Genomic DNA, 141338 nt, shown 5'->3' on the forward strand with positions numbered 1-141338 from the left:
TTAAAACATCAAAAAAGTGATCCTTTTTAGGTAAAACTATACTAAATATAATCATGTCACCAAATAATTCATTAAAACTGTTTTGCAATGAAGGTCGACAGTAGCGTTAACAGCACTCTGTAGGGTAGCACCATGGTGTAGCTGGAGGACAGCTAGCTTCCATCCTCCTCTGGGTACATTGACTTCAATACAAAACCTAGGAGGCTCAGATTCTCACCTGCTTCCAAAGACTTACACAGTAATTATGACAACTTCCAGAGGATGTCCTCCAACCTTTGCTGAGCTTGCAGCATGAACTGACATTTTGTCCACCCAATCAAAGGATCAGAGAATGAATCTAGTACTGAAAGCACAAGCTCTTGACTCTTCCAAGTCAAGTTAAACTTTTGGTTTTATAAATTTATTGGCATCGCTGTAACTGCTAAACTGCTTGCTGACTGACTGTACTGCATGATTGTAGCGGGTTTACTAATGCATTCGTTCTAGTAGCTATGTTGACTAGCTATGATGTTAAGTAATATGGTGACAATGATGTAGGCTGTGTAGCGGTTATGATATGAAGGGAAAAGTTGAGAGGAGGAGAGCGCGTACATACAAGAAGGAATTACAACGAGCAAACTGATGATGCTGTTTGTATGTGGCTGCTATGAAAGTGAACTGTGTTTGCGTGTGATCAGGGGTGGATTCATTCTGCCGATTCCGTTGAAAAATGTTTCTTAAATGGAAGCAAACAGAATGAAACGGGGATAAACATATGTGAATTTGTCCAATAGAAACTCTCGTTTGCAGCTGTTGCACTAATGATTACACACTAGATCATCTAGATGCAGGCAAGAGTGTGCAAGGTGGTACTGAATGTGTCAGTCTGTCGACATGATTACTCTAATGTTTCTGTTGACCTGTGCACCTACATTGTAAACTTTCATTCATAAGCTAAGTTGTACAGTAGCAATTTCATAATGGGTACAGGGAAAATGTGAGTATACTGTAGTAGCCTACAACTATCGTGTTACATTGATCTGGGTGAATGGAATAGGAATGCTCATAAAAAAGTAGCCTCCCTCGTTTTAAACGTCAGTGACTGCCACTGGTACAGATGTAGGATCTTAATTTGATCACCCTGTTGTTGCAGGAAATGTCCAGTGTATACAAGGCTTAAAAAGGCTTCTAAAGTTTGTAATTACCACATTAAAATTTCAGACAAAAAATGTATCAACCCATACAAAAAACATTCATTATAATCCACACAATAATAAACATTTCCTGTTGCTGCAGGATTATTTTCCTGCTGTGAGAAATTTGTCAAATTAAGATCCTACATCTATTGGTGGCCTAGAACCCTCATACACACACACACACACACGTGTTAGTAGAATGAACTATGGTAATCTCTCTATGACTAATGATTTCGAGAGACAGACAAACAAAGGGAATTTAAGAAATGTCCCTAAGATCACCAAAGGCTTCCTCTGATCACACACCCGTCTCTCTTCTCTGTATTATTCAACTCCCTTGTTACAATTGGTATACTATCTGCCTGCAGTCACATTGACAGTCTATTCTCCCTGCATCGGTGGGCTGTGTGTGTGTGTGTGTGTGTGTGTGTGTGTGTGTGTGTGTGTGTGTGTGTGTGTGTGTGTGTGTGTGTGTTTAGACTCTGATGGGATTTCTCTCCTTACAGGCGTGCTCTGTGATGTACATCTCAGGTGGTTTAAACACGTTGTTTGGCAGTGAGCAAGACGATTGTCAGGTGTGTGTGTGTGTGTGTGTGTGTGTGTGTGTGTGTGTGTGTGCGCGCGCGTGTGTGTTATTTATTGACATTGGTTGGCAGTAGCTCAAGACAATGGAGATTACACACATTCACTGTTCTACTGAGATGTGACAAATACAGCAGGAGACCTCTCTGGTACCTATGCATAGCAAAGTGTCTGTCTGTCTGTCTGTCTGTCTGTCTGTCTGTCTGTCTGTCTGTCTGTCTGTCTGTCTGTCTGTCTGTCTGTCTGTCTGTCTGTGGGTGTGGGTGTTCCAGTTTTCAGTGATTTACCCTGGGGGTCAGGGTGTGTGAGTTATGATGGTGTTATTGATCCAGCCAGCCTTGGTGTGTAACAGGCCAGACCTGATTGAGCCTCTCACAATTTATTACATAGCAAATAATATCACACACACACACACAGACCCACATCAAATAATATCTGGGCAAATATGGACCTAGCTGTCTCAGTGTGTGTGACCAGTGAAAAGGGTCATTTGCCACAGTAGAATGGTCAGGGCGTGGCAGGGGGGTTGTTTTGTGTGTTTTGGTGTTTGTTGTTTCTAGGGGAATGTGTTCTAGTTTTCATTTTCTATGTTTCGTTTTCCAGGTTTGGCCGAGTATGGTTTCCAATCAGAGGCAGGTGTCTTTCGTTGTCTCTGATTGGAAGCCATACTTAGGCAGCCTGTTTTCCTTTGGGTTTGGTGGGTGATTGTTCTTCGTGAGGTTATTGTTCCTCCAGCGTCACGGTTTGTTGTTTTGTATATACTTGTATTGTTTAATGGTTGCATTCGGTTTCACTGATTTAATAAAACATGTGGAACTACGAAAACGCTGCATCTTGGTCTGCTCCATCAAACAGCCGTGACACAGTGTTAGAAGCTGGGATTCAGGTTATACTAGAAGAAGAAGTTACATGTAGGAACTAACGGTAACCTTGTCAGGCTTTAAAAGGCTGAATTTGTCCAATAGAAACTTTTGTTTGCAACTGTTGCACTAATGATTACACACTAGATCATCTAGATGCAGGTAAGAGTGTGCAAGGTGGTGCTGAATGTGTCAGTCTGTCGACATGATTACTCTAATGTTTCTGTTGACCTGTGCACCTACGTTGTAAACTTTCATTCATAAGGTAATTTGTAGCAGCTTCATAATGGGTACAGGGAAAATTTGAGTATACTGTAGTAGTCTACACCTATCAATCTTACATTGAGCTGGGTGAATGGAATAGGAATGACAGTCATCTAATATGCTGTAATATCAAAAAAATGTGTCCTCCCTCATTTTAAACGTCACTGACCGCCACTGGTACAGATTTAGGATCTTAATTTGTTTTGCAGGAAATGTCCAGCGTAAGGAGAGGTGGAGGATGAAGGGAGAGAGGTGGAGGATAAAGGGAGGGAGGGTGGAGGAGGGGGGGCAGAGGTGGAGGAGGGAGGGAGGGAGGGAGGTGGAGAGAAGGAGAGGTGGTGGAGGAGGAGGGGGGAAGCAGAGGAGGGAGGGAGATGGTGGAGGAGGGTGGAGGTGGGGGGGAGGTGGATAGAAGGAGGAAGGAGAGGTGGAAAGGAGGTGAGATGTGGAAATGAGGAGAGGTGGAGGAGGGAGGGAGGGAGCTGGAGAGAAGGAGAGGTGGGAAGGAGGTGGGATGTGGAAATGGGGAGGGAAGGAGGGAGGGAGGTGGAGAGAAGGAGAGGTGGGAAGGAGGTGAGATGTAGAAATGGGGAGAAGAGAGGTGGAGGAGGGAGGGAGAGAGCTAGAGAGAAGGAGAGGTGGGAAGGAGGTGAGATGTGGAAATGGGGAGAGGAGAGGTGGAGGAGGGAGGGAGAGAGCTAGAGAGAAGGAGAGGTGGGAAGGAGGTGAGATGTGGAAATGGGGAGAGGAGAGGTGGAGGAGGGAGGGAGGAAGCTAGAGAGGAGAGGTGGGAAGGAGGTGAGATGTGGAAATGGGGAGAGGAGAGGTGGAGGAGAGGAAGGGAGGGGTGTTAGTGATCTTGAGGAGTCATGGTCAGTATAGTCGTAAGCCTCCCTCAGAGACAGCCATTGGCTTAATTTGATTTACCCCTCTCTCTCTCTCACACACACACAAACACACTCTCTCTCTCAGGGACCACTGAACCAGACTGAGAGGAGCACTGTGACATATTGCATTGAGAGGAGCACTGTGACATTTTGCATTGAGAGGAGCACTGTGACATATTGCATTGTGGGAGTTCTAGTAGCCTACACTGTGCCCCAACACTGAGAAGATAGATGACTAACCTACAGCACAAGCAAAGCTCGAAATATAAAATAAATATGTTATCGTGAACAAAGATATCCGGCATTAAAAGCGTTGTAGGCAACTCATCCACAGACGACATACAAAGATGTAAAACAAATATATTACAGTGAACAGAGAGATCTCTTGCTGAAAGAGTCTTTTAGAGGCACCGTTCTGCTGTCAAAGCACCCACTCTGTCTCCTGTCTTCTCTCTGATTGGCCGACACGCTTGAGAGAACAGCTAACAAACCATTCAATCACCCCTGATGAAGGATGCTTCGATATTCTAAAATCTTTTTATTTGACAATTTAATTACCCTCCTCTAATCTATAATTGGTTTTCCAGTTGCTGCCAACATGTTTAGTATTTACCTGTTGTGTTGGTTGATTATGCAGAAATTCAAATTGCATATAGACTGATCATCTGTTCATTTATCAAGCAAACTTTTTTCCATACAATGCATCAATGTGTTTATTCAGTAATCTATCCATTCATTTCCATTAATTTGTTGATTCAATCCATCAATCCATTCAACTATGCAATTATGTGTGTTTCTGTTAATGAAGTGTAACGATCCGAGCAAGAGAGGAACTTACACTGTAACAGAATCTGTCTTTTATACTCTGAAATGTATTACTGCAGCATACAGTAAATAATGGAGCACTGTGGGAAAATGTTTGGCGGGGAAATCATTTCTGTATTTGGAATGGTACTGTATTTCCACCCCACAGAACACAGTCCAGGGAGGTGTCTTTGGAGCGCCAAAAACCTTTTTACCACTAGTGGGCTCATGGTATTATTGTTTCTGGCTCATTAACATATTTTGATGCAGTCGTGAGGTAGAATGCTGTACCAGTTGAACTCCTATGTGGTTGTAGTGCCCCATCACAATGTATAAGGGACAGGTTGAAGGGGCAGTAAGTGGTAAATCTTAAATGGTTGAGCATGTTGTCTTTTGGTCTGTTTAGCCCTGTAGTTGCTGTCAGCCATTGTTAAGGCCTCTAGAAGTGCAAGTGATATAAAAACAGCAAATAATCATTAATATGCTGTAATGTGGAAACACTTTACCTAGCAGCCAACCTGCTTGCACCAATCCGTTGTTATTACATTAAAATACAAACCCTTCCCCTCAATGAATTTAATCATTCATTCATTTCATTCATTTCATTCATTTCATTCATTTCATTCATTCCTATTACAGTAGCATCTACTTTTTACGGTATAATACAGTCAATTTTACAGAATTGCACTGTTTGTCATTGATACGGTATTAATATTAGAGGTGTGCTGAATTTTACTTGCCACTGAGCTGCCTGTAAGTTACTGTCAAATTCACCCTTTACAGTGTAGGTACATTTACTAATGCCTTCAGCAATTGCCCAGAACGTGTTTATCCAACCCCTCTGCTTATCCAGACATCCATCGATGCAATTATATATGTGTTTCTGTCTCATAAACCGGTGTTCCATATGTTGCATTTGTTTATGTAGTGATCCATCCATTCATTTCCATACATTTCTGTATTCAACCCATCCATCCATTCACATTAATACCTCACAATAACACCTCACAGCACAATGACACCTCACAATAACACCTCACAATAACACCTCACAGCACAATAACACCTCACAATAACACCTCACAATAACACCTCAGAATAACACCTCACAATAACACCTCAGAATAACACCTCACAGCACAATAACACCTCACAATAACACCTCAGAATAACACCTCACAGCACAATAACACCTCACAATAACACCTCACAGCACAATGACACCTCACAATAACACCTCACAATAACACCTCACAGCACAATAACACCTCACAATAACACCTCACAGCACAATAACACCTCACAATAACACCTCACAATAACACCTCACAATAACAGCTCACAGCACAATAACCCCTCACAATAACACCTCACAATAACACCTCACAATAACACCTCACACTAACACCTCACAATAACACCTCACAGCACAATAAAACCTCAACGCAACATTTAACACCTCACAATAACACCTCACAATAACACCTCACAATAACACCTCACACCTCACAATAACACCTCACAGCACAATAAAACCTCAACGCAACATTTAACACCTCACAATAACACCTCACAATAACACCTCACAATAACACCTCACAATAAAACCTCACAGCACAATAACACCTCACAGCACAATAACACCTCACAATAACACCTCACAATAACACCTCACAATAACAGATCACAGCACAATAACCCCTCACAATAACACCTCACACTAACACCTCACAATAACACCTCACAGCACAATAACACCTCACAATAACACATCACAATAACACCTCACAATAACACCTCACAATAACAACTCACAATAACACCTCACAGCACAATAAAACTTCAACGCAACATTTAACACCTCACAATAACATCCCACAGCACAATAACCCCTCACAATAACACCTCACAATAACACCTCACACTAACACCTCACAATAACACCTCACAGCACAATAAAACCTCACAATAACACCTCACAATAACACCTCACAGCACAATAACACCTCACAGCACAATAACACCTCACAATAACACCTCACAGCACAATAACATCTCACAATTATACCTCACAATAACACCTCACAATAACACCTCACAGCACAATAACATCTCACAATAATACCTCACAATAACACCTCACAATAACACCTCACAGCACAATAACACTTCACAATAACACCTCACAATAACTCCTCACAGCACAATAAAACCTCAACGCAACATTTAACACCTCACAATAACACCTCACAGCACAATAACACCTCACAATAACACCTCACAGCACAACAACACCTCACAATAACACCTCAAAGCACAATAACACCTCACAATAACACCTCACAATAACACCTAACAATAACACCTCACAGCACAATAACACCTCACAATAACACCTAACAATAACACCTCACAGCACAATAACACCTCAACGCAACATTTAACATCTCACAATAATACCTCACAATAACACCTCACAATAACACCTCACAGCACAATAACACCTCACAATAACACCTCACAATAACACCTCACAATAACACCTCACAGCACAATAACACCTCACAATAACACCTCACAATAACACCTCACAATAACACCTCACAGCACAATAAAACCTCAACGCAACATTTAACACCTCACAATAACACCTCACAATAACACCTCACAATAACACCTCACAATAACATCTCACAATAACACCTCACAATAACACCTCACAATAACACCTCACAGCACAATAACACCTCACAGCACAATAACATCTCACAATAACACCTCACAATAACACCTCACAATAACACCTCACAATAACACCTCACAATAACACCTCACAATAACACCTCACAGCACAATAACACCTCACAATAACACCTCACAATAACACCTCACAATAACACCTCACAGCACAATAACACCTCACAATAACACCTCACAATAACACCTCACAGCACAATAACACCTCACAGCACAATAACATCTCACAATAACACCTCACAATAACACCTCACAATAACACCTCACAATAACACCTCACAATAACATCTCACAATAACACCTCACAATAACACCTCACAATAACACCTCACAGCACAATGACACCTCACAATAACACCTCACAATAACACCTCACAGCACAATAACACCTCACAATAACATCTCACAATAACACCTCACAATAACACCTCATAATAACACCTCACAGCACAATAAAACCTCAACACAACATTTAACACCTCACAATAACACCTCACAGCACAATAACACCTCACAATAACACCTCACAGCACAACAACACCTCACAATAACACCTCAAAGCACAATAACACCTCACAATAACACCTCACAATAACACCTAACAATAACACCTCACAGCACAATAACACCTCACAATAACACCTAACAATAACACCTCACAGCACAATAACACCTCAACGCAACATTTAACATCTCACAATAATACCTCACAATAACACCTCACAATAACACCTCACAGCACAATAACACCTCACAATAACACCTCACAATAACACCTCACAATAACACCTCACAGCACAATAACACCTCACAATAACACCTCACAATAACACCTCACAATAACACCTCACAGCACAATAAAACCTCAACGCAACATTTAACACCTCACAATAACACCTCACAATAACACCTCACAATAACACCTCACAATAACATCTCACAATAACACCTCACAATAACATCTCACAATAACACCTCACAGCACAATAACACCTCACAGCACAATAACATCTCACAATAACACCTCACAATAACACCTCACAATAACACCTCACAATAACACCTCACAATAACACCTCACAATAACACCTCACAGCACAATAACACCTCACAATAACACCTCACAATAACACCTCACAATAACACCTCACAGCACAATAACACCTCACAATAACACCTCACAATAACACCTCACAGCACAATAACACCTCACAGCACAATAACATCTCACAATAACACCTCACAATAACACCTCACAATAACACCTCACAATAACACCTCACAATAACATCTCACAATAACACCTCACAATAACACCTCACAATAACACCTCACAGCACAATAACACCTCACAATAACACCTCACAATAACACCTCACAGCACAATAACACCTCACAATAACATCTCACAATAACACCTCACAATAACACCTCATAATAACACCTCACAGCACAATAAAACCTCAACACAACATTTAACACCTCACAATAACACCTCACAATAACACCTCACAATAACACCTCACAGCACAATAAAACCTCACAATAACACCTCACAGCACAATGACACCTCACAATAACACCTCACAGCACAATAACACCTCACAGCACAATAACACCTCACAATAACACCTCACAATAACACCTCACAGCACAATAACACCTCACAATAACACCTCACAGCACAATAACACCTCACAATAACACCTCACAGCACAATAACACCTCACAATAACACCTCACAGCACAATAACACCTCACAATAACACCTCACAGCACAATAAAACCTCAACACAACATTTAACACCTCACAATAACACCTCACAATAACACCTCACAATAACACCTCACAGCACAATAACACCTCACAATAACACCTCACAATAACACCTCACAGCACAATAACACCTCACAATATCAACTCTTGGCACAATGCCTCTCCCCTATTTGACCTAGATAGGTTGTGTGTATGTATTGATATGTAGGCTACGTGTGCGTTTTCTTATTTATGTAGTTCTGTCCTTGAGCTGTTCTTGTCTATTAATGTTCTGTATTATGTCATGTTTCATGTTTTGTGTGGACCCCAGGAAGAGTAGCTGCTGCAAATTGCAATACCAAATACCATCCATTTATTCATGCAATCATGTGCATTTCTGTCTGTGTGACTGATGTAGGAAAGTGCAGTGACACACACACACACACACACACACACACACACACACACACACACACACACACACACACACACACACACACACACACACACACACACACACACACACACACACACGACACAATGATCGAAGCCACCTCCCCCTCTTCCCAGCCAGCCAATGACACATATCGTTAGTTTGATGCAGCAGAACCCAGGACAGGAGACACATTTTCTTCTCTGTACCATTTCAGATGTAGAGAAAGAAAACAGCAGCAAGCATGTCCTAAACAGCAGCAAGCACATAATCACTAAGACATATCACTGAGGAAAAGAAATAGAATTAGTGTAAACAGCGCCCCCTGTTGCTAAATTAGAGGTAAAGTGGCACCACGGAGAGTGGATACGGAGGTACCGAGGACAGTATAAACAGCTCCACCTGATGGTCAATTAGAGGTAAAGGGGTACAACGAACAGTGTAAACAGCACACCGTTGGTCAATTACAGGTAAAGCGGTACCACCGACAGGATAAAAATAAGACTAGAGAGAGAATGAACTAAAGAAGCCTTTTCTCTCCCTCGGCGTTTGTGTGCGCGTGTGCGTGCGTGTGTGAGTGTGTCCTAGGATAGGCCTACATGTGTGAGTGTGTCCTAGGATAGGCCTACATGTGTGAGTGTGTCCTAGGATAGGCCTACATGTGTGAGTGGTGATAAAGGTGACCCCAGTGTCAGTGGACTAGTCACACATTTATCTGATTGTATTTGAAATATTCACAGGTCTACTGTCTGTGAACCACTATCTAAAGCAAATGTTTCATCAATGGTCGATGCGCTGGAGGCAGCCACATAATCAATCAACTGGTAAATTAATTCATTTTAACGCTTTTACAGACCTCACACCATCACCTCATCTTTCTCCTGATACATTAGTGTGGTTGAATGACTGAAATGATATATGATTCATCTAAGGCAGGGCTCTCTCTAGGAACATGGTTGGAGTGAAAACCTACAGGGGAATATCTCTCCAGGAACATGGTTGGAGTGAAAACCTACAGGGGAATATCTCTCCCAGAACATGGAGTGAAAACCTACAGGGGAATATCTCTCCAGGAACAGGGTTGGAGTGAAAACCTACAGGGGAATATCTCTCCAGGAACATGGTTGGAGTGAAAACCTACAGGGGAATATCTCTCCAGGAAAAGGGTTGGAGTGAAATCCTACAGGGGAATATCTCTCTAGGAACATGGTTGGAGTGAAAACCTACAGGGGAATATCTCTCCAGGAACAGGGTTGGAGTGAAAACCTACAGGGGAAAATCTCTCCAGGAACATGGTTGGAGTGAAATCCTACAGGGGAATATCTCTCCCAGAACATGGAGTGAAAACCTACAGGGGAATATCTCTCCAGGAACAGGGTTGGAGTGAAAACCTACAGGGGAATATCTCTCCAGGAAAAGGGTTGGAGGGAAATCCTACAGGGGAATATCTCTCCAGGAAAAGGGTTGGAGTGAAAACCTACAGGGGAATATCTCTCCAGGAACATGGTTGGAGTGAAAACCTACAGGGGAAAATCTCTCCAGGAAAAGGGTTGGAGTGAAATCCTACAGGGGAATATCTCTCCAGGAACATGGTTGGAGTGAAAACCTACAGGGGAATATCTCTCCAGGAACATGGTTGGAGTGAAATCCTACAGGGGAATATCTCTCCAGGAACATGGTTGGAGTGAAAACCTACAGGGGAATATCTCTCCAGGAACATGGTTGGAGTGAAAACCTACAGGGGAATATCTCTCCCAGAACATGGTTGGAGTGAAAACCTACAGGGGAATATCTCTCCCAGAACATGGAGTGAAAACCTACAGGGGAATATCTCTCCAGGAACATGGTTGGAGTGAAAACCTACAGGAGAATATCTCTCCAGGAACAGGGTTGGAGTGAAATCCTACAGGAGAATATCTCTCCAGGAACATGGTTGGAGTGAAAACCTACAGGGGAATATCTCTCCCAGAACATGGAGTGAAAACCTACAGGGGAATATCTCTCCAGGAACATGGTTGGAGTGAAAACCTACAGGAGAATATCTCTCCAGGAACATGGTTGGAGTGAAATCCTACAGGGGAATATCTCTCCAGGAACATGGTTGGAGTGAAAACCTACAGGGGAAAATCTCTCCAGGAACAGGGTTGGAGTGAAATCCTACAGGGGAATATCTCTCCAGGAACATGGAGTGAAAACCTACAGGGGAATATCTCTCCAGGAAAAGGGTTGGAGTGAAAACCTACAGGGGAATATCTCTCCAGGAACAGGGTTGGAGTGAAAACCTACAGGGGAATATCTCTCCAGGAACATGGTTGGAGTGAAAACCTACAGGGGAATATCTCTCCAGGAACATGGTTGGAGTGAAAACCTACAGGGGAATATCTCTCCAGGAACAGGGTTGGAGAGCCCTGATCTAAGGTCTCCCTTTCAGCCAAGAGAACAGCAGAGTTTATTGAGATGATCGTGACTTGTTGTAGCTTGATATCGGACTGAATTGAAAATGTAGGTTACGGTCAAGAACACAATCAGAGCGCGCCGCCTTGTCACCTCTGTACAGGCTACCCGTAGACCGGTAACAGACCTAATTTAATCACTAGCCGTTGTTCACGCACGTACACTCTCACGCACATGCGCACACACTGGGGCGTCATGCACCCTTTATTTTAGTAGTGGCACGAAGTACCTGTGGATGGTTGGAGGGAGGTCCGGGGTGGGATCAGCTCCCCTCCGGAAGTCGGCGAATTTAGCATTTTTCAAACAACCTGAAACAACTTTTTTTCCCTGGATTCTAAAGCCATAGTCATTATGCCTAATTCTATGCATAGCTTTGCTTCGTGGTGCACCTTGAAAGGAGACACTTACTAGGGAGAATGTGCCTTGTCTGCAATGCCCCCTCTGCAAAATACTGCTGACAGATTATGGTAAAACGTGAATTTAAAAAGGAAGTTTAGTCATTCATTTTACATAGGGACATTTTTAAACTCGACTAATCTGAGGGGGCACAAGGGCGTGACGCCACACGCAGACATGTCATATCATCGTGTGGCCCTTTCTACCAGATCTTCAGACGTGTCTGGCCAAATAAATAGCATATCCACTTTACGTGTGTGTACGTGCGTGTGTGCGTGTAGGTTATGTGCGTGCATAAAACAACAGAATTCAAAAATTAGGAAAATAAGTATTTGTGTTTTACCTTTTCTGACATCAATGAGTACTGCGTCGCCAGTCGTTGAGGAGAAGAGGGAAATTCTCACACAACACCGAGAATATTCTTCTGTTTTCTTCTATGTCTTCTATCTTAACTTGCTCAAATCCCCAAAACAGTTGCCAATATCCAGTCAGGAATAAGTCAGGGAATCCGAAGTATACACATTCCAGCTGAGACGGTGAAGACATTCACATAACATAGTTGCAAATGATGCGACCTTAAAATGATGGACCACCTGTGCACTTAAAAACACAGGGCGGCGGTCGGTTTCAAAGCGAGAAGATCAGAATCGGCTCGGATATTCTTTGTAGCTTTAACTCCTCAGTTCACCATGTCTGCGCGCAATAACTGTCTCTTGGGAACAATAATCCACATGCTTTATTTCGCTTTATGAATAATATTCTCCAACCTGGTCCGTTTTTGCTGGGTTTTAAAGTATGATAAACGTTGTATCCAAGTTGATTTACAGAGATAATCTATCCATGAAGGCTCGCGTTGGCGTCCCCTGCGCACCACGCGAACCGACTATTGAAGGCTATCCACTAGAACTCGTTGTGCCGTATCGTCATTCTTCAATGTGGGTAAATCGACTGGTGATCGATGGAGAGAGCATTGGAAGTCCCTCGCAGATGGTGATATGCCCCTTTTCTCCTCCTCTCACCACCGGAGTCAAGCCATTTCCTCCAAGATAACAAAAACGGGTCAAAATTATTCAATAACTGCACGATTAACGTTCAACCTTCATTTTTTTGGAACAAGGCAAAGACAAAAAACAATGAATGGGTTTCCTTACAGTTTAGTGTGGTTAGGTTATTATTAATGCGTAAAATAACAAAACGCACGTAGTCCCTTTTCTCGCCGCCTCTGAATCCATAGAAGATAATGTTTTCACATGAGTCTATTGAAATCCCAAGTCCTCACTGGCTGTCTGGCGTTCCTTGTCTCGCGGCTCAAGTCTGAACGTTCTTCTCCAACTACGGAGAATTCACATCACTTCAGGCGAGTGGAGAGCGCGAGAACCCCAACACCGAGCAGTTAACGTCAAACCCAACGGTTAGAGGCTTTCCCGGATGCCTGTTGACTGACAACTCCCTCCTGGTTCCCGGTACGTTCCAGAATGTCTCTCTGGCAAACGGAAGAGTTAGTCTGATACAATCCCAGTCCCCCGCGTGGGAAAAACAGTGAATGTTTGTCGAAATGGCAATTTAACCTCGAAAACCGGAAAACTATATAGCTTACTTCCCGCTGTTTATTTCCGTTGAAATTCCGCAGAAAACAATCAGCTGCGCAATTATCACTTGGTGGATAACTAGGCGCGCGCTTGTGTGTGATTCAAAAGGAGCAGCGGCGGCGGCGGCGGAGCGACAGGGACAGGCGCGTGGCTGAGCGAGGCGCAGAGGAGAAGGGGAAGCGCACAGATACAGTACTGTATTTATCTAGCTCTCTTTCAATCTGTCATAGAAAACACAGTGAGAGACAGACACACACTCACTCCTAGCACACAGGGGAAATGCCAACGGAAATAGGCCTACACACATCAATAGAAGAACTGACTGGCTGGCAGCACAGGGGCACGAGACAAGTCTAGGTCAACGTTAAATGTTCTAGAAGAATCTCCATGGAGATGTGGGCTGTGATTTGTTTAAGTCACTGCCGAATTAATACGGCTTAAAGAGAAATCTGAGGGGGATATAACCAAGCCCTGTTGCCATGCCAACAATTATTCTTGCGGATAAAGAAAATAAATGGACTGAAGCATAAAGATTGTCTTTTGAAGTCTGATGGTTACCTTGGAAATCTAGGCCCAGTGTTGCTGATTCATAATATAGGGTACCATCTTTCTCATGCCTTCAAATTCTGTTCACTGTTAAGATGGGAGATTTAGCAAGAGGGACAGACTTCCAGTAGCAAACCTGGTGAGAAAGACGAGAGCAATGACTGAACTCAACCAAAGCTCTCCGTTTCCTATGAGAGAGGACATTGAGCGAGCGTAACAGATCAGCACCATGGACAGCGAGTACAGAGACTGAAGCTGTTCTGAGCAACATACTGCAAATATAATTCAGGCGTGGTGTGTGGTCGTTGGACACTCATAGCACATCATCCTACAAGTGATTTCCACCGAGTACTACTGTTTCATTTGTCATCTATGCTGACACCCAATAAGATCCATGTTATTTAGTGATATGGGGCTTGACGCATAAGCCGTGGTCCCCGCGGTTATATCTGCAGGGCTGACGGGTTTAGGGTCAATACATGTTAACGTCAATCCACGGAGGCAAAAAGGACAATGTCGGAGTTTGATTCAATACAAGCTGTGAAATGAGACCTGAAAATGAAGAGAACGGTAGTGTTTGGGAAAGATTTGGTGAAGTGGTGAAAGAGGATGAAAGCAGTGCTGGCTGTGTTATGTGTGATGATTGTGAGGCGCAACAAATTCGACAGTCACAAGGTGGGATTTCAAATAGGCCTATCGCATGTCAAGGGAACTGTAGCCTACTGTTCAGGTGGGTTAAACGGAAACTGAATTCTGGACACACATAACCTTAATATTAACTCCTGGAGAACAGGGGTGGAGAAACATGATTTATTTCTTTCAGCATCTCGAGAGAATGCGAATGCTCAGTTAGATACCATACTGTGTGTAGAAGGGCTGTCTTTATCAGCGTCATAAAAGCTGATAGCATTCAACTACGTAACATATGCATCCAAGCCGAACTGAAATCTTTTGTCGTTTTCACAGGTTTCTATTTCCACGCTGAAGATGTCTATATTATTGGTCCGTTAAAAAGGGACTTGTAAAGGCCCAGTGCACTATTTTTGTGAAAAATGTTAACTAAATGTATTTGAGTGTTTACCAGCATTTGTAACTTGAGTTTGATAACTATCGCTACAAAACAGTTAATTTGATAATACTTGTGGAGTATAAAAATACTATATATGTTTTCCAGTTTCTTGAAATCCTTTACAAATACATCTTATTTCTACATGAAAACTGTTATGGTCTATTCATTCATTTTCTGTAGACGCTCTTTTCAAGAGCAACTTACAGTTGTCCATACATTTCATACTGGTCCTTTGCGGGAATGGAACCCACAACCCTAACAAGCAGCATGCTCTACCAACTGGGCCACATCATATCATCACACACCACTTGATGTCTCAGTGTACTGTATTGTGCTTTGTTTTTCTTCATGGTTTTTCTTGATGGTTTTTCTTGATGGTTTTTCTTGATGGTTTTTCTTCATGGTTTTTCTTGATGGTTTTTCTTCATGGTTTTTCTTTGTTTTTCTTCATGGCTTTTCTTCATTGTTTTTCTTCATGGTGATGGAAAGTCTACAAGTCCAACCTAGATGACCAGCCCCTGTACAATAAAGTAATGTACATTTACATTAAGTGGTTTGTAATGGTAAATTAATACATAAAAAGTGGTTGTTTTCCAAGTTATTTGTTCAATAAAAATATTTAATTTGTTGTGAATGTTTTGTGTCTTTGCCCATAACTTTGGACCTTTTGATGTAAATGTTTGAGGACAGGGTTTTGTTCTTTCTGGATTCCATTAGAATGACAATCACAGAGAAAGGGACCAGACAACAACTCTTACAATTCCAACTATTGAATCCTGCAATATACTCTCCTTAATTATACAATTACCTTTTTGGCAAAGCTCAGATGCTTCAAAGCTGAGATGCTTTTCCATTTTCAGACGTCTATATCGATCTGCTAATACTAGTAAAGGCCCAGAGCACTACTTAGTCAACAAATATTTGTAAAAAATAAATAATCTAATAATATATATATATATATACATATATATATATATATATATATATATATACATACTGTCACGTCTTGACCAGTATAAGGGGTTATTGGTTATTGTAGTTTGGTCAGGACGTGGCAGGGGGTATTTGTTTCATATGGTTCGGGGTGTGTGTGTATGTGGAGGGGTGTTGGATTTATGTGTTCCGGGGTTTTTGGTTTATGTTCTTGTTTTGTATTCTAGGGTTTCTATGTTGTGTATTTCTTCGTTGGCCTGGTGTGGCTCTCAATCAGGAACAGCTGTACATCGTTGTTTCTGATTGAGAGTCATACTTAGGGAGCTTATTTTCCATCTGTCCATTTGTGGGTAGTTGTTTTTTGCATTGCTTTTGTGTAGCCTGCGAAACTGTCTTACTATCATTCTTTGTTTATTGTTTTTTCGTGTTCACATATAAATAAAATAATAATGAGCACGCAACCCACTGCGCCTTGGTCTAATCCCTTCGACTACCGTGACACATACAGCGCATCGGGAAAGTATTCATTCTAAAATGAATTCAACTCTTTGGCCTGAATGAAAAGTGTCACATCTGGAGGAAACCTGGCACCATCCCTACGGTGAAGCATGGTGGTGGCAGAATCATGCTGTGCAGATGATTGTTCTGTTATTCAGCGGCAGGGACTGGGGGACTAGCCAGGATCGAGGGAAAGATTAATAGAGCAAAGTACAGAGCGATCCTTGAGGAAAACCTGCTCCAGAGTTCTCGGGACCTCAGACTGGGGTGAAGGTTCACCTTCCAACAGGACAACAACACTAAGCACACAGTCAAGGCAGGAGTGGCTTCGGGACATGTCTCTGAATGTCCTTGAGTGGCCCAGCCAGAGCCCGGATTTGAACCCATTGGAACATCTCTGGAAAGACCTGAAAATAGCTGTGCAGTGACGCTTCCCATCCAAACTGACAGAGCTTGAGAGGATCTGCAGAGAAGAATGGGAGAAACTCCCCAAATACAGGTGTGCCAAGCTTGGAAAGTCATACCCAAGAAGACTCACGGTTTTAATCGCTGCCAAAGGTGCTTCAACAAAGCACTGAGTAAAGGGTCTGAATACTTATGTAATTGTGATATTCAGGTTATTTTAAATTTTTTGCAAAAATGTCTACAAACCTGTTTTAGTTTTGTCATTATGGTGTATTGTGTGTAGGTTGATGAGGGGGAAAAAAACTATTTATTACATTTTAGAATAATGCTGTAACATAACAAAATGTGTAAAAAGTGAAGGGGTCTGAATACTTTCTGAATGTACAGTATATATATATTTTTGTGATTTTTCAGTGGGTGCTGCAGCACCCTCAGCACCACTACTTCCCACGGCTATGGATTGAAGCATTCTTTCTACCGGTTCATTATACTGATGAGCAAGGGTTTATTTAGTCATCTAGGGCATCATATAATGACAGAAGAGAAACTACATGTATCTAATTTTAGACAAGTTGACTAACAAATAGCTTACCAAAAATGATAAGCAGAACCACATCTACATCAGGCAACAACAAAACATCCTGCACCCCCTGTCAAGAAATCGTTACACCGTCTTTGACTGTAGCCTACGGCGCATTTTCTATATTTGCGAGTGAGGGTCAGGTGTGGGCAACATGTTTTCCCTGTATCACACAGTCAGGTGGTTGTGGATGGGTTATTAGTTATTGTGCGGGTGAACAAACAGATCCTCTGTTCTATCCTGAAATCCAGACCTGGTCTGTGTTAACATATATTCCACTACTTGTATTCTGTGTCATGTGGCAAACATTTTTCTCTCTCCAAGCATATGTTTGGCATTATGACAGATAGTACATGGAGTGGAATGTAAGCACAAACAGTCTGGTACCCAAGCTATTACGTTTAGCTCAGCTGTTGTTCAGCTGTCAGTGTTCATTGAGTACCATATCCATCCACCCCAGAGACATAAAGCCACAGTCCATGATAACAAAATCAATGGCAATCTGTCATTAATCTACCCCTGGGGTAGACTGGGATAGACAGAGGGCAGACTGGAGGAAGACTGGAGGAAGACTGAAGATAGACAGGAGGTAGACTGGAGGTAGACTGGAGGTAGTCTGGGGGTAGACCGACGTTAGAATGGAGGTAGCATGAAGGTAGACCGAGGACAGACCGGAAGTAGACCGAAGGTAGACAAGGGGTAGACTGGGAAAATACTGGAGGAAGACCGAGGGCAGACTGGGGGTTAGACTGGAGGTAGACTGAGGGTAGACTGAGGGTAGACTGAGGGTAGACCGGGGGTAGTCTGATGGTAGACTGGAGGTAGACTGGGGGTAGACAGGAAGTAGACTGAAGGTAAACCGAGGGTAGACTGGGGGTAGACTGGAGGTAGACCGGCAGTAGACTGGCGTAGACCGGAGAGAAGACTGGGGAAAGACGGGAGGAAGACCGAGGGCAGACTGGAGGTAGACTGAGGGTAGACTGAGGGTAGACTGGGGGTAGACTGATGGTAGACTGGAGGTATACTGGGGGTAGACAGGAAGTAGACTGAAGGTAAACCAAGGGTAGACTGAGGGTAGACTGAGGGTAGACTGGGGGTAGACTGGAGGTAGACTGGGGGTAGACTGGGGGTAGACAGGAGGTAAATCGGGGGTACAATGGAGGTAGACTGGAGGTAGACTGGAGGTAGACTGGAGGTAGACCAGAGATAGACTGGGGGTAGACCAGAGATAGACTGGGGGTAGACTGGAGGTAGACTGGAGGTAGACAGGAGGTAGATCAGGGGTACAATGGAGGTAGACTGGAGGTAGACTGGAGGTAGACCGGAGGTAGACTGGGGGTAGACTGGAGGTAGACTGGAGGTAGACTGATGGTAGACAGGAGGTAGATCGGGGGTACAATGGAGGTAGACTGGAGGTAGACTGGAGGTAGACCAGAGATAGACCAGAGATAGACTGGGGGTAGACTGGAGGTAGACTGGAGGTAGACAGGAGGTAGATCAGGGGTACAACGGAGGTAGACCGGAGGTAGACTGGAGGTAGACTGATGGTAGACAGGAGGTAGATCGGGGGTACAATGGAGGTAGACTGGAGGTAGACTGGAGGTAGACTGGAGGTAGACTGGAGGTACACTGGAGGTAGACTGGAGGTAGACGGGGTAGACTGGAGGTAGACAGGAGGTAGCTCGGGGTACAATGGAGGTAGACTGGAGGTAGACTGGGGGTAGACTGGGGGTAGACTGGGGGTAGACTGGGGGTAGACTGGAGGTAGACTGGAGGTAGCATGGAGGCAGACCGGAAGTAGACCGACGGTAGACAGGGGGTAGACTGGGGGTAGACTGGAAGTAGACTGAAGGTAAAATGAGGGTAGACTGGAGGTATACTGGGAGTAGACTGAGGGTAGACTGAGGGTAGACTGAGGGTAGACTGGGAGTAGACTGAGGGTAGACCGTGGGAACACCGTTGGTTGACTGGAGGTAGACTGGAGGTAGACTGGGGGTAGACTGGGAGAAGACTGGAGGAAGACCGGAGGTAGACTGAGGGTAGACTGAGGGTAGACTGGGGGTAGACTGGGGTTAGACTGGGGGTAGACCGGGGGTAGACCGGAGGTAGACTACAGGTAGACTGAAGGTATATACAGTGCATTTGGAAAGTATTCAGGGTCCTTTCATTTTCCACGTTTTGTTACGTTTCCTGCCTTATTGTAAAATGTATTAAATAGTTTTTTTCCCCTCATCAATCTACACACAATACCCCATAATGACAAAGCAAAAACAGGTTTTTATACATTTTTGCTAATTTACCAAAAATGTAAAACTGAAATATCTCATTTACATAAGTATTCAGACATTTTACTCAGTACTTTGTTGAAGCACCTTTGGCAGCGATTACAGCCTTGAGTCTTCTTGGGTATGACGCTATAAGTTTGGCAGACCTGTATTTGAGGAGTTTCTCTCATTCTTCTCTGCAGATCCTCTCAAGCTCTGTCAGGTTGGATGGTAAGCGTTGCTGCACAGCTATTTTCAGGTCTCTCCAGAGATGTTTGATCGGGTTCAAGACCGGGCTCTGGCTGGACATTCAGAGACTTGTCCTGAAGACACTCCTGCTGTGTCTTGGCTGTGTGCTTAGGGTCGTTGTCCTATTGGAAGGTGACTTTGCTCCGTTCATCTTTGCCTCGATCCTGACTAGTCTCCCAGTCCCTGGCGCTGAAAAACATCCCCACAGCATGATGCTACCACCACCATGCTTCACCATAGGGATGGTGCCAGGTTTCCTCCAGACGTGACACTTGGCATTCAGGCCAAAGCGTTCAATCTTAGATTCATCAGACCAGAGAATCTTGTTTCTCATGGTCTGAGAGTCTTTAGATGCCTTTTGGCAAACTCCAAGCAGGCTGTCATGTGCCTTTTACTGAGGAGTGGCTTCTGTCTGGCCACTCTACCATAAAGGCCTGATTGGTGGAGTGCTGCAAAGATGGTTGTCCTTCTGGAAGGTTCTCCCATCTCTACAGAGGAACTCTAGAGCTCTGTCAGAGTGACCATCGAGTTCTTGGTCACCTCCCTGACCAAGGCCCTTCTCCCCTGATTGCTCAGTTTGGCCGGGCAGCCAGCTCTAGGAAGAGTCTTGGTGGTTCCAAACTTCTTCCATTTAAGAATGATGGAGGCCACTGTGTTCTTGGGGACCTTCAATGCTGCAGAAATGTTTTGGTACCTTTCCCCAGATCTGTGCCTCGACACAATCCTGTCTCAGAGCTCTACAGATAATTCCTTCGACCTCATGGCTTGGTTTTTGCTCTGACATGCACTGTCAACTGTGGGACCTTATATAGACAGGGGTGCGCCTTTCCAAATCATGTCCAATCAATAGAATTTACCACAGGTGGACTCCAATCAAGATGTATAAACATATCAAAGATGATCAATGGAAACAGGATGCACCTGAGCTCAATTTCAAGTCTCATAGCAAAGGATCTGAATACTTATGTAAATTAGGTATTTCTGTTTTTTGTTTTTAATAAATTGTAAACATTTCTAAAACCCTTTTTTTTCACTTTGTCATTACTGGGTATTGTGTGTAGATTGCTGAGGAAATGTTTTAATTTAATCAATTTTAGAATAAGGCTGTAACGTGACAACATGTGGAAGAAGTCAAGGGTCTGAATACTTTATATACAACTGTATATATCCCCTTCAACAGTTAACCTGGAGCTGTAATATTAATTAAACTATATATCCCTTCAACAGTTAACCTGGAGCTGTAATATTAATTAAACTATATATCCCCTTCAACAGTTAACCTGGAGCTGTAATATTAATTAAACTATATATCCCCTTCAACAGTTAACCTGGAGCTGTAATATTAATTAAACTATATATCCCCTTCAACAGTTAACCTGGAGCTGTAATATTAATTAAACTATATATCCCCTTCAACAGTTAACCTGGAGCTGTAATATGAATTAAACTATATATCCCCTTCAACAGTTAACCTGGAGCTGTAATATTAATTAAACTATATATCCCCTTCAACAGTTAACCTGGAGCTGTAATATTAATTAAACTATATATCCCCTTCAACAGTTAACCTGGAGCTGTAATATTAATTAAACTATATATCCCTTCAACAGTTAACCTGGAGCTGTAATATTAATTAAACTATATATCCCCTTCAACAGTTAACCTGGAGCTGTAATATTAATTAAACTATATATCCCCTTCAACAGTTAACCTGGAGCTGTAATATTAATTAAACTATATATCCCCTTCAACAGTTAACCTGGAGCTGTAATATTAATTAAACTATATATCCCCTTCAACAGTTAACCTGGAGCTGTAATATTAATTAAACTATATATCCCCTTCAACAGTTAACCTGGAGCTGTAATATTAATTAAACTATATATCCCTTCAACAGTTAACCTGGAGCTGTTATATTAATTAAACTATATATCCCTTCAACAGTTAACCTGGAGCTGTAATATTAATTAAACTATATATCCCCTTCAACAGTTAACCTGGAGCTGTAATATTAATTAAACTATATATCCCTTCAACAGTTAACCTGGAGCTGTTATATTAATTAAACTATATCCCCTTCAACAGTTAACCTGGAGCTGTAATATTAATTAAACTATATATCCCCTTCAACAGTTAACCTGGAGCTGTAATATTAATTAAACTATATATCCCCTTCAACAGTTAACCTGGAGCTGTAATATTAATTAAACTATATATCCCCTTCAACAGTTAACCTGGAGCTGTAATATTAATTAAACTATATATCCCCTTCAACAGTTAACCTGGAGCTGTAATATTAATTAAACTATATATCCCTTCAACAGTTAACCTGGAGCTGTAATATTAATTAAACTATATATCCCCTTCAACAGTTAACCTGGAGCTGTAATATTAATTAAACTATATATCCCCTTCAACAGTTAACATGGAGCTGTAATATTAATTAAACTATATATCCCTTCAACAGTTAACCTGGAGCTGTAATATTAATGAAACTATATATCCCTTCAACAGTTAACCTGGAGCTGTAATATGAAATAAAGGTTTTAAGCCAAACATGATAGCATGGAACTCCAAAACCTGCGAGCGGTCGTTATCCATTTCCCAAAACAATTTCCCCTAGGAGATGAATAAAGTCATTTGTTTCGAGGGGCTAATGAGCGGCTCAATTAAAAATCACAGCCAGAGAAATTCCTCTTCATCCGGCCAACAATGTCTGACCCACTCAATAAATGTTGGCCACATTAAATTGTCGCTGCTTGAGCGTGACAGACACAACACCAAGCCAACAGACAGATGCCAGACGGACTTGCTGGGCGACATGCGGCCCTAACGCCTCATTGAATGACCGCATAAGGATCCAAAGCGACAGATGTGTCCCGGTCCTGCTCCGTTAGCCTGCGCCCCGGCTGTCCGTTTAGCTGGTAGCACCGCCGGGGCGACCTTGGAGGAGCAGAGGAGACAGGGTGAGGTGGGGGTTGGTCGTTAGACATGCTGCCATGGTTACAATCACCAATATAGACGAGTTAACGACCTAACGGACGTAATGTGTCACAAAGTGGCATGGTCAAACACAGGCCTGTAGGTATTGAATCGGTGATGAGGGGTCAGCAAATCCTACACATCTACACACATCCTACATGACAATGTTCTACATGCAGTTCCACATATCATGTCCCAGTGTTAAAAGTACTTAGGTACTTTTAAGTTTTAAGGTCACAGACAGATACTGATGCTCCTAAACGCGCCCTGCTACTCAACCAATTGGTCGCTCGTTGGCTACATCTCATGATCATTTCCATTGCAGGAGACAGGTAAACACTATCACTAAGACCTGCTCTGTACTCCGAGCCTCCGTCTCAACTGGCATCCTGTTCGTGGGTTGTAAGTTTCATCACAGTATTGTTTTGAACGGTCGTTTAAGGACCGATGCCCGGCTGAGCGTTCTACTCAATACAGTCTTAATAGGTGCTGATGAAGAGTTGCTCTAAAGTGCATTACTGTGGCTTGGAAACACGGTGACATTGATGAAGAGTTGATGAAGAGTTGCTCTAAAGTGCATTACTGTGGCTTGGAAACACGGGAACAAGGCAAATAATTAGTTGGACAAGCTTTTGTCATCATTTTGAAGGCAGATTGACTTTAGATACGGTGTAACTTTAGCTAGCTAGCTAAGATTGAGGGAGGAGAAGTGACGTTTTAGCTAGCTAGCTAAGATTGAGGGAGGAGAAGTGACGTTTTAGCTAGCTAGCTAAGATTGAGGGGGGAGCAGTGACGTTTTAGCTAGCTAGCTAAGATTGAGGGGGGAGTAGTGACGTTTTAGCTAGCTAGCTAAGATTGAGGGAGGAGAAGTGACGTTTTAGCTAGCTAGCTAAGATTGAGGGAGGAGCAGTGACGTTTTAGCTAGCTAGCTAAGATTGAGGGAGGAGCAGTGACGTTTTAGCTAGCTAGCTAAGATTGAGGGAGGAGCAGTGACGTTTTAGCTAGCTAGCTAAGATTGAGGGAGGAGCAGTGACGTTTTAGCTAGCTAGCTAAGATTGAGGGAGGAGAAGTGACGTTTTAGCTAGCTAGCTAAGATTGAGGGAGGAGCAGTGACGTTTTAGCTAGCTAAAGTTGGCATTGCTAGCTACTTCTGACAACATTGCCATCTCTCTAAAGTTAACCTGACGATAATAATGATGGCAAAGTTGCTTTCTACTAAATATTTGTCTACTTTAGCAATGTCATCGTATTTCCAGGCCACTACAGTGTAATTTAGACGACACAGCCATTAGCCTCCTTTCAGAAAGACTGAACATTAAGCATCCGTGGGACATCAATAGGCTGCAGCATCTGTAACACACTGATAACAATGGCAACGACGCGACCGAGCGACGGAGGTGCAACCCATGATTTCCCTATGAGCCCTGGTCTAAAGTAGTGCACTATATAGGGAATAGGGTGCCATTTGGGACGCAAACCTTTAGATTACTACCAGCTGAGAGCGCAGGCTAAACTACGTACAGAGAGAAGGTTACACGGCCATTCCTTTCTGAGACCAACTTCAGTGGTGACACACGTGTTCAATTAGTAACAGCAAAACACAGTGCTCTGCAGTCTGTAACGTTATAGTACAATCTTACTTGATTTTTCTCTGTCATTGTGTCTCTCTCTCTCTCACCACCCCTCTCACCATCCACCCTCTCTCTCTCTCACCATCCACCCTCTCTCTCTCACCATCCACCCTCTCTCTCTCACACCATCCACCCTCTCTCTCTCTCTCTCTCACCACCCCTCTCTCTCTCACCATCCACCCTCTCTCTCTCACCATCCACCCTCTCTCTCTCTCTCTCACCACCCACCCTCTCTCACACACCATCTACCCTCTCTCTCTCACCATCCACCCTCTCTCTCACCATCCACCCTCTCTCTCGCTCTCTCACCACCCACCCTCTCTCTCGCTCTCTCACCACCCACCCTCTCTCTCTCTCTCTCTCACCATCCACCCTCTCTCTCGCTCTCTCACCACCCACCCTCTCTCTCTCACACCATCCACCCTCTCTCTCTCTCTCTCTTATATTGATGGCAATGCTGCAGCATCTCCAAACACAGTAAGAACCGGGAGAAAGAGAAGAGAGTGTAGCAGCAGTCCAGTGAAGCTCACATCAATGTTTTCCAGAGCTTTTCTGGCAGAAGTGAGAAAAGGTAGAGAAAGAGAATTTTGGAGTCCTGCGGTCAACTATATTTACTTGTTAACTTTATATAAGCTTATAGTGAATCATTCAGCTTTGGAGTGCTCACTAGAGAGGAGAAGTGTGTTTTTGGTTACAAAATCAGACTGGAGTTTTCAGGGCTAAAACCCTTTGAGAGAGAGAGAGAGAGAGAGAGAGAGAGAGCATCTGAGTGGGTGAAAGAGTTGCAGAGTCAGAGTGTGAGTGAGGGAACGAGGGAAAGAGAGAGGAAATAAGAGGAGGAGAGTGAATAAGAGGGGGATCTAAAAGGAGAAAGGGTGTTTAACTAAAACTGAGAGGCACAGAAAGAGACAGAGAAAAGGAGAGAGAGAGAGGGAGAGAGAGAGAGGGAGAGAGAGAGAGACGAAGAGAGAGAAAGAGGAGAGTGAGAGAGAAAAAGAAAAAGAGAGACAAAGAAGAAGAGAGAGAGAGAGGGTAGTTACCTAAAACTGAGATTCAAGGGGACCCAGTAATTTGGCCGGTTGTCATGGCACCCTAAATCTCTCCACCACACCTTTCAACCGGGGGACGACCCTTGACCTTCTGCTGTCTGAGAGTTGATTACCATTCTAACACCAGAGAATACCTGTCACACATACACACACACTCACAGTGGAATTCACACACACACACCACTATAACACTTGAGAATACCTATCACACACACACACACACACACACACAGACAGACAGACAGACAGACAGACAGACAGACAGACAGACAGACAGACAGACAGACAGACAGACAGACAGACAGACAGACAGACAGACAGACAGGAATTCCCACTTGCACAGACACAGTACATACACACACAGAGAGACAGACACAATCCAACACACAAACACACACACCTTCCTCACATCCTTCATTAGTTAATTAGGACATACGTCGGATTGCCCCGCTTACTTTAAGACTGACTGACAGGCTGAAGTGGGCCTGCTGTGTGTGTCACGGCTTTCCTCCACAGCCAGGGGAGACTAACCCATTACTCAACATTGCTGCAGGTGGTTCCCATTTAATTAACAACCAAATGGCCCTGCTTTGCTCTTATTATGGAGGGGGAGACATATCCACAGGGTAGAGAGGAGATGGGGGAGGAAGAGAGGAGAGGAGGGGGAGGAAGAGAGGGGCGGAGGGGGAGACATCCACAGGGTAGAGAGGAGATGGGGGAGGAAGAGAGGAGAGGAGGGGGAGGAAGAGAGGGGTGGAGGGGGAGACATCCACAGGGTAGAGAGGAGATGGGGGAGGAAAAGAGGAGAGGAGGAGGAGGAAGAGAGGGGCGGAGAGGGAGACATATCCACAGGGTAGAGAGGAGATGGGGGAGGAAAAGAGGAGAGGAGGAGGAGGAAGAGAGGGGCGGAGGGGGAGACATCCACAGGGTAGAGAGGAGATGGGGGAGGAAAATAGGAGAGGAGGGGGAGGAAGAGAGGGGCGGAGGGGGAGACATCCACAGGGTAGAGAGGAGATGGGGGAGGAAAAGAGGAGAGGAGGGGGAGGAAGAGAGGGGCGGAGGGGGAGACATCCACAGGGTAGAGAGCAGATGGGGGAGGGAAAAGAGGAGAGGAGGGGGAGGAAGAGAGGGGCGGAGGGGGGAGACATCCACAGGGTAGAGAGGAGATGGGGGAGGAAGAGAGGAGAGGAGGGGGAGGAAGAGAGGGGCGGAGGGGGAGACATCCACAGGGTAGAGAGGAGATGGGGGAGGAAAAGAGGAGAGGAGGGGGAGGAAGAGAGGGGCGGAGGGGGAGACATCCACAGGCTAGAGAGGAGATGGGGGAGGAAAAGAGGAGAGGAGGGGGAGGAAGAGAGGGGCGGAGGGGGAGACGTATCCACAGGGTAGAGAGGAGATGGGGAGGAAAAGAGGAGAGGAGGGGGAGGAAGAGAGGGGCGGAGGGGGAGACATCCACAGGGTAGAGAGGAGATGGGGAGGAAAAGAGGAGAGGAGGGGGAGGAAGAGAGGGGCGGAGGGGGAGACATCCACAGGGTAGAGAGGAGATGGGGAGGAAAAGAGGAGAGGAGGGGGAGGAAGAGAGGGGCGGAGGGGGAGACGAGGAGACATGCTGGTTCCTCTTTATTGGAATCACAGTCTGAATGTAATGAACAGCTGACTAACAGACAGGAAATCATGGTGGTGTGCACTTGTGAAAAAGAGTGTGAAAGAGAGAGAGAGAGAAAAAGAGAGAGGGAGACAGAGAAAAAGAGAGAGACAGAGAAAGACAGAGAGAGAAAGAGAGAGACAGAGAAAAAAGAGAGAGAGAAAGAGAGAGAGAAAGAGAGAGACAGAGAAAAAAAGAGAGAGAAAGAAAGAGAGAGACAGAGAAAAAAGAGAAAGAGAGAAAAAAGAGAGAGAGAGAGACAGAGAGAAAAGAGAGAGAGAGAAAGACAGATTACCTCCTTTATTATTACAGCTCCCAGTGGCAGATACAGATCTGACCTCAGCCTATTGGTCCTCCCAGACCTACACAGCTATCCCAGGGTGCACCTCACGTCTACCTACGCTGTGCTGTGTTAAAGCCCTTGTGCCTGCGTGTGTGTATGTATGTGAGAGCCCTTGAGTGTAATAAAGCAGCACTCATCTCCCTGGTCCCCGTGACTCTCAGCCTAACTACACAGCACAGTGAGTCAGTCAGCTGGCTGCAGCTCAGCTACTGTCCTCCTCCTGACAGTACTGAATGTGTTTATCTGACTTCAGGAGAATAGGATGGAACATCACACGCTAATGTTACACACACTTGTGTGTGCGCACAAAAACAGTTATGCGCATACTGCAGAAACATTATGAATGATTAACTAACACCTACAGAATGCTCTCTCTCTTTCTCTCTCTCTCTCCTTTCCAAGTGCACACACACAGCGTCACTCCTCTCTCTCTCTCTCTCTCGCTCTCTCTCTCTCTCTCTCCAGTTGTAGTTGGGCTGACAGTGGGTTGGTAATGCAGGGGGACTGAGGGTTTACAGCCAATCTGGACGCAGCTCAAATGTCAAGTACTCACACCACGCTGTGTGGAAGACACACACACACACACACACACACACACACACACACACACACACACACACACACACACACACTCACACAGGCCTCAGTATGCAGTGTCACTCTTGATTCTTGGCATTAACAGGACAGAGACTGCTGTCTGCATTCTAACACAGTCTCCTGTCCTCCATCATGGATCCTGGCAGATGAAGCTCGGCTTTAGACTGGATTGTTATGGTGGATGTCTTGATGACACCTGTTGACTTCATTCATTTACAATGGAGTTGAACTGAACACAAATCTGTACATGATCTGACAGTTTTTAACAATCTCTTTGGCACTAATTTCAGAACATTTTTCAAAACTCTAGACACAAAACTCATAACGGTCATCACTTGTAACACAGGCTGTCCAATGTTCAAAACATTGCATTGTGCATTCATTTCTTTAAAGAAACCTTGCACTTGCAGAATCATAGGTTCAAATAACTCATTTATCATGAAATACCATAGGAACATTCATTTGGATCACCCACACACAAGATACTGATAGTTTCACTGTGTAGTTGTTCGTACAATCATTAAATATTGTAGTACAAAATATGTGATACATGTTTCATTATGCTACTACACGTAAATACATCACTGTAAAAGACTAGTAGAGAGAATACTACAGACACAGTGGAATCATTGAACAAAATCTGAAATTTATTGATGAAATACAATAAAATCACAACATAGGTTTCTTTGAATCAAAGCAAAAATAATTAGCTCCAAAAAAAGAAAAAACAGTTAAAGGTCAACTGCAGTGTCCCTCACCTGGCTTACTGTAAAAAAAAAACACCAAAAGATTGATTACTGTACTTTTATATTTCCCTTCAACCCTGTCTTGTGGATTTGGCCACAGGTTCTCATCCACATCACAATGGAGGTTTTCATTAGCCAAACATCTTGGGAAGAATCTTCGGGCGAATCCAGGCCTGACACTGGTCTGCCGTGATGTCATCGCATGCGTCATCCATGGCTTGTTCGTGAGGGCGCCTATCCTTCCACCTCCATGTGGAGAAAAATGCCTCAATCGGGTTAAGGAAAGGAGAGTATGGGGGTAAGTACAGGGTGGTAAATTGTGGATGGGCCTGAAACCATGCTTGCACCATTTGAACATGGTGGAACCTGACATTATCCCACACAATGACATAGGTCACGCCATCAGCTCTACAGACCTGATTTAACTCATCAAGAAAGGTTACATTCGAACAGCCAATCATGTGGCTGCCTGCAACTCAATATATAGAGTATATAGAGTAGAGAGCTTTAGATGTTGTTCCACCAAACATTACAACGGGCAAGATGAGTAATCTAAGCAACTTTGACTGTGGTATGATTGTTGATGGCACACATGGTGTTTCCAGCATCTCAGAAACAGCTGCCTTCCTGGGATTTTTACGCACTACAGTCTCTAGAGTTCACAGAGAATGGTGCGATAAACAAAACACATTCAGCGAGCGGCAGTTCTGTGGGCAAAAACACCTTGTTACTGTAATGAGCGAGGTCAGAGGAGAATGTCCAGACTCATTCAAGCTAACAGAAAGGCCACAAATGCTCAAATAGCAGCTGTTTAAAACAGTGGTGTGCAGAAGGGCATCTCTTAACGTACAACACCGTGAATAATTCAGGCTGTTGTGGAGGCAAAAGGGGGTCCTACCCAGTACTAGATAGGTGTACCTAATAAAGTAGAGTGTACAGGAATGTCAAATCTAAAAACATGGTCTGGAAAAGTGGTACATGGGACAATAGAAACAGTGTCTGATAAAGAATGATGATGAAATATTACATCCATAGATAATGTAGTCCAGTTGGTTCATGTTCCACGGTAATTGGTGTCAATGGATCTCGTTATCCTGAACATGGAATATTGTTTGTCAGTTTCCATAAAACTATGCATTAAGAGTAATGCAACAGTTACTTATCATTTTGATCAGTTGTATATATTGATAGTTAGATGATTGTAATGAAATTAATAGACAGTCATCTCAGATGTAATGTGTGAATTGCATTTTGAAATGGTAATACTTTGATGTTAAGTTGTGTCATTTTGAACAGGTGATTTTAGTTCAATGAACAAATGATCTTAGCTTTATGTGTATTGTATCTAAGCAATTGGAAAAAGTGTTAAGAGTTTAGAAAAATTTGCATTTTGTTCATTGGTTGTGAGTTTTGTGTCTAGAGTTTTGAAAAATGACATCAAGGTTCAGAAATTAGTGCCAAAGTGATTGTAAAAAAATGTAGTCTGTGTGGCTATTAGAAGCTCTGGGGGAGTTCTGGGCTGAGTTCTGGGCTGAGTTTTGGGCTGAGTTTTGGGCTGAGTTTTGGGATGAGTTTTGGGCTGAGTTCTGGGCTGAATTTTGGGATGAGTTTTGGGATGAGTTTTGGGCTGAGTTCTGGGCTGAATTTTGGGATGAGTTTTGGGATGAGTTTGGGATGAGTTTTGGGCTGAGTTTTGGGCTGAGTTCTGGGATGAGTTTTGGGATGAGTTTGGGGCTGAGTTCTGGGCTGAGTTCTGGGCTGAGTTTTGGGATGAGTTTTGGGCTGAGTTTTGTGCTGAGTTCCGGGCTGAGTTTTGGGCTGAGTTTTGGGATGAGTTTTGGGCTGAGTTCTGGGCTGAATTTTGGGATGAATTTTGGGATGAGTTTGGGATGAGTTTTGGGATGAGTTTTGGGCTGAGTTCTGGGCTGAATTTTGGGATGAGTTTTGGGATGAGTTTGGGATGAGTTTTGGGCTGAGTTTTGGGCTGAGTTCTGGGATGAGTTTTGGGATGAGTTTGGGGCTGAGTTCTGGGCTGAGTTTTGGGATGAGTTTTGGGCTGAGTTCTGGGCTGAGTTTTGGGATGAGTTCTGGGATGAGTTCTGGGCTGAGTTTTGGGATGAGTTTTGGGATGAGTTCTGGGATGAGTTTTGGGCTGAGTTCTGGGCTGAGTTTTGGGATGAGTTTTGGGATGAGTTTTGGGCTGAGTTCTGGGCTGAGTTTTGGGATGAGTTCTGGGATGAGTTCTGGGATGAGTTTTGGGATGAGTTCTGGGCTGAGTTTTGGGATGAGTTTTGGGATGAGTTTTGGGATGAGTTCTGGGATGAGTTCTGGGATGAGTTTTGGGATGAGTTCTGGGATGAGTTTTGGGATGCTCTGAGAACAGCCAGTGTCATTTTATTGTTTATTTAACTAAGCATGTCAGTTAAGAAAAAAATATTTTTTACAAACCCGGACAACGCCGGGGGGAGGGGGAGGGGGGTTAGGGGGAGGGGGGACATGGTCATTGGGCAGGGGGGTTAGGGGAGCTGAGGGAGATAGTTCAGTGGTGATACCGTCTGACACAGAAGGGCAAAGAGATGCAGGGTGTGGTGACCTTCTATATGTGGATTCCTATGGTCTCTCAGAAGTGAATAGTCCACTACCTCCCTCTACTGCCCACTGTGAGTAGTGTCACTGAATGGATATTCTGTATGTTTTTCAACTAGAGCTTCTGACAGGTTGGAATGGAGAAGGTTGTTGGAGTCTTAGATTACTCCGAATCAGAAGCATTCAATTATATCAGACACACACACACACACACACACACACACACACCACCCCCCACCCTGCCCACACACATACACCCTCCAGATATCCATATTTCTAGGTTCCTCCAACGCTGTGTTAACTACATGCAGCTAGCTCCCTGCTGGTCTACCATAGCATGAATAAACCAGACCACTAGAACAGACAGACGCATCACAGGTGGGAAGATACAACCAGGGCTGTGTCCCAAAGGGCACCCTAATCCCTATATAGTGCACTACTTTCCTTATGGGCCCTGGTCAACAGTAGTGCACTATATAGGGAATAGGGTGCCATTTGGGATGAATCCAAATCTAGAAGCCTGTATGAAATGTTAATATATGCGAGCCCCTCTCACCATTGCCTTATAGCCTACACAATACAATATGACAGAAAGATACACACACATTTACAAGTCATTGGACCTCCTTGATATATCCACCTAGGAATGTTGTTTGTTTGGAAGAAAGACGACATACTTCCCCTGTCAGTAGTGCAGCAGTGTGTGTGTGTATGTGTGTGTGTGTGTGTGTGTGTGTGTGTGTGTGTGTGTGTGTACATGTATCCATGTGTTTGTGTGCGTCTATGTCTGTGTACTTTATTCAAGTCACTGTTATGACAGGACATTTTACTCCCAGTCCCAAGCTGCTGCCAGAGCAGGATGATCATAATGCCTTCTTCTCCATGGCAACACGTCCTATGGGTTCTGTCCTGACCACGAGAGACTAACAGAGAGGGGAGACACAGAGAATGTAGAGAACGACCCACATTTACATAGCATGCTTATTCATACGGGTATCAGTCTAACACATGCATGGTGGAGATGCAGAGAGGGGAGGGCTAAGAGAGGGATGGAGGTAGAGAGATGGAGGTAGAGAGGGATAAGAGAGGGATGGAGGTAGAGAGATGGGGAGGAGGGATGGAGGTAGAGAGAGGGAGGTAGAGAGATGGGGAGGAGGGATGGAGGTAGAGAGATGGAGGGATGAGAGAGTTAAGAGAGGGATGGAGGTAGAGAGATGGAGGGAAGAGAGGGATACGAGAGGGATGGAGGTAGAGAGGGATAAGAGAGGGATGGAGGTAGAGAGATGGAGGTAGAGGGATGGAGGTAGAGAGATGGAGAGAAGAGAGAGAGGGAAGAGAGGGATAAGAGAGGGATGGAGGTAGAGAGATGGAGAGAAGAGAGATGGAGGGAAGAGAGGGATAAGAGAGGGATGGAGGTGGAGAGATGGAGGGAAGAGAGGGATGGAGGTAGAGAGATGGAGGGAAGAGAGGGATGGAGGTAGAGAGGGATAAAAAAAACTAGTCTTCATTTTATCTGTAAGCTATCTGATTCGTCAGGTTAAATGTATTTGAATTCACATTACACGATCTGACATAACTGTGCACTTTAAAAATAAAAAACTTTGGGGTTCCTAGTAGAACCCTTATGGGTTCCTGGAAGAACCATTTTGGGTTCCAAGTAAAACCCTTATGGGTTCCAAGTAAAACCTTTTCTACATTGAACTGACAAAGTGTTCAATGTAGAGGGGTTCTACCTGGAAGGGTTCTACCTGGAACCAAAAAGGATTCTTCAAAGGGTTCTGCTCTGTGGACAACCGAAGAACCCTTTTAGCTTCGATATAGCACCTTTTCTTCTAAGAGTGTAGGCTACATTTTTAAAGTGGGGCTGAACTTCCTGATTTAGCCTCGGTTTATGTTTTCCTCTTTAGGAAACGTGACTAACAATGAGAGTTGGGTCTTGGAGGCGTTTTTTGATATGGGTGCCTCTTCTGTGTGTGTTCGAACGTGGGAAGCGTTTGTATTTTCACTCTACCAAAACAGTACACAGTTACAGTCACTCACCCTTCCAGATAACTTGAGACAGTCTAACCAGATCTTGTGTCTGGAAGCAGCCTAGACTAGCTAGCAAGCTAGCCAATTAGCTTCAACCGGTTGGTGTGCAACAGTGGCAAAATTAGTTTTTGATTAGTTTTCCGGGGTTAGTTAGGGACCGTCAATAAAATATAAATGGGACAAAATGTTCATGTTACACATTCATTTAAATGCTTTCAATATTTGTATATGAATTTCTACACTTAAAGTTGGTTTGAGGTTTTTAAGTCATTAACATTTGAAGCTATTGACATGTTAAAATATTGTTCCATATACACTGTGACTCTCCACTCTCTTCTCTGTTTTAGATGAGACTGACACACTGTGACTCTCTCTCTCTTCTCTGTTTTAGATGAGACTGACACACTGTGACTCTCCTCTCTCTTCTCTGTTTTAGATGAGACTGACACACTGTGACTCTCCTCTCTCTTCTCTGTTCTATATGAGACTGACACACTGTGACTCTCCTTTCTCTTCTCTGTTTTAGATGAGACTGACACACTGTGACTCTCCTTTCTCTTCTCTGTTTTAGATGAGACTGACACACTGTGACTCTCCTCTCTCTTCTCTGTTCTAGATGAGACTGACACACTGTGACTCTCCTCTCTCTTCTCTGTTTTAGATGAGACTGACACACTGTGACTCTCCTTTCTCTTCTCTGTTTTAGATGAGACTGACACACTGTGACTCTCCTCTCTCTTCTCTGTTCTATATGAGACTGACACACTGTGACTCTCCTTTCTCTTCTCTGTTTTAGATGAGACTGACACACTGTGACTCTCCTTTCTCTTCTCTGTTTTAGATGAGACTGACACACTGTGACTCTCCTCTCTCTTCTCTGTTCTAGATGAGACTGACACACTGTGACTCTCCTTTCTCTTCTCTGTTTTAGATGAGACTGACACACTGTGACTCTCCTCTCTCTTCTCTGTTCTAGATGAGACTGACACACTGTGACTCTCCTCTCTCTTCTCTGTTTTAGATGAGACTGATACACTGTGACTCTTCTCTGTTTTAGATGAGACTGACACACTGTGACTCTCCTCTCTCTTCTTTGTTTTAGATGAGACTGACACACTGTGACTCTCCTCTCTCTTCTCTGTTTTAGATGAGACTGACACACTGTGACTCTCCTTTCTCTTCTCTGTTTTAGATGAGACTGACACACTGTGACTCTCCACTCTCTTCTCTGTTTTAGATGAGACTGACACACTGTGACTCTCCTCTCTCTTCTCTGTTCTAGATGAGACTGACACACTGTGACTCTCCTTTCTCTTCTCTGTTTTAGATGAGACTGACACACTGTGACTCTCCTCTCTCTTCTCTGTTCTAGATGAGACTGACACACTGTGACTCTCCTCTCTCTTCTCTGTTATAGATGAGACTGACACACTGTGACTCTCCTCTCTCTTCTCTGTTTTAGATGAGACTGACACACTGTGACTCTCCTCTCTCTTCTCTGTTTTAGATGAGACTGACACACTGTGACTCTCCACTCTCTTCTCTGTTTTAGATGAGACTGACACACTGTGACTCTCCACTCTCTTCTCTGTTCTAGATGAGACTGACACACTGTGACTCTCCACTCTCTTCTCTGTTCTAGATGAGACTGACACACTGTGACTCTCCTTTCTCTTCTCTGTTTTAGATGAGACTGACACACTGTGACTCTCCTCTCTCTTCTCTGTTCTAGATGAGACTGACACACTGTGACTCTCCTCTCTCTTCTCTGTTTTAGATGAGACTGATACACTGTGACTCTTCTCTGTTTTAGATGAGACTGACACACTGTGACTCTCCTCTCTCTTCTTTGTTTTAGATGAGACTGACACACTGTGACTCTCCTCTCTCTTCTCTGTTTTAGATGAGACTGACACACTGTGACTCTCCTTTCTCTTCTCTGTTCTAGATGAGACTGACACACTGTGACTCTCCTCTCTCTTCTCTGTTTTAGATGAGACTCACACACTGTGACTCTCCACTCTCTTCTCTGTTCTAGATGAGACTGACACACTGTGACTCTCCTCTCTCTTCTCTGTTCTAGATGAGACTGACACACTGTGACTCTCCTTTCTCTTCTCTGTTTTAGATGAGACTGACACACTGTGACTCTCCTCTCTCTTCTCTGTTTTAGATGAGACTGACACACTGTGACTCTCCTTTCTCTTCTCTGTTCTAGATGAGACTGACACACTGTGACTCTCCTCTCTCTTCTCTGTTTTAGATGAGACTGACACACTGTGACTCTCCTCTCTCTTCTCTGTTTTAGATGAGACTGACACACTGTGACTCTCCTCTCTCTTCTCTGTTTTAGATGAGACTGACACACTGTGACTCTCCACTCTCTTCTCTGTTTTAGATGAGACTGACACACTGTGACTCTCCTTTCTCTTCTCTGTTTTAGATGAGACTGACACACTGTGACTCTCCTCTCTCTTTTTGTCACACCTGTGCTTTCCCTGACGAAGCACAATCCTAACGATCAAGTACCGGTTCAGAACTGCGTTGCCTTGGCAACTGTCATCAAGCGGCCAATAATTCCAGCAGATTCCGTCTGATCCAATTTGCCCAATCAAGAGATCTCTGACAGACGCCGACTGGGATTGGCTAACAGAGGAACTTTCTCCAGCTGAGTTGGTACTGTTGTTGCTACTGTACATAACGCTAACGGATGGTAGTAGTGCACTATAAAGGGAAGAGGTTGACATTTGGAACACAGACAGTAATTGATGAGGGCCTTTGTGACTGACTGAGAAAGACACTTTCACTTGGCTGCTTGAGAAGGATTACAACGTTCAACAGAAAGACATCTTGGTGATTTGCTGTTCGTTCTAACATCCCAACTGAAACCAATATCAGGTTGACACATCAGGTTGGCACATCAGGTTGGCACATCAGGTTGGCACATCAGGTTGACACATCAGGTTGACACATCAGGTTTGCACATCAGGTTGACACATCAAGTTGGCACATCAGGTTGACACATCAGGTTGGCACATCAGGTTGACACATCAGGTTGACACATCAGGTTGGCACATCAGGTTGGCACATCAGGTTGACACATCAGGTTGACACATCAGGCTGGCACATCAGGTTGACATATCAGGTTGACACATCAGGTTGGCACATCAGGTTGGCACATCAGGTTGACACATCAGGTTGGCACATCAGGTTGACACATCAGGTTGGCACATCAGGTTGGCACATCAGGTTGGCACATCAGGTTGACAGTATATTTGATGCATTTGAAAGTCAGACAGAGGGAGAAAATCATTGTGTCTGACAGGGAGAGAGAGACTAGGTGACAACTCCTTGTCCTCTCCCACACAACTTAATTTGCTTAGCATCTCTCTCTCCCTCCCTCCCTCCATCCATCCATCTGGGCAGCAGGTAGCTAATTGTTGGGTCAGTAACTGAACGGTCGCTTTCCAAGTTCCCGAGCCAACTAGGTCAAAAAAATCTGTTGATGTGTCTTTGAGCAAGACAGTTAACCCTAATTGTTCCTGTAAGTCGCTCTGGATAAGAGCCTCTGCTAGATAAGGTCAAATGTAACTCCATCAATCCCTCCTGTACAGTTGTGCTGACTGCCCCCCCCCCCCCCCCCCCCGTATAGTGTCGAGCACTATATAGGGAATAGGGTGAAATGTTGAGCACTATATAGGGAATAGGGTGAAATGTCGAGCACTATATAGGGAATAGGGTGAAATGTCGAGCACTATATAGGGAATAGGGTGAAATGTCGAGCACGATATAGGGAATAGGGTGAAATGTCGAGCACTATATAGGGAATAGGGTGAAATGTCGAGCACCAAATAGGGAATAGGGTGAAATGTCAAGCACTATATAGGGAATAGGGTGAAATGTCGAGCACTATATAGGGATTAGGGTGAAATGTCGAGCACTATATAGGGAATAGGGTGAAATGTCGAGCACTATATAGGGAATAGGGTGAAATGTTGAGCACTATATAGGGAATAGGGTGAAATGTCGAGCACTATATAGGGAATAGGGTGAAATGTCGAGCACTATATAGGGAATAGGGTGAAATGTCGAGCACTATATAGGGAATAGGGTGAAATGTTGAGCACTATATAGGGAATAGGGTGAAATGTTGAGCACTATATAGGGAATAGGGTGAAATGTCGAGAACTATATAGGGAATAGGGTGAAATGTCGAGCACGATATAGGGAATAGGGTGAAATGTCGAGCACTATATAGGGAATAGGGTGAAATGTCGAGCACCAAATAGGGAATAGGGTGAAATGTCAAGCACTATATAGGGAATAGGGTGAAATGTCGAGCACTATATAGGGATTAGGGTGAAATGTCGAGCACTATATAGGGAATAAGGTGAAATGTCGAGCTCTATATAGGGAATAAGGTGAAATGTCGAGCACTATATAGGGAATAGGGTGAAATGTCAAGCACTATATAGGGAATAGGGTGAAATGTCGAGCACCAAATAGGGAATAGGGTGAAATGTCAAGCACTATACAGGGAATAGGGTGAAATGTCAAGCACTATATAGGGAATAGGGTGGAATGTCAAGCACTATATAGGGAATAGGGTGAAATGTCGAGCACTATATAGGGAATAAGGTGAAATGTCGAGCACTATATAGGGAATAGGGTGAAATGTCAAGCACTATATAGGGAATAGGGTGAAATGTCGAGCACTATATAGGGAATAGGGTGAAATGTCAAGCACTATATAGGGAATAGGGTGAAATGTCGAGCACTATACAGGGAATAAGGTGAAATGTCAAGCACTATATAGGGAATAGGGTGAAATGTCGAGCACTATATAGGGAATAGGGTGAAATGTCGAGCACTATATAGGGAATAAGGTGAAATGTCGAGCACTATAAAGGGAATACGGTGAAATGTCGAGCACTAAATAGGGAATAGGGTGAAATGTCAAGCACTATATAGGGAATAGGGTGAAATGTCAAGCACTATATAGGGAATAGGGTGAAATGTCGAGCACTATATAGGGAATAAGGTGAAATGTCGAGCACTATATAGGAAATAGGGTGAAATGTCAAGCACTATATAGGGAATAGGGTGAAATGTCGAGCACTATATAGGGAATAGGGTGAAATGTCAAGCACTATATAGGGAATAGGGTGAAATGTCGAGCACTATATAGGGAATAAGGTGAAATGTCGAGCACTATATAGGGAATAGGGTGAAATGTCGAGCACTATATAGGGAATAGGGTGAAATGTCGAGCACTATATAGGGAATAGGGTGAAATGTCGAGCACTATATAGGAAATAAGGTGAAATGTCGAGCAGTATATAGGGAAGAAGGTGAAATGTCGAGCACTATATAGGGAATAAGGTGAAATGTCGAGCACTATATAGGGAATAAGGTGAAATGTCGAGCACTATATAGGGAATAGGGTGAAATGTCGAGCACTATATAGAGAATAGGGTGAAATGAGGTGCACTATATAGGGAATAGGGTGAAATGTCGAGCACTATATAGGGAATAGGGTGAAATGTCGAGCACTATATAGGGAATAGGGTGAAATGTCGAGCACTATATAGGGAAGAAGGTGAAATGTCGAGCACTATATAGGGAATAGGGTGAAATGTCAAGCACTATATAGGGAATAGGGTGAAATGTCGAGCACTATATAGGGAATAAGGTGAAATGTCGAGCACTATATAGGGAATAGGGTGAAATGTCGAGCACTATATAGGGAATAGGGTGAAATGTCGAGCACTATATAGGGAATAAGGTGAAATGTCGAGCACTATAAAGGGAATACGGTGAAATGTCGAGCACTAAATAGGGAATAGGGTGAAATGTCAAGCACTATATAGGGAATAGGGTGAAATGTCAAGCACTATATAGGGAATAGGGTGAAATGTCGAGCACTATATAGGGAATAAGGTGAAATGTCGAGCACTATATAGGGAATAGGGTGAAATGTCAAGCACTATATAGGGAATAGGGTGAAATGTCGAGCACTATATAGGGAATAGGGTGAAATGTCGAGCACTATATAGGGAATAGGGTGAAATGTCGAGCACTATATAGGGAATAAGGTGAAATGTCGAGCACTATATAGGGAATAGGGTGAAATGTCGAGCACTATATAGGGAATAGGGTGAAATGTCGAGCACTATATAGGGAATAAGGTGAAATGTCGAGCACTATAAAGGGAATACGGTGAAATGTCGAGCACTATATAGGGAATAAGGTGAAATGTTGAGCACTATATAGGGAATAGGGTTAAATGTCGAGCACTACAAAGGGAATAGGGTGAAATGTCGAGCACTATATAGGGAATAGGGTGAAATGTCGAGCACTATATAGGGAATAGGGTGAAATGTCGAGCACTATATAGGAAATAAGGTGAAATGTCGAGCACTATATAGGGAAGAAGGTGAAATGTCGAGCACTATATAGGGAATAAAGTGAAATGTCGAGCACAATAAAGGGAATAAGGTGAAATGTCGAGCACTATATAGGGAATAGGGTGAAATGTCGAGCAATATATAGGGAAGACGGTGAAATTTCGAGCACTATAAAGGGAATAAGGTGAAATGTCGAGCACTATATAGGGAATAAGGTAAAATGTCGAGCACTATATAGGGAATAAGGTGAAATGTCGAGCACTATATAGGGAATAGGGTGAAATGTCGAGCACTATATAGGGAATAAGGTGAAATGTCGAGCACTATATAGGGAATAAGGTGAAATGTCGAGCACTATATAGGGAATAAGGTGAAATGTCGAGCACTATATAGGGAATAGGGTGAAATGTCGAGCACTATATAGAGAATAGGGTGAAATGAGGTGCACTATATAGGGAATAGGGTGAAATGTCGAGCACTATATAGGGAATAGGGTGAAATGTCGAGCACTATATAGGGAATAGGGTGAAATGTCGAGCACTATATAGGGAAGAAGGTGAAATGTCGAGCACTATATAGGGAATAAGGTGAAATGTCGAGCACTATAAAGGGAATAAGGTGAAATGTCGAGCACTATATAGGGAATAGGGTGAAATGTCGAGCACTATATAGGGAATAAGGTGAAATGTAGAGCACTATATAGGGAATGAGGTGAAATGTTGAGCAATATATAGGGAATAGGGTGAAATGTAGTGCACCATATAGGGAATAAGGTGAAATGTAGTGCACCATATAGGGAATAGGGTGAAAGGTTGAGCACTATATAGGGAATAGGGTGAAATGTAGTGCACTATATAGGGAATAGGGTGAAATGTAGTGAACTATATAGGGAATAGGGTGAAATGAGGTGCACTATATAGGGAATAGGGTGAAATGTCGAGCACTATATAGGGAATAGGGTGAAATGTCGAGCACTATAAAGGGAATAAGGTGAAATGTCGAGCACTATGTAGGGAATAGGGTTAAATGTCGAGCACTATATAGGGAATAGGGTGAAATATAGTGCACCATGTAGGGAATAGGGTGAAAGGTCAAGCACTATATAGGGAATAGGGCGAAATGTAGTGCACTATATAGGGAATAGGGTGAAATGTAGTGAACTATATAGGGAATAGGGTGAAATGTTGACCACTATATAGGGAATAGGGTTAAATGTCGAGCACTACAAAGGGAATAGGGTGTAATGTCGAGCACTATATAGGGAATAGGGTGAAATATAGTGCACCATGTAGGGAATAGGGTGAAAGGTCAAGCACTATATAGGGAATAGGGCGAAATGTAGTGCACTATATAGGGAATAGGGTGAAATGTAGTGAACTATATGGGGAATAGGGTGAAATGTTGAGCACTATATAGGGAATAGGGTTAAATGTCGAGCACTACAAAGGGAATAGGGTGTAATGTCGAGCACTATATAGGGAATAGGGTGAAATGTCGAGCACTATATAGGGAATAAGGTGAAATGTCGAGCACTATATAGGGAATAAGAGGAAATGTCGAGCACTATATAGGGAATAGGGTGAAATGTCGAGCACTATATAGAGAATAGGGTGAAATGAGGGGCACTATATAGGGAATAGGGTGAAATGTCGAGCACTATATAGGGAATAGGGTGAAATGTCGAGGACTATATAGGAAATAAGGTGAAATGTCGAGCAATATATAGGGAAGAAGGTGAAATGTCGAGCACTATATAGGGAATAAGGTGAAATGTCGAGCACTATAAAGGGAATAAGGTGAAATGTCGAGCACTATATAGGGAATAGGGTGAAATGTCGAGCACTATATAGGGAATAAGGTGAAATGTCGAGCACTATATAGGGAATAAGGTGAAATGCCGAGCACTATATAGGGAATGAGGTGAAATGTCGAGCAATATATAGGGAATAGGGTGAAATGTAGTGCACCATATAGGGAATAAGGTGAAATGTAGTGCACCATATAGGGAATAGGGTTAAAGGTTGAGCACTATATAGGGAATAGGGTGAAATGTAGTGCACTATATAGGGAATAGGGTGAAATGTAGTGAACTATATAGGGAATAGGGTGAAATGAGGTGCACTATATAGGGAATAGGGTGAAATGTCGAGCACTATATAGGGAATAGGGTGAAATGTCGAGCACAATAAAGGGAATAAGGTGAAATGTCGAGCACTATGTAGGGAATAGGGTTAAATGTCGAACACTATATAGGGAATAGGGTGAAATGTCGAGCACTATATAGGGAATAAGGTGAAATGTCGAGCACTATAAAGGGAATACGGTGAAATGTCGAGCACTAAATAGGGAACAAGGTGAAATGTTGAGCACTATATAGGGAATAGGGTTAAATGTCGAGCACTACAAAGGGAATAGGGTGAAATGTCGAGCACTATATAGGGAATAGGGTGAAATGTCGAGCACTATATAGGGAATAGGGTGAAATGTCGAGCACTATATAGGAAATAAGGTGAAATGTCGAGCACTATATAGGGAAGAAGGTGAAATGTCGAGCACTATATAGGGAATAAAGTGAAATGTCGAGCACAATAAAGGGAATAAGGTGAAATTTCGAGCACTATAAAGGGAATAAGGTGAAATGTCGAGCACTATATAGGGAATAAGGTAAAATGTCTAGCACTATATAGGGAATAAGGTGAAATGTCGAGCACTATATAGGGAATAGGGTGAAATGTCGAGCACTATATAGGGAATAAGGTGAAATGTCGAGCACTATATAGGGAATAAGGTGAAATGTCGAGCACTATATAGGGAATAAGGTGAAATCTCGAGCACTATATAGGGAATAGGGTGAAATGTCGAGCACTATATAGAGAATAGGGTGAAATGAGGTGCACTATATAGGGAATAGGGTGAAATGTCGAGCACTATATAGGGAATAGGGTGAAATGTCGAGCACTATATAGGGAATAGGGTGAAATGTCGAGCACTATATAGGGAAGAAGGTGAAATGTCGAGCACTATATAGGGAATAAGGTGAAATGTCGAGCACTATAAAGGGAGTAAGGTGAAATGTCGAGCACTATATAGGGAATAAGGTGAAATGTCGAGCACTATATAGGGAATAAGGTGAAATGTAGAGCACTATATAGGGAATGAGGTGAAATGTCGAGCAATATATAGGGAATAGGGTGAAATGTAGTGCACCATATAGGGAATAAGGTGAAATGTAGTGCACCATATAGGGAATAGGGTGAAAGGTTGAGCACTATATAGGGAATAGGGTGAAATGTAGTGCACTATATAGGGAATAGGGTGAAATGTAGTGAACTATATAGGGAATAGGGTGAAATGAGGTGCACTATATAGGGAATGGGGTGAAATGTCGAGCAATATATAGGGAATAGGGTGAAATGTCGAGCACTATAAAGGGAATAAGGTGAAATGTCGAGCACTATGTAGGGAATAGGGTTAAATGTCGAGCACTATATAGGGAATAGGGTGAAATATAGTGCACCATGTAGGGAATAGGGTGAAAGGTCAAGCACTATATATGGAATAGGGCGAAATGTAGTGCACTATATAGGGAATAGGGTGAAATGTAGTGAACTATATAGGGAATAGGGTGAAATGTTGACCACTATATAGGGAATAGGGTTAAATGTCGAGCACTACAAAGGGAATAGGGTGTAATGTCGAGCACTATATAGGGAATAGGGTGAAATATAGTGCACCATGTAGGGAATAGGGTGAAAGGTCAAGCACTATATAGGGAATAGGGCGAAATGTAGTGCACTATATAGGGAATAGGGTGAAATGTAGTGAACTATATGGGGAATAGGGTGAAATGTTGAGCACTATATAGGGAATAGGGTTAAATGTCGAGCACTACAAAGGGAATAGGGTGTAATGTCGAGCACTATATAGGGAATAGAGTGAAATGTCGAGCACTATATAGGGAATAAGGTGAAATGTCGAGCACTATATAGGGAATAAGAGGAAATGTCGAGCACTATATAGGGAATAGGGTGAAATGTCGAGCACTATATAGAGAATAGGGTGAAATGAGGGGCACTATATAGGGAATAGGGTGAAATGTCGAGCACTATATAGGGAATAGGGTGAAATGTCGAGGACTATATAGGAAATAAGGTGAAATGTCGAGCACTATATAGGGAATAAGGTGAAATGTCGAGCACTATAAAGGGAATAAGGTGAAATGTCGAGCACTATATAGGGAATAGGGTGAAATGTCGAGCACTATATAGGGAATAAGGTGAAATGTCGAGCACTATATAGGGAATAAGGTGAAATGCCGAGCACTATATAGGGAATGAGGTGAAATGTCGAGCAATATATAGGGAATAGGGTGAAATGTAGTGCACCATATAGGGAATAAGGTGAAATGTAGTGCACCATATAGGGAATAGGGTGAAAGGTTGAGCACTATATAGGGAATAGGGTGAAATGTAGTGCACTATATAGGGAATAGGGTGAAATGTAGTGAACTATATAGGGAATAGGGTGAAATGAGGTGCACTATATAGGGAATAGGGTGAAATGTCGAGCACTATATAGGGAATAGGGTGAAATGTCGAGCACTATAAAGGGAATAAGGTGAAATGTCGAGCACTATGTAGGGAATAGGGTTAAATGTCGAGCACTATATAGGGAATAGGGTGAAATATAGTGCACCATGTAGGGAATAGGGTGAAAGGTCAAGCACTATATATGGAATAGGGCGAAATGTAGTGCACTATATAGGGAATAGGGTGAAATGTAGTGAACTATATAGGGAATAGGGTGAAATGTTGACCACTATATAGGGAATAGGGTTAAATGTCGAGCACTACAAAGGGAATAGGGTGTAATGTCGAGCACTACATAGGGAATAGGGTGAAATATAGTGCACCATGTAGGGAATAGGGTGAAAGGTCAAGCACTATATAGGGAATAGGGCGAAATGTAGTGCACTATATAGGGAATAGGGTGAAATGTAGTGAACTATATGGGGAATAGGGTGAAATGTTGAGCACTATATAGGGAATAGGGTTAAATGTCGAGCACTACAAAGGGAATAGGGTGTAATGTCGAGCACTATATAGGGAGTAGAGTGAAATGTCGAGCACTATATAGGGAATAAGGTGAAATGTCGAGCACTATATAGGGAATAAGAGGAAATGTCGAGCACTATATAGGGAATAGGGTGAAATGTCGAGCACTATATAGAGAATAGGGTGAAATGAGGGGCACTATATAGGGAATAGGGTGAAATGTCGAGCACTATATAGGGAATAGGGTGAAATGTCGAGGACTATATAGGAAATAAGGTGAAATGTCGAGCACTATATAGGGAAGAAGGTGAAATGTCGAGCACTATATAGGGAATAAGGTGAAATGTCGAGCACTATAAAGGGAATAAGGTGAAATGTCGAGCACTATATAGGGAATAGGGTGAAATGTCGAGCACTATATAGGGAATAAGGTGAAATGTCGAGCACTATATAGGGAATAAGGTGAAATGCCGAGCACTATATAGGGAATGAGGTGAAATGTCGAGCAATATATAGGGAATAGGGTGAAATGTAGTGCACCATATAGGGAATAAGGTGAAATGTAGTGCACCATATAGGGAATAGGGTGAAAGGTTGAGCACTATATAGGGAATAGGGTGAAATGTAGTGCACTATATAGGGAATAGGGTGAAATGTAGTGAACTATATAGGGAATAGGGTGAAATGAGGTGCACTATATAGGGAATAGGGTGAAATGTCGAGCACTATATAGGGAATAGGGTGAAATGTCGAGCACTATAAAGGGAATAAGGTGAAATGTCGAGCACTATGTAGGGAATAGGGTTAAATGTCGAGCACTATATAGGGAATAGGGTGAAATATAGTGCACCATGTAGGGAATAGGGTGAAAGGTCAAGCACTATATAGGGAATAGGGCGAAATGTAGTGCACTATATAGGGAATAGGGTGAAATGTAGTGAACTATATGGGGAATAGGGTGAAATGTTGAGCACTATATAGGGAATAGGGTTAAATGTCGAGCACTACAAAGGGAATAGGGTGTAATGTCGAGCACTATATAGGGAATAGAGTGAAATGTCGAGCACTATATAGGGAATAAGGTGAAATGTCGAGCACTATTTAGGGAATAAGAGGAAATGTCGAGCACTATATAGGGAATAGGGTGAAATGTCGAGCACTATATAGAGAATAGGGTGAAATGAGGGGCACTATATAGGGAATAGGGTGAAATGTCGAGCACTATATAGGGAATAGGGTGAAATGTCGAGGACTATATAGGAAATAAGGTGAAATGTCGAGCACTATATAGGGAAGAAGGTGAAATGTCGAGCACTATATAGGGAATAAGGTGAAATGTCGAGCACTATAAAGGGAATAAGGTGAAATGTCGAGCACTATATAGGGAATAGGGTGAAATGTCGAGCACTATATAGGGAATAAGGTGAAATGTCGAGCACTATATAGGGAATAAGGTGAAATGCCGAGCACTATATAGGGAATGAGGTGAAATGTCGAGCAATATATAGGGAATAGGGTGAAATGTAGTGCACCATATAGGGAATAAGGTGAAATGTAGTGCACCATATAGGGAATAGGGTGAAAGTTTGAGCACTATATAGGGAATAGGGTGAAATGTAGTGCACTATATAGGGAATAGGGTGAAATGTAGTGAACTATATAGGGAATAGGGTGAAATGAGGTGCACTATATAGGGAATAGGGTGAAATGTCGAGCACTATATAGGGAATAGGGTGAAATGTCGAGCACTATAAAGGGAATAAGGTGAAATGTCGAGCACTATGTAGGGAATAGGGTTAAATGTCGAACACTATATAGGGAATAGGGTGAAATATAGTGCACCATGTAGGGAATAGGATGAAAGGTCGAGCACTATATAGGGAATAGGGCGAAATGTAGTGCACTATATAGGGAATAGGGTGAAATGTAGTGAACTATATAGGGAATAGGGTGAAATGTCGAGCACTATATAGGGAATAGGGTGAAATGTCGAGTACTATATAGGGAATAGGGTTCCATTTGGGAAGTAACCATTGTCTCAATACTGATCAGACACCATTTACCAAGGATATATGTTAGTACAGATCTAGGATAAAGTAGCCCCTCTGCCCATGTAGTTTCACTCATTATGATCTAACATGCAAAACTGATCCTAGATCAGCTGTTGTACTCTGAGATGTTTTATGAATACGGCCCAGTTCAGAACTGGGGATATTATTTAGTAAAGTATGAGTGCTGATCTATGATCAGGTCCCCCTGCCTATATAATCATATTCATTGTGACTGAAAAGGCTAAATTGATCTTAGATCAGCTGTTGTACTCTGAGACGCTTTGTGAATATGGCCCTGTTCAGTACAGATGGTTTTATCATTTTGCTACAGACTCTGCTGGCCCCTAGTGTCCAAAATAAAAAGTGAGTGAGAATGAGGGAAGAAATGAGAGGGAACATTCACACATTTTTACATTACATTTTAGTCATTTAGCAGACGCTCTTATCCAGAGTGACTTACAGTAGTGAATGCATACATACATTTCATTTCATACATGTTTTTTTTCTCCGTACTGGCCCCCCGTGGGAAATGAACCCACAACCCTGGCGTTGCAAACACCATCCTCTACCAACTGAGCAACAGGGAAGGCCCACACACGCACACACACGCACACACGCACACACACACAAACACAGCTTTCAGAGCAAAAGCTAGCAGGTATCTTAGTGGTCAGAGCGTTGGGCCAGTAACCGAAAGGTTGCTAGATCGAATCCCCGAGCTGACAAGGTAAAAATCTGTTGTTCTACCCCTGAACAAGGCAGTTAACCCACTGTTCCTAGGCCGTCATTGTAAATAAGAATTTGTTCTTACCTGACCTGCCTAGTTAAATAAAGGTTGAAACAAATCAATACAGTATGTGTTATCTTCAGATTCTATGGACTCCTCCAGTAACAGTATAAACCCTATGGATTGGGGCTCCTCCAGTAACAGTATAACTCCTGTGGGTTGGGACTCCTCCAATAACCCTGTGGGTTGGGACTCCTCCAATAACTCCTGTGGGTTGGGACTCCTCCAATAACCCTGTGGGACTCCTCGAGTGGGACTCCTCCAGTAACAAAATAAACACTGTGGTTTGGGACTCCTCCAGTAACTATATAAACCCTGTGGGTTGGGACTCCTCCAGTAACTGTATAAACCCTGTGGGTTGGGACTCCTCCAGTAACCGTATAAACCCTGTGGGTTGGGACTCCTCCAGTAACAGTATAACTCCTGTGGGTTGGGACTCCTCCAATAACCCTGTGGGTTGGGACTCCTCCAGTAACAGTATAACTCCTGTGGGTTGGGACTCCTCCAATAACCCTGTGGGTTGGGACTCCTCCAATAACCCTGTGGGACTCCTCGAGTGGGACTCCTCCAGTAACAATATAAACCCTGTGGGTTGGGACTCCTCCAGTAACTGTATAAAGCCTGTGGGTTGGGGCTCCTCCAGTAACCGTATAAAGCCTGTGGGTTGGGACTCCTCCAGTAACAGTATAACTCCTGTGGGTTGGGACTCCTCCAATAACCCTGTGGGTTGGGACTCCTCCAATAACTCCTGTGGGTTGGGACTCCTCCAATAACCCTGTGGGACTCCTCGAGTGGGACTCCTCCAGTAACAATATAAACACTGTGGTTTGGGACTCCTCCAGTAACTATATAAACCCTGTGGTTTGGGACTCCTCCAGTAACTGTATAAACCCTGTGGGTTGGGACTCCTCCAGTAACCGTATAAACCCTGTGGGTTGGGACTCCTCCAGTAACAGTATAACTCCTGTGGGTTGGGACTCCTCCAATAACCCTGTGGGTTGGGACTCCTCCAGTAACAGTATAACTCCTGTGGGTTGGGACTCCTCCAATAACCCTGTGGGTTGGGACTCCTCCAATAACCCTGTGGGACTCCTCGAGTGGGACTCCTCCAGTAACAATATAAACCCTGTGGTTTGGGACTCCTCCAGTAACTGTATAAAGCCTGTGGGTTGGGGCTCCTCCAGTAACCTTATAAAGCCTGTGGGTTGGGACTCCTCCAGTAACCGTATAAAGCCTGTGGGTTGGGGCTCCTCCAGGAACCGTATAAACCCTGTGGGTTGGGACTCCTCCAGTAACCGTATAAACCCTGTGGGTTGGGACTCCTCCAGTAACCGTATAAACCCTGTGAGTTGGGACTCTTCCAGTAACTGTATAAACCCTGTGGTTTGGGACTCCTCCAGTAACCCTGTGGGTTGGGACTCCTCCAGTAACCGTATAAAGCCTGTGGGTTGGGACTCCTCCAGTAACCGTATAAACCCTGTGGGTTGGGATTCCTCCAGTAACAGTATAACTCCTGTGGGTTGGGACTCCTCCAATAACCCTGTGGGTTGGGACTCCTCCAGTAACCCTGTGGGTTGGGACTCCTCCAGTAACCGTATAAACCCTGTGGGTTGGGAGTCCTCCAGTAACCGTATAAACCCTGTGTGTTGGGACACCTCCAGTAACAGTATAAACCCTGTGGGTTGGACTCCTCCAGTAACCGTTTAAACCCTGTGGGTTGGAGTCCTCCAGTAACCGTATAAACCCTGTGGGTTGGGACTCCTCCAATAACTCCTGTGGGTTGGGACTCCTCCAGTAACCCTGTGGGTTGGGACTCCTCCAATAACCCTGTGGGTTGGGACTCCTCCAATAACAATGTGGGTTGGGACTCCTCCAATAACCCTGTGGGACTCCTCGAGTGGGACTCCTCCAGTAACAATATAAACACTGTGGTTTGGGACTCCTCCAGTAACTATATAAACCCTGTGGGTTGGGACTCCTCCAGTAACTGTATAAACCCTGTGGGTTGGGACTCCTCCAGTAACCGTATAAACCCTGTGGGTTGGGACTCCTCCAGTAACTGTATAAACCCTGTGGGTTGGGACTCCTCCAGCAACAATATAAACCCTGTGGGTTGGGGCTCCTCCAGTAACCGTATAAACCCTGTGGGTTGGGACTCCTCCAGTAACAGTATAACTCCTGTGGGTTGGGACTCCTCCAATAACCCTGTGGGTTGGGACTCCTCCAGTAACAGTATAACTCCTGTGGGTTGGGACTCCTCCAATAAACCTGTGCGTTGGGACTCCTCCAGTAACCGTATAAACCCTGTGGGTTGGGACTCCTCCAGTAACCGTATAAAGCCTGTGGGTTGGGGCTCCTCCAGGAACCGTATAAACCCTGTGGGTTGGGACTCCTCCAGTAACCGTATAAACCCTGTGGGTTGGGACTCCTCCAGTAACCGTATAAACCCTGTGAGTTGGGACTCCTCCAGTAACTGTATAAACCCTGTGAGTTGGGACTCCTCCAGTAACCTTGTGGGGTGGGACTCCTCCAGTAACCGTATAAAGCCTGTGGGTTGGGACTCCTCCAGTAACCGTATAAACCCTGTGGGTTGGGATTCCTCCAGTAACAGTATAACTCCTGTGGGTTGGTACTCCTCCAATAACCCTGTGGGTTGGGACTCCTCCAGTAACCCTGTGGGTTGGGACTCCTCCAGTAACCGTATAAACCCTGTGGGTTGGGACTCCTCCAGTAACCGTATAAACCCTGTGTGTTGGGACTCCTCCAGTAACAGTATAAACCCTGTGGGTTGGACTCCTCCAGTAACCGTATAAACCCTGTGGGTTGGACTCCTCCAGTAACCGTATAAACCCTGTGGGTTGGGACTCCTCCAGTAACTATATAAACCCTGTGGGTTGGGACTCCTCCAGTAACCGTATAAACCCTGTGGGTTGGGACTCCTCCAGTAACCGTATAAACCCTGTGGGTTGGGACTCCTTCAGTAACCGTATAAACCCTGTGGGTTGGGACTCCTCCAGTAACTGTATAAACCCTGTGGGTTGGGACTCCTCCAGTAACCGTATAAACCCTGTGGGTTGGGAGTCCTCCAGTAACAGTATAAACCCTGTGGGTTGGGACTCCTCCAATAACCCTGTGGGTTGGGACTCCTCCAATAACCGTATAAACCCTGTGGGTTGGGACTCCTCCAATAACCCTGTGGGTTGGGACTCCTCCAGTAACAGTATAAACCCTGTGGGTTGGGACTCCTCCAATAACCCTGTGGGTTGGGACTCCTCCAATAACCCTGTGGGTTGGGACTCCTCCAATAACAGTATAAACCCTGTGGGTTGGGACTCCTCCAATAACCCTGTGGGTTGGGACTCCTCCAATAACCCTGTGGGTTGGGACTCCTCCAGTAACAGTATAAACCCTGTGGGTTGGGACTCTTCCAGTAACCGTATAAACCCTGTGGGTTGGGACTCCTCCAGTAACCGTATAAACCCTGTGGGTTGGGACACCTCCAGTAACAGTATAAACCCTGTGTGTTGGGACTCCTCAAATAACCCTGTGGGTTGGGACTCCTCCAGTAACAGTATAAACCCTGTGGGTTGGGACTCCTCCAGTAACTGTATAAACCCTGTGGGCTGGGACTCCTCCAGCAACAATATAAACCCTGTGGGTTGGGGCTCCTCCAGTAACCGTATAAACCCTGTGGGTTGGACTCCTCCAGTAACAGTATAACTCCTGTGGGTTGGGACTCCTCCAATAACCGTATAAACCCTGTGGGTTGGGACTCCTCCAGTAACCGTATAAACCCTGTGGGTTGGGACTCCTCCAGTAACCGTATAAACCCTGTGGGTTGGGACTCCTCCAGTAACCGTATAAACCCTGTGGGTTGGGACTCCTCCAGTAACCGTATAAAGCATGTGGGTTGGGGCTCCTCCAGGAACCGTATAAACCCTGTGGGTTCCGACTCCTCCAGTAACAGTATAACTCCTGTGGGTTGGGACTCCTCCAATAACCCTGTGGGTTGGGACTCCTCCAGTAACCGTATAAACCCTGTGGGTTGGGACTCCTCCAGTAACCGTATAAACCCTGTGGGTTGGGACTCCTCCAGTAACCGTATAAACCCTGTGAGTTGGGACTCCTCCAGTAACTGTATAAACCCTGTGTTTTGGGACTCCTCCAGTAACTGTATAAAGCCTGTGGGTTGGGACTCCTCCAGTAACCGTATAAACCCTGTGGGTTGGGATTCCTCCAGTAACAGTATAACTCCTGTGGGCTGGGACTCCTCCAATAACCCTGTGGGTTGGGACTCCTCCAGTAACCCTGTGGGTTGGGACTCCTCCAGTAACCGTATAAACCCTGTGGGTTGGGACTCCTCCAGTAACTATATAAACCCTGTGGGTTGGGACTCCTCCAGTAACCGTATAAACCCTGTGTGTTGGGACTCCTCCAGTAACCGTATAAACCCTGTGGGTTGGGACTCCTTCAGTAACCGTATAAACCCTGTGGGTTGGGATTCCTCCAGTAACCGTATAAACCCTGTGGGTTGGGACTCCTCCAGTAACCGTATAAACCCTGTGGGTTGGGAGTCCTCCAGTAACAGTATAAACCCTGTGGGTTGGGACTCCTCCAATAACCCTGTGGGTTGGGACTCCTCCAATAACCGTATAAACCCTGTGGGTTGGGACTCCTCCAATAACCCTGTGGGTTGGGACTCCTCCAGTAACAGTATAAACCCTGTGGGTTGGGACTCCTCCAATAACCCTGTGGGTTGGGACTCCTCCAATAACAGTATAAACCCTGTGGGTTGGGACTCCTCCAATAACCCTGTGGGTTGGGACTCCTCCAATAACCCTGTGGGTTGGGACTCCTCCAGTAACAGTATAAACCCTGTGGGTTGGGACTCCTCCAGTAACCGTATAAACCCTGTGGGTTGGGGCTCCTCCAGTAACCGTATAAACCCTGTGGGTTGGGACTCCTCCAGTAACCGTATAAACCCTGTGGGTTGGGACTCCTCCAGTAACCGTATAAACCTTGTGAGTTGGGACTCCTCCAGTAACTGTATAAACCCTGTGGTTTGGGACTCCTCCAGTAACCGTATAAAGCCTGTGGGTTGGGACTCCTCCAGTAACCGTATAAACCCTGTGGGTTGGGATTCCTCCAGTAACAGTATAACTCCTGTGGGTTGGGACTCCTCCAATAACCCTGTGGGTTGGGACTCCTCCAGTAACCCTGTGGGTTGGGACTCCTCCAGTAACCGTATAAACCCTGTGGGTTGGGACTCCTCCAGTAACTATATAAACCCTGTGGGTTGGGACTCCTCCAGTAACCGTATAAACCCTGTGTGTTGGGACTCCTCCAGTAACCGTATAAACCCTGTGGGTTGGGACTCCTTCAGTAACCGTATAAACCCTGTGGGTTGGGATCCTCCAGTAACCGTATAAACCCTGTGGGTTGGGACTCCTCCAGTAACCGTATAAACCCTGTGGGTTGGGAGTCCTCCAGTAACAGTATAAACCCTGTGGGTTGGGACTCCTCCAATAACCCTGTGGGTTGGGACTCCTCCAATAACCGTATAAACCCTGTGGGTTGGGACTCCTCCAATAACCCTGTGGGTTGGGACTCCTCCAGTAACAGTATAAACCCTGTGGGTTGGGACTCCTCCAATAACCCTGTGGGTTGGGACTCCTCCAATAACAGTATAAACCCTGTGGGTTGGGACTCCTCCAATAACCCTGTGGGTTGGGACTCCTCCAATAACCCTGTGGGTTGGGACTCCTCCAGTAACAGTATAAACCCTGTGGGTTGGGACTCCTCCAGTAACCGTATAAACCCTGTGGGTTGGGACTCCTCCAGTAACCGTATAAACCCTGTGGGTTGGGACTCCCCCACTAACAGTATAAACCCTGTGGGTTGGGACTCCTCCAGTAACTGTATAAACCCTGTGGGTTGGGACTCCTCCAGTAACCGTATAAACCCTGTGGGTTGGGACTCCTCCAGTAACCGTATAAACCCTGTGAGTTGGGACTCCACCAGTAACAGTATAAACCCTGTGGGTTGGGACTCCTCCAGTAACCGTATAAAGCCTGTGGGTTGGGACTCCTCCAGTAACCGTATAAACCCTGTGAATTGGGACTCCTCCAGTAACCGTATAAACCCTGTGGGTTGGGACTCTGGCCCCTATTGCCTAAGACAGAATCTCAATTGCATTTCCCTGATTCCTCACGTCCTCTCTCCTCGCCTCCTTCTCAAAACCCATTGGATGATAAGGTCAGAAGGCAGCAAGGAGAGAGGACGTGAGGAATCAAAGCAATGCAATTGAGATTCTCCCAGGGTTTCTTAATCATAGTCCTGGAGAACCAAAGGAGTCCATATGTCTTGTTTTTGCCCTAGCGACTAATACGCCTGAATCAACTAATCAACTCATCATCAAGCCTTTGATTATTTTAATCAGGTGTGTTAATGCTCCGGCAAAAACTAAAATGTGCACCCCCGTTTGGTCCCTGGGACCAGCATTAAAGAACTAGTTGACTATTTTACTTGATTTTTAACCTGAAAGTGGTCTACGGGCCAGGAGAAACTGTCATCCGTGGTTCAGTTTTCTTTAATCAGCCATTACAACCAGACCTAACTTCATCCACCGCTAGCTTCAAATCAATGGAATTGATGGGGGGAAAGTGAGCATGTTTAGAACAATAATGTCCACATCATGTTACTTAAACGTGATTTGGCCATAAAAACAACAACCTGATCACATGCCCCTATCACTTCAATAGATTTTTAGCTAACGGTGGCTAAAGTTAGCTGAAGTTTGTAATGGCTGTATAAATAAAACTGAACCACAGATTACAGTTTCTCCTGGCCCAAAGACCTCTTTCAGAGTGAGGAACCAGCTAACATCAAGTTGTAAAATAGTGAACTACTCCTTTAAGAAACGCTGTCTCAGGCAATAGTGGCCTTGTTGGTAAGAACCCAAACCCACTGGCTGTATAGCTTTAGACTGAGCGGGTGTGTCTGTGTGTGTGTGTACGTAGACTGAGCGTGTGTGTGTGTGTGTGTACGTAGACTGAGTGTGTGTGTGTGTACGTAGACTGAGCGTGTGTGTGTGTGTGTGTGTGTGTGTGTGTGTGTGTGTGTGTGTGTAGACTGAGCCTCTGTTATAGCTTCTGATCCTGTATGAAACACAGACCTAAAACATATGAAAAAGGGTAAGTGTGTCTTGGTTGCGAGAGAGAATATTGTGTTTGCTTGTGCAACATAAAGTGTGTATTCTCCAGCACATAGGATCATAATGCTGGCAAGTGAAATGTAAAAGGTTATTTGGGTGTTTCCAGAAAGCCAGCTACAGCAGTGCTTCCAAAGGAGGAAGTTTGTCAATGATGAATGTTCTCTTCTGAAACAGACTTTATGCATATTTAGCATATGCCTCACTGAGACTGCATTGTGGTTTCACCCCTTCTCTCTGTGTGTGTGTGTGTTAATGTGTGTGTGTGTCGTGTGTGTGTGTGTGTGTGTGTGTCGTGTGTGTGTGTGTGTGTCGTGTGTGTGTGTGTGTGTGTGTGTGTGTGTGTGTGTGTGTGTGTGTGTGTGTGTGTGTGTGTGTGTGTGTGTGTGTGTGTGTCGTGTGTGTGTGTGTGTGTGTGTCGTGTGTGTGTGTGTGTCGTGTGTGTGTGTGTGTGTGTGTGTGTGTGTGTGTGTGTGTGTGTGTGTGTGTGTGTGTGTGTGTGTATACGGTGAGACATCTTCTAAACAACTTGAGAACAAGGTTCTGTTTGCGCAACTGCAGGACTGCATCATATCCTGTCTGTCAGAACTGTGACAAGGACAGTTCAAGTTTGGAGCTACCATCTCTACTAACCGTGCTGTCTGGGGGAATCGAAGTATGTATCAGTTTCCTTTACAGTGTTTGCTGTTGTTGTTGTCTATAGGATCGTATATTCATTAATGATGTGTCAAAGTTGATGTGTTTTGGGTTTCTGTTACAGAACTATGCCTTTGTTTAACCTCTCTATCCTGTCCTCTCCCCCTTCCTTCCTTCCTGCCTTACTTCTTTCCTTTATCTCTCTCTCTTTCTCTCTCTTCCTCTCTTTACCTATCCCCCTCTCTCTCTCTCCCTCTCTCTCCCTGTTCATCCCTCTTCTCTCTCTCTCTCTCTGTCCCTCCCTCCCTATCCCCCTCTCTCTCTCTCCCTCTCTCTCCCTGTTCATCCCTCTTTTCTCTCTCTCTCTCTTCCGGTCCCTCCCTCCCTCCTTCTCTCTCTCTCTCTGTCCCTCCCTCCCTACCTCCCTCTTTTCTCTCTCTCTCTCTCTCTCTCTCTCTCTCTCTCTGTATCTCTCTCCCCCTGACCTCCCTCCAGACTCCCTGCTATGGAGGCAGTAGGTAAGTATGACTTTACTGCCACTGCTGAGGACGAGCTGAGCTTCAGGAAGGGAGACAACATGAAGGTAAAGAGGACAGCTGTCACGTCCTGACCAGTATAAGGGTTATTTGTTATGGTAGTTTGGTCAGGACGTGGCAGAGGGTATTTTGTTTATGTGGTTCGGGGTGGTGTTTTATGTAGTAGGGTGTTTGATTTATTATTTCCGGGTTTTGGGGGTTATGTTCTAGGTTTGTATTTTCTATGTGGTCTCTAGTCTTTTGTATTTCTATGTCTAGTTTATTGGGGTTGGACTCTCAATTGGAGGCAGGTGTTTTCTAGTTGCCTCTGATTGAGAGTCATATATATGGGTATGTGTTTGGTTAGGTGTTTGTGGGAGATTGTTTCTTGTTTTGCCTATGTGAGCCTGACAAGACTGTTTTGTTGTTCGTGAGTTCTTCGTTTTGTTATTTTGTTGTTTTTTTTATTTAAAAATAAATACAAGATGAGCATCCACATTCCTGCTGCGTTTTGGTCCTCTATTCCCGACGACAACCGTTACAACAGCAATCCCCTTCCACACTACTAGTGTCCCCTAGCAAGGGCACATATATAAGTAGACAACCCATATGTCGGAAGAAATACTCCATGCAACACTGCCTTGCAAACCCATTGTTAGTTGATAGGTGCTGACATGTTGGTCACAGGCCTTTGTTATAGCATACAGTAAGCTATGTTGTGAGACGGTCAAATGGCAAACATGGATTAGTCATACGGTATCCACAGCATTTCCTGTTTGCACTCTGTGACTTATGTCAATAGTAGGCTACAGTACTTCTCCATTCTAACCACTTTAAGTGTGTGTGTGTCCCACTCCTCTGTTCTCTGTAGATCTTGGGCACCAATGATGACTGGTTGATGGCTGAGCGACATGGAAAGAAGGGATTCATACCACGTAACTACATCGACATTCACCTACCCAGGTCATACTTATTACCCAAAACAATCACCTACCCAGGTCATACTTATTACCCAAAACAATCACCTACCCAGGTCATACTTATTACCCAAAACAATCACCTACCCAGGTCATACTTATTACCCAAAACAATCACCTACCCAGGTCATACTTATTACCCAAGACAATCACCTACCCAGGTCACACTTATTACCCAAAACAATCACCTACCCAGGTCATACTTATTACCCAAAACAATCACCTACCCAGGTCATACTTATTACCCAAGACAATCACCTACCCAGGTCATACTTATTACCCAAGACAATCACCTACCCAGGTCATACTTATTACCCAAAACAATCACCTACCCAGGTCATACTTATTACCCAAAACAATCACCTACCCAGGTCATACTTATTACCCAAAACAATCACCTACCCAGGTCATACTTATTACCCAAAACAATCACCTACCCAGGTCGTACTTATTACCCAAGACAAACACCTACCCAGGTCATACTTATTACCCAAGACAATCACCTACCCAGGTCATACTTATTACCCAAGACAATCACCTACCCAGGTCATACTTATTACCCAAGACAATCACCTATCCAGGTCATACTTATTACCCAAGACAATCACCTACCCAGGGCATACTTATTACCCAAGACAATCACCTACCCAGGACATACTTATTACCCAAGACAATCACCTACCCAGGTCATACTTATTACCCAAGACAATCACCTACCCAGGTCACACTTATTACCCAAGACAATCACCTACCCAGGTCATACTTATTACCCAAGACAATCACCTACCCAGGTCATACTTATTACCCAAGACAATCACCTACCCAGGTCATACTTATTACCCAAGACAACCACCTACCCGGGTCATACTTATTACCCAAGACATATACCTACCCAGGTCGTACTTATTACCCAAGACAATCACCTACCCAGGTTATACTTATTACCCAAGACAATCACCTACCCAGGTCATACCTATTACCCAAGACAATCACCTACCCAGGTCATACTTATTACCCAAGACAATCACCTACCCAGGTCATACTTATTACCCAAGACAATCACCTACCCAGGTCGTACTTATTACCCAAGACAATCACCTACCCAGGTCGTACTTATTACCCAAGACAATCACCTACCCAGGTCGTACTTATTACCCAGGACAATCACCTACCCAGGTCGCACTTATTACCCAAGACAATCACCTACCCAGGTCATACTTATTACCCAAGACAATCACCTACCCAGGTCATACTTATTACCCAAGACAATCACCTACCCAGGTCATACTTATTACCCAAGACAATCACCTACCCAGGTCATACTTATTACCCAAGACAATCACCTACCCAGGTCATACTTATTACCCAAGACAATCACCTACCCAGGTCATACTTATTACCCAAGACAATCACCTACCCAGGTCATACCTATTACCCAAGACAATCACCTACCCAGGTCATACTTATTACCCAGGACAATTACCTACCCAGGTCATACTTATTACCCAAGACCACCACCTACCCAGGTCATACCTATTACCCAAGACAATCACCTACCCAGGTCATACCTATTACTCAAGACAATCACCTACCCAGGTCGTACTTATTACCCAAGACAATCACCTACCCAGGTCATACTTATTACCCAAGACAATCACCTACCCAGGTCATACTTATTACCCAAGACCACCACCTACCCAGGTCATACCTATTACCCAAGACCACCACCTACCCAGGTCGTACTTATTACCCAAGACAATCACCTACCCAGGTCATACTTATTACCCAAGACAATCACCTACCCAGGTCATACTTATTACCCAAGACAATCACCTACCCAGGTCATACTTATTACCCAAGACAATCACCTACCCAGGTCATACTTATTACCCAAGACAATCACCTACCCAGGTCATACTTATTACCCAAGACAATCACCTACCCAGGTCATACTTATTACCCAAGACAATCACCTACCCAGGTCATACCTATTACCCAAGACAATTACCTACCCAGGTCATACCTATTACCCAAGACCACCACCTACCCAGGTCATACCTATTACCCAAGACAATCAGCTACCCAGGTCGTACTTATTACCCAAGACAATCAAGCAGTAGTGTGTGTCAGTGTGTGTCGGCTATGTGATGTCTGTGTGTAAGCAGGTGTGAACACAATCCGATGTTATGAAAAATACTAAATACTATTTTGTTTACTGCTCTCCCTCTCCCCAACCCCTTCTCACCCACTCTCTCTCCCTCTCTCTCCTCCTCCCTCCCCCTCTCCCCCCATCTCTAGTTGGTACCAGGAGAGTGCTAGTCGAGGTGAGGCCCAGGAGTCTCTCATGGCCCAGCCTATAGGATCCTTTCTGATCAGGGGCAGCCAGAGCACCCCAGGAGATTTCTCCATATCCGTTAGGTCAGTGTGTGTGTGTGTGTGTCTTTACATTAAAAAGATAGATTCATGTACACGACAACATCATTGACCACATATTTGCCTCATATTTGCATCATATCACTATACCTACTTCCCTCCCTCCCTCCCTCCCTACCTACCTACCTACCTACCTACCTACCTACCTACCTACCTACCTCTCCTCTCCCAGACACGAGACAGACGTGCAGCACTTCAAGGTGATGGCAGACACCAGAGGGCAGTATTACCTCTGGTCTGAGAAGTTCAGCTCCTTCAACGAGCTGGTGAACTATTATATGAAGAACTCTGTCTCTAAACACAGCCGCATATGTCTGCTGGACACAGAAACACAGGTACTGGTTATAGGTAGTTATAAAGGGTTTATAAGGGGTTTATGAAGGGCTTATACGTAGTTAATAAAGGAGCTGGTGGAGTACTATATGAAGAACTCTGTCTCTAAACACAGCCGCATCTATCTGCTGGACACAGGAACACAGGCAGGAGTAGAACTATGGAGGATCCCTATTCACTAAATGATGGTGTAGGGTACTTCAAGCTTGATCCGGATAAATAGCTAAAACTGTTCATTATCGGTTTATCGAATCTGAAAGAAAAGTTATAACAGTGCTCTCTCTCTCTCTAATTTCACTTTTCTTCCTAGGAGAGGGGATTCGGCCAGACCAGGACATCAGCCCCATGCTCTCAGCCCCAGCTTCACCAGCCCCTGCCCCGCGCACCCCAGCCTCACCTGCCCCTGCCCCGCGCACCCCAGCCTCACCTGCCCCTGCCCAGCATACCCCAGCCTCACCAAACCCTGCCCCGCGCACCCCAGCCTCACCTGCCCCTGCCCAGCATACCTCAGCCTCACCTGCCCCTGCCCAGCATACCCCAGCCTCACCTGCCCCTGCCCAGCATACCCCAGCCTCACCTGCCCCTGCCCAGCATACCCCAGCCTCACCTGCCCCTGCCCAGCATACCCCAGCCTCACCTGCCCCTGCCCAGCATACCCCAGCCTCACCTGCCCCTGCCCCGCACACCAGACCCTATACCCCCACCACAGGTACTATACACTCTACAACCAAATCCCTCCTGTGTGTGTGTGTGTGTGTGTGTGTGTGTGCGCGCGCGTGCGTGCGTGTATGTACCTCCATGCATGTGTGTGTATGTATAGAATGAAGCTACGTGTCTAATCAACCCGTGTGTGTACCTGTGTTCCAGCGTGCAGCCGTGACCACGGGGGGCGGAGGTCTGATGCAGGTGAGAGCTCAGTATGACTTCAGCGCCGAGGAGAAGGACGAGCTGAGCTTTAAGGCCGGTGACATCATCGAGGTGCTAGAGTGTTCCGACATGTCATGGTGGAAAGGAAGACTGAGGGGACAAACAGGAGTGTTTCCTTCCAACTACACCAACCCTGTATGAGAGAGAGAAAATGGTTAGCATTTACAGCTAAATAATTATCTTAATTCTTTATAGCAGACATTCTTATCTGGAGCAACTTAAAGGAGCAATTAGGGTTAAGTGCCTTGCTCAAGGGAATATTGACAGATTTTTCACTCAGGGATTCGAATCAGTGACCTTTCGGGTTACTGACCCAACAGTCTTAAACGCTAGGCTACCTGCCTCCTTAACAATAATATTTCTGAGAGAGAGAGAGAGAGAGAGAGAGAGAGAGAGAGAGAGAGAGAGAGAGAGAGAGAGAGAGAGAGAGAGAGAGAGAGAGAGAGAGAGAGAGAGAGAGAGAGAGAACACAACGATTAGCTTTAGCATTAAATATATATATTGTAACTTTCTTTCTGGTTTATTATCAATGTACTTTACCATACCATAGGCTTATGTCTGGATAACACAACTATTTAAAACTTCACTTTGTGTCAGAACACAATTATTACTGTATGATTATCAAATAAATGCATTTTCTGTAAGCCCCTGTATAAAGCCTTGTGTTAATCAACGTTGCAACATAGCTACCATTCATTTTGAGTTTGACTTTTGTGAGAGCAAAATCCTTGGATCAACTAACTGTGGAATAAAACCAATTCCAAGAAGAGTCACAAATATCTGGGTTGTTCGAAGTCCAACAATAATCACAGTCTGACAATCACTTGCATGATAGCCACATAAGCGTTGGGTGCTTCCATAGGGTGATTTCCGTCATATAACAATGTATTTATAGTTCCGCCCCTATGGCAGGTAATGCCGCGTTCAAGGCAACTGGGAACTCTGAAAAGAACGTGCTTGGAATGGTCCAACTCGGAATTCATGTAGCTCTAGGATGCCCGAGTTTCCGACTTGGAATTCCGATTTGGATGACCATTCAAAACGATTTTTCACAGACGGAACTCGCTTTTTTCCCCCACGAGTTCCCAGTTGTCTTGAACGCACTGATGTCGGAGATTTCCGAGTTCCAAGTTTCCAGTTTTCTGAACGCGGCATTTGAGGTTAGCTGTCAAAGTCAAACGTCACACAGGTAGCCTAGGTAGGTAGGTGACCGTGTATCTTCCGGATCCTTTTCAAATCACACGTAGCGGTTGTGCGACTTTACCCACAGGCTTCAGTCCAGCGGTGACACAGCGGTGTCCAGCCATGGCCGAGTCCCAGCTAACATGCATGGAGGACGGACACATCAAAGAGAACGTCCCGGAGTCCAAACCGGAGTTTTACTACAGCGAAGAACAACGCGCGGCGGTTGAACAACTGCTCAAAAACGGTGACGGCGCGTTCAAAATGCGACTGAAAGAGGACAAAGTGAAAGACTTTCTCTCGGCTCGTGATATTAAAACGATAAGGAACACTTTCAAAGAATATGACACTGAAGATGAAGAGAAGTCCGGAGAATTAAAGGCGAAACCGGACGATTCCAAAGCGGACTCGGGGCACCATTCGACGTACTGGCCGCAGATGTCGGATACAGAGGTGCCGCCGTTGGATCTCGGTTGGCCCAACGGGGGTTTGTTCAAGGGGGTCACACGCGTGGCAGTTCATACGCACCCGCCAAAAGAGAACGGACCGCACATCAAGGAGGTCATTCGTAGGCTGATCCAAGAAGCTACCAAGGTGAACTGTGGGTATATAGTGTTGTAATAACATCAGGATGAGCTGAATAATGCAGGACTCATGACTGTGTTGTATTGGTTTATTATTGGGATAGTGATAGCCCTGGCCTATGTATCTCAAATGGGAGTTAGGAATCTAACTCATTAAGCATTTTTTTCATAGGAAAGTAATCTTTATAGTAATTTATCCGAGAACTTAAAAAGCGTCTGGGGGGTTAGGGGAGAGGCGGTGATTGGATAGAGAGAATGAATGGATTTCCCGAATAAAGGACTGATTATTAGAGGCGTGTCTCAGAGGATTGAGAAATAAGGTGTGTGTGTGTGTGTGTGTGTGTGTGTGTGTGTGTGTGTGTGTGTGTGTCAGCAGGGGCCTATGGAAGTGAGTGTTTAAACTCGTAGAGCAGTGACCATCAACTAGATTCAACCGCGGGACGATATTTTTTGTTGAGAGGATTGTCGAGAGGCCTGAACATAATTACAAATCATTTGTAGGCTGCAAATTGACTGCAAGAAGCCCAAACAGATATCATTTTTGACTAAAACATAATTATTTCAAACCTTGCTTAAGTTTCTATACGACCACGTGTCTCTCTGTTATGCGTGGGAATTCTTGGGAACATATTTCTTCAATTAAAATCACTTGGCGCTGATTTCCTGGGGTTTTGACAGTCTTTTACGTCCAACAATGAACCTTTTTTTCTTTTTTTGTTATTATTATGATTTCCAGTAAACTTGGGAGGTCATCCACGGGCCGTGAATCCTGTCGGGTGACATATCATTGTTGAATGCCCTCATTGAACGAACAGCTGATTTCCCTATTACGCAGGAAACATTCTGTCATGTCAATTAAAGTTAGGCTAGCTTTCATGATTAGGCTACTCAGAGAACACATATACAAAGACACACACGCACACACACATTGTCTGTACTTTCCACCTTTTTTGGATGCGTACAACCTCACATTAAAACATCACAGGAGAGATAAAGGTATTTGAGTTGCCTTTAGCGACGTTTGTTTAAGTCATTTTGGACCCACCCATTTGACCCAGTCAGTCAGCCAGTCAGCCAGTGAGTCATCCAGTCAGTTAGCCAGGCAGTCAGTCCATGACACATTTCCTCCGTTTGTACAACTAGGTCTTAGAAGAACACACAATCACATCGCTGTCTTGGTCCGGTCTGGTTTTGGCTGTCATTGTAAATAAGAATTTGTTCTTAACTGACTTGCCTAGTTAAATAAAGGTTCAATAAAACAGGTAAAAAAGGATTGTGTCAATACAGTATATTGTTACAGAAGTATGATGATAGTTGATGATATGTTAAACCTGGGCCTATGTCATATACAGTATGATACATATATGACAGTGTGTTAATGTGAGTTCACAGGGCGGCAGGTAGCCTACAATGTCATGTAAATGTGCATACACTGTCTATCTATACCTACAGGGGATTCCCCCTGGGTAGTTCACCGCTCTGGGCTGAAGTTTCCTCTAGGTACAGAACTAGGATCAGCTTCCCCTCCCCCGATCCCAACCTTAACCATTAGTGGGAGACATTTAAAACTGACCCAAGATCAGCACCTAGGGGCAACTTCACCCTACTTCTAGTTCACCTACCTGTCAAGTGAGTGAATGAGAAAATATGAAAGTAATTTGTCAGGTGTGTGTGTGTGCCAAACATGGAACACCGCAGTCTGATGCTGTGAACCAGTTTGTTTCATGTTATGAGAAATGGAGAGAATGTGGTTGCAAGTACACACCACCCACACATCAAATCAAATAGTTTGTGTCACATGCACCGAGTACAGCCGGTGTAGACCTTACTGTGAAATGCTTACTGACAAGCCCTTAACCAACAATGCAGTTATAGAAAGAGTTAAGAAAATAAAAAAATAAATAAAATAAAGAACACAAGAAATGACATAACATTAACAAGGGGTCAATGTAAATAGTCTGGGTGGCCATTTGATGAATTGTTCAGCAGTCTTATGTCTTGGGGGTAGAAGCTGTTAAGGAGCCTTTTGGTCCTAGACTTGGCGCTCCGGTATCGCTTCCCGTGCGATAGCAGAGAGAACAGTCTATGACTTGGGTGATTGGAGCCTTTGCCATTTTTTTGGTCTTTCCTCTGGCACCGCCTGGTATGGAGGTCCTGGATGTCAGGAAGCTTGGCCCCAGTGATGTACTTGGCCATACTCACTACCCTCTGTAGTATCTTACGGTCAGATGCCGAGCAGTTGCCATACCAGGCAGTGATGCAACCGGCTAGGATGCTCTCGATGGTGCAGCTGTAGAACCTTTTGAGGATCTGGGGACCCATGCCAAATCTTTTCAGTCTCCTGAGGGGGAAAAGGTTTTCTCGTGCCCTCTTCACGACTGACTTGGTATGTTTGGACCATGATAGTTCGTTGGTGATGTGGACACCAAGGAACTTGAAACTCTCGACCCGCTCCACTACAGCCCCGTCAATGTTAATGGGGGCCTGTTCAGCCCTCCTTTTCCACAAACACGCACAGTCTTGTACAGCTAACCTTGTGGGGACACACAATTCAGGCCCATTCAAAATCATATTTTCCCTAACCCTAAACCTAACCCATACTCTTACCCTAACCAAAAACCTGACCTTAACCTAACCCTAGCTCTTAACTCTAACTCTTAACCTAGTTCTAACCCTAACACTAATTCTAACCTTAACCCTAAACCCCTAGAAATAGTATTTGACCTTGTGGGGACAAACAAAATGTCCCCAGTTGGTCACATTTGTGTTTGTTTACTATTCTTGTGGGGACTTCTTGTTGCTGCTACTGTTAGATGGAAGACATTGTGGTGTTGTAGGTTTTAACTTGAATTATGTCATACTGTAACTTGTTGTTTCTCTTTGCCCGTACTCATAAAGTGTATGGGTTAGAGTAGGAGTGCTGATCTAGGATCAGGTCTCCCCGGTCCATGTAGTCTTATTCATTATGATCTAAAAGGCCAAACTGATCAGCAGTCCTACTTTACGAGGCTTTGTGAACACAACACAGACCCTGTTGTTACAACAGAGAACCCTTCACTCAGCATGTTTCCTCTGGAGGATGTGATGTCAGCATACAGCCTTTTCCTTGTCTGAATGAGAACATTCATGTGAAACGTTTTCCTCCTCAACCTTTCCCATTACTGAGGTCATCTCAAGAATACAGCTTTTGTAGGCACGCTAGTTAAGCCTTGTTCACATTGGCATTTTGAAGTGACTCAAATCCTATTTTTTTTGCATATCCGATTCAAATCTGTTATTTTTCATACGGTCTGAACAGCCAAAGGCCACATGGAATCGGATATTTCAAGCCACGTTTCAAACCACCTTGGTAGGGCCTTTTAAAAAGGACTTGCTTCGAAAGTTGGATCATCTTGTACTTTGAGGGTTAAAAAATGAATAAAAAAGTGTTCAAACACTATGATAGAACATTCAAAGCAACAGGGAAACATCCATGGCAGGCATTATTGTCACCTGGGCTTGCTACATAACTTCTGATTAATGGGAAGCATGAGAGCCACCACCAATCAACCTACACCACTGCGCATACACCAGTCGTTACTATGACAACTAGCATAGCCATGTCAGGAAATGTCTGCTGTCTGAACACACACAAATCTGATCTGGTCACTTGTAACTTGCTGTTTGGACAGTCAGTATTCCAAAACTGATTTTAAAAAAACAAAACTGATTTGAGCATTAAGGCCTGCAGTGTGAACACGGCTTTAGCTTCACATTCTGTCGCTGTAAGTGAATGTATCTTTCTTATCTTACTCCCAATAGAGTTTATTATGCCCATATCGTTTTGTGTACAAGGAATTCCTTTATCTAAAGCACTATAAAAACCTCCACTCCTTCTTGGGATGCAGACTGAAAAGGCAGTGTTATGTTGTGGACACATTCAAGTCAATGTATCGGTCTCATCCTACTCCAGAGAGTTCTAGGTCCATGGAAATTCCTACTTTTTCAATAATTCCCCATATCAAACAGAAAGTAAAAGCTAAGCAGAACAGAACCAGTTCTGAGGAAAGATAATAGCTGAGATTCCACTTTCTAGTTCCTTCCTCAGGTGTTTTATGTTGTGTTCCACCGCTCCCCACATACCTGTCTCTGTCTCTGCTTTGTCTCTGCCTGCTTTGTCTCTGCCAGCCTGGCAGCTTTGGGGAAACTAGGAGACGTGTTGGGGCAGCTACAGGGATTTTTCTTCCATTGAAATATGTTGGCAGGCTGACTAAGCGTTTTTTCAGGCCCCTATGTCCAAACAATGTAAAAATAAAAAAACAAATAAGGGATGAAAATATATATATATATATCCCAAAAATATGTGTAATTTTTAGGGATGAAAAAACACTTTCAGTGAAAATTTAAACCCCTTAAACCAGATATAAAGTATCTGATAAAGTATCTAAAGATAATGGACATATATATATTTTTATAGTATAATCTCTGAGAACTAACAATCACCAATATTAAAGCTCAGGGAGAAAGTTAAAAGTTCCCAAAACAATGAATTTAGCAGTATTTATTTAGTTATGATGTTGGAGAAAAAGAACACAGCCTTAGCCATGGCAAAATGCCTAGAACAGCAGGAAACTAGATTTAAAACTGCAACATTGTCTCTCAGCTCAGTTGTAAAATGTGCAGAATTTCAGGAATCAGCTTAAAAATTTGAAAAATGTCTACACCGCCAAGATGTCACTGTTTATAAGCCTTTATAACACCCCGGGTTTAGTGTAAGCCATCGGGTTTAGTGTAAGCCTACGGGTTTAGTGTAAACCTATGGGTTTCATGGAAGTCTACGGGTTTAGTGTAAGCCTACGGGTTTAGTGTAAGCCTACGGGTTTAGTGTAAGCCTACGGGTTTAGTGTAAGCCTACGGGTTTTCTGTAAGCCTACGGGTTTAGTGTAAGCCTATGGGTTTCCTGTAAGCCATCGGGTTTAGTGTAAGCCTACGGGTTTTCTGTAAGCCTACGGGTTTAGTGTAAGCCTATGGGTTTCCTGTAAGCCATCGGGTTTAGTGTAAGCCTACGGGTTTAGTGTAAGCCTACGGGTTTAGTGTAAGCCTACGGGTTTAGTGTAAGCCTACGGGTTTTCTGTAGGCCCAGCTTGTGCTTTCAGCCCAACAGTCAGTGATTGTTCTATGGTCTTTCGTCACGGAGGTTTTTCATTGTTTTATTGACTTTCAAGTGATATGATTCACTACTATAGTTCTTAATCCCTCTTTATTTCCATGTATTGTTCTAGCTATATTTCAAATACATTGTGTAAATTGTATGTTTTTTTAATTTAGTTGTTGACCGTTAAATATAGTTTGATTTGAATGTATTTGCTGTGTTTCTCCCTCCAGGTGTTTAAATAAAGTTTGATTGTATTTGATTACCCCTGCCTCCATGTGTGTTTAAATAAAGTTTGATTGTATTACATTTTTAAATCAAGTTTGATTGTCTTTGTATCTTTCAGGTGTTAGCTATAGTCATGGACCTGCTGACAGACATCCAGATACTGCAGGACCTGCTGGACGCAGCGTCGCGGCGCTCCGTGGCCGTCTACATCCTATTGGATGTCAGCGGGGTTCCACACTTCCTGGATATGTGCTGCAGGCTGCAGGTCGGAGCTCAGCACCTGCGGGTAAGAGACGGTCCCTCATACTGAAGCAGAGGAGCATTGAAGGCTTTAGGCTACTAACTTATGTGTTGTACAAGGGCCCTATGTCATGTGTGATCATGTGACATGCCTGGGGGACCAGTAAGGAAAAACTGTAAGTCGCTTTGGATAAGAGCGTCTGCTAAATAAATGAAATGTCAAATGATTTTTGGCATCTTAAATTCAACAGATTTCTATGTTAATATGCACAGATGGTAGTTTGGATATGGGAGGTTTAACACCGATGAGTTGATGGCTTTTTGTGTGTATGCAGAATCTTGCTCGTCTGCGTGCATTTTGTTTATGACTGTGTCAAGTTACCATAACCCTAACCCTGTTATATAACTGTGTGTGCTGTATCTTTCAGAACATCAGGACTCGTACAGTTCAGGGTACAGGGTTGGGTCTGTCCTTCGGTAGACTCCTTGGTTCTTTGTGTAGTAAATACATGCTGGTGGATGGGGACAAAGTCATGTTCGGCTCCTACAGGTGAGAGAAAGTAGCTCACTCACTCTCTCTCTCTCGCTCTCTCTGTCTTTGTCTCGTGTGTGTGTGTGTGTTACTCTGTGTTTATTTCCAAGACATAGCATATATCTGTTCGTTCTCTCCTAGCTTCTCTTGCTGTGTGTGTTTCACTGTGTTTTTATTGAAGACCTAAACATCGTTCTTGTGATCTTCTTCTCTAGCTTCTCATGGAGTTCGTCTCGGATGGACCGCAACATGATCACGGTCATGACTGGCCAGGTGGTCGACTTCTTCGACCGCGACTTCTGCGAGCTCTACGCCGTCTCCGAAAAACTGGACCTCTACAAGGAGTTCAACCTCAGCCCACCTCCCAAAATGGCCGCCGCCGCGCGGCTCAAAGTGGAGCCCGTAAAACCCCAGATACGAGCCGCCACATCCAGATTCCAGGTTAGTCTAGGCCACTCGCGTAGAGGTGATCTCCAGGTGCCTGCACATAAATACCACAACCCCAAATACTCTTTGGTGTACGGGAATAGTGTTCCTGGACTGATGGGGTCCTTGCAGGATCTACCAGGCATAGAAAAGACGGCTATAACTGCGGGTCCTGAGGGACTAATGCAGGTGAACAGCGAGTGGTTGGATCAACTCACCCCGCTACCACCCGACGACGGGAAGGTAGGGGTGAAAAAAAACAACAGCATTTTGGAGAAGAAATCCCGCTCTTCTTTTAAGAAATTCTTCAAGGGGAAACCGACAGCCAATCAGAGCGTGGTCACCGGGGGTGATAGCCCGGCAACCAGTCCAATCTCCTCCCCCACATCGTTGGGAACCAATAGTATGGAGGAGATGAATAACCTTGAAGTTATGGTGAAACAACCAATGAAGAGTAAGAAGTCTAAAATGAGCCTGAAGAGTGCTTCTCAACAGACTGTCAACACACAAGACAATGACAGTAAGTTGTTTTTCTTGTCTCATTATTTTAGCTCAGTTTGATTCTCTCTCCCTCCTTCTCCCTCTCTCGTCGTTATGTCAATACCTGTATTTCTCTGTTTATCTCTCTCTCTCAAGTCATTTAACCATTGCACTTTTCTTTCTTTCTTCCTTTCTTTCTTGCAGGCGTGAAGAGCCGTAGGCCATCAACAAAGAACAAATGTAGTCCATCCTGATTCAAAACCTGAGTCAATCCGGAATCAAACCACCCCACTCAACTGGTTCTCTGTGGGCTTCCATAATACCTTTGGGATCTGGTGCAATAATTATTATAATGTGTCAATTGTACTTGCTCTGTACAGAGATATTCTATGGACAAACAGAGCCTTCCTGTGCCTTAAAGCTGAGATCCGCGCTAGGTGGAACAGCGCCACTGGCCGCCCCCAGGCACATTAGTTGTTGTTTTTCTTTTGAGGAAAAGAGCATCCATGTTTGAAGTAACGTCTTTGTTGTGGTAATATTGTAAGTGGACGTGGCGGTTTCATCACTATGGATTCCAGGTTGAAGAAGCGCTGTCACTGAGCACCAAGTCTGTGATGCTTATTATACCATGTAAAGAACAATGTCATGTTGCCTTGTGAAGTCTTGTATGTCATTAATGGGACTTTTAGGTGTGTGTTTCATGCTGTGACCAACGTATGTCAGTGAGAAGTGGATTGTGGAATGGATTTGAATGGATATTTGTGTGTTTATTCAGTACATTAAAAAAAAAAAAAATCTGAGTTTTCTAGTCGTGTAACATTTGTGGCCTGATTCACCAGTGGTAGTTATGTGTGATGATGTTTAAGGTTTCTGTGGTCATGCCTTTGTCTTCAGTGAAGGCACTGTAGACAGTGATGATTCTGGTCTGCCATCTAGTGGCTGTAGACCTGACTGAGCAGAATAGATTCAATAGCTGTAACACGTGTTCTGACGTGTGTGTGGTTGGTGGACTAGTTTAGCACTGTGTTGCTGATGGGACCAAGCATTGTCACCTCCCCATCTCTCTCTGTCCTCCACCCTCTCCCCCTCTCTCTGGGTGTTTGCACAGTTCTAAGCCTCTCTCTATCTCTCTCTCTCTTTCTCAAACACACTCCCATCCCATCCCTCCCTCCTCTCTGGGTGTTTGCTACAGCTCTAACCACAGAGAGGAACCACAGGCGTGAGGGGAACTGATGCAAGGGAGGACCGATGTGTGTGTGGCGCAACACTGAAACAGGAAGTACAGAGGCACACAGGAAGGCGATGAGAGGTGTTGATGACTAAAGACCACTGTTCGCTCAACACTGGCCCAATTCACCATAAACACTGATCTGGGGTCAGTTTGGCATTTCCCAGACACTAATGGTTATGGCTAGGATTGGGGGAGGGGAAGCTGATCCTAGATCTGCACCGTGGAGAAACTTCACCCCGGAGCTTTAGAAACACCACTGAGGCTTTAAACACCTGTAGGAATGTTTTTCCATAGCAGTTATTAGCCTATGACTCATTAATGTAGACCTGTAATACTCAGAAGATAATAGCTTGGCTATACCCAGGCTATGCCATTGCTACAGACTCAGTTTGTGTTAAGTTTTCTCAATACAAGACAAAACCATAATGGTATGAGACAATAGGTTTTGTCCATTAGAAACAGATAAGGTTTGGGTTGTACCACTGTTAGTTTTGTCAGATGAGGAGATGAGAGATGGTCCTTTTGTCTAGTGTGTTGTTCCCAACACCACCAGCAGGTGTCACTTCTCTATAGAGATCAGTGTTGGACGCACACACACACACAAACACAAACACAAACACACGCACAGTCTTGTACAGCTAACCTTTTGGGGACACACAATTCAGTCCCATTCAAAATCCTATTTTCCCTAACCCCTAACCCGTACTCTTACCCTAACCTTAACCCATGAACATAACCTTAACCCTGAACCTAACCCTTTCCTTAACCCTAAAACTAACCCTAGCTCCTAACCCTAAGAAATAGCATTTGACCTCGTGGGGATGAACAAAATGTCCCCAATTGGTCAAATTTTTGTTTGTTTACTATTCTTTACTATTCAAGAATAGTTAAACACGTCCACACACACACATACACACACACACACGCACACACACACACACAACAAACAGTAAGAGGAAGTGAGAGATAGAGGAACCTGTGTTTGTGTGTGTGTGTGTGTGTGTGTGTGTGTGTGTGTGTGTGTGTGTGTGTGTGTGTGTGTGTGTGTGTGTGTGTGTGTGTGTGTGTGTGTGTGTGTGTGTGTGTGTGTGTGTGTGTGTGTGTGTGTGTTCAACTGGAACATGCAGGTGTCCCTTTCCTTCTGACTGAAAACAGGACTTACTGCTCTCACCCCACTGGTGGATTTGCACCTGACCACTGATCTAAGGTCAGTTTAACATTAACTGTGATGGTTGAGAATAGGACTGGGAGAGAGGGAGCTGATCCTAGATCTGTGCTTACAGGCAACTACCACCCAGTAATCTGGCCTGTTCACAATGGCCTTTGTGTGCAATATATTAAATAATCAACTGAACAATTAAAGAACAAGATAAAAATAAACATGAATAGAAGAACATGGTAGAGACAATCATTCTGTATATGAACTACCAGGTTCTGTATATGTACTCCCAGGTTCTGTATATGAATTCCCAGGTTCTGTATATGAACTCCCAGGTTCTGTATATGTACTCCCAGGTTCTGTATATGCATTCCCAGGTTCTGTATATGCACTCCCAGGTTCTGTATATGAACTCCCAGGTTCTGTATATGAACTCCCAGGTTCTGTATATGAACTCCCAGGTTCTGTATATGTACTCCCAGGTTCTGTATATGAACTCCCAGGTTCTGTATATGTACTCCCAGGTTCTGTATATGAACTCCCAGGTTCTGTATATGAACTCCCAGGTTCTGTATATGAACTCCCAGGTTCTGTATATGTACTCCCAGGTTCTGTATATGAACTCCCAGGTTCTGTATATGTACTCCCAGGTTCTGTAAATGAACTCCCAGGTTCTGTATATGAACTCCCAGGTTCTGTATATGTACTCCCAGGTTCTGTATATGAACTCCCAGGTTCTGTATATGAACTCCCAGGTTCTGTATATGAACTCCCAGGTTCTGTATATGAACTCCCAGGTTCTGTGTGTGTTTGGTGCTTGTATGGCATGACGGTGACAGAAGAGTTCTTTGTGTGTTTGCATGCTATCTCTATTCACCTCTGTGATATAAATACTGTGTTGACTTCCTGGTGAGATGTGATGGTTTCTCTCTCTAACCAATACAGTCTCATCTATAGACATAGCTGACAGACCAGATACAATAACCAGGCGACTCATAGATCCTCTCTACAGTATTAGCATACAGAGGCAAATACATTTCAGTCATTTAACAGACACTCTTATCCAGAGTAATTTACAGGAGCATTATGGGTCAAGCGTCTTGCTCAAGGGCACATCAACAGATTTTCACCTAGGGGGCTCGGGGATTCGAACCAGCAGCCTCGTGGGTACTGGCCCAATACTCTTAACCACTAGGCTACCTGCCACCCTAGTACAGTTGGTGAAGCCAGCAACGTTGGAGGTGGTATCTATTATCATGATGTACATCCAGTACATAGAACAGGTATGATAAACCAAAGACACAGAGGTCTTATAACAGCAGACAAGATCTGCATCTCAAATGGTACCCTATTCCCTATTTAGTGCACCACTTTTGACCAGGGTCCGTAAGGCTCTGGTGGAAAGTAGTGCACTGTATAGAGAATAGGGCACCATTTGGGACACAATCAACGAGTCATACAAGGACAGTAGGTGGAATCAGCCATGCTTGAGGTCGTATCTATCTGCGGTATGTACACATGAGAAACCGCTCTCTTGGCTTCGCTTCTGTCACCTTATCAACAAACAGTATGTACAGGTCACGTTGACAGCTGTTGACAATGACAGTATTTCATCTCACAGGATAAGAAGGAAGTCCTTTGACACGGCCGTGGTTCAAAATGAGAAGTCACTCTTCCAGACAGTCCACAGTTCCACCCTTTTAATCCAGATAAAAGTCCAAATCAGTCTTTCCCCCAGCAGTCTTCTCAGAAACTCTTCTTGCAACAACAAAAAATGATCCCTCAATTCTCATTATGACAAAAGTTCATTTCTAATTCCTTTTTAAGGTAGAAAGTTCTCATTCTCACTGTTGAAAGTGTCCAGGTTCCCAATGCTTAGTCAGTTCCACTGAACCTGAACCAAAGTCTATTGATTGAACTATTTGCTGTAGGGGTTCCATCTCCCTCTGTGATGCAGTACTGTGATTGATCCACAGGGGGTGCTGTCCTGTCTCAGTCTTGGGGAGCCTGGTTGATCACCTTCTTCTTACGCACCGACACCAGGTCATAGAAGGGGTCCTTGGTGATGCTGGCTCTGTAACGTGAGATAACAGGATGCTGGGTTGTTAATGGTGTTGTGAGAGCGTGTGGAGCCTCTAAATGCCCAACCTAGGCAACATAGAGGAACTACTCTCTAGGTCACTGCTCTACCACTTAAATCAAATACTAAATAGTAGCTGGCAAGATGGAGACCACAGAGGTTCTTTATAATGAGTGCATTTCGCAAGTGGCAAACTACCTTCACTAAAACCACTGGAAAGGTTTTGCCTGCAAACTTTGGTTTTGAATCACGACATTCTGGCATGTCTGCCTCCTGATTGGTCGGGAGAGTCCCAGGAGTTTTTCAAATGTTCTTATCGATGTAGGCAGTGACATAGTTGCTCTCTGCCAAAAGAGTCCATCATTGAAGCCAGACCCTAGTCACTGTGTTTTCTATCTCTGTGTGTGTGTGTGTGTGTGGTGTGTGTGTGTGTGTGTGTGTGTGGTGGAACTGGGAGGAGCAATAGGAGGATGGGCTCATTGTAAAGACTGGAATAGAATACATTGAACGGTATCAAACACATCAAAACACATGGGAACCACACGTTTGACTCCGTTCCATAGATGCCATTCCAGCCAAAACAATGAGCTCGTCCTCCTATAGCTCCTCCCACCAGTGTATTCTTCCAGGCGTTCTACGTACCTGATGCTCTCTATCCATGTGTCTCGTTCCTCGGCGGTAGCAGCACAGATCATGTACGACTGGTGTTTCCCCTCCACCACTCTGCCGTCTGTCTCTGTCTTACACGCCTTGATCTTCTGACCCCTGCTGTTGGGGTTATACAGCTCCAGACAGTACTGAGGAACACAGAGAGACAGACAGGAGAAATCAAGTCAGTCACACGGAAGGATAAGTAAGGGTGAGTTGTGCATTCTTACTGGTCCTCTCTCACTCTCTCTCTTTCATGCACGCACACATGCACACACACACACACACACACACACACACACACACACACACACACACACACACACACACACACACACACACACACACACACACACACACACACACACATACACACGCACACACACACACGCACACACACACACACACTGAAGGATGAGTGTCTAAGGGTATTGTATTCTTACCGGTTTGCGTGCATACACCACCTCTCTCACACACAGGTTCTCCAGAGGGATGATGCCTCTGGGCTCCTTGTCCTGTAGAGAGAGATGAGGTTAGAAGAAGGAGGTTAGAGAGGGAGGGATGATGCCTCTGGGCTCCTTGTCCTGTAGAGAGAGATGAGGTTAGAGGAAGGAGGTTAGAGAGGGAGGGATGATGCCTCTGGGCTCCTTGTCCTGTAGAGAGAGATGAGGTTAGAAGAAGGAGGTTAGAGAGGGAGGGATGATGCCTCTGGGCTCCTTGTCCTGTAGAGAGAGATGAGGTTAGAGGAAGGAGGTTAGAGAGGGAGGGATGATGCCTCTGGGCTCCTTGTCCTGTAGAGAGAGATGAGGTTAGAAGAAGGAGGTTAGAGAGGGAGGGATGATGCCTCTGGGCTCCTTGTCCTGTAGAGAGAGATGAGGTTAGAGGAAGGAGGTTATAGAGGGAGGGATGATGCCTCTGGGCTCCTTGTCCTGTAGAGAGAGATGAGGTTAGAGGAAGGAGGTTATAGAGGGAGGGATGATGCCTCTGGGCTCCTTGTCCTGTAGAGAGAGATGAGGTTAGAGGAAGGAGGTTAGAGAGGGAGGGAGTTGCAGTAGAGGATGGAGGAAGGGACCAAGGAAGGAGAGGTATGGAGGGATATAACCGATGCAGAGGGAATGTTTTCATTGGGCGGGGAAGAAGATGGAGTGATGAAAAGCAATAGGAAAGTTAGAAAGGAAGGAAGGAGAAGGGGATGAGAGATGTAGATGAACTTAAAGGAGGAATGGAGAGGTATTGAAAGGGGTCAGTGAGATGGAGAGGGATGGACAGAGGGATGGACATAGAGGAGTAGGCAGGTAGGAGAGACTTACAGTGGTGTACTCAAAATAGTAGACTTACAGTGGTGTTCTCAAAATAGTAGACTTACAGTGGTGTACTCAAAATAGTAGACTTACAGTGGTGTTCTCAAAATAGTAGACTTACAGTGGTGTACTCAAAATAGTAGACTTACAGTGGTGTACTCAAAATAGTAGACTTACAGTGGTGTACTCAAAATAGTAGACTTACAGTGGTGTACTCAAAATAGTAGAGGCAGTTGTCAGTCAGGATGAACCATCTCCTCTTCCACGTCTTCACTCTGCCTCCTGACCAACCAAACACACACATCTGAAATATTCTAGATATGCTACGGCTTTGGTCTGTTTACTATCTAGACGGCATCCTACTGTTGCTTTGATCCACTAGACTACAGCATCGGACAGGAAAGGGTCGGTGCTGGCTTTTAATGTTCCAGGTGTGAGTTGTAAATCAGCTAATAACATCTCTGGATATCTGTGAAGGACGGAGCTCCCCAAGGAGCAACAGTATTTAAGAAGTATATCAGCTAATAACATCTCTGGATATCTGTGAAGGACGGAGCTCCCCAAGGAGCAACAGTATTTAAGAAGTATATCAGCGAATAACATCTCTGGATATCTGTGAAGGACGGAGCTCCCCAAGGAGCAACAGTATTTAAGAAGTATATCAGCTAATAACATCTCTGGATATCTGTGAAGGACGGAGCTCCCCAAGGAGCAACAGTATTTAAAAACCTGTTGTGGATAGGGGGCAGTATTTTCACGGCCGGATAAAAAACATACCGATTTAATCTGGTTACTACTCTTGCCCAGAAACGAGAATATGCATATAATTAGTAGATTTGGATAGAAAACACTCTAAAGTTTCTAAAACTGTTTGAATGGTGTCTGTGAGTATAACAGAACTCATATGGCAGGCAAAAACCTGAGAAGATTCCATGCAGGAAGTGGCCTGTCTGACAATTTGTTGTCCTTCTGTTGCATCTCTATCGAAATTACAGCATCTGAGCTGTTACGTGACACTTTCTAAGGCTTCCATTGGCTCTCTAAAGCCTTCAGAAAGCGGAATGACACGTCTCCTGTCTCTGGGCAGATAACAGGAGCAGAGTTTGTAAGTGGTCTGCCTGGGGACAGAGAGACTGGAGATGCGCGTTCACGAGACCTCGCCATTTTTTTCTTTCCCTCTTTGAATGAATACAACGTTGTCCGGTTGGAATACTATCGCTATTTTACGAGAAAAATAGCATAAAAATTGATTTTAAACAGCGTTTGACATGCTTCTAAGTATGGTAATGGAATATTTTGAAATTTTCTGTCACGAAATGCACTCGCGCGTTACCCTTTGGATAGTGACCTGAACGCACGAACAAAACAGAGGTATTTGGATATAACTATGGATTATTTGGAACCAAAACAACATTTGTTGTTGAAGTAGAAGTCCTGGGAGTGCATTCTGACGAAGAACAGCAAAGGTAATCCAATTTTTCTAATAGTAATTCTGAGTTTAGGTTGCCCCGACGTTGACGGGTGTCTGAATAGCTAGCCTGTGATGGCTGAGCTATGTACTCAGAATATTGCAAAATGTGCTTTCGCCGAAAAGCTATTTTAAAATCTGACATAGCGGTTGCATAAAGGAGTTCTGTATCTATAATTCTTAAAATAATTGTTATGTATTTTGTTAACGTTTATGATGAGTAATTTAGTAAATTCACCGGAAGTTTTCGGTGGGTATGCTAGTTCCGAACATCACATGCTAATGTAAAAAGCTGGTTTTTGATATAAATATGAACTTGATTGAACAAAACATGCATGTATTGTATAGCATAATGTCCTAGGAGTGTCATCTGATGAAGATCATCAAAGGTTAGTGCTGCATTTAGCTGTGGTTTGGGTTTTTGTGACATATATGCTTGCTTTGAAAATGGCTGTGTGACTATTTTTGGCTGGGTACTCTCCTGACATAATCTAATGTTTTGCTTTCGCTGTAAAGCCTTTTTGAAATCGGACAATGTGGTTGGATTAACGAGAGTCTTATCTTTCAAATGGTGTAAAATAGTCATATGTTTGAGAAATTGAAGTTATAGCATTTTTAAGGTTTTTGTATTTCGCGACACTCTCTACAATTGGATATTTGGCAAGGCTAGCGGAACGTCTGTCCTCAACAGGTTTAAGAAGTATATCAGCTAATAACATCTCTGGATATCTGTGAAGGACGGAGCTCCCCAAGGAGCAACAGTATTTAAGAAGTATATCAGCTAATAACATCTCTGGATATCTGTGAAGGACGGAGCTCCTCAAGGAGCAACAGTATTTAAGAAGTATATCAGCGAATAACATCTCTGGATATCTGTGAAGGACGGAGCTCCCCAAGGAGCAACAGTATTTAAGAAGTATATCAGCTAATAACATCTCTGGATATCTGTGAAGGACGGAGCTCCCCAAGGAGCAACAGTATTTAAAAACCTGTTGTGGATAGGGGGCAGTATTTTCACGGCCGGATAAAAAACATACCGATTTAATCTGGTTACTACTCTTGCCCAGAAACGAGAATATGCATATAATTAGTAGATTTGGATAGAAAACACTCTAAAGTTTCTAAAACTGTTTGAATGGTGTCTGTGAGTATAACAGAACTCATATGGCAGGCAAAAACCTGAGAAGATTCCATGCAGGAAGTGGCCTGTCTGACAATTTGTTGTCCTTCTGTTGCATCTCTATCGAAATTACAGCATCTGAGCTGTTACGTGACACTTTCTAAGGCTTCCATTGGCTCTCTAAAGCCTTCAGAAAGCGGAATGACACGTCTCCTGTCTCTGGGCAGATAACAGGAGCAGAGTTTGTAAGTGGTCTGCCTGGGGACAGAGAGACTGGAGATGCGCGTTCACGAGACCTCGCCATTTTTTTCTTTCCCTCTTTGAATGAATACAACGTTGTCCGGTTGGAATACTATCGCTATTTTACGAGAAAAATAGCATAAAAATTGATTTTAAACAGCGTTTGACATGCTTCTAAGTATGGTAATGGAATATTTTGAAATTTTCTGTCACGAAATGCACTCGCGCGTTACCCTTTGGATAGTGACCTGAACGCACGAACAAAACAGAGGTATTTGGATATAACTATGGATTATTTGGAACCAAAACAACATTTGTTGTTGAAGTAGAAGTCCTGGGAGTGCATTCTGACGAAGAACAGCAAAGGTAATCCAATTTTTCTAATAGTAATTCTGAGTTTAGGTTGCCCCGACGTTGACGGGTGTCTGAATAGCTAGCCTGTGATGGCTGAGCTATGTACTCAGAATATTGCAAAATGTGCTTTCGCCGAAAAGCTATTTTAAAATCTGACATAGCGGTTGCATAAAGGAGTTCTGTATCTATAATTCTTAAAATAATTGTTATGTATTTTGTTAACGTTTATGATGAGTAATTTAGTAAATTCACCGGAAGTTTTCGGTGGGTATGCTAGTTCCGAACATCACATGCTAATGTAAAAAGCTGGTTTTTGATATAAATATGAACTTGATTGAACAAAACATGCATGTATTGTATAGCATAATGTCCTAGGAGTGTCATCTGATGAAGATCATCAAAGGTTAGTGCTGCATTTAGCTGTGGTTTGGGTTTTTGTGACATATATGCTTGCTTTGAAAATGGCTGTGTGACTATTTTTGGCTGGGTACTCTCCTGACATAATCTAATGTTTTGCTTTCGCTGTAAAGCCTTTTTGAAATCGGACAATGTGGTTGGATTAACGAGAGTCTTATCTTTCAAATGGTGTAAAATAGTCATATGTTTGAGAAATTGAAGTTATAGCATTTTTAAGGTTTTTGTATTTCGCGACACTCTCTACAATTGGATATTTGGCAAGGCTAGCGGAACGTCTGTCCTCAACAGGTTTAAGAAGTATATCAGCTAATAACATCTCTGGATATCTGTGAAGGACGGAGCTCCCCAAGGAGCAACAGTATTTAAGAAGTATATCAGCTAATAACATCTCTGGATATCTGTGAAGGACGGAGCTCCTCAAGGAGCAACAGTATTTAAGAAGTATATCAGCGAATAACATCTCTGGATATCTGTGAAGGACGGAGCTCCCCAAGGAGCAACAGTATTTAAGAAGTATATCAGCTAATAACATCTCTGGATATCTGTGAAGGACGGAGCTCCCCAAGGAGCAACAGTATTTAAGAAGTATATCAGCTAATAACATCTCTGGATATCTGTGAAGGATGGAGCTCCCCAAGGAGCAACAGTATTTAAGAAGTATATCAGCTAATAACATCTCTGGATATCTGTGAAGGACGGAGCTCCTCAAGGAGCAACAGTATTTAAGAAGTATATCAGCTAAATGATATCATGACCATGTTGTTGGGTGTCTCACCTAGTTTGAGGAGCCATCCCTCCCTGTCGGGGTTGAAGAAGGTGTGAGTCAGGTCGTTCCCATCATCCTCTGGGATTTTAAAGGGCTCGTTCCTGATGCTGTCGTACAGTTTCTGATGAGGGAGACAGCAGAGAAGCCAGCTGATGATGTAAGGGACATTCCCTGGTTTGACATATGTTTAGTTTTTATGCAACTACATTTTCCCACCGCTATCAAGGTAGAATTCAAACCAAACAAACCAAACCCCATAGCTAGATAGTGGCCGATCCCAATACTTCAGGGTCATGTGACCTATATGAAAACTGTGAATGTCTGGTGTTTCTCACCATACACATCTCATTGGTCAACCAACTACTACTTCCTGATCATGTGACCTATGTGGCCTCTCTGATTGGCTGCTGTGTCTCGCCATGAACATCTCATTGGTCAATGAACTACTACTTCCTGATGATGTGACCTATGTGGCCTCACTGATTGGCTCTTGTGTCTCACCGTGAGCAGCTCATTGGGCAGGTCCCCTCCGTTGTTGATGCCTCTGTTCATAGAGATGAATCTCTCTAGAGGGGTCTTGTCCTTCACGTTGGGGTTGTGGAGGCTGGTGTTCAACATGATGATGGCAAACGACAGGATGTAGCAGGTGTCTGAAAGAACCCACAGAGAAATGTAGACATTATACACAGTTTATATTGTTATTTCAGGGAAATGAGAACACATACAGTACATCTACACACACACACACACACACACACACACACACACACACACACACACACACACACACACACACACACACACACACACACACACACACACACACACACACACACCTCTAGACTGAAAGATGTCTGTGTTGCAGTCACAGTAGCACGTGGTTACACCACACACACACACACACACACACACACACACACCTGTAGACTGAAAGACTTCAGCGTTACAGTCACAGTAGCGTGTGGCGAAGGTTTCCATCATGCGGTCAATCTTCTGAGCCTCGCCGGGCAGACGGAAACTCCACAGGAACTGCCTGAAACATACAGACAGACATTCAGATAGGGGGTTCAGACCAGTCAGGCTCACAGAGCTCCTGTGTTCTGCCTTCAGACTACAACTTCATCTACAGTTATTTGACCAAATGTATTCTGTCATTTTAACATAGCTGAGAATTGAAAGGTTAGTTGATGAACAGTCCGTCAACCTACCTCAGTGCCTGTACCAGGTTGAGGTCTGAGAACTCATGGAGGTCCACAAAGGCTTTCAGTGTCTGGAGGTGGAGGTCTTCTCTGTAAAGACACAAGCAGACTGAGCAGACGGAGAGACACTAACTACAACAGCTATCATCATATTATTATTGATATGACTTCAGTATCTCCCAACTCCTCGAATATCTCCCCCTTTATCCTCTCCCCTCAGCCATCGCTGCTTCATCACCACCACCATCATCACCATCATCATCATCACCACCATCATCACCATCATCACCATCACCACCACCATCACCACCATCATCACCATCATCACCACCATCATCATCATCACCGCCACCACCACTACCATCACCACCACCATCACCATCATCATTACCATCACCACCATCATCATCATCACCATCACCATCATCATCATCAACATCATCACCATCACCATCACCACCATCATCACCATCATCACCATCACCACCATCATCATCACCACCACCATCATCATCATCACCACCACCATCATCACCATCATCACCATCACCAACATCAATACCATCATCATCATCATCACCACCATCATCATCATCACCACCACCATCATCACCATCACCACCACCATCACCACCATCATCACCATCATCACCATCACCACCATCATCACCACCATCATCACCATCACCACCATCATCCTCATCACCACCACCATCATCACCATCACCACCACCATCACCACCATCATCACCATCATCACCATCACCACCATCATCACCATCATCACATCACCACCATCATCACCACCATCATCACCATCATCACATCACCACCATCATCACCACCATCATCATCATAACCACCACCATCATCATCACCACCATCATCACCATCATCACCATCACCACCATCATCATCATAACCACCACCATCATCATCACCACCACCATCATCATCATCACCACCACCATCATCACCACCATCACCACCATCATCACCATCACCACCATCATCACCATCATCACATCACCACCATCATCACCACCATCATCATCAGAACCACCACCATCATCATCATCACCACCACCATCATCACCATCATCACCACCATCATTACCATCACCACCACCATCATCATCATTACTACAACCACCATCATCATCATCACCATCACCACCATCATCATCATTACCACAATCACCATCATCATCATCATCACCATCATCATCATCACTACCACCATCACCATCATCACCACCACCATCATCATCATCACCACCATCATCATCACCATCACCACCATCATCATCATTACCACAACCACCATCATCATCATCATCATAACCATGTCCCTACTGTACCTCTCTCCCAGGTAGTCTCCAATAGCAGTCTTATTGAGCCCCTCCTCCTTGTAAAGGAACTCTGCTATTGGCTGAGGGTTCCTTTCCAGAAGCTTGTTCTCTACCAGGTAGTTTATACCCTAGAATGATGTAAAACAGACATCAATTAACCAATTAACCAATACATCAACCAGTCAATTAACCAATACATCAACCAGTCAATTAACCAATACATCAACCAGTCAATGTCCGGGGGCATCATCGGAGGGGGCCACAGTGTCTGCTGACCCCTCCTGTCTCCCCTCCTGTCCCCTCCTGTCTCAGCCTCTAGTATTTATGCTGCAATAGTTTATGTGTCGGGGGGCTAGGATCAGTCTGTTATATCTGGAGTATTTCCCCTGTCTTATCCGGTTTCCTGTGTGAATTTAAGTATGCTCTCGCTAATTCTCTTTCTCTCTTTCTCTCTTTCTCTCTCTCGGAGGACCTGAGCCCTAGGACCATGCCTCAGGACTACCTGGAATGATGACTCCTTGCTGTCCCCAGTCCACCTGGCCGTGCTGCTGCTCCAGTTTCAACTGTTCTGCCTGCGGCTATGGAACCCTGACCTGTTCACCGGACATGCTACCTGTCCCAGACCTGCTGTTTTCAACTCTCTAGAGACAGCAAGAGCGGTAGAGATACTCTCAATGATCGGCTATGAAATGCCAACTGACATTTACTCCTGAGGTGCTGACCTGTTGCACCCTCGACAACCACTGTGATTATTATTATTTGACCCTGCTGGTCATCTATGAACATTTGAACATCTTGGCCATGTTCTGTTATAATCTCCACCCGGCACAGCCAGAAGAGGACTGGCCACCCCTCATAGTCTGGTTCCTCTCTAGGTTTCTTCCTAGGTTTTGGCCTTTCTAGGGAGTATTTCCTAGCCAGCATTCTTCTACACCTGCATTGCTTGCTGTTTGGGGTTTTAGGCTGGGTTTCTCTACAGCACTTTGAGATATCAGCTGATGTAAGAAGGGCTTTATAAATACATTTGATTTGATTTGATTTAGACAATCAGTCAGTCAGATACTATAAAACACATTAAATATAACACTTTTAAATAGCTTTTGCAGTGATAAGAGTGAGTAACACACACATATACACACACACACTGGCCTTCCGATCTGTGATTGGTTGTTAAATGCTGTTATTTGTCTTGTTTCAGAATGGTCTCATAGATTCCATCTGTTTGACTAGACTTCCTAAAAGCTTGAGACGGAATTAGGGCACCGTTTTAAAAAAATCACTATTCCTTAAAACTCAATATCTCTTCCTCTTTCTCATCAGCACTGTAACTGAGGGGAAAAGTTACATTCTGTGTCAATAGTCAACTGTTCGAAATAGCTTTAGCCATTACAGCAGTGGTCACCAACCCTAGTCTTGGTAATCTACTGGTTGTAAATAGTTTTAGCCATTAGAGCAGTGGTCACCAACCCTAGTCTTGGTGATCTACTGGTTGTAAATAGCTTTAGCTACTAGACCAGTGGTCACCAACCCTAGTCCTGGTGATCTACTGGTTGTAAATAGCTTTAGCCACTAGAGCAGTGGTCACCAACCCTAGTCCTGGTGATCTACTGGTTGTAAATAGCTTTAGCCATTAGAGCAGTGGTCACCAACCCTAGTCCTGGTGATCTACTGGTTGTAAATAGTTTTGGCCATTAGAGCAGTGGTCACCAACCCTAGTCCTGGTGATCTACTGGTTGTAAATAGCTTTAGCTACTAGACCAGTGGTCACCAACCCTAGTCTTGGTGATCTACTGGTTGTATATAGCTTTAGCCACTAGAGCAGTGGTCACCAACCCTAGTCCTGGTGATCTACTGGTTGTAAATAGTTTTAGCCATTAGAGCAGTGGTCACCAACCCTAGTCTTGGAGATCTACTGGTTGTAAATAGCTTTAGCCACTAGAGCAGTGGTCACCAACCCTAGTCCTGGTAATCTACTGGTTGTAAATAGCTTTAGCCATTAGAGCAGTGGTCACCAACCCTAGTCCTGGAGAGCTAGTGGTAAGTGCAGGGTTTTGTACCAGACCAGCAGTAACACACGATTTAACTTCAGACATCACCTTACAATCCACCAATGTCTTTCCCTGACTCAGATAGCTGGTGTTCTTTACCTAACTCTGTATCTAGTCCAGGAGAATAGAAGGTACCCGGTGACAACAGATGCATGTTGTGAGATGGTTGTCATAGCTATGAACTATGATGCTGTTGTTGAACTTTAACAACAGTGCGTTGTCTTGATGAGACACCCACAAGGCATTTCTGCTGGCTGTATAGTGTACATGTTATGAGAGATGCATCTTCCTGTCAGAAAGGAAGCCCATAGTAGAGCCTCTGTTTGTCCTGAGAAGGTGGCTCAGGCATACACACACACACACACACACACACACACACACACACACACACACACACACACACACACACACACACACACACACACACACACACACACACACACACACACACACACACACACACACACACACACACACACACACACACACACACACACACACACACACACACACACACACACACACAACCACTTTCCTGTGTCTAAACATTCAAAAGTGATATGAGTGGACTATACCACTCTCTCAGACTATACCTTGTAAGAATTGAGGAAAAATTCATCATTTGTTCCAGCCACAACCTACCTATACAGAGCTGTGGTTCATAGGTCAAGTATGATGTCATCATGGCTTCAGTGTGTCTGTGTACTTACTTGTAGGTGGTCTCACATGCTCCTAACCCCCCCCCCCCCACACATTTCCTCCCCCCACTCAGAGGGGACAGGATGTGGTTTGCTCTCGCAACTTGCCTCTCTCTCTCTCTCTCTCTCTCTCTCTCTCTCTCTCTCTCTCTCTCTCTCTCTCTCTCTCTCTCTCTCTCTCTCTCTCTCTCATGATGACAGGCCATTTGTTCACTCACCTTTTTAGGGTCCATGTTGAATTTCTTCTTCCCGCTTGAGAACTGCTTTCCTTTCTCAAGGACTTTGCTGCACAGAGAGAAAACAACAACAGATTGCCTTCTTAACAAATGACCTTGTAAACAAATACGATGCACTGAAGTAGGTAGGAGTAATTCATTGTATGGTTTGTTAGCTACAGTACAGGACATAATAAGACATGTTCAACTAGTGAATAACTGATTCATCAGCAAGGAATAATGCATTCAGAAAAGATGACAACATAGTTAATAAAGGATAAAACATAAATATGAAAAGGGTGGATAAGCAATAAACAGATTAGGGGATGAATAGGGGATGAATAGGGGGTGAATAGGGAATGAATAGGGAATGAATAGAGAATGAATAGGGGGTGAATAGGGAATGAATAGGGAATGAATAGGGGGTGAATAGGGAATGAATAGGGGGTGAATAGGGAATGAATAGGGGGTGAATAGGGAATGAATAGGGGGTGAATAGGGAATGAATAGGGAATTAATAGGGGGTGAATAGGGAATGAATAGGGAATGAATAGGGAATGAATAGGGAATGAATAGGGGCGAATAGGGAATGAATAGGGAATGAATAGGGGGCGAATAGGGAATGAATAGGGAATGAATAGGGAGTGAATAGGGAATGAATAGGGGGTGAATAGGGTGTGAATAGGGGATGAATGGGGGTGAATAGGGAATTAATAGGGAATGAATAGGGAATGAATAGGGGATGAATAGGGAATGAATAGGGGTGAATAGGGAATGAATAGGGGGTGAATAGGGGGTGAATAAGGGATGAATAGGGAATGAATAGGGAATGAATAGGGAATGCGCAAGCCTAATGGTTAAACAAAGAGGAACAGTGATAATGGTTTAGGAAGGATAAAAGATTAAAGACCACTCACTTCTCCTCTGTAGACTCAAAGTCTTGAACTTCCGCCATGACTTTGTCAATCTCCATCTTTAGCTTCTGGAAAAGGATGTTCAGACAAGGGTGATTCATAGACCTGTGTGTGTGTGTGTGTGTGTGTGTGTGTGTGTGTGTGTGTGTGTGTGTGTGTGTGTGTGTGTGTGTGTGTGTGTGTTTACCTGGATGTCCTCTAGCAGGTCTTTCTTATGCATCTTCATGCTCTCGATCTCCAACCTCTCGTCTGCAGTGAAATCTGAAGACACTGTAGTGGAGACACGACAACAGGAGGGTTATTATCTGAAGACACTGTAGTGGAGACACGACAACAGGAGGGTTATTATCTGAAGACACTGTAGTGGAGACACGACAACAGGAGGGTTATTATCTGAAGACACTGTAGTGGAGACACGACAACAGGAGGGTTATTATCTGAAGACAATGTAGTGGAGACACGACAACAGGAGGGTTATTATCTGAAGACAATGTAGTGGAGACACGACAACAGGAGGGTTATTATCTGAAGACACTGTAGTGGAGACACGACAACAGGAGGGTTATTATCTGAAGACACTGTAGTGGAGACACGACAACAGGAGGGTTATTATCTGAAGACAGGGGAGAAGAGAAGGAGATCGAGGAAGAGGAGGGGAGAAGAGAAGGAGATGGAGAAAGAGGAAGAGAAGGAGAGAAGAGATGGAGGAAGAGGGAGGAGAGTGGATTGAAAAAGAAGAGGAGAAAGAGGAGAAGAAGAAGATTATGAGGAGGATGATGACAAAAAAGAGGAGTAAAATGGAGGAGGAAGAGGAAGAAAAGCACCAGAAGTCCACAACATCTCATCAGATGGCCTACAGTTAAAAACAAATCCCTGTTACGTACATCTGCAAGATAAGCATAACCATATGAAAAACACATTACAGGCAAAACACTGAACCGGCCACAGGAGAGATTTAGCATCAAATTAACAGGAAGAAGGCCAGAATATGACTAGTATCGTTCATAGGAACGATACCAGTCATCACCACAAGCCATTCAGATACAGCACACAGGTATCCCATCACATTGTGTTTCCACTCTCTCTTTCACAACCCTTCATCCCACAACTGTCTGTCTATACTCCTACCTGATGAGCTCTCGGCTCCAAACTTTGTGTGTGGTATGCAAATGCATGAGCTACTGTGTTAATGCGATAGTGAATGTGATATTACCCAGTTTAGTTATAGTAGGCTAGTAGTAGGCTAGATATTTATACACACAATGTTCCGGTGTTTTCTATATGTTGGTGAAGCTGTGAAAGGTAATGCATTAGGAGGAATATATAAGAACTGAAAATAGCTTTTGTAAGTCTAACCAAACTCCCGTTGTTAATCTTCATCCAAGCATGTCAACCATGAGCCATAGTATTGTTGTGGGGGGATGTAACCGTGTGTGTGTGTGTGTGTGTGGGTGGGTGGGTGGGTGTGTGTGTGTGTGTGTGTGTGTGTGTGTGTGTGTGTGTGTGTGTGTGTGTGTGTGTGTGTGTGTGTGTGTGTGTGTGTGTGTGTGTGGGCATGCATCCATGCGAACCAGAGAAGGGTGTTGGTTGGCCCTAACTTAAGAGGTTAAAGAAAAATATCAACAAGCAGCAGTTTTGGTTAGTTAGTGTTAGATACAGGCTATTATACTGCTGTTAAACAGCTAACCACTAGTCCTCTGTTCAACACCCTTCCTACAGCCTGTAATATGACCCGAAATACACACACTGACATGACTAAAATACTATTTAGCTACAGAATAATCTGTGTAACTCCGTGGAATCAAGTTTTGGGATGACATTTATGTAAACATTTACAATGCATTTTAACAAGAAATGCAATTTAGCTACATAATAACCTTTTTGTATCTCAAGGAAATGAAGTTTGGAGATGCCACATTTATGTAAGGTTTTCAAATGTCGCCTATCCTAACACATAATAAAACAAGCCAGGTCCCAGACATGTCTGTGCTTTTGCCAACTCCTGGCTATAGCATGGCAATGAGTTACAAGGACTTGGTGTGATAGCACAAACAGACTGTCGCTCAGGCTACAATAAATCCTCCATCCATTTAGGTGTCATGACAACTGAGCATGAAGTAGTCGTTCATTCATAAAGGTGTCAGCATTCCCCTTTCTGCCATGGTCATTCTTCACAGTCTTTCGCAACAGGAGGGTTGTCAGTGGAAAGGAAGGAAAGGAAATAGTTCCTCTTGCAAGACCATGAAAACGTACACTCATTTGTAGAACATCTTTTGCAATAATGTTATAAACAGGTAGGGTAATTCAAGATAAAAATGTCTACCACTATGTTTACTTTTGGTAGCAATGCTTCTATTCACAGGTGAGAATAACATTTTAGACCGTGAATTGAAGTGCAATAACAACTTAAAAAGTGAACTTACCCATTTGGCAATCGGTCATTGGCACACAGGAAAAAAGGTCAAACTCGATAGCCTACGGACCCTAAAGACTACAGGTATTTAAACATGACAAAGTGCCAAACCGGTGTCATCTATGCAAACTCCACAGCTCAATAATGTAAAGTGACAGTCAAGATTCTCTTGTTGCAACACACACCCTCTCTCTCTCTCCCGTCACATTATAGGCTCGAGCCTACTTGTGAAGATCAACGTCGGCAGAACAGAAGTGGACGTTTCCGCAATGATGTAGCAGCTGCCTCAATGTGGATTTATGTTACAGTTTACAGTAAAGAAGTGTTTTACTCGAAAACTAAACCATTTTTACAATCAAAGAAAATGACGAGTAGGCTATTGTATTGTGTGTAATGTATAAATAGACTTTCACAAAGTGGTTATTGACACGTTGAACAGAATTAACCAAAAACAGGCTGAGGGAAAAAAACGGTTCCTCCTGGATAAATTGCACCAAAACGCCCTCTAGTGTTTTTAAATGAACATTACAGTTCAGTCAACAAGGCCCAAAAGTTATTTCTCGCTGAGCAACTTATTTTCATTGAAAGAGTCAGTGATGATGACGATGATGATGATGATTATTGTGTATTTGAAAATGTATGATGTATATTTCAAACATATCTTACATTTCAATGTGTGATGGCAGGCTATCTTTGCTCTGTGTGTGTGTGGGGGGGGGCGGGTCTGTGCATGTGTGTTTGTGCATGCTGCAACAGTGAAAGAGAGAGAGAAAGAGAGACAGAGCGAGAGAGAGAGACAGAGATAGGAAGAGAGAGAGAGAGAGAGATAAAGAGAGAGAGAAAGAGGAAGAGAAAGCGAGAGATCACTCAGTGATCGAGAGAGAGATCACTGTAATCGAGAGAGAGACAGAAACAGAGAGAGATCACTCTGTAATCGAGAGAGAGAGAGACAGAGAGAGAGAGGGAGAGAGAGAGATCACTCCGTAATCGAGAGAGAGGGAGAGAGACAGAGAGAGAGATCACTCAGTAATCGAGAGAGAGGGAGAGAGACAGAGAGAGAGAGAGATCACTCAGTAATCGAGAGAGAGGGAGAGAGACAGAGAGAGAGAGAGATCACTCAGTAATCGAGAGAGAGGGAGAGAGACAGAGAGAGAGAGGGAGAGAGAGAGAGAGATCACTCAGTAATCGAGAGAGAGGGAGAGAGACAGAGAGAGAGAGGGAGAGAGAGAGAGAGATCACTCAGTAATCGAGAGAGAGGGAGAGAGACAGAGAGAGAGAGAGATCACTCAGTAATCGAGAGAGAGGGAGAGAGACAGAGAGAGAGAGGGAGAGAGAGAGAGAGATCACTCAGTAATCGAGAGAGAGAGAGAGAGAGGTGAGTGCTGTAGCAACTTCCTGCTGTTGCATGAGGCGTGGAGTTGCAGTTATTTTCTCTCTGTCTGAAACTCTCAGAGACTGTTACACAGAGAGAAGCGGGAGCTGACTCAAGCTAAGCAGGATGCAGGCTATCAAATGTGTTGTTGTGGGAGATGGGTAAGTGTTTTTCATTTTATTTTATCACATGATATCGTAACGCTGTGGTTTAGTCATTGGTTCAATGAGCGATCGAACCCTATATGACTTTTGTTGGCCTCTCAGTTTACGAAGCCAAGAGTGGATGCTTGTTGATGTCTTCACTTTCTCTGTTCTGGGTGACTTCAAGTTCTTCTCTTTCTGTTCTCTTTTTACATCTATAGAAATACATGTACAGATATTTTCATTCACAAATCCTGTAACAGATGATGAACATGAGTCTGTTGAGAGACCCAGAGGTTTGTTGATATTACTAATCAGGTGTATCCAAAGAGAAAGAGTTAAAATAGCCTCCACAGTTAGTACAGTTCCCTACTACTCATTACTTAGTTCATCATTAGTTGACTAACAGACAACTACTATCTTTCATCCAGCTCCATTGAATCTGAACCCCAAAGCCAACTTCAATGGACTCGTATGGCAGAATAGAGCACTATGTAACATGGGACAGTCTTGGTTGTGGATAGGAGAAACCAACACAGTCATAGCAGCTGTATCAGACACGCCAGGACATGCATTTCAAATGCTGGCGTGTAAGAGGATCACTGGGGCAGTGTCCCAAATGGCACCTAATTCCCTATGTAGTGCACTACTTTTCACCAGAGCCCCTGGGCCTTGTTCAACAGTAAGGCACTATATGAGGAATAGGATGCCATTTGGGACACATAACATGTGTAGTTCAGAGCAGCTGAAACAAGGTAAATACACACATCATGAAGGAGTGATTTGATTGGCTCATAATAGAATAGAATAGAGTGGCTGGTAAATCTCTGTATTGATGGTCATAACACATGGATTCAGTCCTATTTATAGTGTATACAGCTTGATTTCAGTTCACTTGTCTGACATGTTCAAGGTTGTGTTTTGCAACTCAAAGGTGTGTCATGTCACGCTCAGTTTGTTTGATGGGTCAGTGACAAAAGTCAGGTTTTTCATCTACAGTATGTATGGAGGCCCCCATTTCTGTTCTCATTCTTCACATTGTCTGTGAATTCATGGAACTGTGATGTATGTTAAAACACTGGACCCCAAGGTGTCCTATCAGACCTGGTTTACTAGGACACTGAGAGATGATGAGGTAGAGGTCATATTGTTAGGAGAGGAGAGTGTCCTATCAGACCTGGTTTACTAGGACACTGAGAGATGATGAGGTAGAGGTCCTATTGTTAGAAGAGGAGAGTGTCCTATCAGACCTGGTTTACTAGGACACTGAGAGATGATGAGGTAGAGGTCCTATTGTTAGGAGAGGAGAGTGTCCTATCAGACCTGGTTTACTAGGACACTGAGAGATGATGAAGTAGAGGTCATATTGTTAGGAGAGGAGAGTGTCCTATCAGACCTGGTTTACTAGGACACTGAGAGATGATGAGGTAGAGGTCCTATTGTTAGGAGAGGAGAGTGTCCTATCAGACCTGGTTTACTAGGACACTGAGAGATGATGAGGTAGAGGTCATATTGTTAGGAGAGGAGAGTGTCCTATCAGACCTGGTTTACTAGGACACTGAGAGATGATGAGGTAGAGGTCATATTGTTAGGAGAGGAGAGTGTCCTATCAGACCTGGTTTACTAGGACACTGAGAGATGATGAGGTAGAGGTCCTATTGTTAGGAGAGGAGAGTGTCCTATCAGACCTGGTTTACTAGGACACTGAAAGCTGATGAGGTAGAGGTCACATTGTTAGGAGAGGAGAGTGTCCTATCAGACCTGGTTTACTAGGACACTGAGAGATGATGAGGTAGAGGTCTTATTGTTAGGAGAGGAGAGTGTCCTATCAGACCTGGTTTACTAGGACACTGAGAGATGAGGTAGAGGTCATATTGTTAGGAGAGGAGAGTATCCTATCAGACCTGGTTTACTAGGACACTGAGAGATGATGAGGTAGAGGTCATATTGTTAGGAGAGGAGAGTGTCCTATCAGACCTGGTTTACTAGGACACTGAGAGATGATGAGGTAGAGGTCCTATTGTTAGGAGAGGAGAGTGTCCTATCAGACCTGGTTTACTAGGACACTGAAAGCTGATGAGGTAGAGGTCATATTGTTAGGAGAGGAGAGTGTCCTATCAGACCTGGTTTACTAGGACACTGAGAGATGATGAGGTAAAGGTCTTATTGTTAGGAGAGGAGAGTGTCCTATCAGACCTGGTTTACTAGGACACTGAGAGATGATGAGGTAGAGGTCCTATTGTTAGGAGAGGAGAGTGTCCTATCAGACCTGGTTTACTAGGACACTGAAAGCTGATGAGGTAGAGGTCATATTGTTAGGAGAGGAGAGTGTCCTATCAGACCTGGTTTACTAGGACACTGAGAGATGATGAGGTAGAGGTCTTATTGTTAGGAGAGGAGAGTGTCCTATCAGACCTGGTTTACTAGGACACTGAGAGATGAGGTAGAGGTCATATTGTTAGGAGAGGAGAGTATCCTATCAGACCTGGTTTACTAGGACACTGAGAGATGATGAGGTAGAGGTCATATTGTTAGGAGAGGAGAGTGTCCTATCAGACCTGGTTTACTAGGACACTGAGAGATGATGAGGTAGAGGTCCTATTGTTAGGAGAGGAGAGTGTCCTATCAGACCTGGTTTACTAGGACACTGAAAGCTGATGAGGTAGAGGTCATATTGTTAGGAGGGGAGAGTGTCCTATCAGACCTGGTTTACTAGGACACTGAGAGATGATGAGGTAGAGGTCTTATTGTTAGGAGAGGAGAGTGTCCTATCAGACCTGGTTTACTAGGACACTGAGAGATGATGAGGTAGAGGTCATATTGTTAGGAGAGGAGAGTGTCCTATCAGACCTGGTTTACTAGGACACTGAGAGATTATGAGGTAGAGGTCATATTGTTAGGAGAGGAGAGTGTCCTATCAGACCTGGTTTACCAGGAAACTGAGAGATGATGAGGTAGAGGACCTATTGTTAGAAGAGGAGAGTGTCCTATCAGACCTGGTTTACTAGGACACTGAGAGATGAGGTAGAGGTCATATTGTTAGGAGAGGAGAGTGTCCTATCAGACCTGGTTTACTAGGACACTGAAAGCTGATGAGGTAGAGGTCATATTGTTAGGAGAGGAGAGTGTCCTATCAGACCTGGTTTACTAGGACACTGAAAGCTGATGAGGTAGAGGTATTATTGTTAGGAGAGGAGAGTGTCCTATCAGACCTGGTTTACTAGGACACTGAGAGATGATGAGGTAGAGGTCTTATTGTTAGGAGAGGAGAGTGTCCTATCAGACCTGGTTTACTAGGACACTGAGAGATAAGGTAGAGGTCATATTGTTAGGAGAGGAGAGTGTCCTATCAGACCTGGTTTACTAGGACACTGAGAGATGAGGTAGAGGTCATATTGTTAGGAGAGGAGAGTGTCCTATCAGACCTGGTTTACTAGGACACTGAAAGCTGATGAGGTAGAGGTCATATTGTTAGGAGAGGAGAGTGTCCTATCAGACCTGGTTTACTAGGACACTGAGAGATGATGAGGTAGAGGTCATATTGTTAGGAGAGGAGAGTGTCCTATCAGACCTGGTTTACTAGGACACTGAAAGCTGATGAGGTAGAGGTCATATTGTTAGGAGAGGAGAGTGTCCTATCAGACCTGGTTTACTAGGACACAGAGAGATGATGAGGTAGAGGTCTTATTGTTAGGAGAGGAGAGTGTCCTATCAGACCTGGTTTACTAGGACACTGAGAGATGATGAGGTAGAGGTCATATTGTTAGGAGAGGAGAGTGTCCTATCAGACCTGGTTTACTAGGACACTGAAAGCTGATGAGGTAGAGGTCTTATTGTTAGGAGAGGAGAGTGTCCTATCAGACCTGGTTTACTAGGACACTGAGAGATGATGAGGTAGAGGTCTTATTGTTAGGAGAGGAGAGTGTCCTATCAGACCTGGTTTACTAGGACACTGAGAGATGATGAGGTAGAGGTCATATTGTTAGGAGAGGAGAGTGTCCTATCAGACCTGGTTTACTAGGACACTGAGAGATGATGAGGTAGAGGTCCTATTGTTAGGAGAGGAGAGTGTCCTATCAGACCTGGTTTACTAGGACACTGAGAGATGATGAGGTAGAGGTCATATTGTTAGGAGAGGAGAGTGTCCTATCAGACCTGGTTTACTAGGACACTGAGAGATGATGAGGTAGAGGTCATATTGTTAGGAGAGGAGAGTATCCTATCAGACCTGGTTTACTAGGACACTGAGAGATGATGAGGTAGAGGTCATATTGTTAGGAGAGGAGAGTGTCCTATCAGACCTGGTTTACTAGGACACTGAGAGATGATGAGGTAGAGGTCCTATTGTTAGGAGAGGAGAGTGTCCTATCAGACCTGGTTTACTAGGACACTGAAAGCTGATGAGGTAGAGGTCATATTGTTAGGAGAGGAGAGTGTCCTATCAGACCTGGTTTACTAGGACACTGAGAGATGATGAGGTAAAGGTCTTATTGTTAGGAGAGGAGAGTGTCCTATCAGACCTGGTTTACTAGGACACTGAGAGATGATGAGGTAGAGGTCCTATTGTTAGGAGAGGAGAGTGTCCTATCAGACCTGGTTTACTAGGACACTGAAAGCTGATGAGGTAGAGGTCATATTGTTAGGAGAGGAGAGTGTCCTATCAGACCTGGTTTACTAGGACACTGAGAGATGATGAGGTAGAGGTCTTATTGTTAGGAGAGGAGAGTGTCCTATCAGACCTGGTTTACTAGGACACTGAGAGATGAGGTAGAGGTCATATTGTTAGGAGAGGAGAGTATCCTATCAGACCTGGTTTACTAGGACACTGAGAGATGATGAGGTAGAGGTCATATTGTTAGGAGAGGAGAGTGTCCTATCAGACCTGGTTTACTAGGACACTGAGAGATGATGAGGTAGAGGTCCTATTGTTAGGAGAGGAGAGTGTCCTATCAGACCTGGTTTACTAGGACACTGAAAGCTGATGAGGTAGAGGTCATATTGTTAGGAGGGGAGAGTGTCCTATCAGACCTGGTTTACTAGGACACTGAGAGATGATGAGGTAGAGGTCTTATTGTTAGGAGAGGAGAGTGTCCTATCAGACCTGGTTTACTAGGACACTGAGAGATGATGAGGTAGAGGTCATATTGTTAGGAGAGGAGAGTGTCCTATCAGACCTGGTTTACTAGGACACTGAGAGATTATGAGGTAGAGGTCATATTGTTAGGAGAGGAGAGTGTCCTATCAGACCTGGTTTACCAGGAAACTGAGAGATGATGAGGTAGAGGACCTATTGTTAGAAGAGGAGAGTGTCCTATCAGACCTGGTTTACTAGGACACTGAGAGATGAGGTAGAGGTCATATTGTTAGGAGAGGAGAGTGTCCTATCAGACCTGGTTTACTAGGACACTGAAAGCTGATGAGGTAGAGGTCATATTGTTAGGAGAGGAGAGTGTCCTATCAGACCTGGTTTACTAGGACACTGAAAGCTGATGAGGTAGAGGTATTATTGTTAGGAGAGGAGAGTGTCCTATCAGACCTGGTTTACTAGGACACTGAGAGATGATGAGGTAGAGGTCTTATTGTTAGGAGAGGAGAGTGTCCTATCAGACCTGGTTTACTAGGACACTGAGAGATAAGGTAGAGGTCATATTGTTAGGAGAGGAGAGTGTCCTATCAGACCTGGTTTACTAGGACACTGAGAGATGAGGTAGAGGTCATATTGTTAGGAGAGGAGAGTGTCCTATCAGACCTGGTTTACTAGGACACTGAAAGCTGATGAGGTAGAGGTCATATTGTTAGGAGAGGAGAGTGTCCTATCAGACCTGGTTTACTAGGACACTGAGAGATGATGAGGTAGAGGTCATATTGTTAGGAGAGGAGAGTGTCCTATCAGACCTGGTTTACTAGGACACTGAAAGCTGATGAGGTAGAGGTCATATTGTTAGGAGAGGAGAGTGTCCTATCAGACCTGGTTTACTAGGACACAGAGAGATGATGAGGTAGAGGTCTTATTGTTAGGAGAGGAGAGTGTCCTATCAGACCTGGTTTACTAGGACACTGAGAGATGATGAGGTAGAGGTCATATTGTTAGGAGAGGAGAGTGTCCTATCAGACCTGGTTTACTAGGACACTGAAAGCTGATGAGGTAGAGGTCTTATTGTTAGGAGAGGAGAGTGTCCTATCAGACCTGGTTTACTAGGACACTGAGAGATGATGAGGTAGAGGTCATATTGTTAGGAGAGGAGAGTGTCCTATCAGACCTGGTTTACTAGGACACTGAAAGCTGATGAGGTAGAGGTCACATTGTTAGGAGAGGAGAGTGTCCTATCAGACCTGGTTTACTAGGACACTGAGAGATGATGAGGTAGAGGTCTTATTGTTAGGAGAGGAGAGTGTCCTATCAGACCTGGTTTACTAGGACACTGAGAGATGATGAGGTAGAGGTCATATTGTTAGGAGAGGAGAGTGTCCTATCAGACCTGGTTTACTAGGACACTGAAAGCTGATGAGGTAGAGGTCTTATTGTTAGGAGAGGAGAGTGTCCTATCAGACCTGGTTTACTAGGACACTGAGAGATGATGAGGTAGAGGTCCTATTGTTAGGAGAGGAGAGTGTCCTATCAGACCTGGTTTACTAGGAAACTGAGAGATGATGAGGTAGAGGTCCTATTGTTAGGAGAGGAGAGTGTCCTATCAGACCTGGTTTACTAGGACACTGAGAAATGATGAGGTAGAGGTCATATTGTTAGGAGAGGTGAACATGGCCTTACAGAGAGGGGAGTGTTGTTGTTGTCATATTCATTGTGTCATGAAGTCCATCAGCTATACAAAGATGAGGGGACATCAGTGTCCAGGCAGTTATTGTCTGTGTACCAAATTACACCCTATTCCCAAGTAGTGCACTAAGTAGGGAATAGTGTGCCATTTGGGACATGGAGAGTGTAAACAACCTGTTTTTAGTGTACACTAATGGGTGAGGTCACTTCACAGGTTGATATTCATTAGATGATTTACCTAAACAGGTGATTGTAAAGGGATGGGTGGTAAGAGAGAAGGAGGAGAGGGAGATCATGGGTTCCATATAGAACCCTCTGTGGAAAGGGTTCTACATGGAACCCAAAAGAGTTCTACCTTGAACTGAAAGTGTTTTTCAAAGGGTTCTCCTATGGCGACAGCTGAAGAACCATTTTAGGTTCTAGATAACAACTTTTTTCTAAGAGTATAGGCCACACTCTCATATAAAGCGAAGAGTGAATGGTGAGAGAAAGGTGGGAGATGAGAGACAATTTTGGCCCTAAACAGAGAGTACACAGTGGCAAAATACCTGACGACTGTGACTGACACAAAATGAAGGAAATCTTTGACTATGTACAGACTCAGTGAGCATTGCCTTGCTATTGAGAAAGGTTGCAGTAGGCAGACCTGGCTCTCAAAATGAGGTGGAAACTGAGCTTCACTTCCTAACAAATGTACATTTTAGTCATCTAGCAGACGCTCTTATCCAGAGCGACTTACAGTTGTGAATGCATACATTTCATGCATTTTTTATTTTTTTTGGTACTGGCCCCTCGTGGGAATCAAACCCACAAACCTGGCGTTGCAAACACCATGCTCTACCAACTGAGCCACAGGGAAGTAATATGTATGACCATATTAGAGACACATATTTCTCTCAGATTACACAGACCACAAAGAATTTGAAAACAAATCCAATTTTGATAAACTCCCATATCTACTGGTTGAAATACCATGGTGTGCCATCACAGCAGCAATATTTGTGACCTGTTGCCACAAGAAAAGGGCAACCAGTGAAGAACAAACACCATTTTAAAAACAACCTATATTTATGTTTATTTATTTTCCTTTTGTACTTTAACTATTTGCACATCGTCACAACACTGTATATACACATAATATGACATTTGACATTCACTTTTTATTGTTTATTTTACTTTTGTTTGTCCATTTCACTTGTTTTGGCAATGTAAACATATGTTTCCCATGCCAATAAAGCCCCTTGAAATGAATTTAGAGAGAGAGAGAGAAAGATAGAGAGCTGGGGGATGAGAGAGAGAGAGAGAGAGAGAAAGATAGAGAGCTGGGGGATGAGCGAGAGAGAGAGAGTGAAAGATAGAGAGCTGGGGATGAGAGAGAGAGAGAGTGAAAGAGAGAGAGCTGGGGGATGAGAGAGAGAATGAAAGAGAGAGAGAGAGAGCTGGGGAGAGAGAGAGTGAAAGATAGAGAGCTGGGGGATGAGCGAGAGAGAGAGTGAAAGATAGAGAGCTGGGGGATGAGCGAGAGAGAGAGAGTGAAAGATAGAGAGCTGGGGGATGAGCGAGAGAGAGAGAGTGAAAGATAGAGAGCTGGGGGATGAGAGAGAGAGAGAGAGTGAAAGATAGAGAGCTGGGAGATGAGAGAGAGAATGAAAGAGAGAGAGAGAGCTGGGGGAGAGAGAGAGAAAGATAGAGAGCTGGGGGATGAGAGAGAGAGAGAGAGAGAGAGAGAGAGAGAGAGAGAGTGAAAGAGAGAGCTGGGGGATGAGAGAGAGAGAGTGAAAGATAGAGAGCTGGGGGATGAGAGAGAGAGAGAGAATGAAAGAGAGAGCTGGGGGAGAGAGAGAGAAAGATATAGAGCTGGGGGATGAGAGAGAGAGAGTGAAAGATAGAGAGCTGGGGGATGAGCGAGAGAGAGAGTGAAAGAGAGAGAGCTGGGGAATGAGAGAGAGAGAGTGAAAGAGAGAGAGCGCACCATTACCAGACGTCTAGTAAGATAGTCAGAAAAACAGAATGAATGTGAGATAAATACCAAAAAGGATGTATTTCCTGTTTTTCAGTGCTGACTGACTGACAGTTTTAATCAGGGCTCGTATTCACAAAGTGTCTCAGAGTAGGAGTGCTGATCTAGAATCAGTTTAGGCTTTGAGATCACAAAGAACAAGACACGGGGGACCTGATCCTAGATCAGCACGCCTTGTCTGAGATGCTTTGTGAATACAGGCCCAGTTCCCATTGGCACATTTTGTCAGCATCATTTTCACAAGCCCCCTGCTTGTAACATTAGCTCTATATGTTACAGTATTGTATGTGTATCACGATTAGCTGTTTTATAATATGCCAAATAATAGGCAGAAATTTTCCCCAGCCTCTGTCTCTTAAACAAGGGGTTTTGGTGAAGGAGGAAGGAGGTTATGGTAAAACTCAGACAGACTCATCACTCTCTAAAACACAAGCTGGCTTCCTGTAAACCATGTGACCTACTCTGGTTGCCGTGGTTATGAGCCCTTGTCAACCTCTGTGACCTCTGTGAGTAGCAGGCTGGATATGAGTGTTTGTAAAAATGACACAAATGGAAATATTGAGTACAAAACACACTGAAAAATGACATAGTATTTGTGTTTGTTTATTTTCTCATATCTAATGTGATGAAGAAGCAGGTTGTTTTCAATGAGGAAGGAGATAGACTGAGAAATAGAGACCTGTAGTCATCATACTAGGAGGCTATGCTACGTCTTCTTGAACAACGGTTCAGTGGAAAAACAAGATGTCCGCCGATGAGAAAGATGATAGACTTGGCTTAAGTTGGCTATATGAGGTTCAGGTATTACTCAACACCCTGACGTAGTTCTAAACCAAGTCATGATGTTGATGAAGTTGAGACATGACAGGACACGTTGGGGTAATGGAATGCGATTGGTTGATTCACCTTGAAATATGCTTACTTGTTGTTTATGGCCAACCCCGGCTTCCTTTGTTCAGAGAGGAGTTGTTTGTTCAGAGAGGAGTCGTTTGCTCAGAGAGGAGTCGTTTGTTCAGAGAGGAGTCGTTTGTTCAGAGAGGAGTCGTTTGATTGAGCTGTTGGATATGGAACAGAGCCTTGAAAATGCTTCAATGTTTTCATTGTCTATTTCATGTGTTTAAACGGTGTGAAGAACATCTAGTTTAATTTACATTTGGTTCAGTTGTCAACTAACATGAACTCAACATGAAATCAACAAAAATGTCATCAGGTCATTGGATTTAGGTTAAAAGTTGATGACTTTTTGCAAATTCAATCAGTTTTGTACGTTGATTCAATGTCGTCACGTCTTTTTTCCCCTGAAATGACACGGAAACAACGTTGATTCAACCAGTGTTTTCACAGTGGGACGTTGCATTTTCCCCAGTAATGGTTAAATGACCATTGAGTCCTATTGAAAACGTTGATGTGTATTTTCCCTGTGTGTTTTAGAGCTGTGGGGAAAACATGTCTTCTCATCAGCTACACAACCAACGCTTTCCCTGGAGAATATATCCCTACTGTGTGAGTACACGCACACGCACACGCACACACACACACACACACACACACACACACACACACACACACACACTTGATATGTACAGTACACTAGAAAAGTGTGTGTGTTCTCTCCCTCAGCTTTGATAACTACTCAGCCAATGTGATGGTGGACAGTAAGCCAGTCAACCTGGGTCTCTGGGATACAGCAGGACAGGAGGACTATGACAGACTGAGACCACTGTCCTACCCACAGACGGTACACACACTCACACACACACACATTTATTTATATATAATATACACACACACACACACACAAACCTAATTGAGTCCGGTGTCCTGTGTTAATGCATAGAGCTCTCTCTCTCTCTCTCTCTCTCTTAGGATGTGTTCCTCATCTGTTTCTCTCTGGTGAGCCCAGCCTCCTATGAGAACGTCAGAGCCAAGGTGATCATCTCTAGATTCTACCTGTATCTATCACAGTCTGGGTTGGCCTTCTAAAATTCAATCATTCATTCATTGAAATTTCCCTATTATTTTCTATGATGTCTTTTCAACATGTTAATTGGTCATTTAATATTCAGCCTGCAGAATTGACTGAACCAAAGTTGAATTAAGTCCCATAATACATAAAGCTGTATGGAGGTGAATTAAATTGAGCCCTAATGGAAATGTCAGTTGGTATTCAAAGTGCATGTCCTACTATTGACCATATTGGTTTCCACATATTAAAGCTAGAATCCTTAGGTGCTGCATCCATTTTTGGACGTATAAATGACTAATATGTAGCTATTGATTGATGAAGAATATACCTTATAAATGCCTCATGAGCTTAGATCAACTGTCGTACCCCATCAGAACCCAAAATATAAACTTGTTTTACTCAAATGTAGACTAATACTGTATAGCCTCAAAACATGTTTAAAAATGCTACATTTGATATCATGGATGGTCATTCCTTGCATCCTTAGCTCTGTCTATGAATTTGAGAATGGTTACATTTCTCCAGCCCCTTACCGTAGCTTTTTAGCGAAACGGGCGGTTTGTTATTGTTTCGATTAAGGATTGTAGCTTTAATGATGCAACATAACAAAACAATAATTTCCTTCTTCAGGTGGAGAGAGGGTGGTGGTGTGACATAAATTCTCAAATAGGACTTATTTCACACTGCAATAAGCCATGAACATATTGATAGCAAGCATTGGCCTCCATAGTGAGGGAACCCACCCCTCCCCCGAAGACCCCCCCCCCTCCCCCCGTGCCCCCGCTCCGTCGCCCAACCAGACGATGAAGGTGTGAAATATCTATTAGATGTCAGGTGCATTGGGTCAGGGCCGGAGCAGAGGGCCACAAAGGGATGGGTCCCCCGGGAGAGGGCCAGGCAGCCCCGCCACACAAGGTCAATGTTTAGAAAATAATATTAATATTAAACAATAATTGTTTATTTATTTTAACACAGGAGTTCTGTAGTGTTCAAATACAAAGACATTAACACATAATCATGTCATATGACAGCAATGTTTGAAATGGTCTCTGAAGTGAGGCCTCTCCACCCTCTCCCCAGAGAACCACTCCCAGGCTGCTCCACCCTCTCCCCAGAGACCCACTCCCAGGCTGCTCCACCCCCTCCCCAGAGACCCACTCCCAGGCTGCTCCACTCCCTCCCCAGAGACCCACTCCCAGGCTTCTCCACCCCCTCCCCAGAGACCCACTCCCAGGCTGCTCTACCCCCTCCCCAGAGACCCACTCCCAGGCTGCTCCACCCTCTCCCCAGAGATCCACTCCCAGGCTGCTCCACCCCCTCCCCAGAGACCCACTCCCAGGCTGCTCCACCCTCTCCCCAGAGACGCACTCCCAGGCCGCTCCACCCCCTCCCCAGAGATCCACTCCCAGGCTGCTCCACCCTCTCCCCAGAGATCCACTCCCAGGCCGCTCCACTCCCTCCCCAGAGACCCACACCCAGGCTGCTCCACCCCCTCCCCAGAGACCCACTCCCAGGCTGCTCCACCCCCTCCCCAGAGACCCAATCCCAGTGTGTCCTCCCCTCAGCAGCCTCCACTGACAGAGACTCCCTCCCAGTCCAGCTCCTGACACAGATGTTAATAAATATATGTTTGTTGTCAGATGAACCAGGTCAGGTGAACCAGGTCAGGGCCGGAGCAGAGAACAGCACAAGGAAGGGGCCCATGGAAAAGGGTCGTGCAGTCCTGCCCAGGGTTGGGGAGTAACTGATTTCATGTAATTTGATTACAAAAAAACTGCGACTGTAATCAGTTAAGTTACCAGCAAAAATATTGCAATCAGATTACAGATACTTCTGAAAACTAGATAATTACTACTTGGATTACATGAAATTCAGAAAGGATGTTTGTGACAAAATCATTTCTGAAACCTTTCTGTTTTCTCCATGATATTCAAATCAGCATTAAAAGACGTTGAAGTTGAAGTTTGTTCCAGCTGAGTGAGTCTGACCAGTCAGAGACCACTATGATGACACCAAACGCGTGAAAGTAATCAGATTACGTTACTGAGGATTGAGTATTCCAAAAGTTACGTTACTGATTACAGTTTTGGACAGGTAACTAGTAACTGTAATGGATTACATTTAGAAAGTAACCTACCCAACTCATGTCCCGCCCCTCAAACAAATGCCCCTCACAATGTCTGTCTGATTTAAGGGAAGTATAAATATATCAGTGGTAATATGAGACAAAGACATCAGAACACATTTATTTAATGTTACAACAGAGGTGTAGCAACACCTGGGTCTATGTTACCAATCAACAATGATGTTTCCTCTCAATCAACATACTAGTTCAGTCTAAGTATAACAGACAGGCCTCCCAATTAGTGTAAAAGAGGTGTTTCTTGACTGTGTCCATCTCGCTAATAATAACTGAAATGAAAGCTAGACAGTTAAGGAGCATCGAAAATTCCTAAAACGATGGATAGAAGACTATTTTCTGTAAGTGTTGACGGTGATTAAAGGTTACCGATTTTCCGTGTGGCCCTCCCTCCGGCCCTCCGGCCCTTGTGGATGAGTGATTGCGGCCCCAGGGTCAAAATGAGTTTGACAGCCCTGATGTAGTGTGTGATGGAGCAGTAAAATGAACCATCTGACCAGCAGCGTTACACATGCAACAACATCACACTTTGTTTTGCATGACCTTGTCAAGGCTGGAGTTGAGCTGAAGAGAGCCTCCAGGGGGCAGAGTTCCCTAGGCATCCCCAAACATCTGACAGAGTATGGACCATATGGAACCGGTATGGTTTGATCATGGGACACGAGTAGAAGCTGGGCAGTAAAGTGGCTCGTCCACCTGGCAGCGGTCACAGGTGGAGTCCATGTCAGGGTGCATGTAGATAGTCTATACTTGGTCTAGTGTATATGCGTAGTTTTAACTGAATGAGACTATGTGTCGCACAGATAGAGAAGTAGTGATGTCACTATGACACACACACACACACACACATTCTATTGAGTAGAATCCACAGCCTTTTAGTCTCTTCTCATTCTGAAGAGACTCTTCATAACACTCAATGTGGATCTGGATTTTAAGAAATAGCTAGTCTTGTTTGTAAGGATTTTTCCCAATAGCTAGCCCACACTACACAATACACTCATGTTAATTCTGTTGCCCCTTCACTCTCTTCTCCATCCAATGCCAAAAGTATTTTTGCGTTTTCTGTTTCTCCTTGCTGTTTTACTACTGTCGCCATGGCGACCGGGTCCCTATACCGCAAATATTGTTCCAGGCCGATACTAGATTATCACAGAGTGTTGCAATGGGTCACAACATGATGGAATGAGGCTTTCCCTTTTGTGTTGAGTTTCTATCCGTATGCTCAAGTGTGTGTGTGTGTGTGTGTGTGTGTGTGTGTGTGTGTGTGTGTGTGTGTGTGTGTGTGTGTGTGTGTGTACCAACATACAGTATATTTATCATAGGACACAGTGTACCAACATACAGTATATTTATCATAGGACACAGTGTACCAACATACAGTATATTTATTATAGGACACAGTGTATCAACATACAGTATATTTATCATAGGACACAGTGTACCAACATACAGTATATTTATCATAGGATACAGTGTACCAACATACAGTATATTTATCATAGGACACAGTGTACCAACATACAGTATATTTATCATAGGACACAGTGTACCCACATACAGTATATTTATCATAGGACACAGTGTACCAACATACAGTATATTTATCATAGGACACAGTGTACCCACATACAGTATATTTATCATAGGACACAGTGTACCAACATACAGTATATTTATCATAGGACACAGTGTACCAACATACAGTATATTTATCATAGGACACAGTGTACCAACATACAGTATATTTATCATAGGACACAGTGTATCAACATACAGTATATTTATCATAGGACACAGTGTACCAACATACAGTATATTTATCATAGGACACTGTGTACCAACATACAGTATATTTATCATAGGACACAGTGTATCAACATACAGTATATTTATCATAGGACACAGTGTACCAACATACAGTATATTTATCATAGGACACTGTGTACCAACATACAGTATATTTATCATAGCACACAGTGTACCAACATACAGTATATTTATCATAGGACACAGTGTACCAACATACAGTATATTTATCATAGGACACAGTGTACCAACATACAGTATATTTATCATAGGACACTGTGTACCAAACACAAGCACAGAATGATACCACACGGGACGAGACCTGTAATCATCTGCACAATACACGCGGCAGGAAAGCCAAAACAACAGAGCACAGGTACTCACACGACCAACGGACATGGAAACAATAATCGACAGGACAATGGTGAACAAAGGGCACACTTATATAATTACTAATCAAATGGAACAGGGGCCAGGTGTGAGTAATGACAGTTCCGGAGGGATCCGTGACAGTCTCTCTCTCTCTCTCTCTCTCTCTCTCTCTCTCTCTCTCTCTCTCTCTCTCTCTCTCTCTCTCTCTCTCTCTCTCTCTCTCTCTCTCTCTCTCTCTCTACAGTGGCATCCAGAGGTGAGGATGACTGGTGGCTACTAGTTGAGAATAAAATATTTCTCCCTCCCTTTCTCCATTTCTCTCTCTCCTCGTCCTCCTCCTCCACCACCCCCCCCTCTCTCTCTCTCTCTCTCTCTCTCTCTCTCTTTAGTGGTACCCGGAGGTGCGTCACCACTGCCCTTCAACCCCTATCATCCTAGTGGGTACTAAGCTGGATCTGAGGGACGAGAAGGAGACCATCGAGAAGCTCAAAGAGAAGAAACTGGCCCCCATCACCTACCCACAAGGCCTAGCGCTGGCCAAGGACATTGGTAGGTCATTGCATATAATAATCCATTGCTTTTTATGATGATGGAGATCTATTTTGTAAAGTACTCTAAAGCACTTTGTGTTAACAGTTGACGTAAATAGGGTTTTATAAAATACAGTACATTTGATTGATTGATATTTTGTTTTCCAAGTGTTCTATGACTAGTATTAAATGAGAGAAGCTGTACCAATCTATTCAGACTGGATCTCCTCAGATTCATATCTGAGATGAATGTTTACATACAGCACACTGTTCATGGAGAATGAAGTGCCTATCTGGGTTGTCTGCATGTACACAGTATTGATGTGTCTCTCTCTCTCGATTCAATTCAAGGGGCTTTATTGGCATGGGAAACATATGTTAACATTGCCAAAGCAAGTAAAGTAGATAACATACAAAAGTGAACAAACAATCAAAATTAACAGTAAACATTACACTCACAGAAGTTCCAAAAGAATGAAGACATTACAAATGTCATATTATGTATATACAGTGTTGTAATGATGTTCAAATAGTTAAAGTACAAAAGGGAAAATAAATAAACATAAATATGGGTTGTATTTACAATGGTGTTTGTTCTTCACTGGTTGACCTTTTCTTGTGGCAACAGGTCACAAATCTTGCTGCTGTGATGGCACACTGTGGTATTTAATCTCTCTCTCTCTCTCTCTCTCTCGGTATTCCTCTCTCTCTGTCTCCCGCTCCCCCCCCCCTCATTCTCCCTCCCTCCCCAGACTCTGTGAAGTACCTGGAGTGTTCTGCTCTGACCCAGCGTGGCCTGAAGACAGTGTTTGATGAGGCTATCAGGGCAGTACTCTGCCCACAGCCAACCAAGGTCGGGAAGAAGAAATGTCTACTGCTCTAACAGGTGAGAGGGAGGCAGGGAGGGAGAGAGGGGGAGGGGGAAGAAGGGAGAACGAGAGGTAGAGAGGGAAGGAGGAAAAGGGAGGGAAGGAGGTAGGGATGGGGGGAGGGAGAGAGAGTGAGAGTCAGGGCCTCTGCCCACAGCCCACCAAGGTTAGGAAGAAGTGATGCCTAGTTCTCTAACTGATGAGAGAGATGGAGGGGGGAGAGAGAGAGGGCGAGGGAGAGATAGAGGTTTGGAATCTCTGAAAAAGAAGACGGTCGATAGGAGGGGAGCGTGAGAAAGCTAGAGAGCCTTTATTCTCACAGTCTGTTGATGTTGTTGTTTCTCTAGATGCAGCTAAGAGTGAAAACGGACAGCGAACAAACCAGGGAGCAAGATGTTCACTTAAAAAGGCCTTGTAGTTTTACTGTGCTAGAAGAAAAAACATTGACTTATCAAAGCCTACATGGTTAAATAAATAGAAAATACTATAATTAAGTGATGTTAATTATATTACAATGGTATCTAATGTGTGCTTGTTTGGTACTGGTATATAGTGTATGATATAGCTTTTTTTATTCATAATTGATGCACAATATTCATAATCTATACTGTAATATTTTCCCCTTGACTGTGAAGGTGGTTTTTGACCTTGATGTATGTGTGTCCCAAATGGCACCCTATTCCCTATGTGCACTTTTGATCAGAGCCTTAGGGCACTACATAGGGAATTGGGTGTTAATTGGGACAGACAAGAAATTGTGTTGGTATACAATTAAACTCAATTTGCAAGCACTGCCATGATCATCATCGTTATTATGAGTTGTAGTTTGATGAAGCCATCTGTCCAATGTGTCTTGATCTGTTTCCAACCTCCATATAAAGGACTGTTAATCTGTAATATCAATCTGGATTAATTGTGTTAATTAATTGATGAATGATAGTAAAATGATTGATTGTGTCTTTGGGTAATTAATGTACTGATGTAAGGTCAAACCTATCCGGTTATTGGTGTGAACATGAAGAGAGAGAGAGAGAGAGGTGGGGAGGAAAAGAGAGAGAGAGGGGAGAAAGAGAGAGGGGAGAAAGAGAGAGAGAGAGAGAGAGGGAGAGGGGGAGAGAGAGAGAGGGGAAAGAGAGAGGGGAGAAAGAGAGTGGGGAGAAAGAGAGAGAGAGAGAGAGAGAGAGAGGAGGGGAGAAGAGAGAGAGAGAGGGAGAGGGAGAAAGAGAGAGGGGGGAGAAAGAGAGAGGGGAGAGAGAGAGAGGGAGGGGGAGAGAGAGAGAGGAGAGGGGGAAGAGAGAGAAGGAGAGGGGGGGAAAGAGAGAGAGAGGGGAGAGAAGAGAGAGAGAGGGAGAGAGAGGAGAGAGAGGAAGAGAGGGAGAGAGAGAGAGAGAGAGAGAGGCAGAGAGGGCAGAGAGGGAGAGAGAGAGAGAGAGAGAGAGAGAGAGAGAGAGAGAGAGAGAGAGAGAGAGAGGGAGGGAGAGAGGGAGGGAGAGAGAGAGAGAGGGGGGAGAAAGAGAAAGGGGAGAAAGAGAGAGATCCAGAGTCAGTGATACGGTATTGAAAAAGACGGGTTGAGTGAAAGTCTGTGGCCTGCTTAGAAAGACACACAGGAGTTTCAAAGAAGTTCACCTAAAAATGGAACTATGTCAGGCGTGAGCGTACTGGTGCTGAAGTCAGGTGAAGGAGAGCAGAGAATTGTGAACAGGCGCACACTTTATTTCGGCAGGAGAGAATATACAGACGGACGCAGCTGCGTCCAAAAAACCTCCAACCAACAAGGCAAAGTGTAAAATGTGCAAAACAATCACAACCATCAAATGTATACAAACAGGCTTCGTGAAATAACACGAGAGAAAACGCACGCAAGCCTAGTGCGTACAAAAAACACGTACCATACAAACAATCTTACACAAAGACATGAGGAGGAACAGAGGAATAAATACATGTAATGTGATTGGGGAATGAAAACCAGGTTTGCGGGGAACAAGACAAAACAAATGGATACATGAAAAATGGAGCGCCGATGGCTAGAAAGCCGGTGACGTCGACCGCCGAATGCCGCATGAACAATGAGAGGAGCCGACTTCGGCGGAAGTCATGACAAACTAGTAGTACTGCCACTTAAAAACTAGATTTCAATTGACTAGATTCATCTCAACTGAAGTCTGACAACTCCAATAAGAATCAATGGGAAATCCTCAGCAACGATTCCTTCTTCTCCTTACTAAGAGCTTTACAGTAAAATCTGTCAAACCTGATACTTGTTGTTAATGGAACACTTTTGTCCTCTTCTGTCCCCTCTATACTGTATGTCAATGTAATGCCGTGTCTTTAGTGTCATAAAATGTGAAGACTGTTATTTTATCAAATCAATTCTCTATGTGTAATTATTACTACGTGATTAATCTAATCATGTAAACTTAACTAGGAAGTCACGGCACCACGGAAAATGTTCAGATTACAAAGTTATAATTTTCTGAATATAACTCTAATTTCTCTGATCAATTAGTCTTCTATTAATTAATTATTACATTGTTAATATCAGTCTCATCTGAGCGTCTGTCAAGGCTGATATAAGGAGCGGACCAAGATGCAGCGTTTGTGTTCCACATATTTATTATAGTGAAACGTGATGCAATACAAAAATACTTAAACTAACCAGAAAACAACAAACTGTGATGCAGAGAGGGAAAAAACACACTACTCAAAATATAATCACCCACAAGGACAAACATCAACTAAATATGGCCTCCAATTAGAGACAACGACAACCAGCTGCCTCTAATTGGAGGTCATGCCAAACAACGACCAACATAGAAATACAAAAACTGGAACTGAACATAGACATACAAAAACAGATAAACACCCCCTGTCATGCCCTGACCACTCTACCATAGAAAATAACAACTTACTATGATCAGAACGTGACAGCGTCATAAAATTCTTGGTTATCTGCATGAACCCAGCCTCTACTATGAATCATCACTACACAAATTGGCTTAATTATTTATTTACCAACGAACTAATCACACAAATGCATAACAAACAGTAGATATTGGTTACTAACAATAATAGGAAAGAGTCCCTAGTGGGCTAAGCCGACATGATGGCTTGGTAGACAAAGGAAAGGGGGTGTGGACTGAGAATGAGCGGGAAAGACAACATGGATTCATTACACACAGTCTATAATTATATTCATTGAAATGCTAATCCTTTGCCCATAAACAGCCGCTCATTCGAAAAGGAATTGCAATTTATATTTACAGAGTACCATTCAGAAATGTTCTCATAGATAGATGCTTCGGTGGTTGTCTGTATTCTCGTCCTAGACTTAAGTGGTTTCTAGCTGCAGACTAGTAATCATACGTCTAAGATTTGCTCTTATTCTGTAGGGATCGATAGTCTCAGAGTTTAACAATTTCCAGCCATGTAGCCAGTGCTCCACGTGGAATAGTATTGTCCTTTGGTAGAGTTGTAGTTTAAACCACTTCACACACTAGCGTCAACCGGCATGTTTGGTCTCATAAATTCAACTATTTGCAACCCCAGCTCTCGCTTGGTTTTGCTTAGTCTGAAGTGAGTTTCATCAGGAGTGGGTTTTATACGTAACGGTAGAAAAGGGCGGTCCATGGCGCCTAATGTGATATCTGGGCTCACAGGGGTGTGGCCACTGACTAGTTAATCTTTATATGAAAATCCATACTCTCATTTAGAAGGTTAATATCACATTACATCTTTTCACAAATAGTTTCATGTTTAATCACATACTTTTCACAATATTTAGATGTACACGACCTACACCCAGAAAGGGCCACGTCATGACAGTAAACAATACAACTGTCATGACGTTGCCCTCATTGGGTTTTCTGTGCCCCATCCCCCTACCTCTGTCTCCCCCACCCAGGCTCTGTGAGAGCGGTCGTAAATTCCTAAGAAAATGTCCTACCTCATGGCCACAGTATAAAGAGAGAGTGGGTTTCATAGAAAGAACCCAGGAATTCTTCCACCTCACAGGACTGGAGAACCGAACGACATTTATGTTCTGGAGAAGGTATAAAAGATCGGAGAAGAATCCAGCTACGAACTGGTCCGTTTGGTACAATTTTGTGAAACTCATGAGAGACAATACGGCCACATTACCATGGCGCTGTTTATATAATAGCCTCAGTTGTGAGACTTACATCTAATGCTTGTATAGAATGAATGAATAAGGATAAAGCTATTTGGAATATGTTGGGATGCTTGTAAGATGTTAATGTGAGAGATCTGTATTTCTGTTTAAAGTTTCACCAAGTCATCGGCACGCCCCCATGAACAGACGGGACCTGGCGTCATGAGACAGCCTTTTTCCGAAATTTGAATATAACCCCCACCCAGGGTTTCTATCACCAGACCGAGCTTACCTCCGTTACGAGTGGCTAAAGGTTGGAGACCAGCTTACCTCGATAACGAGAGGGCCAAGGTTTGACCATGCATTCCTCATTCTGAACTTTAACCATACCACGTGGTTAAACTCTTAGACTATTGATACCGACAGAATAATAACAAGTCTTTGATATTAATTACTAGTCTGCAGCTAGGAATTCGGTATCATTGAACGTGAAGACCGACGAAACATCTGTCCTATAACGACATTAATGAATGTCACTTTGAAATATCCATTCTAACCGAGAGAAAGAAAGAGAGAGAGAGAGAACGCGAGGACAAAACTCTCCAACAGAAACAAACTTTTCAACAAAGACCCCGACGACACACTGAGCATAAATATATATATTGATTGCAATTGTTCCTGAATGAGTGAGCGTTCATGTGCAAAGGATTAGCATATCAATTGTTAATATTTATCAACTCTGTAGTGTCTTCTCAGTTGACCCCCACTACTCTTTTGTTTAACAAGCCGCCATGCCGGTTTAGCCCACTAGGGCACATTCCTCTACCATTGCTTTGTAACGATACCTACTGTTTTGTATGCTTACTGTGAATTACTTAGTTTAGTAAATAAATTATTTTAAGACAATTGATGTATGGATGACTTAGTGAAGACTGTGTTCGTGCAGATAAACAACAATTTACGACATTTGGAATAAGACTGACGCGAGGTAAAAATACATCATTAAATCAGAAGATAATCGATCAGATATTATAATATCTGACAGTTATATTAGGAAAATTATAACTGTGTAATCTGAATATTTTCCTTGGTGCCCCGACCTCCTAGTTAATTACAGTTACACGATTAATCAGTTAATCACGTAATAATAATTACAGAGTTATTTGATAAACCTGTCTTCAGGTTTAATGATGCCCAAAGACACGACATATTGAGCCCCCGTGCGAGGAATCTAAGATAGAATTGGACTTTGCTGTTGAATTCTATATATCAATTGTGCAAACAGAATTGTGCAAACAGGCTGCTATCTATACAAAGTGTGTGTGTGTGTGTGTGTATTTCCACTGGAAGAAGCTATTTAGAGTGGCTCTGGTCGTATGTCGATAGCAGTGAGGGATAAATTCCAGATTTAGTCCGTTAGGCCAAACTGTACTATTTCTGTCGGTCAATATTAACTTCTAGAGTAAGGTTAGAAATGATCAGATATCTTTTCGATGACCGAGCCGAACTAGACTATGCGCCTACTGCACTAAGACAGTGGGGCAGACTACTGAGCGTATCTGTATTTATGTACCGTGTCGCTCCGGTCAACATAAACGCTAGCAAAGTATGCAGAATGGGTTAATGTGAGACGTCACTAGAAAACTCACCCTTTCCATTGTGAGAGGACCCTATTTTGGTGCTTGGAAGTGATATTTCTGAACAAAGGAGGATGAGCTTAGCATTACGTGCAAGCTAACAGAGGGAACATTTTCCTCTCCCTGTGCCCCGTTTAAATTCCTCCGCCTGGAGCGACGGAAGTCCCGACCTTTGTACTTCCGTTTAATTTCAGCATTCTGCACCCTGGTGGTGAAGAATCGCCAGTACATCTCTTGGGGAAATCTAAACGTGGATCACGGTAAGATATCCAGCCAATCGCAATTGACTGGATATCGACGTCTCATTCAATTTAACTAACAAGTGAAATTGCCAGATTTACCTTTCCAAGTGGATCTTTTAAATAATATCCAAATTGATTGGGCTTCTACAATAAGACATGATTAACTTTTTCCACACTTAGATGAAGTAAAGCTCTCAGGTTAATTGAAAGTTAATTCCCAGATAACCTATACAGGTTTGATTTATCATAAATGGATTAATCAGTAAAATCTGCTTTAGCAAAGCACATTCAGTAAAACTCATTACTGACGGGAGTGAATCCCATGTGGCTTCGGCCCAAGGGAGAAGTGTACGCTAGTGGTGAAGGTTCCCAACATTTGAGCTACTGGTTACACTTATGATATCCAATCAATGGAGATTGTATGGATTATCGTCTCATTCAATATAATAAGTTAAATTGTCGAACATACCTTTCTTCCAATTAAATGAGACAACTTAAACTTTGCATATTAACCTGGATGAAGCAACCTTTCAGGTAATTCAAGTTTAATACCCAGATAGCCTACCCAGGTAGGATTAATCATTGGCATTGATTAATTCAATTTGCTTTTGCAAATTCATTCACGTCCAACTTCCACAGTACTGTACAGTACTGATGGTTCATTAACGTCTATAAATAGATTAAAATCGTCTTTGCAGCTCCCAACATTCCAAAACCAAATTTTGGAAAATTAAGAAAAACATTTTTCCTCTAAAGTTTTCTAATAATGTGCAAGCTATCAAAGGAGGTGGTCACCACTCCTCCGCTAATTAGTGAACCTACACCCATAAAAGGATTGATCTCTGACCTCAGCAGCGCTAACAACACTAATCATCCCATTAGTGGAAAAGCAGACAACGCTTTCCAAAATCAACCATCGGGCGCAGGCCTCGTAAAGGTTCTCTCCAGTCTAGCTCTGATGTCTTGCCATCCGAGATTGGCATCTGTCCAATACCGCAGTGCACAGCTGAAGCACGAGCAGGTAACGGTAGACATAAAGGGACAGGTGAAGAGAACCGGGAAACTAATGACAAATGCAGAAAAGGGAAAAATTCTGCTAGCTATGGAACTGCGTTTGAAAACTTAACAATTAAATGTAATTGCAAAAATGTATGACGATGAACAAGCACAAGCTCTTCAACAAAATCGTTTTCTACAGGAATAAAATCATATGCTACAGGAACAACTCGATTTAGCCAAAACTAAATACGATGATGTCCACGCCAAACTAGATAAATCTGAAGAGTTATCTACAAACAGGAGCGCTCAACTTGACAACATGCATGCTGTTTTGTTGAATGTTACTCAAAATAACACGGTTCTCCTCAAAGCGCTGCAGACCAAAGACGATCAGTTAATGAACACAATGACAAAGTTGGATGACAAATCAGCAGAACTTATTGAAGTCGCTGACCAAATGAATGATGAGAGAACTCAGGTGATGAGGTTGGAAATATTGATTTCTAAGCAAGCAGAGGAAATCTCATCACTGAATCTCTCGCTCCGTACTCAAGACCTCTATCTGCAAACCATGACAGATAAGTTTGAGACCGAAAGGAGCAGTACTCTAAGTGCTCAAGTGGACTCTGCAATGCAGCAGAATACCACCCTTAGGTACCATGTGGAGGAAATCCAGAATGGTCACGCTCTACAGCGCGACTTCCCATCCAAGCAACCGGAGCCCTGTACTCACAGGAGTAAAGACGATAGGTTTCAGACCTTGCCTCCCTCATGTGTCCCTCAGTCTTCTCCTCTTGGCCCTTCGGCACTAAGTAATATGGCGCCTCTTGGCCAACAACAACAAGGCTTGGCTTCTTCTCTTGGCCTTTCGGCCCCAATCTCTCCACAGGATGAAGTCAACCTTCTCCGCCTGCTTGGCGCGGAATACCTTGACAAACTCGTCAAGAATTTCCCCACCTTTGACCCCGTTCCAGGTCAGCCAAACGATACTGAGACATTCCTAGCTGACATAGAGGACGCGTTGGATCGCTACCCGAACGCTACGGGTTCTGATAGGGTTTACCTGTTGAAGCGAACGTCGAATAGACACGTGACGAGGTTCATTCGTCTACAACAACAACACGTGCTAAATGACTACGCTAAATTTGCCACAGCTTTGAAATTAGAATTCAGTGGTTCTGCGACTCGCAAACACGATAGCTCACTGGCTAACACCGTCAAACAAGTTCGGAACGAAAACCCACAAGCTTACTATCATAGGCTTCATTCAGCTTACTTTGGCCTACTCACTGAAACAGGAATGGAAGAGCTGTTACCATTCGAACAAATGTTTCTGTCGAACATGTATCCCACCTTCATTACCTACTTGGGCCCTGCCGCCCACGTTGGCTTGCCTATCTTACAACTCAGAGAACTTGCAAGCACAGCTTTTGAGGCATCAAAACTTCACAACGCTAAGAGCCCTGACCACTCGGTTTTGAAGTTTGACCAGGAGCACTCACTCCAGTTAGAGGGTGCATTATCAGGAATTGGAGCGTTGAGAGATGACGCACAACAACAGTTTCTACCAAGAAACCATGATTCCAATAACCTCGCGGTCGAAATGACTGTAAAGTACGTCGCCATCAACATGACTACTGCTACAATCGAGCTGTTCGCTACGTTCCTGCACCCAACCCACAAAAAGTGTCAGAGCACAAGGGTAACAAAGGGTTGAAGGACGATCAAAACGTAGACCGATGTTCTCCAGAAGTTCCACTACGGGAAGAACTAAAGCGAGAACAATTTGAGAAAAGGGTAAAAGATAAGTCACAAGGACTAGACGGGGAATTACCGGACACCAGGTCCGCAGGAATTAACACCCATAGCAAGGACGTTAAAGTTCAAATTTCTCCCGCTCTTATTCAAGACCCTATCCAGGGCCCGCTTGATCAAGAAACAAGCCCCCGGGCTTTGTCTATAGACTCTGATACAAAGGTTGCGAAGAAAAAGGTAAAACGCTTCGTTAAAGCCAAGCACATTCAAAATCGGAAAAGTCAGTCTGCTTCCACCTTGAACAGAAATGGCACATCACGTCATTGCGAACGACCACTCCACTTTGTGGGGAATATGTCCACTAACCACGAATCTAAACGGCCATACCTGGAAACAGTCCTGGAGGACTGCTTAACTTGTCATGCGCTAATTGATTCGGGTGCGACAATATCACTCATCTCTCAAACATTGTTCGATGATCTCAAAAGGGCTTTGAAGCCAACTAAACGTTGGTTAAAAGTTGAACGATGCGACACTACACTTCGAGGGGTCACTCAGACTACCTCGCCTCTCACATTGAGATTCATGCTGAAACTACACTTCCAGGACGTATCGCTCGTTCACACTGTGTATGTTACCAGCCTCGAAACTGTACCCGTGCTACTTGGAGCAGACTTGATGGATCGGTTACTCCCATTGATGGATTGGAAAACCAACCAGGTATGGTCACAGGCCACAGTGCCTTCTCCACTGACCACACTGTCTTCCCCTAATGCTAGCTGCAACGCAGTCCTTCACGAGGGGTATCTGTCGAAAGCACCCCTTGGGAAAAATACTTTTAGAAACCTCTTGGTGCAGAATCCGTTCCAGGGAGATATTACGATATCTCGACGCATTCCATCAGCCAACCTGATTGACCATTCTTTTCATGATTTCGAGCCAGCTGTCTCTGTGAATAAGCAACTTCCCTCTTCCTTGCAGTCGTGCAATACGATAGTTGAGATGAACTTCTCTTGCCCTTCGAACACTTCCGCAAGCACTGCGGCCGTCTCAGCAAGAAAAACATTGATGCGCAGAGTATACTCTGCTTCCGATGATACACCTTCCGCTTTGTTGGGGACTGTCACCCCTTACAATGACACTAATGGCGTCAGTCCAGCAACTGACCCGATGACTCCAACTGGTGAAACACTTTGCGATATCACAGACCGATATCCTCGTCTCAGTTCGCAGGTACTGAAGAGGTTGCCACACGCGGACGCGGTGGTGACTGACATGCCTCGACAGCCACTGAGTCTTTTGAAGCACAAACACCAGGAGATTTGGTTGAAAGGTTACAGCCATTCTCATAACAACGCGGCCACTGACAACTCGTACATAGGGTCCGACCTTTTCGTTTGCGCCTCGGACACCAACACCACCCGCTGGTGGGGGGGGTCCCGAGACACAAAGGGGGGGAATATTAGCCCAGACCCATGATGAGCCTCATCGAGGCCGGTGGGGGGGTCGAGACTACGGACAACACCGTACGAGGCCGCCAGAGCATAAATCAAATCTATTTGTAAACTCCCCTATGAGAACAGTGAGGAGCAGACAGGCCCCTAGACGGGGATTATCTTAGAACACATCTAAGATAGTAATGAGGTGTACCACACTGGTTGTAAAGGAAGTCCAGTGGACTTGTCCACCTCCAAAACAAATGGCAACAATAATCATTCCTTGCCATGTGTAGGTTCAACTACAATACAACTAGTAAAATGCTCCAATCATGTGTTCCAGCAGATAATATTTCAGAATAAATCGGTAGGATAACTGTTCTCCTTGAGTACCAGTACCAATACCAGACACAGTCAGTCCAGCTACAATCAGTAAGAAGGTTAGAGACCTAACCAATCAAATTACCATTGACAACAGCGACATAGGAGTCACTCAGACTGCAACACGTGGAAGGGAATCTCCAGTGCACTCTTCCAATGGTTAACACACGTCACTAATAAATAGGACCCTCCATTCAGGAGGAAAATTATTAGAAGTCATTAACCATGATCACACCACGTACAACTGGTCCAATTCTTAAAGAGTACTTCCGTTGTGAGGTTAGCTCCTCCGTAGATAACATAGCTATGAAATAGACTTCATACCTATTGCCCCTATAATAGTGGAAGACACAGTGACTTGTAGAAAAACTACTACAGACTCCCTTGACACCAATTCTGACTGACCTCAAGGCATTGACCTGAAAATTACCTGACTACGTCAGACTCATTCTGAACAAGTTGTAATCTGCCAGGATACTTGGTTTTCTTCCCTTGACATGCGCGCTTGTGTAAACATAAACGCACATGCCCAACGGAACATCCAATTAGGATTTATGCTAGGATCACTTAAGAGCCCAAGCAAAATACCAGCCTTAGTAAAATTGAACATTTACTTCTAGGCCTTTGACTCTACAGCACTCACCAGTTTTCTTCCCAGAAGTCCATAGGTCATCCCTGTAGACTGCCCAAAACTAGTGCATTACAGCTGTAGATTTATCATATAGTTATCAACTTAGGACAGTGCCTTAGCAACACACCAAGTAGGAAAAACCCTAGATACGGCATTAGAGACAATGCCATGATAATAATTTTGCCAGAACATTGGATGTATATAGAATACAGTCCAATTAGATGATTTTTGTGTGAGAACTATATTTTGTATATCTTTTGTTTATGCTTTCATTCCTTTTCGGTTCAGTTCCTTTGACACTTAGGAAGTGATAGAGCCATAAACAAAGTCCCCATACAACCATCACTTAGTGCCACAACGCCGCTCATTGGGAATTAATGTAATTATATATATTTCATGAGTGTGTGTGCGTTGTTAACATCTGCCTAAGTTACTGCCCAGATCTTCCAGTCTGGACGACGGGTCCGGAACGGCGACCCCAAATCCGGACACCCACGGCCTATCCTTGTGGCGGCATGCCCGCTGTCAGAGAGCCTACCAAGGTAAACCACCAGAGGGGGGGACCGCAACGGCGATCACCAACCAGGACATCCCCTGGCCCTTCCTGGGGTACTTTGCAGCTTCCAGGGAACCTACCAAGGTACACCACTAGAGGAGACTGCAACGGCGATCACCAACCAGACATCAACTGCCCATCCTTGTGGTGGACTGCTCCGCTTTCAGATAGCCTACCAAGTTCAACCACCAGAGGGGACTGCAACGATGATCTACAAATAGGACATCACGTGGTCATGATTTTATGTTTATTTGTAACTTGCAGGATAAACAAGATCCAAACCACCAGGGGGGTATGTCATGACGTTGCCCTCTTTGAGTACAGCGAGCACAGTTGACCCGCTCCCCCTCTACCATCCCCCTACTTCTGCACCATCTCCCTCTGTCTCCTACACCCAGGCTGCTGTGGCAGAAGGCGGTCGTAAATTCCAAAGGGAATGTCCTGCCTCATGGCCCCAGTTTTAAGACAGAGTGAGGTTTCATACAGAGACAAAGGAATTCTTCCACCTCACAGGACGGGGGAACCAAATGACATTTATGTTCTGGAGAAGGTATAAAAGATCGGTGAAGAATCCAGCTACGAACTGGTCCGTTTGGTACAATTTTATTAAACTCATGAGAGACAATACGGCCATATTACCATAATAATGTTTATATAATAGCCTCAGCTATGGGACTTACATCTAAATGGTTGTATCAACTGAATGAATAAGGATAAAGCTATTTGGAATATGTTGAGATGCTATGTACTGATGTGAATGTGAGAGAATTGAATTTCTGTTCAAAGTCTTAACTAAGACATCGGCATGCCCCCAGGGACACAGACAGGACAAGGCATCATGTGACAGCCTTTTCTATGTTCAGTATATAAACCCCCACCCAGGGTTTCTTTCTTGAGACCAGCTTACCTCAATAACGAGAGGGCCAAGGTTTGACCATGCATTCCTCTACTGAACTTTAACCATACCACATGGTTAAACTCTTAGACTATCGATACCGACAGAATAATAACAAGTCTTTGACATTAATTACTAGTCTGCAGCTAGGTATTCGGTATCATTGAATGTGAAGACCGCCGAAACATCCATTCTATAACGACATTAATGAATGTCGCTTTGAAAGATCCATTCTAACCAAGAGAGAGAGAGAGAGAGAGAGAGAGAGAGAGAGAGAGAGAGAGAGAGAGAGAGAGAGGACGAAACTCTCCAACAGAACCGAACTCTCCAACAAGGATCCCGACGACACACTGAGCGTAAATATATATATTGATTGCAATTGTTCCTGAATGAGTGAGCGTTCATGTGCAAAGGATTAGCATATCAATTGTTAATATTTATCAACTCTGTAGTGTCTTCTCAGCTGACCCCCACTACTCTTTTGTTTAACCTCTCTAGGGCAGGTGGCAACAAATCGTCCCACCTACGTAACAGCCAGTTGAATCCTGTGGCGCGATTTTCAAATACCTTAGAAATGCTATTACTTCAATTTCTCAAACATATGACTATTTTACAGCTATTTAAAGACAAGACTCTCGTTAATCTAACCACACTGTCCGATTTCAAAAAGGCTTTACAATGAAAGCAAAACATTAGATTATGTCAGCAGAGTACCCAGCCAGAAATAATCAGACACCCATTTTTCAAGCTAGCATATAATGTCACAAAAACCCAGAAGACAGCTAAATGCAGCACTAACCTTTGATGATCTTCATCAGATGACACACCTAGGACATTATGTTATACAATACATGCATGTTTTGTTCAATCAAGTTCATATTTATATCAAAAACCAGCTTTTTACATTAGCATGGGACGTTCAGAACGAGCATACCCCCCGCAAACTTCCGATGAATTTACTAACAATTTACTAAATTACTCACGATAAACGTTCACAAAAAGCATAACAATTATTTTAAGAATTATAGATACAGAACTCCTCTATGCACTCGATATGTCCGATTTTAAAATAGCTTTTCGGTGAAAGCACATTTTGCAATATTCTGAGTAGATAGCCCGGCATCACAGGGCTAGCTATTTAGACACCCACCAAGTTTAGCACTCACCAAAATCAGATTTACTATTAGAAAAGTTTGATTACCTTTCCTGTTCTTCATCAGAATGCACTCCCAGGACTTCTACTTCAATAACAAATGTAGGTTTGGTCCAAAATAATCCATAGTTCTGTTCAAACAGCGGCGTTTTGTTCGTGCATTCAAGACACTATCGTAATGGTAAATAACGGTCACGCGCACGGCGCATTTCGTGACAAAAGATTTCTAAACATTTCATTACCGTACTTCGAAGCATGTCAACCGCTGTTTAAAATCAATTTTTATGCAATTTTTCTCGTAAAAAAGCGATAATATTCCAACTGGGAATCTGCAATTAGGTAAACAGTCGAAAGAAAATACAGCACGGGGTCGACGCGGGCACGAGCCTAATTCCTTTGTCCTCTTATCGGCCACTTGGCAAAGGCGATTATGTGTTTCAGCCAGAGGCTGCCTTGTCATCGTTCAGCTTTTTCCCGGGCTCTGAGAGCCTATGGAAGCCGTAGGAAGTGTCACGTTACAGCTAAGATCCCCACTCTTCAATAAACAGAGACAAGAAGAACGACTCCTTGTCAGACAGGCCACTTCCTGCATGAAATCTTCTCAGGTTTTTGCCTGCCATATGAGTTCTGTTATATTCACAGACACCATTCAAACAGTTTTAGAAACTTTAGGGTGTTTTCTATCCAAAGCCAATAATTATATGCATATTCTAGTTACTGGGCAGGAGTAGTAACCAGATTAAATCGGGTATGTTTTTTATCCGCCGTGTAAATACTGCCCCCTAGCCCTAACAGGTTAACAAGCCGCCATGCCGGTTTAGCCCACTAGGGCACATTCCTCTACCATTGCTTTGTAACGATACCTACTGTTTTGTATGCTTTCTGTGAATTACTTAGTTTAGTTAATAAATGATTTTAAGATAACTTATGTATGGATGACTTAGTGAAGACTGGGTTCGTGCAGATAAACAACAATTTCCGACGTTTGGAATGAGACTGACGCGAGGTAAAAATACATCATTAAATCAGAAGGTAATCGATCAGATATTATAATATCTGACAGTTATATTAGGAAAATTATAACTGTGTAATCTGAATATTTTCCTGAATATTTTCCAAATGACGGTTTGCCTCATTTGCATATTTAAATTTTAAAATAAATACAACTTGTAATACAATAATATCTTGTATTTTGTATACTTTCAACTGGTAAAGTTTCAGTCTGATGAGAGTAAAGAAAAAAATCCCTATTAGCCTGTGGTGCCTGGCCTTAAGAGGCATTATAATAAGCCAAAAATGCATGTTAACAATTGAACAACATCTATTGAAGAATATATCAATGTTAAAGTTTACATAGCTGGCCATATATGGATGTTACATTTTACTTTATGGGTTGGTTATGTAGGCTTCTTCTAACCCATCACTTTCTACTACATATAATAATACGATTTAAATAATATCTTTACATTAATATATATAATTTATTTAAAAAAATGGATGTAGCAACTACATATTGCCCCTTTAAGTCTATCAAAAGTGTGGGCGTTTGGGCATTATTTTCTTTGTCAGCATGAATTAGATTGAGCAATAAAAGCCCCACTTCTATTCCATAGGCTGGGATCCGCACTATGCAGCTGTTGCAAGAGCGCATCTTTCACTGGCTGTCCACTGCTTTCAAAAACAATGATTGATAGGCAGCTTAAACTTCTTGTATTAAAGCATTATTGGGTTCAAAACAGATTTAGATTTGTGAACAGCAATCCACAACAACCACAATCCGCAAGGCGCAAATAGCTAAATGAGAGAGGAGCAGTGTGATTCACATCAATGCGCTACAATATGTAGATATCAATAATAAGTTATATCCGTATCGCCGTAGACTAACCACTGCTGTCATCTTTACCTCCAATCGTTTAATCAAGTTGGATCATCTTTGGATGCCGACAGCAGTCGCACCATTGGAAGACATAGCTTGGATTGAAGCCTACAAAAGCCTATTCCTGCTCTTTTCCCGTGATCCATCAAACACATTTGGTGTGTCGTCATAGTGATCTCTGACTTGTAGTCAGACTCGCTCAGGTGGAACAAACTTAAATTTGCACCTTTTTTTTAACTATCTGTAATCTAGTTTTTCAAAAGTATCTGTAATCTGATTACAATATTTTTGTAATCAGTGTGCAATTTCTGCCCTGTGGATGAAAATAAAGTACAATTGAGTAAATGAAACTTTTGTAACTTCAGTGAGACAAGTTAATTTAATGTACTTGGCAGTTAGTGCCTTGTCTGGCCCATTTCTATGCAAATTATCTTTGAGGAATAGAGTTGTGCAGAAGACTCCAAAGGACACAAAATCTTTTCGACAGGAGAGGTTTGCCATTATGTAGTAGAGAACCAAACATAATACATTAAAATACTTAAATCGTTCAATCAAATGTATTTTTAAAGTCCTTTTTACATCAGCCTAAAACCCCAGAGAGCAAACAACGTAGATGTAGAAGCATGGTGGCTAGTATAAACTCCCTAGAAAGGCAGGAACATACAAAGAAGTCTAGAGAGGAACAGGCTCTATGTTCTGAGTCATATTTTGCTTTGAATATCGAAACACTTATCCTCCTCTATCTTTTTGACTACAAAACATAGAAACTCGCTATTTTCACATATGTTGCTGTTGGGGTGGTGCTGGAGATTATGCATATGAAGTTCAACAATTCAGAAAATTCCCTTTAAGTGCATTGGGCCAGTAATCAAAAGGTCACTGGTTCGAATCCCCATGCCGACTAGGTGAAAAATCTGCGTGGGGGGGCCCTTTTGCTATGCACTTAACCCTAATTGCTCCTGTAAGTTGCTCTGGATAAGAGGGGTGGGTTGGAACTGCACTATTGACTTTATTAAGGTTGTAAAACAGGAGATTCATTTAAGGTCGCCAGGGGTACTGAACAATATTTAGATTTAGTGGACACATGGAAGTAATCCCACCCACCACAAACCAGTATACTTGGGTGAAGTATGGAGGGGTTGGGCTGCGTGAGGGGAGAGGGAAATGGTGATTTATTCTCTCTCTCTCTCTCTCTCTCTCTCTCTCTCTCTCTCAAAGGGCTTTATTGCCATGGGAAACATATGTTTATATTGCCAAAGCAAGTGAAATAGATAATAAACAAAAGTGAAATAAACAATACAAATGAACAGTAAACATTACACTTACAAATGCTCCAAAACAATAAAGACATTTCAAATGTAATATTATGTCTATATACAGTGTTATAATGATGTGCAAATAGCTAAAGTGTGTAATGAGGGAAATATGTGTCTCTAATATGGTCATACATTTGGCAGGAGGTTAGGAAGTGCAGCTCAGTTTCCACCTCATTTTGTGGGCAGTGTGCACATAGCCTGTCTTCTCTTGAGATCTAGGCCAATCTGCCTTCAGCAGCCTTTCTTAATAGCAGGGCTATGTTCACTGAGACTGTAAATAGTAAAGATTTCCTTATTTTTGGGTCAGTCACAGTGGTTAGGTATTCTGCCACAGTGTACTCTCTGTTTAGGGCCAAATAGCATTCTAGTGTGCTCTGTTTTTTGTAAATTCTTTCCAATGTGTCAAGTAATTATGTTTTTGTTTCCTCATGATTTGGTTGGGTCTAATTGTGTTGCTGTCCTGGGGCTCTGTGGGGTCTGTTTGTGAACAGAGCAACAGGACCAGCTTGCTTAGGGGACTCTTCTCCAGGTTCATCTCTCTGTAGGTGATGACTGTTATGGAAGGTTTGGGAATCTCTTCCTTTTAGGTGGTTGTAGAATTTAACGTCTCTTTTCTGGGTTTTGATCATTAGCGGGTATCGGCCTAATTCTGCTCTGCATGCATTATTTGGTGATTTACGTTGTACATGGAGGATATTTTTGTAGAATTCTGCATGCAAAGTCTCAACCATAAAGGCCAATGGGTTCTTTAACTGGTCCAAGTATTTTTAGCCAGATCCTAATTGGTATGTCGAATTTTATGTTCCTTTTAATGGCATAGAAGACTCTTCTTGCCTTGTCTCTCAGATCATTCTCAGCTTTGTGGAAGTTACCTGTGGCTCTGATATTTTGGCCGAGGTATGTGTTGTTTTTTGTTCTCTCTCTCTCTGCTTGCGCGTCTTTCTCTTTCACACACACACCGGCCCCTGCCGCACCCACTGAGCAGCAACAGCTCATGGTCCATACAGGCACGGGTCTGGTAATCCACAGACCTGGGCCCATATCCATAAAGTGCAATGGAGTATGAGCGCTGATCGAGGATCAGTTTCGACCTCTAGATCATAATGAATAGGACCATATGGACAGATCCTAGATCTGCATTTCTACTCTTGACGCTTTGTGGATATGGACCAGGTCCCTACTTAGTACTGTATACCTTGTATAAATGTATTTATTCAGATAGGATCATGGTTGGAAACCCATTGGTCCATTTCAGAAGAGGTCCAACTTTTTTTGGGCCTGTAAAGACTCTGTAGGCTTAAGTCAGGGGTGTCCAACTCATTTTGCCTAGGTGGGAGCATTCAGTCTTCAACGAGATCCAGAGGGTGGCACTGAAATTGTATTATATTTGCACAATATCCATCGTATTGGGAATTTTCAATGCTCCCTGACTGACATGCTTTCATTTAGGTGATTACTAGAGAGCTGGACAGTCAAGAAACTGTATGAATGTAGGTCCATTATCATTTCTACACAGTTTGATGTGGTTTTAGTCATCTTAAAGTAAATTGAGTTTCTTTCCCCCCACAGTTACATATATTTGTTTTATATATTTTTGATTTTTTTACTCAGAACACTGTACATTGTGGGGGGAGAATCAGAATTAGCTCGGTAATATAGATAATTGTCACGACCTGACCATAGTGAGTGTTATTTTCTATGGTAGAAATGGTCAGGGCGTGACAGGGGGTGTTTGTCTGGGTTTTGTATGTCTACGTTTTGGTTCTAGGTTTGCATTTCTATGTTGGTGTGTTTGGCATGACCTCCAATTAGAGGCAGCAGGTTGTCGTTGTCTCTAATTGGAGGTCCTATTTAAGTTAGGTTTGTTCCACAGGTGTTTGTGGGTGATTGTTCTTTGTGAGGTTTATGTTCCTCCAGCGTCACGGTTTGTTGTTTTGTATTTACTTAAAGTGTTAATTGTTGCATTCGGTTTCACTGATTTAATAAAACATGTGGAACTACGAAAACGGTGTGCCTTGGTCGGCTCTTTCAAACAGTCATGACAATAATTAAGATGTCTTATCTGCTTAATATGCTTATATGATTAAAACTGTTGAACTCTTGTTATTAGAATATATCCCTTGGAACTCTGGTGTTGGCAGTTGCACTTCCTCCCTCATATGGGCCTCAGCTACCTGTGGTCCAGAGAGGGGAGAAGTCAGGCTTGTCTATCACTTGTCCCTGGTGCTATGCAGAATATCAGAAAGAGAAGAGGACAGGAGGGAACATGGTCTTCATATGTGAATGTGTCTTTACCTATTTTAAACCATTAATGAGAAACCAATTACCAGTCTCCACAAGGTCCGGGGGGAGGGGGGTGCTCTACAAGCTCCCAGTGCCCAAGATGTCAGGGACCTTGTTAAGGGAATTATTTTATCCCAATGTTAATAATTAACAATCAATAAGCCTTGACTAATTCCCAAGGTTTGTAAGACAATGGGTTAATAATTAGGCAAAGACTCAGCATCTGCAAAAGGTTCGTATGGTTTATTCAGAGAACGTTCTGCCGAACATTACACAAAGAAGTTCATTTTATTTTCCCTCCCCGCTTACGCACATACCTCCACACAAACAGTAGATATCCTACGCACACCCATACACCCAAACAGTTGGTGAATAGCATTCCTCCCCGGACTTCCCACCACTGTTAATCACTATCCAGTGCTACCTGTTCCTTTCCCCCGAGATTAGGAGAACCTTGAAGGCTGCTCCCTGTTTCTTCACACACACATGTCTACAGTTCCCTTAGGCCCACTAATCACACACACAGACACACACACATTTCTCTCCCTTCCGGTTCTCTACTAGACCTTATGGGACTTCCATTCAGTACTTTAATTATTCATTACCCATGCTACATAACTACTAATTACTAATTGGTTACGTGACAGGGTCGGATTCTTTATTCATTTACCTTTATTATATAATTCTCTTATCAGACCTCCAGTGGAGGGTCATACATGGGGCCCTGGCTACTAACAGTTGCTTGGTAGTGTCATGGTTTCAGGGCCGGCTGTAGCCTTTTGGGGCTGAGGCCCTAAGCGAGATGTGGTTGGGGGTTCCTCAACTCGCTGCAAAACATTTTACTGGACCCCCTCTTGATGGCGGACAGAACATTTTAAGTTTAAAGTACATTTCCTGCAATTCTACACATTTTGCCACGGGAAGATAAGACTATTTTGCAATTTTATAACACATTTTATGCAACCGTACTAATTTTGCACTGGGGCAGAGAGAAAACATTTGCAGTTCTACGGCTAATTTCCTGCAATTCTATAGACTTTGCCATGACTTATGTCATGTTAACATGATATCTGAGTGAGAATGACTAACAAAATCAGTAGGGGCCCCTCTGGTGTCAGGGCCCCTCGGCATGTGCCCTGCATGCGCAGTAAGTTTTTAGACATGATTACTGCAAGTTTAGATAGCTGGCTAGACTAACTACAGAGCAACAACATTTTTTTTTAATGTTTTGTATTTTTTATTTTACCTTTATTTAACCAGGTAGGCCAGTTGAGAAGAAGCTCTCATTTACAACTGCAACCTGGCCAAGATAAAGCAAAGCAGTGTGACAAAAACAACAACACAGAGTTACACATAAACAAACGTACAGTCAATAACACAATAGAAAAATCTATGTACAGTGCGTGCAAATGTAGACGAGTAGGGTTCTACATTGTCAAGAGTGTGCAAAGCTGTCTTCAAGTCAAAGGGTGGCTACTTTGAAAAATCTAAAATCTAAAATATATTTTGATTTGTTTAACACTTTTTTGGTTACCACATGATTCCATATGTGTTATTTGATAGTTTTGATGTCTTCGCTACTATTCTACAATACAGAAGGCCAGCATCCCGGAGTCGCCTCTTCACTGTTGACGTTGAGACTGGTGTTTTGCGGGTACTATTTAATAAAGCTGCCATTTGAGGACTTGTGAGGCATCTGTTTCTCAAACTAGACACTCTAATCTACTTGTCCTCTTGCTCAGTTGTGCACCGGGGCCTCCCACTCCTCTTTTTATTCTGGTTAGAGTGAGTTTGCGCTGTTCTGTGAAGGGAGTTGTACACAGCGTTGTACCAGATCTTCAGTTTCTTGGCAATTTCTCACATGGAATAGCCTTCATTTCTCAGAACAAGAATAGACTGACGAGTTTCAGAAGAAAGTGCTTTGTTTCTGGCCATTTTGAGCCTTTAATTGAACCCACAAATGTTGATGCTCAAGATACTCAACTAGTCTAAAGAAGGCCAGTTTTATTGCTACTTTAATCAGATCAGCAGTGTTAACATAATTGCAAAAGGGTTTTCTAAATGATCAATTAGCCTTTTAAAATGATAAACTTGGATTAGCTAACACAATGTGCCATTGGAACACAGGGGTGATGGTTGCTGATAGTAGGCCTCTGTACGCCTATATATATATATTTTATAAATATTCTGCCGTTTCCAGCTACAATAGTCATTTACAACATTAGCAATGTCTACACTGTATTTCTGATCAATTTGATGTTATTTTAATAGACCAAAAAATGTGATTTTCTTTAAAAAACAAGGACATTTCTAAGTGACCCCAAACTTTTGTACTGTAGTGTAGATCTGCAGGCCCTCCTTTGAAGGCGTGCTTGCAAAACGTGCATATAAGCCAGAGATACAGAGTGAGAGAGAGAGACAGAGAGAAAGAAAGAAATAGAGAGATAGAAAGAGAGAAAGAGAGAGAAAGAGAGAAAGAAAGAGAGAGAGAAAGAAAGAGAGAGAAAGATAGATAGAGAGAGAGATTGATCAAAATCCAGAAAAGAGCTGTTAAATTCTACAACCACCTAAAAGGAAGTGATTCCCCCTTCCATAACAAAGCCGTCACCTACTGTCACCTACTGTCACGTCCTGACCAGTAAGGGGTCATTTTGTTATTATAGTTTGGTCAGGGCGTGGCAGGGGGTGTTTGTTTTGTGTGCTTTGGGATTTTTGGGTTGATCTATGTTATTCTATTTCTTGGTTTAAATATCTAGTTTTTCTGTTTCTATGTTGGAATTGTTTGGGGTTGGTCTCTAATTGGAGGCAGCTGAATCTCATTGCCTCTGATTAGAGACCATATCTATGTAGGGGTTTTCGCATTGTGTTTCGTGGGTGGTTATTTTCTGTTTAGTTCATGTTAACCTGACAGAACTGCTGGCTGTCGTTTTCTTGTTTTGTTTATAGTGTGTCAGTATAATAAATACAAATATGAGCACTCAACACGCTGTGCCTTGGTCTACTCCCTTCGACGGCTATTACACCTACAGAGAGATAAACCTGGAGAAGGTTCCCCTAAGCAAGCTGGTCCTGAGGCTCTGTTCACAAATACAAACAGACCCCACATAGCCCCAGGACTGCAACACAATTAGACCCAACCAAATCATGAGAAAACAAAAAGTTAATTACTTGACACATTGGAAAGAATTTTAACTAGAATGCTATTTGGCCCTAAAGAGAGATTACACAGTGGCAGAATACCAGACCAGAATACCTGAATACTGTGACTGACCCAAACTTAAGGAAATCTTTGACTATGTACAGACTCAATGAGCATTGCCATTGAGAAAGGCCGCCAAAGGCAGACATGGCTCTCAAGAGAAGCCAGGCTATGTGCACACTGCCCACAAAATGAGGTGGAAACTGAGCTGAACTTCATAACCTCCTGCCAAATGTATGACCATATTAGAGAAATATATTTTGCTCAGATTACACAAAGAATTACAAAACAAACCCCATTTTGATAAACTCCCATATCTACTGGGTGAAATACCACAGTGTGCCATCACAGCAGCAAGATTTGTGACCTGTTGCCACAAGAAAATGGCAACCAGTGAAGAACAAACACCATTGTAAATATAACCAATATTTATGTTTATTTATTTTCTCTTTTGTACTTTAACTATTTGCACATAATATAATACTTGAAATGTCTTTATTCTTTTAGAACTTTTGTGATTGTAATGTTTACTGTTAATTTTTATTGGTTATTTCACTTTTGTTTATTATCTACTTTACTTGCTTTGATAATGTTCACATATGTTTCCAATGCCAATAAAGCCCTTGAATGGAAATGTAATTGAATTGAGAGAGAGAGAGAATTACAAATCATGACCCCTCTAAGTGTGGGGAGTAAATGGGAATGTTGGAAGAACGGGGGAGAGAAGGGGAAGGCAGGGGTAAGAGTGGTAACAGAGAGACAGAAAGGCAGAATAAGAGTAGAACTCTCTTTTCCACCGTGATTTGTCCCATTTAAGAGCTATTTATGTTTGTTTGAGTTCGTCTTAAGGTTGGCTCAAGGATGTCCGACTGAATCAAAGGCTACAGTCCAATCCTCTACCTTTCTCCCGAAGTGTGCACTTGTACACTTCCCTCATTGATTTTAAAGGAATGGACTGGTGTGAGGAATATGGTGAAAACTTCCTCCAGCCATGGTTGCACCAATCCAATGTTTTTAAATGCATGAGCGGGAGGGAGCAAGTGCACACTTTTGGAAAAGGGAAGAGAATCAGCAAGCTTAGCCTCTTACCTCAGCCAAACGTTTTGTTTACAATTCTACCTCTTTATGTTGACTTTTCATCAGGAATTGATTGTGCCTGTCAGTTACAGCTTGAGTAGCCTCAAACAACCCGATTCAGTCTGATTTCACCTCAGTGCTTATGGGGATTCTCCCCATGCAGGGAGACATGTTTTACTCATAGCTACAGATACATGTCACAGTGCTCTACTATAAGTCTGGCAGAAGTTGGCAATGTCCCAAATGGCACTCCCTATATAGTACACTTTTTACCAGACACATATGGGACCTGGTCAAATGTAGTGCACTGGGTCCTGGTCAGATGTAGTGCAATAAATAAAAAATAGGGTGCCATTTTGGACTCATTTTTGTATCTCATAGAACAAACAACATCCAGCTTATTCCAGAACCAATCATTGTCATCGTCAACAGTAAAAGGCATATTAGTGTTAAATGTATATTTAGTTCATTCATTATTTGAATGAAGTAGTGTCCTAGTTAATGTGTTGCTGGTGAATGTCCAGGGGCAGTGTGTTGGTTAAGACAGAGATTCAATCCAAGGTGCATTGACAACAGTCATGCTGCACATGACTTTAAAAAGGTAATTTACGTTTGAGCCAAAATCTGCAGCATTTACTGTGAACACAATCTCTGCAAACATCAGTGAAATTGCTTTTAATTAAATGGCGTATTGTGGATAGCACATTGTGATGTCAACGACACACCATTGATTGAATACCAGCCTTCATGTGTCCAGGCAGACAGAGTTACAGTGGGATGTACTAAACTATACAGTACCACAATGGGATATACACTATCAACATCCTGGATTAACCCACTACAGTTATAACAAGAACGGACACAGTTAAGGTGGGGTATAAACGATCAACATCCTGGATTAACCCACTACAGTTATAACAATAATGACCAATGACATTGAGTAAATTTGAGAACTCTTTTATGGTTTATTAGGATACAATAATCAGCTTTTGCTGTTAATCAAATGAAAACTGTCAGTTTTCTTCTTTATTTGCCAATTATCTTCTTTATCCAATCTTTGTACTCGCAGACATCCATGATGAGTGCCGCTGCAGAACATTCTTCACCAGTGTCCTCAGTTATGAAGACACCATAGAGCTGGTTCTTATACACCACACCTGCCCCAGAGTCACTTCTACAGGTTTCCACTCCGGCACGTTGTGCACAGAAGATGTCTTGATGGGACTTTGCCACGGAGGAGTCACATTTCATAACATCCAGCTCTGCACAATGTAGGACTTTGGTGTTGGCAGCAGCAGGTGCTTCAGCAGCAGATTCCTCAGAAGCAGATTCCTCAGCATCAGGTCCCCCTGCGTCAGGTGCAGCAGGTGTAGTGGCATCATAGCCTGCAATCTGAACTGTTTGGAACTCATTTGGTTTAGACGTCTTCCCCCGAAGTTTGGCCAAGAATTGTGCACAATCACCAAGATTGATTGGATCAACCCCAGGACCTGGAACAGCTCCCGGAACAGGAGTTGGTAACTGCAGAAGCATGATGTCATGGGTTTTTCCTTTCTTATCTCTACGTATCATCTTCTGTTTGATTTCTACTTCAGGTTTCACAGGGCCTGGATGTCCACCTACTTCTGCATACATCTTCCATTCTGGTCCATCAGGCCAACAGCGAGCGGCAGTTAGAAGCCACTTGTTGGTGATCAGAGAACTGCCGCAGACCTTTTCCAATCATTTCGATGGATTTTTAGCTGTCAAACGGACATGGTATCGCCTTTCAGTGGGACTGCACGTGTTTCCCCCGACAACTCTCTTCTGAAGGTCGCCCAATGTGGTCTCTGCCAACATCAGGGAGAGTATCAGAACACCGCTCAGGATCTTCATGGTCTTCATGACCGCTGCACTTTCCAGAGGAAACATCTGTGTTTTTAAACATATTCTGGCCCCGTATCTCAGAACGTATCCACCAACCAGTGTCCAGCATGCTAATCAACTTCATTTGATTATCTGACTCTTTGGTACGGTGACTTTACATATGTAAAATTGATTTACTTGAATGAATCCATAAAGGGGTGTCCACGTAGCCCAGAAGTTAGTGACACGTCTGTTACCAGGTCGGTGTTTTAATTCTAACTTTAATAACGTCCGTGTAGGGTGTGTGTGTGTGGGGGGTGGGGGGGTTACATGACCACTAAACTGCTCCAAGGGGCCACAACGTAGCTGATCCTGCCTTCCAACTCCTTAGTGTGTGTGTGTGTGTGTGTGTGTGTGTGTGTGTGTGTGTGTGTGTGTGTGTGTGTGTGTGTGTGTGTGTGTGTGTGTGTGTGTGTGTGTGTTTGTTTCCTGGGGGATTGCAAAATAAACTCAATAATAAACTACCTGTAAAATAACATAATTGTAGTTATACTCAACTGCATCCCTAAATACTAACTCTATCCAATTATGAGAGTGACATGAAAAGGAAAAACATGCCAGTTAAAGCCAGTGACGGCCTACTAATTGGGCCCAGAGTCCCCCCCCCCCCCCCCCCCTCCCAGTCAGGTTAAATGCTCAGGAAAACCTTGGAGATCTAGTCATGATGCATAACCAGACATATAGTATGTGCAAGAACAAAAAGAAGAAGAAAATAATGTATTACAGGCCTGAGTCTAATCAATTCCCCCCTGGGGATTGAAGTAAAGTTAAATTCAGTTGGAGTCTACAGTTGAACTTTTGGAACTGACACAAGTCATAGCCATAGCCTACTTGGCTTTTTGTCTGGCTCTTTGTATGCAAATGATCTCTCTGAGAAATAGTTGTGCCAAATACAGGAGAGGTTTTGCATTATACCGCAGAGGTGTAACTGATATATGCTGGGTGAATTTGAGCTATTGAGTCTCATCATTCAACGTCTATTCAACTCTTTGGACTTTATACCTTCTTATCAAAACCACCTCAGCAGCAAACCAGATAAAAACTCCACTCTATGCTATCATTCTATTTCACATTTCAGTTGGTATATGAATATTGATACAACTTCCACTGAACTATATGTGCCTATAAAAGTATCTGTTTGACTAAAGGTGCATAACGGCATATGGCTCCACTAGGAAAGTGAATCTATGCAAACTTTTGACAGATGACACCAAACGGCAACATGTGACCATCGATGTTGAAGTCTGTAAATGTAACTGCCAGGATCAAATTGTGGATTTCTCGCATGCCAAGCCAGCATCTTCACCATTAGACCAAGAGCCCATAAGAGTAAATCCCCTTGGTCTGAAGGGTGAGATTTTGGGAAAACAAGTCTCAGGCAGAGCTGTACTCATCACGAGAGTGTGATTCCAAATCGTGTCCACTACATAAAGATATGAAACATAATACTTGTGGCAGCAGGTGAGGAGGTGTGCTGCCATCGACCAGAAATAGACTCTAAGTTTCTACTACAGAGGCTCGTGACACAGGGGTACATTTCAAAACCAAATCGCTTTTACTGTCGATAAAGTTACAAGCTAAATGATGTGTTTAAGAATTCAGCTTAAATGTTCAGCAAATCAAACTTGCAAACACATCTACCTGCTCTCTCTGTAGAAAATCCTCTGACCATAGTCACCCAGACTCTCAACTCTGCCTGACTTTATTTCCCTGCAAAGAGCTGAGGTACTCTGGGGATGGGCTCACCGTTGTTTACCAGTCACTCTGCCCCCTACGTTTTCACACCTCTGCTTCTAGAACACTGCCTGGGCAAGTCTCCTGTCCTGACCAGAGTGAACAAACCTTGGTCAGCTAATCAAAGACCCTATTTGGGGTAGGAGAACCCCAACTCCGCCTCGGAACCCCCAGTGGTCTCCAAGAGGGCAGGTTGAGGACATCTCTGTAAACTCCTGCACTCCACGCCAACTTACCAACTGGACATTTACTGCATGGTCAAGCATCTTCCTAGACTTTCCCAAAAATCATTGTCGTGTGATAGTGCGTGGATAATCATGTAAGTGGACAATGGTTGGTCAGGGGTTTTGCTTGTGCATGTTTCAGTATTCAGGCCAGACAACACATGTCATGTTTGTATATTGTATAACTCAAGATGGCTACCCCCGTGACCTTGTTATTGTTGACCATTGCATGCTAGCTCTAGGATAGCTGCTACGTGCTATACCAACCCAGAGCATGTGGCCTACTAGCCTAGCGTGCTAACCTACCACCGTTGTCTATTCTAGTTGACCCTGTGTAGTGTACTATGCTAGACTAGTGTTCTCTTGTCTTCTCTTGTGGACACACTATCACCATTCACAATGCATCAATACGTCTTCTACTACCGTGTGTGTGTGTGTGTGTGTGTGTGTGTGTGTGTGTGTGTGTGTGTGTGTGTGTGTGTGTGTGTGTGTGTGTGTGTGTGTGTGTGTGTGTGTGTGTCTTGAGCGTGGCAATAAACGTATGTTCTGTACATCTGTGTTCTACTGGTCATTATGTGTCCTCTTACCGGACAGTTGTACCTATATTTTAACAGGCATCTCTTTTAGAGACCACTACCAATGGAGGCACTCTTTCTCGCTCTCAGTCCTTGCCCCTGAGTGAGGGAAAAACAATAGAGGTAGATAGAGGGCCCTTCTTTGCATATGCGCCATGCTGGCTTCTGTGACAGCACCATTGAGGGATTTCTCCATTTTAAAGTAGTCAATTTCTTCTTTGTCTACTTTTATGGCCACATGATCTCTCACTCTTTTCCGCTGAGTGAGGGAAAACTACCAGCTGATAAGTGTGGTGGCTGTTTGGGTGACTAGAGACATCCTTATCTAGTCTATGGAGGTCAGCTGTGATCACTTGCAAGCCAGTGGGCGCATTCAGATCAGATAAAATTGTATTTGTCACATGTGCTGAATACAACAGGTGTAGACCTTACAGTGAAATGCTTACTTAAAAGCCCTTAACCAACAATGCTTTAAGAACTTTTAAGAAAAAGTAAGTGTTAAGTAAAAAATAGATAAGTAAAAAATAGAAAATAAAAGTAACAAATAATTAAACAGCAGCAGTAAAATAACAATAGCGAGGCTATATACAAGGGGTACCGGTACAAGGTCAATCGGTTAGTTGAGGTAATTGAGGTAATATGTACATGTAGGTGGAGTTAAAGTGACTATGCATAGAGAATAAACACAGAGTTGCAACAGCGTAAAAGGGGGGTCTGGATAGCCCTTTGATTAGCTGTTCAGGAGTCTGATGGCCGTGCGGTAGCAGAGAGAACAGTCTATGACTGGGGTGGCTGGAGTCTTTGACAATTTTTAGGGCCTTCCTCTGACACCGCCTGGTGTAGAGGTCCTGGATGGCAGGAAGCTTGGCGCTGTTGATGAACTGGGCCGTACGCATTACCCTCATAAGTGCCTTGCGGTCAGAGGCCGAGCAGTTGCCATACCAGGCAGTGATGCAACCAGTCAGGATACACTCGATAGTGCAGCTGTAGAACCTTTTGAGGATCTGAAGAACCAGGCCAAATCTTTTCCATCTCCTGAGGGGGAATAGGCTTTGTCGTGCCCTCTTCACGACTGTCTTGGTGTGTTTGGACCATGATAGTTTGTTGGTGATGTGGACACCAAGGAACTTGAAGCTCTCAACCTGCTCCACTACAGCCCCGTCGATGAGAATGGGGGCCTGTTCAGCCCTCCTTTTCCTGTAGTCCACAATCATCTCCTTTGTCTTGATCACGTTGAGGGAGAGGTTGTTGTCCAGGCTGCCTACATGGTTTATGGCGCTGGTGAGGGTGTGGATGTTAAGTGTTTACCCCTCAGAACGCCACAATACTGAAAACAACTTTAAACATATGAACTTCCTTATTTGTCCTAGTTATTTTGGAAGTTGTAATGAAGTATGTAGTGCGGTATTACTAATATAAGAGTAAATACACGAAGGGGAGGGAATGAGTGCACACTTCTGGAGAAACGTAGACTATTTGAATACAGCCAAAACTTAGCCTCTTACTTATTAGTTGACCTCATTTTTGTTGACTTTTTCATCAGGAATTGATTGTGTCTGTCGGTTACAGCTAGAGTGGCCTTATACAACCTGATCCGGTCACAAATTGCCAAACTATTCCAGAACCAATCCTTTTCATAGTCAACAGTAATATGCTTATTATAACAGTTGACATACTGTATGTGTTAGTTACTGTAACTATGGTGTTCTTCAGAAATGTAGTGGTGATGTACTAGAGGTCAGCTGTATGTATGACACCCCCCCCCCCCCCCCCCTAGTGGCCCTCAGGGAAATACACATCACAACCAACAGTAACGTTAGAGCAGTGGTCACCAACCTTTTCTGAGTCAAGATCACTTTCTGGGTCAAGATCACTTTCTGAGTCAAAATGCATGCCGAGATCTACCGCTCTGATTTTTTATTAACATGACTTAAAAAATGTAAGCCTATGCAACAATAACCAATTAAAAACAGTACTGTAGCAAAGAGGTTTGTGCAGTAAGCTATAATACATTATCACGGCATACTGGCTTTGCTTGAATTTACCTTGTTGTTCGAGACATTTTTTTAAATTGTATTTCAAAATTTGAGATAGGCTATATGATCACACCGGTAATAGATGCATTGTTGTATTACTTGTGAGGCACAGCTGAGTGAGCACACATTTAAATAATTTGCTTTTTACTTTACTGGGCTGATGGTGCCTGCATCTGATGGTCAGTCTCAGCGGAGGGAGAGAGCAGCAGATTGAGAGTCCATCTCTCAACATCCCTCCGCTCTCCCTTTCCTCCACTGACACTGACCATAAAGGGACACCGTCTTCCAGCTGATGGTGAACCTCGAGTCGCACCACATTACTTCTGCCTCATGCACAAATTCATGTTGTTACTCCTATGAACAGAGAAAGTGAAATATTCCTCGATATTAAAAAAGACCCAAGCCGCTAATAATAACAACAGCGCAAGCCTATAGATACACTTTCCTACTCATTCATTACTGCTGCAGTGCTTGTTGTAGCGCTGAGTGGAAATATGAAGAACACGCATTTTATGGGTTATAAAAGTGTTGAATACAAAGTGTTGACAGTGCTGAGTAAGAACTTAAACATGAACTCACTCATATAAACAGCGTCTGCTGTATTCGTTGACAGTCTCTCTCTAGTTATGGTTTTAAACGTTTTGAAATCTCAGAGTATCAATTTTGCCTTAGCTTTCTTGTATGCCTGCTACGTTACTGCAGACTCGGTCATCTGAGCCATCTGACTGGCCAGCGGTGTCATAGCGCACTTGATTTCCTCTCCAGGCCCACCGGTAAGACAGTTTGTACCTTCAGACACATGAAATGGCAACAGTTTGCCTACCCGGTGCACAGGGCAGCTGAATTGGCTGCACCTACCACTAACAAACAGTCAAAACATTATGAACACTTGCTCTTTCCATGACCAGGTCAATCCAGATGAAAGCTTTGATCCCTCATTGATGTTACTTGTTAAATCCACTTCAATCAGTGTAGATGAAGGGGAGGAGACAGGTTAAAGAAGGACTTTTAAGCCTTGACACAATTGAGACATGGATTGTGTATGTGTGCCATTCAGTGTGTGAATGGGTAAGGAAAAATATGAAGTCCCTTTGAACGTGGTGTGGTAGTAGGTGCCAGGTGCACCGGCTTGTGTCAAGAACTGAAATGCTGCTGGGTTTTTCGCGCAGCACAGTTTCCCGTGTGTATCACGAATTGTCCACCCCCCAAAGGACATCCAGCCAACTTGAAACAACTGTGGGAAGTATTGAAGTCAACATGGGAAGCATCCATGTGGAACGTTTCGACACCATGGGGGCTGGGGGTTTGGGGGGGGTGCAACTCAATATCAGGAAAGTGTTGTTAATGTTTTGTACACTCAGTATATATGGCTTTCTGTTAGGGTGGCGCACAATTGGCCCAGCGTCGTCCGGGTTAGGGGAGGGTTTGGCCGTGGTAAGCCGTCATTGTAAAACAATTTGTTCTTAATTGAGTAGTTAAATAAAGGTAAAAATAAAATAATAATAACAAGAAGAAGCTCTGCGATGTGTGTGGACCCAAGAAAGACCGGAAGACACAGAGCACAAGCATCAAGTGCAACACACACAGTAAAACTCTCTCCCTCATGTGATGTGTAGACTGGCCTTAATTGTGTTCAATGGGCCTCATTTAGCATTTCCATAAAATACGTATGTGAAATTTGTTCTTCCAATTTGTTCAGTTCATAATATCAAGAGAAACTATAGATCTACTGGCAAATCATTTTTAGTCCTTGTCATATTGTCGACTTGATTCATGATGATGACTGGTAGCTAAGATTTTGAAAGTATGATATTGACATGATCAGTCCAATCAAAGCTATTGCAGATATAACATGATTTGACGTCATTTTATCTGTGGCCAATGACCTTGAGCCTTCTTGGATGGGCATTTCTAATGTAACTCGATGGCAGCACCCAAGGGGCTGGAATTTTTTAGCTCTACCCTTAGACTTCGCAGTGATGTACTGTCCCCATGAGTGACAGAACACTGAGCTAATCATGGCGCAACTAGAGAACATTACCAACACCTACAATCCATATTTTCCGCTGGCTGCCCCACCACCACAGAAAGCACTGAGCTAGGCTGAAACACCTGCATTTTGGAGATGCCTTACTCAAGAAAGCAAAAAAGAGACCATGTTTGTATGCAGCTTTATTAACCTCTACGGGATCGGTGTCCCCCCGCAGGACGGTTGAGCTAACATGTGCTAATGTGATTAGCATGAGGTTGTAAGTAACAAGAACAATTCCCTGGATATAGACATGTCTTATATGGGTAGAAAGCTTAAATTATTGTTAATCTAACTGCACTGTCCAATTTACAGTAGCGATTACAGTGACAAAATACCATGCCATTGTTTGAGGAGAGAGCACAAACACAAAATACTTTTATCACGGCAACTGGTTTGATACATTCACCTCTGAAGTTAAATAATGTACTTACATTCAGTAATCTTGCTCTGATTTGTCATCCTGAGGGTCCCAGAGATAAAATGTAGCATAGTTTTGTTTGATAAAATCCATTTTTATATTCAAATGTAGGAGCTGGGTTCTACAGTTTGAACCCCTGCTGTGTCTGCCACCACCATCTATATGTGTGAAGGTTTGTGTCTTTTCTGTAGGGAAGCTAATTAGGCATCATTTATGACATTCCTGGGAGTGTGTAAACTTAAATGTTTTATTACCATATAATTTTTGTATGTTCTCTATAGTTATGTACTTGAAAATGTATCAACTGACCAATTGGGAACATTTGAGCAGACATTATACATGTTGAACAGTAATACAATGGTTAATTGGATCAGTCTAAAACTTTGCACATACATTGCTGCCATCTCCATCTAGTGGCCAAAATCGAAATTGCGCCTAGACTCCTAATAGCCTTTATAATAGCCTTTCTCTTGCTTTCAAAGATGATGGAACAAAACAAATATTAGAAAATTCATGTTTTTTCTTTGTATTATCTTTTACCAGATCTAATGTGTTATATTCTCCTACATTCATTTCACATTTCCACAGACTTCAAAGTGTTTCCTTTCAAATGGTACCAACAATATGCATATCCTTGCTTCAGGTCCTGAGCTACAGGCAGTTAGATTTGGGTATGTCATTTTAGGCGATTTTTTTTTTAAAGGTTCTGATCCATAAGACAATTTTAAGCAAGTCAGCCGTATCAGGTATGTTTTTTAAAAGGCAGAAAAGGAGTCTGAATGAACTGTTTCGCTGCCAGACAATGCACGGCTGAGTGGTAAGGAGTGGTAAGATGTTGGGACTCTGCTGTTGGGACAGCTTTATGTAGGCCCTAACAGTTTGTGGGCACCGTTTAACACCGTTATAGTGCAATTAATGTATTAATGCAATTAATGTATTGTTTAGTGTTGTGTTGTGTAGTGGCTTTACTGGTATGCATACCCCACCTAGATGTACATGCTAAAATCGCC

General features: G+C 43.5%; 6 protein-coding genes and 1 long non-coding RNA gene across 8 annotated transcripts in view; 4 read left to right on the forward strand and 3 right to left on the reverse strand.

Annotated features, from left to right (window-relative positions):
• Window positions 1–14018, reverse strand: part of LOC115147879 (voltage-dependent T-type calcium channel subunit alpha-1H-like) — an 84314-nt gene extending 70296 nt beyond the window's left edge. The window contains exon 1 of the mRNA XM_029690143.1: window positions 12712–14018. The gene's annotated coding sequence lies outside the window, so the exon portion shown is untranslated. The remainder of the gene's footprint in view (window positions 1–12711) is intronic.
• Window positions 14019–55520: 41502 nt separating this feature from the next.
• Window positions 55521–62207, forward strand: LOC115147431 (GRB2-related adapter protein). 2 transcript variants are annotated; one of them, XM_029689672.1, is made up of 8 exons: window positions 55521–55600; window positions 56179–56272; window positions 56749–56836; window positions 57640–57731; window positions 60044–60163; window positions 60351–60513; window positions 60822–61220; window positions 61379–62207. In XM_029689672.1, exons 3-8 carry the CDS (start codon window positions 56759–56761, stop codon window positions 61577–61579), a joined length of 1053 nt encoding a protein of 350 aa, XP_029545532.1. In that variant the 5' UTR covers window positions 55521–55600; window positions 56179–56272; window positions 56749–56758; the 3' UTR covers window positions 61580–62207. The 2 variants fall into 2 exon arrangements, with proteins under 2 accessions (XP_029545532.1, XP_029545533.1); XM_029689673.1 differs by lacking the exon at window positions 55521–55600 and having other exon boundaries at window positions 56136–56272.
• Window positions 62208–62269: 62 nt separating this feature from the next.
• On the forward strand, window positions 62270–71049 carry LOC115147430 (protein FAM83F). The gene is made up of 5 exons (XM_029689671.1): window positions 62270–63214; window positions 68682–68849; window positions 69232–69353; window positions 69551–70281; window positions 70446–71049. The coding sequence occupies exons 1-5, from the start codon at window positions 62744–62746 to the stop codon at window positions 70493–70495; spliced, it is 1542 nt and encodes a 513-aa protein (XP_029545531.1). The 5' UTR covers window positions 62270–62743; the 3' UTR covers window positions 70496–71049.
• A 2578-nt stretch (window positions 71050–73627) lies between these two features.
• LOC115147433 (cytohesin-4-like) lies at window positions 73628–90103 on the reverse strand. Its single transcript, XM_029689674.1, has 13 exons — window positions 89875–90103; window positions 87639–87721; window positions 87455–87519; window positions 86541–86607; window positions 83586–83704; window positions 82234–82314; window positions 81946–82058; window positions 81527–81675; window positions 81035–81146; window positions 76866–76942; window positions 75803–75874; window positions 75354–75508; window positions 73628–74705 (listed from the first exon to the last, which is right to left on the reverse strand). Exons 1-13 carry the CDS (start codon window positions 89891–89893, stop codon window positions 74624–74626), a joined length of 1194 nt encoding a protein of 397 aa, XP_029545534.1. The 5' UTR covers window positions 89894–90103; the 3' UTR covers window positions 73628–74623.
• LOC115147434 (uncharacterized) lies at window positions 76244–76526 on the forward strand. The gene is made up of 2 exons (XR_003866336.1): window positions 76244–76319; window positions 76389–76526. It is a non-coding gene; the product is annotated as an uncharacterized LOC115147434 (long non-coding RNA).
• A 1109-nt stretch (window positions 90104–91212) lies between the features above and the next one.
• On the forward strand, window positions 91213–108760 carry LOC115147435 (ras-related C3 botulinum toxin substrate 2-like). The gene is made up of 7 exons (XM_029689675.1): window positions 91213–91397; window positions 101606–101677; window positions 101795–101912; window positions 102041–102103; window positions 106848–107007; window positions 107741–107874; window positions 108205–108760. The coding sequence occupies exons 1-6, from the start codon at window positions 91363–91365 to the stop codon at window positions 107869–107871; spliced, it is 579 nt and encodes a 192-aa protein (XP_029545535.1). The 5' UTR covers window positions 91213–91362; the 3' UTR covers window positions 107872–107874; window positions 108205–108760.
• A 23304-nt stretch (window positions 108761–132064) lies between these two features.
• On the reverse strand, window positions 132065–133295 carry LOC115147437 (snake venom serine protease 2B-like). The gene is given in 1 exon segment (XM_029689676.1): window positions 132065–133295. A coding segment is annotated over 1 exon segment (858 nt). The 5' UTR covers window positions 133289–133295; the 3' UTR covers window positions 132065–132430.
• Window positions 133296–141338: the final 8043 nt, after the last annotated feature.

Source organism: Salmo trutta, chromosome 14 (genome assembly GCF_901001165.1).
Source record: "Salmo trutta chromosome 14, fSalTru1.1, whole genome shotgun sequence".
NCBI lineage: Eukaryota > Metazoa > Chordata > Actinopteri > Salmoniformes > Salmonidae > Salmo > Salmo trutta.

Excerpts from the sequence above, each read along its gene's own strand:
- LOC115147431 (XM_029689672.1), top strand. The coding sequence starts at position 56,759 with ATGGAGGCAGTAGGTAAGTATGACTTTACTGCCACTGCTGAGGACGAG. Across the intron at positions 56,837-57,639 it reads GGAAGGGAGACAACATGAAG|ATCTTGGGCACCAATGATGA; the intron begins GTAAAGAGGACA and ends TGTTCTCTGTAG. Across the intron at positions 57,732-60,043 it reads ATCGACATTCACCTACCCAG|TTGGTACCAGGAGAGTGCTA; the intron begins GTCATACTTATT and ends CCCCATCTCTAG.
- LOC115147433 (XM_029689674.1), bottom strand. Across the intron at positions 83,705-86,540 it reads TCAACATGGACCCTAAAAAG|GGTATAAACTACCTGGTAGA; the intron begins GTGAGTGAACAA and ends ACATCATTCTAG. Across the intron at positions 82,315-83,585 it reads GGAGACTACCTGGGAGAGAG|AGAAGACCTCCACCTCCAGA; the intron begins GTACAGTAGGGA and ends GTGTCTTTACAG.
- LOC115147435 (XM_029689675.1), top strand. The coding sequence starts at position 91,363 with ATGCAGGCTATCAAATGTGTTGTTGTGGGAGATGG. Across the intron at positions 101,913-102,040 it reads CACTGTCCTACCCACAGACG|GATGTGTTCCTCATCTGTTT; the intron begins GTACACACACTC and ends TCTCTCTCTTAG. Across the intron at positions 102,104-106,847 it reads ATGAGAACGTCAGAGCCAAG|TGGTACCCGGAGGTGCGTCA; the intron begins GTGATCATCTCT and ends CTCTCTCTTTAG.
- LOC115147430 (XM_029689671.1), top strand. The coding sequence starts at position 62,744 with ATGGCCGAGTCCCAGCTAACATGCATGGAGGACGGACACATCAAAGAG. Across the intron at positions 63,215-68,681 it reads TGATCCAAGAAGCTACCAAG|GTGTTAGCTATAGTCATGGA; the intron begins GTGAACTGTGGG and ends TGTATCTTTCAG. Across the intron at positions 68,850-69,231 it reads TCGGAGCTCAGCACCTGCGG|AACATCAGGACTCGTACAGT; the intron begins GTAAGAGACGGT and ends TGTATCTTTCAG.